Source organism: Papaver somniferum, chromosome 9 (assembly GCF_003573695.1).
Source record: "Papaver somniferum cultivar HN1 chromosome 9, ASM357369v1, whole genome shotgun sequence".
Taxonomy (NCBI): domain Eukaryota; kingdom Viridiplantae; phylum Streptophyta; class Magnoliopsida; order Ranunculales; family Papaveraceae; genus Papaver; species Papaver somniferum.
Genome location: NC_039366.1, coordinates 35,961,202 through 36,105,380, shown reverse-complemented (window position 1 = coordinate 36,105,380; position 144,179 = coordinate 35,961,202). Strand labels below are relative to the sequence as shown.

At 36.6% G+C, this 144,179-nt stretch overlaps 9 protein-coding genes and 1 long non-coding RNA gene across 10 annotated transcripts; 3 read left to right on the top strand and 7 right to left on the bottom strand.

The window, feature by feature from the left end:
- Positions 1–16,494: 16,494 nt before the first annotated feature.
- Positions 16,495–17,180, top strand: LOC113309142. Its single transcript, XR_003340363.1, has 2 exons — positions 16,495–16,670; positions 16,801–17,180. It is a non-coding gene; the product is annotated as an uncharacterized LOC113309142 (long non-coding RNA).
- A 32,689-nt stretch (positions 17,181–49,869) lies between these two features.
- LOC113308039 (delta-1-pyrroline-5-carboxylate synthase-like) lies at positions 49,870–55,467 on the top strand. Its single transcript, XM_026556509.1, has 20 exons — positions 49,870–50,023; positions 50,438–50,509; positions 50,625–50,728; positions 50,864–50,966; positions 51,055–51,216; positions 51,477–51,754; positions 51,881–52,027; positions 52,181–52,349; positions 52,510–52,587; positions 52,693–52,782; positions 53,184–53,270; positions 53,367–53,453; positions 53,543–53,639; positions 53,732–53,835; positions 53,951–54,026; positions 54,187–54,337; positions 54,430–54,498; positions 54,622–54,688; positions 54,776–54,846; positions 55,082–55,467. Exons 1-20 carry the CDS (start codon positions 49,973–49,975, stop codon positions 55,161–55,163), a joined length of 2,145 nt encoding a protein of 714 aa, XP_026412294.1. The 5' UTR covers positions 49,870–49,972; the 3' UTR covers positions 55,164–55,467.
- Positions 55,468–57,635: 2,168 nt separating this feature from the next.
- Positions 57,636–63,342, top strand: LOC113311784. Its single transcript, XM_026560581.1, has 4 exons — positions 57,636–57,883; positions 57,937–58,183; positions 58,276–58,958; positions 63,223–63,342. Exons 1-3 carry the CDS (start codon positions 57,636–57,638, stop codon positions 58,762–58,764), a joined length of 984 nt encoding a protein of 327 aa, XP_026416366.1. The 3' UTR covers positions 58,765–58,958; positions 63,223–63,342.
- A 4,295-nt stretch (positions 63,343–67,637) lies between these two features.
- Positions 67,638–69,186, bottom strand: LOC113308809 (uncharacterized protein At2g39795, mitochondrial-like). Its single transcript, XM_026557262.1, has 3 exons — positions 68,844–69,186; positions 68,120–68,490; positions 67,638–68,014 (listed from the first exon to the last, which is right to left on the bottom strand). The coding sequence occupies exons 1-3, from the start codon at positions 69,129–69,131 to the stop codon at positions 67,855–67,857; spliced, it is 819 nt and encodes a 272-aa protein (XP_026413047.1). The 5' UTR covers positions 69,132–69,186; the 3' UTR covers positions 67,638–67,854.
- A 21,047-nt stretch (positions 69,187–90,233) lies between these two features.
- On the bottom strand, positions 90,234–91,262 carry LOC113309294. The gene is made up of 3 exons (XM_026557715.1): positions 91,010–91,262; positions 90,544–90,883; positions 90,234–90,464 (listed from the first exon to the last, which is right to left on the bottom strand). The coding sequence occupies exons 1-2, from the start codon at positions 91,256–91,258 to the stop codon at positions 90,698–90,700; spliced, it is 435 nt and encodes a 144-aa protein (XP_026413500.1). The 5' UTR covers positions 91,259–91,262; the 3' UTR covers positions 90,234–90,464; positions 90,544–90,697.
- A 7,800-nt stretch (positions 91,263–99,062) lies between these two features.
- On the bottom strand, positions 99,063–100,012 carry LOC113311783 (uncharacterized protein At2g39795, mitochondrial-like). The gene is made up of 3 exons (XM_026560580.1): positions 99,749–100,012; positions 99,336–99,634; positions 99,063–99,222 (listed from the first exon to the last, which is right to left on the bottom strand). Exons 1-3 carry the CDS (start codon positions 100,010–100,012, stop codon positions 99,063–99,065), a joined length of 723 nt encoding a protein of 240 aa, XP_026416365.1.
- A 21,014-nt stretch (positions 100,013–121,026) lies between these two features.
- LOC113311782 (uncharacterized protein At2g39795, mitochondrial-like) lies at positions 121,027–121,786 on the bottom strand. The gene is made up of 2 exons (XM_026560579.1): positions 121,526–121,786; positions 121,027–121,332 (listed from the first exon to the last, which is right to left on the bottom strand). The coding sequence occupies exons 1-2, from the start codon at positions 121,784–121,786 to the stop codon at positions 121,027–121,029; spliced, it is 567 nt and encodes a 188-aa protein (XP_026416364.1).
- A 1,067-nt stretch (positions 121,787–122,853) lies between these two features.
- Positions 122,854–124,034, bottom strand: LOC113311781. Its single transcript, XM_026560578.1, has 3 exons — positions 123,744–124,034; positions 123,075–123,367; positions 122,854–122,986 (listed from the first exon to the last, which is right to left on the bottom strand). The coding sequence occupies exons 1-3, from the start codon at positions 124,032–124,034 to the stop codon at positions 122,854–122,856; spliced, it is 717 nt and encodes a 238-aa protein (XP_026416363.1).
- A 10,802-nt stretch (positions 124,035–134,836) lies between these two features.
- Positions 134,837–136,989, bottom strand: LOC113311780 (uncharacterized protein At2g39795, mitochondrial-like). Its single transcript, XM_026560577.1, has 4 exons — positions 136,795–136,989; positions 135,730–135,885; positions 135,247–135,521; positions 134,837–135,151 (listed from the first exon to the last, which is right to left on the bottom strand). Exons 1-4 carry the CDS (start codon positions 136,987–136,989, stop codon positions 135,022–135,024), a joined length of 756 nt encoding a protein of 251 aa, XP_026416362.1. The 3' UTR covers positions 134,837–135,021.
- A 1,676-nt stretch (positions 136,990–138,665) lies between these two features.
- On the bottom strand, positions 138,666–139,610 carry LOC113311779 (uncharacterized protein At2g39795, mitochondrial-like). The gene is made up of 3 exons (XM_026560575.1): positions 139,347–139,610; positions 138,941–139,233; positions 138,666–138,825 (listed from the first exon to the last, which is right to left on the bottom strand). The coding sequence occupies exons 1-3, from the start codon at positions 139,608–139,610 to the stop codon at positions 138,666–138,668; spliced, it is 717 nt and encodes a 238-aa protein (XP_026416360.1).
- Positions 139,611–144,179: the final 4,569 nt, after the last annotated feature.

Here is a 144,179-nt window from a genome sequence, read left to right as displayed (position 1 = left end):
GATACGCGTTTTCTGTTTAGTTTCAAAGATTTCGTGAACGATTTTGGGAGAGTTTTACGCTGGATAAAGATGTACCTAGTCTTGTTCAAGTCTTAAGAGAAATTTGGAGAGTTAGAATAGGCCAGAAGACGCTATAAAGAATCAGAAGTGAGATTTTCTCTCAACTGCACGAGAAGGAAAAAAAAGAAATAATCTCGGATTTACTCGAGATTTTTGGAGTCTGATAGATATAAAAGGTTGGGTCGAGTCATAAGAAGGAAGAGGAGAGAGTGAGAAGAAGTTACAGAGAGTTTCGGAACACCACAGAGCTGAGAACAAAATGTTACAAAAGACTTTCCTGCTGATGCTGCTGCGCACGAGGAAGAAGAGGAAGAACAGACCTTCAAGGACAGTCGTGCTTCAACAATAAGAACGACAAGCGCAGGAGGGTCTTAGAGTAACGGTGACAGAAGCACTTCATTTGTATCGTTTATCTGTGACATTTTCTGCGAGTCTCAAACTCACTGTTTTAGCATTTTCTCATCTTTTAATCAATTTTTGGGCTATAATTATGTATCTTAAGCAAATGATTAATATGAGGAGCTAAACCCCTTAGCCGAGGCGATGGAGGAAGCCATTGTTCCATGAAAAGTGGTATAATTCTATTTTAATTATTTATTGCAATTATTTTACATGATTATTTGCATAGAACTTAACAGAATAATTGTTTTTTATTGAGTTGTTGTGAATTTTTTTGATGGAGCATGCTTGGTTTTAGAACTGTTGATGTTTCATGCTTTGTGGTTACAACTATTACTTCAAAAATCTATTAGAGGCAAAATATTAGAATCACTTTAAAAGGAAAAATTGCATGAATATTGATTAGAGTTTATCACCTAATTGGTCAATGGTGGAATCCAGAGTCTTGGTGTTTTCTTTATAACTTTGAAACAACTTTATTTAATTGTCTAGTTTAATTTATATCTGAATTTTTTTTTCTTCACAAGTCTGTAAAGACCCTTTTTACCATTATCACTACAATCACTTTTGAAAATACACCAAGTTTTTGGCGCCGCGGTTGCGGACCTGTGTTTAGGTAGCATTTTTAGATTTTTTTATTATTTATTTTCATTTGTTCCTCTTTACGGTTTTGGGTTTTTGTCGTTTCCTTTCAGATTTTGGAAGTTGGAGCGAAAGAAAATTTTGCCAAAGTTTCTGGTGAATACTTAAAAACTTGGAGTAAAAGGCAAAGCGAAAGGAGCGAAAGAAGAAGATTGTTTTTATTTTTATAAAAAAGATAGACATTTTTATTTTTTTTTTAGATTTTATTTTTGTAGACTTTATTTTTCTTTTGCACTTTATTTTTTGGACTTTGGACTTAAACTTTGGGACATTTTATTTTATTTTTTATACCCTACGGAAGGGTAACCTTAAATACAAACTGTTTGCAGGGAAGGACGACAATTACTATATCGCCTCGGCCCCTCGGATTCGCACACTGACACCGAAGTCAGTGGCCCGAGTAGACTTCAGCGGTTCATCACCCGTCTGGTACGGGAGGTAAGTCTTTCGAAACACCCGTGAATCTCCTGTAAGCGGTTTTACTGTTTGCCTTAAGGTGATTATTCATTGAGGACTGAACCATCTGTTTTAAATTCCTAGTAAAGGGCAAGAACTGGCCATATAAGATAATGGTTCGGATTTCATTACCCTTCCCTTCTTGCCCGCCTTACGAAAACGAAACTTAACGCGAATCCAAGCTTAAAATATTGATTAGAACGAGACCGATAGGGTAATGAGCTTGATAAGAAAGTTTTTCGAAGGATATTGGTTACCCTTTTAAGCACACTTTAAAGTTCATGATGGCTGATATAAGTTGAAACGTGATGCCTTATAATGCCGACGAGACCTTGGATTTTAAAGCTCCATCGAGCTTCCCTCGTCTCCGTTTCACTTAAATTAGCTCGGATTGATTTCTTAGAGATGTGCTCAAACTGTAATAAATTCCTTTGTTGATCCCTGTGTCCGTATCCTGTCATATCCGTGTACCGTGTCAGTGTCCGTGCTTTCCAGCACCACGTGGATGCATTATTATTGGCTTAGAGATCGAGGCCAGCTGTATGGCATAGTGACACTGGTGGGGTAAGTAACGTGTGGGGAAATCCAATAGTGGACAGTGGACTGGACTTATTTTTGGAATTTGTTTGGGTGGACAGCAGTTTCTTTGAAAGCGCATCTGCTTTTTAAGTCAAAAACAAGGTTAAAAGCGCATCTGTTTGGGTGCCCGACTTTACTTTTGTCAAATCAATCAAGCAATATGTATTCGTTTATTAGATCCAAAGTTATGTCGTTGCACTGATTGAGTTCCGAAGGAGGGCTGTTTTAGGACATACCTAAATCTTTTAGGGCATACTGAATAAAGACAAAATAGGAATGTAAATATCAATTTCAATAATCCCTTAGCCAAATATTTTTTGTAATGGTAAATCTGCCCTTTTAGGATTAGTTTTAATTAATGATTAGTTATAATAATTCTTATTAATGAGTAATGATTAATGAATAGTGATTAAGATAATTTAGTTATATATGTTTGAGTAGATGAAAATTTTTGAGGAAGAAAAAAAAAGTTCGGGTTTTTTTTGGAGGGGAAGGGGAAAGTGAGAAAAAAACCTAGGAAAATACATATGAACTACAACAATGATTCCCAAATGGTTGATTTCCTAGATTATGAGAATGATTCAATGGAGGATGAAAAGGTTCGGCTTACATTTATGAGCCGAACCGATCCCTTTATGAACAGTTCGGCTAGCTGAAACTGTTTAGGTATGCGCCGAACATTTGCTAGACACTAGTTCGGCTTGTATAGAATTTTCCTAGAAAGCCGAACCTATTCCTGAGAGTTCTGGAATAAAAAATGTTAATGGTTCGGCTTATATAATGAAAATCGTATCAGCCGAACTGTTCATGTACACTTTCAGGCTGAAAATTTGAAAAACAGTTCGGCTTAAAAAACAACAACGTTATGAGCCGAACCTAGGTTCGGCTCACAACGCAGCTAAATTATGCGCCGAACCTAGGTTCGGCTCACAACTCAGCTAAATTATGCGCCGAACCTTGATCTGAAACCTGGATATTGACAACTAATGAACAGTTCGGCAAGCTTAAAGTGTTATTGTTATGAGCCGAACCAACTAGTTCGGCTTGTTTAAAAATATCATAATGAGCCGAACCTAGTCCTTTGTAATCTGGAAGAAAAATTATGTGAGGTTCGGCACATATTATGATTGTCGAATACGCCGAACCCCTATGCATCTTTATCTGTGACTATATTCGGCTTGAAATTTCATGAAATTTCATGCCAAAATGTTCATATATACTTACAGGAAGCTTTTGTGAAGAACAGTTCGGCTAAACACGCAACTCAATTTTGAGCCGAACCCAACAGCGTAAGAAGAAGAGTTCGGCTAGAGGAGGAAGAAGAAGAGATGTTAAGGGAAAATCCCATAACGTTTTTTACATGGTTTTCTTAAAGAACCATTTTTTGGGACCATGATTTTTTTTGGGGGGGGGGGACCATGGTCTTATTAGGTCACCCACCCTACAATGATAAGGGATGTCCTAAGACTAATCCTACTTAGCAAGTTTACTAATTTTCCCTTAACCTAATTAACATTAACCCTAATACTAACCCTAACCGTGATATATTAACCTTAGTGTAAAAAAAAAAAAATTCGCACCCTAACTCGTCTCCTTCTCTTCATCCCTTCTTCTTCTTCTTCGCTGCAATACCCCGAAAATCATCGATTCATCGTCGATTCATAAAATTTTCATCGTCGATTAATCAATCTAGTATAATAATGGCCCGTCGAAAGCAAACCAAGCGAAATCCAGGAACAGGTCCATCATTAGGACGTTTAGCTAATCAACCACCTGAAATTGAGGAAGAAGTTCAACCGGAGCAGCAACTAATTCGTCGCAACAGCCGCAAGAACAACGCTGAATCTTCCATGGGACCGATTCGAGGGTATTTCTCGACAAATCCATTCTTTTTAATTTGTTTTTCATTGATTCAATTGAATAGAAATCATCAAAATAGGCTTGGAATGGTAGTTACAGTACTAGGTTCGGTTAGATCGTGTTTTGTATTTACCCTAGGTTCCTAACCGAACTCACTGAACTCAAGAACACGAAGAACAGTTCGGTTATATGTGATTCAGATTATGTAACCGAACTCCAGAGTTCGGTTGGATCGCAAATAAATTGTAAAATTTCAATGTAACCGAACTCTAGTGTTCCAAAAAACATGACAACATGCTAAAACATCCAACTCATAGGTTCGGTTTCCTGCACAATTTTACAAGTAACCGAACTCAAGCCTTAAACTTCTGAATTTTTTTTAAAGGTTGAGTTCGGTTACCTACATAATTTTACAAGTAACCGAACCTATGAGTTCGGTTGGATCGCAAAACATGATCTGGTAACCGAACCTTACCCTGAATAACCAATAATTTGTGAGTTATTCCTAATATATTTTTTTGTGAGTTATTCCTAATATATTTTGTTTTCTTTATTAGTGTCAAAGGTAAATCCAACCAACCATTATCTGAAGATATGATAACTCCTCCGCCTAGAGGGGGGGTACACTTAGGTGACGGTAAGCGTGGAACCAAATATGTTGTCACCCCAGACGATGTCAATAGAGATAAGGTTGACGATGTCATTCAACAAGTGTATGAGGAGATTATGGAAGAAACGGGTGATCAACAACATGAAGATGAGATTGTGGAACAAACGGGTGATCAAGAACATCAAGAGGTGATTGTGGAACACGTGGAACATAATCAAAGAGAAGGTAAGGAGGTAGTTGAAGAAGAAGAAGGAAATGAGGATGAGGATGATGATGATGATGAAGGTGAAGAAGATGAGGATTATGATGATGAAGAAGAAGAAGAGGAAGCGGTTGAAATTGTTCAAAAGACACCTAAATCGCCTTGTGCTAGATATGCATACATTCCTGAAGATGTAATGTGCTTTCCGCCGAAGAACCCAACCTATGGTACTCCTAGAGATGGAGGGATGAAATTGATTGTCTACAAAAACTCATGGGCTGCCAAGATTTTTGCGACCAAGGTATTGAATCTTAACCATGAAGATTTGTTAATTTGGTTCTATTTTTCTATATATATTTTTATATAAGATACGATCTTGTTATTGTAGGACCATAATAATGCTGTCCGTGTTTTAAAACGACAAAAGAACAAGAAATGGAGTATAGAGCATGAGTGTGATGAGTTCAAGAAAGCGGTATATGATTGTGTACTTTGGAGTGCGATAGAACAAGCGCACCATAAATTTGATGCTGCCATTGTTACTGCGTTTGCCGAAAGAGCATATCCAGAGACGGATACTTTCCTTCTACTCTTTGGCGAGATGGCAATAACTACAAATGATTGTTATAGAATCACAGGCCTAGCGATTACTGGAACAAGTGTTCGAGCTGACTACGATCCTAATATGATTTTTGGAGCTCTTGAAAAGTTGGTTGAAAAGTGTCTAGGATGGGACTCTATAAAGGCACAATATGAGTTTAGAAAAGCCGCAAAGAAGCCTAAGAGAGGTGATGAGCATAATCCGTTCAATGCAGACCGCTCGGCCAAGAAGATGTTGAAAAAGATCAAGTTAAACACCTTGTTTGATGAGTTCTCAGGGACTAGAGATAAAGTTCTTAGAGGAAAGTTGGTGATGACGGTGGAGAAGCTTACACACCATGTGACTGCTTATTTGTTGTACCAACTGGGAACCATTTTCTTCCCTGACACTTCAGGTGTTGCGGTAAACGCCGATTACCTCCAGCTATTGGACCCACTAGATGAGGTGAACAACTACTGTTGGGGCATTGCGGTTCTTTCATTTGTTCAAGCGGAGCTCAGAAAAGCTTCGGGGCTAAAGAGTCTCTACTTTGGAGGGTTATACACCCTTTTTCAGGTACGCCCACTTGCGGTTCTTTCATTTCCATAATTGAATTAATGTGTATTGTTACTAATCATAATTGTATTTTTGCTTGGTTTTTCTCATAGGTTTGGGTGTACGACCACTTCCCTTCACTGAAATTGTCTCATTCTCATGATCCCTGGCCTTTTGGGAAGCCTACAGCAGGTAAAGATGAGTTTTTGAACTCATATGACAAGAAGAAGGAAAAGAAGGTGTTGAGGTTGAGGGATAAATTAGATGATTTGACGCTTGAAGATGTGGTTTTCCATCCATACGCTTATAATGAAGATCAAGATGATATTGATGTTCAGCCTATTGATTTCTCTCCAGTCGCGGGTTACAACGGACCGTTGTTTGTACAATGTATAATCCTTGGAGAGTATTGAGACAATGTACTTGCATTCAAACTATCCCAGATGAGGACAAATTCAACTTCAAGGTGACGAAGCGGGGAACCAAAAACACCGAACTGAATTTTGTTCCCAAATACGACCCAACTCCATTGTGGACCAATGGAACAACTTTTATGATTATATGGTTCCTACTTATGATTTACCGAATATAACAAATGATCCAACTGCTTGTGAAGAGGGTTACATTGAATGGTATCAAAACTGGTCTCATCCTTTGGTAATAAACCATGTCCAACAAGCTCGTGCTGAGAAAGGGAAAACGAAGATGGTTGAGAAAGAGGCTCAGAGGATTATGAAGAATAATCCCAAATGTGGTGATGAGGCTTTGATGTTATGGAATGCGGCGGTAAGATATTTCTCTCGTCTTTTATTTCTAGTCAATTATTTATGATTTTGATTGAAAATAGAAATAATAGTCGTTTATTTATGCTTTTGTTCTCTAAATAGAAAAAGGCTAGTGCTAAAATGTTGAAGAAACTTATGGCAAAGATCAAGAGTGGAGACTCGATGAAAACTAATGAACTGCAAGACCTCTACAGTGAATTGAGTCATGTTTTTGCACCCCCCACTGTTGATCCAATTCCGGCGAAGAGGACTCGCAAAGAAGGTGAAGGCACAAGTCATATGGTTGAAAAACAAAGCAGTGGAGAGGATACTCATAGTGACGAGGGAATTGCTAGAGCTCCAAGACGCAAGAAGGGAAGAGTTTCTCGTAGGGGTCGTGGTAAATGAGTGATTGGAGTTATTTGGTTTCTTATTATGGTGAAAAATACTTATGTTCACTTTTTAACAGCGGATTTAGTTTTATGAAGTTTGCAATATTTATTTGGTTTCATTTTATGTTGAAAAAAACTTTGAAGTTTTCAATATTTAGTTTTTTTAAATTCCTGACTATAGTAGTTCGGTTTGATAACAATTTTGGAGAGTAACCGAACCTTGAGTTCGGTTACACTTCAAATGTCCATTATAACCGAACTGAACTGTTGAACTAAAATCAAAACATGCTAAAACATCCAGGAGAAGGTTCGGTTAACTGTTAAAAAATGGCAGGTAACCGAACTCCTTAGTTCGGTTATCTGCAGAAAAATGTCTTGTAACCGAACTCCAGAAAACATGACATTGTTCGGTTACCTGCAGACATTTACCAGGAACCGAACTCAAGCCTCGAACCACTGATTTTTTGTTAAAGGTTTAGATCGGTTACCTCCAGAAATTTACTAGGTAACCGAACTCAAGCCTTGAACTTCTGATTTCTCTTAAGGTTGAGTTCGGTTGGATCGCAAAGAAATTGTAAAATTTCCATGTAACCGAACTTCAGGTTTAAAAAAATTAGACAGAATATTTTTTATGTAACCGAACCTTGCTGTTATTCCCATTATTTTGAGTACTGTAAGCACCGAAATTTGACCTACAAGTTCGGTTGGATCGCAAAGAAATTGTAAAATTTCCATGTAACCGAACTCTAGGGTTTGAAAAATTAGACAGAATATTTTTTATGTAACCGAACCTTGTTGTTATTCCCATTATTTTGAGTATTGTAAGCACCGAACTCTGACCTACAAGTTCGGTTGGATCGCAAAGAAATTGTAAAATTTCCATGTAACCGAAGTCTAGGGTTTAAACTCGTAGGTGGCCTTGGTACAGCTGACCTAGGACAAGCCCAGCTAGTCAACCAACATCTCTTATTTAAGATGGAACTCGTTACCAAGAACAATAAGAGTGGAGATATTCGACCTACTTTAGTGTTTATGTTTTGCACAATAAACGTACCAATTCATATTCAAATGCAGTACTCTTAGTTGTTATTAGGGAACCAATTTTCCCTGCTAATCTGATGCTTAGGTACCGGATACTATCTGATGTCTGACTTGCTCAACAAATACAAACTCGGATTTGTGTTCCGTTGGGACTGCGAGAGTTTTATTTTATACCCACCACAAAAAAAAGTGTTGGCAAATTAAAACATAGTACTAGTAGTCTACTACTTGATCTGATTCGTTAAGCATTTGTTTTGTTGGCAAAAAATAATAAAAAAATAAAAATAAGTAAATGAAGCTTTATTGTTTATCACCTCCCACTACCAGGCCCAATAATATACCTTCTGCAAATTTTATCAACCCATTAGGCATTTTGAGACCCGATCACCAACAACAAATACAGACAGATCTATGATCACCCTCTCTCTCTGCTCTGCTCTCTCTTTCACCGAAGTCTGGTCATTAGTATCCGTTATGTTTGGCATCTACTAATGCAACGACTATTTTTGGCCGGGACATCTCGCAAGAACATACCGTAGTTTTTAAAGTTTCTTTGCTTCTTCATCGATTGCTCTCCATATCATATCTTTTTCCTCTCCCACTTGAATCAAACGAAATACCACTCACATTGGGATCCTGAGGTGCATCACCTCTTCAACTGTCTTCAAACACTCACCCTCAATCGCAGTCACAAACACAGTAACAATCACATTACAAAGCAGATTCAAGTTTACATCAAAAATCACAACCATAATCACAATCAAAATCATACTCACATCCAAAATCCTAGTGCTATTATAATTCAGAAGCTCATAGCAATCCTAGTATTGGAAACAGTCCTGAAATACTGGACAAGAAATCAACCTTTTCTATTCTCTCCATATACCTTAGAACTATTCAACTCAGATGTTCTCAAAAAACCATAGTCAACTTTAGGTTGGATGAGACCTATATTTTAACTCTGAACTCTCAAGACCTTCTGAAATGTAACACACGCATACACATTGACAGGAGGCCCTGGAACCACAATGTGTCCTTGTAACTTTGATTGTCCTTGTAACTCCACCAACAACCTAGACATTCACACTCAATTTTACACCTATAGCCCCCAAAAAAAATCGCACAATATTCAAATTCAATTGCATGTCAGGAAAAAACTTTACATGTTCACTCTGAGGAAAGTTAAACCGGGGTCCCCTAACAAGCTGACCAAATCCTGGCGGAATTTGATCATATTCTTGTTCCATCTTTACTCTGTGATTATGGCGCAGATTGGCCCAGTGCCAATTGAAATTGCGAGTATGGTTGATGGCTTCTCTTCCATTAGGAAAGGCGATACCATAAGGCAGACTGGAGAGGGGTATACGAGGATCATACCACACTAGTACAAAAGTGACATTTAGTAACAATTCAACTTTTTATAAGGTAACAGTTCGTAAATTACCTGTTACTAAATGTTAAGTTGTTAAATAATAGTAATAGTTTTTGTAAGAACCGTTACATAGTATAATCTAGGTTGTATACTGTAACAGTTTTTATAATAAGTGTTACAATATACCTGTGTACTGTAACAGATTTAGTATGTTACCATAGTTGACATTATCGTAACATTTATTTAGACCAACTGTTACTACATACTCATTCTACTGTAACACATTTAATATGTCACCATAGTTGATATTATCGTGACACTTTTTAGACCAACTGTTACCATATACCCATGTTACTGTAACAGATTTAATATCTCATCATAATTGACCCTTATTGTGACATTTATATAAAACAAGTGTTACTATTTAGGGATATTTTGACTTTGAGTCATATAAAAGTGACCAGAGTTGCGTTTGAGTCACGCTAAAATTTTAATTAGAGTTTGAGTTACGAGACCATCGTTGACCGCGTTGACTGTTATAGAAATATGTTAAATGCGTTCTTAAAAATGTTTTCTTGGTCATTCGTTCATCTACAGTAGGGACGTAGGAGTCAACAACAACTAACATAATTAAATAAATTGAAATTAATTTTAAAAATAAGTAATTAGCTAACGGTCAAGACGGTCAACGACAGTCTCGTGACCCAAACTCTAATTAAAATTTTGGCGTGTCCCAAACGCATCTCTGGTCACTTTTGTGTGACCCAAAGTCAAAATATCCCTCCTATTTATCTACATAATTAGTTGTATGGAAATCCATTTCAAAAAGATTGCTTAGCTCTTAGACCGACATGTCACAATTTACTTGTTGATTAAATTTCATGCACTAGATTTAGCCATGACTCGCATGGATGGTTAATTATCTAAGGTTTAATAAAAATTCAAATTTAATAAAAATAATAAATAAGTGGTATGACATGTAGAAATACTACAAATATGAAATGTGTTGTAGTTGGGCGGTGACAACAAAGGTGGTGGTAAGGAAGTTTTTGGTGGAGGTCGGTAGTTTATTTTTTAATGAGAATAAGTATTTTATATGGATAACATTAAACCAAAAACAAAGTGTGGAATAGTGGTTCAAGAGTATAGTTATGTGTAATAGGTCTCAAGGTCGAATTATGTGAAGAGTAATTTAAAAGTTTATTGTTTAATGAGAATAAGTATTTTATATGGATAAGATTAACCAAAAACAAAGCGTGGAATAATGGTTCAAGAGTTATAATTAGGTGTAATAGGTCTCAAAGTCGAATCCTGTGAAGAGTAATTTTATAGAATTATAATTCAAACTTTAGAAGCCCAACTCGTGGTTGTGGAACGGTGGCCGGCATGAATGATTGAGATGGGTGCGGCGGTGCTGGTGGTGGAGGTGGTGGCGGCGCTAGTGGTGGAGGTGGTGGTAGTTCCCCTACAAATTGTTAACCTTTATACTGTTTTTGATGACAATTTTCATAAAAACTGTTACAATTACTCAAATAATAGCAACAATTTTATGAAAAATAGTTACCGTAGCAATTATTCAGTAATATATATTGAATAAACTGTTACCAAAAACTACTAACAATGACAGTTTTAGAATTTATGAGTCAGTTTTCAATAGTCATTCCGTAACATATTTTATAAACTTTCCGTAACAGGGGATTTAGTAACACCGCAGAAAAATCTAAAATTGTTACAGAAATAATACAGTAACAGTTTTTAACTGTCACTGAACATCATTTTTTTACTAGTGCCAGTTCAGAGTACGCTCCATCAAAATATCTCGAGTCTTAAACACTATGTCATCTTCACAATACAAAACCCGAGGCATCTTTCCAAATCTTCTTTGAAAATTGATTCTCTTCTGCAAATTGACATTCTTCTTGGTTTTTTATGGTTGAAGAAACTGTATGAGAAAATGAAAGCTTCTCTCTCCCTTTCGTTAAAAAGATGGTTGGGAAGTGCAACTGACGTAGAGCAATCCTCATTTTTTGGCTAATGGCATGGTGTACACAACAATTGCAAAACGCCTCAAGGACCTGAATGTGCCCTTTCAGAAGCAGATGGAGAGCAATCCTCAGTTTTTGGCTAATGGCATGGTGGATAATTTGTCCTCAGAGACTATGGTATACCTTTCTATACTCTCTACTTATCTATCTAGTAAATTTCTGCTATTCCTGCATTTTAGCTATTATGGAAATCTCTTCTCATATGACCCTATCAAAAGGAGACCCACTTCTACGTACCCAATTGTGTCCAACTTTTGGCAATTCTTTACCACTTTGGCCTGGAACTACCAAGGTTTGGGAACTAGAGATGCTAAGAAGTACATTGATGATATGCTTAACAAACTAAACTCTGACATCATTTTTTTTATCTGAAACTAAATAAAACTCTGTTAAGATTGAAAAAACTATGCATAAGCTAGGAGTGAACTATTTCTGGTCTGTCAACCCAGGGGGGATTAGTGGCACTGCTGGTGGATTGACAATAATATGGAGGAGTAATGTCTATTTGGAAATTAAGGACTCATTTCTTAACCATATTAATAAAATTATCAGAACTGCCAATAGCACTCCTTGGCTTTTCACTGGGTATTATGGTAATCCCTATAATATTACTTCTAGACTGCTCTCCTGGAAAATTATGGATAAAACTGCAGCCTCCTACAACCTTCCTTGGTTGGTAATGGGAGACTTCAATTTTATCCTCTACGGCTCTGAAAAATTTAGCACTCATCTCTTCGATACTAGTGAGGCAACTATTTTCCATAACAAAATTCTTGAGCTTAACTTGGTTGACCTTGGTTTCACTGGTTGTCCATTACATTGTCAAAAAAAAGAAAAGGTCCTGCTTTGACTGAACAAAGGTTGGATAGAGGGCTAGCCACTGATGATTGACTAACCATATATCCAAACAACACTATCTCTAATCTGCTTGTTGTTGGTTCTGATCATCATCCTATCCTGTTGAACACCAACCCTCACTGGAAAAATGGTAAGATTCTCTTCAAGTTCTTTGGACCCTGGCTAGATCAGGCTGAATGCAGGAAAATTATACTTGGATGTTGGAAAAAAAAAATATTGTTGGATCCTGTGCTTTCATTATTGCAAAGAACTTAAGGATATAAAACTGAAGATAAGAGTTTGGAATAAGGATGTCTATGGAAACATCAAAACCAACAAGGAAGAAAGCATGAAGTACTTAAATTGGATCCACACTCACTACTTCAAAGAAGATAGAGGTCATGCCTTAGCTGATGCAAGGAAACAACTAAAAAACTAGCAAGATATTGAGGAAATTTTTTGGAAAACCAAAATTAGGGATCAACTTATAAATCTTGGAGACAAAAACACCAAATACTTCCACAGAGCTACTAAGTGCAGAACCAGAAGAAACAAGATCGACTCTATTCAAAATGGGGATGAAACCTAGCTTATTGGAGGTCAAGATATCAAGAACTGTATTACAAACCATTTCACTCTTATGGTAACTGCTGAAAACATTAGCCTCTCCCCAGAAATCCTAAACCTCATCCCCTTAACCATAACCCATTCTGACAATGCCAGGCTCAACAGACTACTGGAAGCTGAGGAAGTAAAGGCTATACTATTCAGCATGGCTAATGATAAAGCCTCAGGTCCTGATGGTTTCCCACCTGCTTTCTTCAAAAGCAACTGGGAGATCTTAGGAACTGATGTTATCAAAATGGTTCAACATTTTTTTCTCTCTGACAAAATCCTGAAGGAGATAAACGCTACATTCATATCTCTAATACCCAAAACTGATAACCCAACTTCCCCCGGCCACTTCAGTCATGTCAATCTTTGCAACACCACATAAAATAATCTCCAAACCTTGAGCTCAGAAAATGAAACCATACCTTCAACACATAATATCCTTATACCAATCAGCCTTTATCCCTGGAAGAAAAAATTCCGATAACATCGCCATTGCTCATGAAGTTATTCATACCATGAGGTCCAAAAGAGGGGGAAAAAAGGGGGACTCAGGTATTATGGGCATAAAGATTGATATGGCAAAAACATTCGATAGAATTGATTGGACATCCCTAATGGATATTATGAAGAAAATAGGATTCAATAACCAAAGGTGCAACAAGATCTTTCAGTGCATATCAACTTACACCTGCTGTGTTGATTAATGGCTCTCCTGATACCTTCTTTAAACCTTCCAGATGTCTTCGTCAAGGTGATCCACTCTCTACACATATCTTCTTCTTTTGCATGGAATCCCTCTATAGAACCCTCTTACACGTGGAGCATTTGGGCATAATCACTGGAATCAAGATTTGCAAAACAACACCTCCGATCAGTCACCTTCTATTTGAGGATGATTGTATGATTTTCTGCGAAGGTAATCTGCTAGAAGCCCGTAGTATTATGCATATTCTTCAACTCTTTAGAAGAAACTCCGGGAAACTTATTAACTTCAACAAATATGGGGTTTTCTTCAGTAACAACACTAACCCAGCTCTCATCCCTCAAGTTAGCAGTGTCATGGGTGTCCAAGTTCTTCAAATTGATGATAAATATCCAGGCTCTCCTTTATTCACCCATAAAGTTAAAATCTCCTCCTTCAAGCCTGGGGTAGATAAGTTAAAATTGAGATTATCTGGGTGGAAATATACTCCCTTGAATCCTGCTGGAAGGGAGGTAATTATAAAATCTGTCACCTCCTCTTTCTGCATCTACCAAATGAATTGCTTCAAGGTGCCTAAAATGGCATGCAAAGATATCAACAACCTCCAAAGGGACATATTCTGGGGGGAAAATGTGGAAAACCCTACTGGATATTATCCAAAAGCCTGGATAGCAGTTTGCAAACCTAAGAAACTAGGGGGCCTAAGATTCATGAATATGAAGCTATTCAACAGTGCCATGATCACCAAGATAGGATGGAGACTGGAACAAGACTAGGAATCCCTTTGGTTAAAGCTAATGGATGAAAAATATATTTTAGGCAGGAATATACTCAATATGGACATCAAATCATAGGAAGGAGACTCATGGATCTGGAAAGGTATTTTGGAAGGCATCAACAACATCCAACAACACTGCAACTGGAGAATAGGAAATGGGAGGAAGATCAACATTTGGGAGGATATCTGGATCCCAAACACCACTTCAAAAATTCATAAACCTCAGATATGTCCTCACAATATGGTAAAAGTGGAAGCTTTACTTCTTCCCGAAACTGGGATGCAACACATGTTACCACTTACTTCAACAACTTGGAAGCAGCTGCAATCATGAATATTCAGACCCATCCTAATGAAGAAGACATAATTATCTGGAACCTAAATGACACAGGTGATTTCTCTTTCAAAGCTCTATATAAAGCTAAAGTAGGCAGTCTCTACAACAATGATGTCATCACATGGAATTGGGAAGCTATCTGGAACATGGATGTAGCTCCAGTATCAGAATCTTCATATGGAAATGTGCGCATGGAATTCTTCCCACTAATGCTAAAACTGCTAGCATCCTCCACTACATAAACCCTACATGCACTGTTTGTAACAGTGGGGAGGAAGAAACTATGACACACCTGTTCATCAACTGTCCTTCAAGCACTCTGGTTTGGCAAGAAATCATTGGATCTTGCAACCCTCAATTCGACAGCAATACCATTTTCATAGACTGGCCAAACTCCTGGTTTTTACCTGGAATATCTAGTAATGAGAGCAACATCTATGCTACTGCATGCTGGTATATCTGGAAAGCAAGATGCGACCTGATATTCAGAAACATACAGCCCAATGTTAAGTTTACTGCTACGTATCAAGCAGCATATGTGCAATCACCAAAGAATACATTATCTGCCGGAACACATTATGAATACTTTCTCTCTGCTCCCTGAGGAAGCTGATTCGACAATTCTTCAAAGCCTATCTCCTTATGACCAGAATACAAATTCTGCATATGGGAATACTATCAGAATTTGTACTCTCCAGGACCCTGAGACTTTACTGTTATATACTGCTCTAATAATGATGGATTTTTCAGGAAACATCGTTGGAACCAGAGGATATCCAGGATACGCAGGAGCTAGGGGAGCGACAAGAGGAGCATAATTAGCTTTCCAGTGGGCCCAAGAGATGCAGCGAACAAACATAGAAATAACTGCGGAGACAATGGAAATCCTGATTCACTTCAAAATGCTATATCATGAAGCTACCAGAGGAAGATTTCATCTAAGTTATTACGAAAAAAACAGAAGTCAAGAAGAGCATCGTAGAAACATATCAATCAATCTGGTTACTTTTGTTCTATCAAAGCTAACTATTATCCACCGTAATCAAAACTATAAGGCGTTTAAGTTAGCTCTCTTTTGTAAAAACACTGCTGGCAGGATGAGTGACACATCCGGTGCCAATGCTACTATGAACTCGTTGTATCTGCCTTAGTGCTTTTCTAGTCCTAAGTGTTTTTATAAAAAAATATTAGCATTTTGTGATGAAATTCCGAGCGACATATACAATTTGGTCGCCAAAGATAATTAACATCGACAATTTACATTTTGGTTGCAGGAAAAATACTTTTGTGACCTAAAGGAAATAACGTAGCTAAATAGGTCTAAAATGGTCGCTAAACTTTTTAATTGGCTAGCAGGAATGATGTTGTAGCTAAATTTTTAGAATGACGACTAAAATTGATGTCGACGGCAAAATCCTAATTTCGCGACAATATTAATTATCGCCAAACAGGCTTTTAATGTAATCGCAAGCTAATCTATGTTATTACGTGGTGGACCACTGAGAGACGTGCATGAGTTGGTTATTGAGTGGAATTTCATCCATAAATTTTTCTAACTTCTTCCTAATCCTACTGTCTTTGACTTTTTCTTCCTAGTTTTTTTTGTTTTCGTTCATAAGTGACTGCTCTGTGTTTTGTTTTATCCTATCTCCTCTCTCAATTTTCAAGCGAATTTCAGTTTCTTGTTTAATTGCCCCGCCTGATTTAGTAAATTAGTTTCCTTCTCATTTATTAATTCATAATTTTAGCATAGAATAGATTAATTAAGAGAGATACGAGGGGATGAAAGAGGATTCGATGAAGACATGGGCTCAAAGATATTGTTTTCAGTGTTTTACCAATGGTTTGTGATTATATATGCATGTTTGTCTTACATAAATAGAATTTTTGCTTTCAATGATCTCTTTTTTTTTAACAATATAAGAAGTTAGTATAACATAAATCATTTGTGTTTGGTTTTGTAATTATTGCAGAACAAGAAAAAAAAAACCTCTAAGATGCGCTATCGGAACAAGACGAATCTTAAAAGTTTATCATGCCACTAGAACATTGGTGGGTGATTAATCAGAGTAATTCCTATGATATTTTGAATGTTGGAGAGTTGAAGATCACAGATTCGAATTAAACAGAATGGAAGATTGGAATTGAACATCCACTTATTTACTTTTGTATCATGATCAGTCTAATGGAGCACCATTAGCATTTTTCTAATTTCTTTTCCATTAAAAATTTATACAAATTTAAGAATCGATTGTGTTAATCTTTTTCTCATTCTGAAATTTTGTTACAATTCACCCATAATACCATCATGTATGGATAATAAGGTTCAACTAATAAACTCTTGCTTTTCATTCCAACTTGTATTCTTAACTTTCACATTTTAATTTTTATACATATCCAATACATTAAAATAAAATTATCTTTGGGTCAAAAATTACTCAAATAAACGTGTATACAATCTTTAATGGCAGCAAAATGGAGATTTGGGCTGCGAAAAAATGGCATCGCTAACTCAAATATTTGGCCGCTTCCTTGTAGTATATTTTTTTGGCACCATACTTTTTTGGTGGCCATTAAATGATAGGGATGTCTACCCTATAGTTATTAGGGGTGAGCAAAAAGTCCGAAACCGCGAATTTCATCCGTATTTGTCCGCAAAATTAGGGTGAAACTCAATCCGCAAGATCTATGAGACGGACACGGATGAGATTCTCTAATCCACACTTTTAGCGATTTGGTTGTGGCTGGAATTTAAAATCCGCGTATTTATCCGCACCCGCAAAAGTTGAGTTTAATATTTTTAGAAGAGATGACATGTATTTTAGATTAGATTAGATATCTTTAATTTTGTTGACCGGGAGTAAGAGGTTCGTCCGCTTCAGAGAACATTTCAAGATTTACATATGATCCACTTGGTGACGGGCTTAGTCTCACTCCAATGTCCACCGCCGCTAATCCGCATTCGGTTCGCATCACTCGCTGATCTGCGGATGTCAAATTTACGGATGATTGGGCCGGACACGGTTGAATTTTCCAAATATGCAACTTTGACGAATTGGACGTCAGTGACCCCTACACCGCATCCGTCCGTCCGTTCCACATCCCTAATAGTTATAAGTACTACAACAAAATATGCTTTAGATAACACACCATATATCACAACTTCTGAAGAACTATCTACTCTTTTAAAACCCTAAGTCATATAAGGCTCCATCATGCGTGGTGAGAATACCCACCCCTGGGTGACCGTCCCCGCCCCCTTGAAAATTCTCCATTCCACTTTTCCTTAGATTATATGAATGTAACACTAAATAACTCTTTCGGCTACAAAAAACGGCATGAACACACCGGAGAAAAAAACTTATACGATTTTTTTACCATAAAATCAAATAAGAAGCCAATCTTAATCAGTTTCCTACCGCTTTTGATCTTCTTCTCGCGCAGAAACTATAGATTCTTTCTTCTATGTTTTTCTATCTGCGATTTATGTTTCCTTCGTGTTCTTTAGGTTTTCCATAATTGATTTTTATTGTAATCCTCCGCAGGAAATTTAGGAGGCAAAGTTGAAAAAAAGAAACAAAGAAGAAGGTACACATGTAAAAACCCTAGAATTTTTTATCTGTAAGGTTTTTGTTTTTATTTTTACCCAATTTTTTTTTTCTTTCTCCAGCCAAGTACTAGAGCTGCAAAGAGAGGTTTCCTTAGACATATTCAATTCTTCTTTGGTTCATCACATCACATCTTCTCATACAACACTACCTACACCACCACCAGGATCTATATCTTTATCCACTTCTCTTCCTCGGGCACCAACAACAGTTTAGTGAACCACAACATCATCTTCTCATACTTGAGCAAGTGCTTGCAATATCTTCATCTGATTTCAGTTGAAATTGAGGGATTTTCTAGGTAAGAAGAGACTTTGGTAATAGTAATTGATTTTTGTTATTAGTACAGAAATTAATACCTAATATGATATCTTGCTGAAAAAGATAGACAACCTTTTTATGCATATGTCTAAGTGTGGGGGTGTTTGAATAAGGTTGCCATTCCTCCTCCTAAAAGAACCAGATATGAACCAAAATTGTTGATTGTGTCTTCATATAGGGTATGATGAGTATACTTCATCATATAGATTTTCGGTTGTGTGCTCTGATTTTTCTGACTTTGGTGTGAATACTATTATGGAGTCTAGGGATGTTGAGTTTTTTGAGCATGTTAATTTGAAACTTGTCTCTCTTTAGAGATGTGTTGTTGATCCCAATAGATGTCTTTTCAACTAGTCATAATTTAGCTTCAAAGGAAGATAAAGTAGAGATTGATGAGCCTAAGATAAGTAAAAGGATTAGAATTGAGACTTCTTATGGACTTGACTTCATAATATTCCTAGCCTAGATGAGTCACAGACTTTAAAGAATCCATAACATTTACTGAAACCTCATTCTGGTAAGAATTTTCATTAAGTGAAATGGACTCAGTCTGTCTGAACCAGACTTGGGAGCTTGCTAGTTTATTTCTAGGGAGTAAGACCATAGGATGTAAATGAGTCTTTAAGAGGAAACATAAGGTAGATGGAACTGTGGAAAAATATAAGACTAGGTTGGTAGATAAAGGCTTAAACTAAAATAAGGTGTAGATTTCCTTGATTCTTATTCACCTGTGACGAGAATTACTTCTGTTGAGATGTTAATTGCTATTGCTGCCATAAAAAACTTAGAGATACATCAGATGGATGTTAAGACAGCTTTTGTAAAACCGTGAATTAGATAAAGAAATTTACATAAACAAATCTGAGGACTTTGTAGTGAAAGGACAAAGTTTGTAAGTTGAAAAAATCTTTGTAGGTTTTTAAATAAGCACGTAAACAGTGACACGAAAATTTGATCATGTGATAATAAATAGTGGATATAAGTTAATGAATCTGACAAGTGTATTAGAAGATAATCTAACAATTATAGTCTTAGTCGTTCTTATTATATTGAATTTTTGCTTAAGAGATACAATCAATCTGATTGTAAGCCTGCTTGTACCACGTATGATTCTTCTTGTAGACTCAAGAAAAATAAGGGTAATGAAGTATATTAACTTGAATACTCAAGAGTTATAGAGTGTCTGATGAATTTAATGAACTATAAGAGCCAGGACACTGCCTATATTGTGAGTAAGTTAAGTAGAAATACTTGTAGTCCAGAGCAAGAGAACTGGGATGCACTTAGTAGAGTATTATGGTACCTAAAATACTCTATTACCTTTTGTTTGATTTACGAAAGGTATCTTGCTGTCCTTGAAGGACTTTGTGATGCGAATTGGATAGTTGACTCAGAGAAGTCTAAGTCAACGAGTGGATTCGCTTTCACTCTGACAGAAGGGTTTGTTTTTGGAAGATTTCAAAACAGACATATATTTCTCAATTCTTTATGGAATCTGAGAGTTTGCGTTAGATAAAGCAAGACAGAAGGTCGAGTGCCTAAGATTCTTTTTAGTAGACATTCCTCTATGGCATAGGCATGTGCCAGCTATATATATACATTTTGTTATCCAAGCTATACTAGCTAAAGCTAAAAATAACTAATCTCAGTCGGCTTTATTTCCATTAATTTAATAAAGTCCAAGGAGAATATCGCGCAATATTTGACGAAAGGTTTGTCCAAAAAGATAGTTAGAAATACATCTAGGGGATGGGGCTTAAGATCATAAATTAAACTTGCCATGAAGGATACTCAACCATGCTTACTGGATATCCAAGATCAAGGTTTCGAATGAGACAACTAATTTATGGTGGGTAAAGGCAAACACTATCAAAGAATTTCATTCTCAGTCCCTTCCCTATGGTATAGACGTGATAGTGTGACTGCATGTGGAGGATGACTTTTTAATAAGTCTTAATCAGTTTTATAGTTTCAATTTAAGATTGAAGTGGGTTGTAGCAGTAAACACTCTTGATGGAATTCACATATCTGAAGGAGGAAGTGGGTCGCTTTCTATGAGAATATGAGATGATTCTCTAGAGCATTATGAGAAACGGGATACGTCCAGGGCCAAAACGGACACAACCACACGAGCTTGGCAACAACTTTGGAGATATCATTGCGTGGTTGTTATCGCGAATTACATCAAACGCTAACAGTTCAAGACATAGTTCACTGTCTCTAGCAAGTAATTCTGGTAATATCTCACTAAGCAAAGGTTCAAGACCTCATGGGCACCTCTGCCTAAAATGGTATTTCCTGCGTTTTTATGTGATTTTCGTTTGTTATGGTTTTGGTATTACTGGAACTTAGGACCTAAGGGTCACTAAAGGTTCACTAGTTCATGATTTTTTCACTTTGGTGAAAGAAACCTTTAGTTTCACTTGTGAGAAACTAAAGATGAAATCCCTCTATACTATTATGATTTATGCAATCCATAGTATGACCTTAGGAAACACACTGTTGTGCGAGGGATAAGACATTGGAATGGATAGTATGACTTCCACATGCACGGTCCCTCTGTTTGCTCAGACAATTTGGGTCATGAGATTGGGTTGTTGATTTACCAAGGTCTATCTGTGTTTTTCATATTTTATTGAGTTTTCATTCATGTGGGGGATTGTTGGAAAACGATTAATAAAAAATAATTTTTAAGTTTTCAATAAAACTAATAATTTATTATTTTCTTTTGTGAATGAAACTTATTAGTCCCATATCGTGGAGTTTCCACTTTCTAGTTGCTTTAAGAGACTATATAAACTTTTTGGTCCCACATTGGGGAGTTCCTTTTCATAAATTGTATTGTTCCATTATACAAACAAATTCTCTACTTTTATAAAATTAATAGGAAAATGGGAAAGAGATTTCTCTAAAATATTTTATATTATTTTTTTTAGCATTCGCGATTTTCCTTTCGGGTTTTTCTGAGTTGTCAAGCTCAAGTTGAGCATCTACGACATATACTAGTAGTAGGTGTAGTATGTTGTTTTATCCTGGAGATATCAACAACGGTTTATTGAATCACAACATCATCTTCTGATACTTGAGCAAGTGCTTGCAACATCTTCATATGATTTCACTTGAAATTTAGGGATTTTCTAGGTAGGAAGAGACTTTGGTAATAGTAATTGATTTTGGTTATTAGTTCAGAAATTAATACCTAGGGTTTCATATATTTAATAGTTGTTTAAGTATAATTTAAGTTAAAAAATTGAAGTAGTTTAATGGTTTTTGTGTTATCTTGATGAGAAATACTAATTTATCAATGGCGGTGCAACTTATTGAATAAATTAATTAGTTGGTGCATTTGAAATACGGTCTTAAATTTTGATTCCTCCAGATGTTTTGTACATTTGGTAAAGTTATGCTCTACAGACTGGGTACACAGGTTTGATTGTAGACAAAACTATGGCTAAATTTTTAGAATTTTAGTACAAAAAATCTTTTTAAGGTTTGGATTCATTTGTGTGGTTTATTTATTGCGTGTTGCCATTAAAACGAACTATCAGGGGTCAATAAGCTCAATACTTCCAATTTTCTGTCTCGAAAGTGTTTTAATTTATTTATTGTAGGCCATGAAGTATGAGTTTTATTTTGGGTTGATTTCTGGATAGGTTTTAGGACATATTTTGAGTTATGAATTGCATGGGTGTAGGAAGAGCCTGTAAAATTTTGAATTCATTTTTTTAGATCATTTGTAGGTCATGAAGTATGGGTTTTCTCTTGGATCGATTTCTGGCTAGGTTTCAGGTCATATTTTGAGCTCTGAATTGCAGGGGTATGGGAAAAGTCTGTAAATTTTCTATGCGAGAAGCCTCTGACAGGGCCGTCTTATGCACTAGACAATATAGGCGGCTGCCTAGGGCCCCAAAATATGGAGGGCCCAAAATCTTTTTTTTTTTTAGTTTTATGTAATTTGTTGTAGTTATAAGTGTTACAAAACTATTTTGTTACAGTAATTTGAATTGTAGAAATGTTGTGACAATTATAATTGTTACTAAATTTTTTGAAATAGCTATACTACCATTACTAATTTTTTGATTTTTTAATGAATATCCCATTTTAGGCTTATTTTATGCTAATTTACAAGCTTAAAACCCCAAAATGAAACAAAGAAAGCTGAAAAATTTACAAGCATATCGGATTCAAAGTTATCGCTTTAGATAAATAGATGTAACTCTGTCTAAATTACAAATGTAACTCGGTCTCTGATTTGATAACCCATAAAAAAGTCCCATATTTTAAATTCGCCAAGAGCACTCCAAAACGGTAAGACGTTTTACCTTCATCACATATTATATTTTACACATACATTAAATTTTGTGTGTTACTTCATATTTAGCACTGTGAGTTAAGACAGGCTATTAAGCAAAACAATTGATGCCACACATCAGTTGTTTCTTATTTCATTAGGGATATTTTTCTAGAAACGTACATCAGTTTAGTTGGAACAGTCAAAGTCTAGACATGGTGCTTGCCCTTAGTGATAGCGAACCTCACTTATGACACCTACTCACATATCCGTCCTACCAAAAAAATAGAAGAAATAGGAAAACATGGCCATTCTCGGGTCTCTTTCATTTATGATGCTTTATCTTTACTTAAACATAATTGAAGGTTACTTTTCGAAGTAACTCCTCCCGTATCAAATAGGGAAATGCATTTCTAATGAAAAACTACACATTTCTATTTAACAGGCCATTGCTGATGCATGAGTAAAGAAGTCAATGAACAAACTCTTTCTCCATGAAAAAACAGGTTGCACGAGAAAAGCCAAACTTACCATCGTATCAGGTAGAGGCATTTTCGTTTTCTTTAGTATAATATTGTATGCTTTGGACAGGTCAATCCTAAAAAAAGAAAAGGGATGATACACAAAAGAGATTTGTTTGTACCTTCGTATAACTTCTAAAACGTGCTAAATATTTTCCAAGTAAAAGAGAGAGAATAAGCGATACAGAAGAAAGAGAAACCTATTACATAATAGCATTTATTCCTATTGCATCTCCATAGTCCCATTGGAAGTGACTATTAGATTACAGCTTCAATTTATTTTTTGAGAAGGTTATCCTAATCTGCTGGATTTCTATACACTTACCATCAAATTTCTTTAATCTGTCAGGCTGAACGTGCTGGAGCTTCAAAATCATCGATGGAGGTTATTTGACAACAATCCTTTAGAAAAGTAGAAAGAGGACCAAGGTCTAGAAGAACTGGCCGTTGTCAGTTTAATGTTTGGTTAGTGCTCACTCTTTTGTTCATCATTTTGTTTGGTTCTTAATTCATTTTTTTTCCTGTTTACATTTGATGCAAGGATTGTTGAAATAAGTTTATTTGTGTAAAAAATCAAAGCCTTTTTAAGTTAAAAGCTAACTCAGTTTTGAAGTTTTTTTTTGTTTGAGTTGGATCGAAAGGTCCATTTTGCTGATCGATTCGCTTGATCATAGGTGTATTTGAAACTGCACATGCTGCAGCTCAGTGAGTTATATATATATAACACAAGTCATTAGTTGCTTCTGGACACACTATTCTCTGAATGCAGATGCATTCATCTGAAACGATTCACTGTACATTAGTTACAAGCACCTAAACATGCAGTACAAATATTTTGTTTCGGTTATTCGCACTTCGCAGCACGATGGTGAGGACTGTAGACTGATGTTTCATTAGTTTCGAGTGTCATCCCTGCGTTTAAAGAAGAGATCATCTGCTGCGGAGGACAACAAAACAGAGGTATCTGTAAACCATTCTGATATTCTTGGAGTGCTGCCTGCTGAAGGTGGGAAAAATCAAAGGAGTCCGACAATAGTTCAAGGGATTATGGAAAATATGAAGGACAAACTCTTTCTTGGATATCTGACATCAAAAACGGGAAGTCATCCTTCAAATGTTGTGGAACTTTCTTCACCTGTTAAGGTATTGCGCAGTACCAGACTTCAAACAGTTTCTGACCTGTTAAGAATGAACTTATGCTGACATTTATTTTATTTATGTAGATAGATTTATTTTCACTATTGATATTTTGCTCTTTAGTGTATTCTTTTCCCAAGGCACGATTATTCTGCTACATATTGGAGCTCCATTTCTCTTTACTTTCTTAAAAATTATTACAGATGCTGAATGTCAGTGAATCTACCTATACCTATTGAAGAAGAGAGTCCCCTACTGAGAACAGCCGCATGCAACACCCATCACCCAGTTATTTCTTCTAGGTGCGATTGATAATTCAGGTATGAATTTGATTTTCACTGAAATATTCGAAAATTTAATCTGTCTTTTTGCGGGTCACTTAAATTCCACAGCTTGGCCACTTGGCTGATATAAAGCCAGGGAAATGTCGATTTTTGTAGGAAAAAGCTATAATGGATGGTAATTTCTGATTCATGGATACAGGGATTCGATTGTATCTTTTAATTTCTTTATGCTTCCATTGTTTGTTTATCAATTCGCACTAGAAACGTAGTCAATCGAATATATGCAAACCCTGTTCTAAGGTTAAGGGAGGGTATAGAGAGGATCACAACAGGATTGTAGTCACTTGAACGTTTTTTTTTTATAATGCTTCCATTGTTTTTTTATCAATTAGCACTAGAAATGTAGTAATTTGAATCTTAGAACGTAGGCATTGAAGGCTAAGCCTTGGTACTGAGAGTTATAGCAATAGAAATGTTGTCGCCTAAATTCGAAATGCAAGAAACTATTCATTTGGGAAATACAGCACCTTAATAAAATGATGTATCCTTCCAGTACAGCCGAGCCTTTTTCGGTTAGGTGCAGAAATGATATATGGTCATTTTAGATCTTGATTGTCCTGATTCTGTGCCTGAATATATATGTGTTAGCTGCCTCTTGTGCGGTCTCATCATTTGAGGTGGTAAATTCGTTTAGTTACATCAGGAGTTGTATATGGTAGGTGTAGATTAGGTTATCGAAATATTTCAGTTTCAATAATTATGCTTATGGTTGTCATCTAATTTTGGATGCTTGGACTAATCACTAACGGTTGCATATTCTCAGAAGTGGAGAACTTCTTCTACTTAAAGAGTTTTGAAAGCACTTCAGCACTTGTACTGGTCAATAGTACTGATGTATACATGCAATATTGCAGGCATATGATGCATCTGGCACTCTGAATCAGAACTTGATGTACTGTGGATGTCCCATATCAATATTGGAGCACCACTTATCTTCTATCTTTGAAATACTTTGAATATGCGGAATATGCTCTTGGAGCTAGTATAAATTAGAAGAGATAAGGTAAGAGAAGGGAGAGTTTTAGCTTGGTTTTACCATATTTGTGAGAATGAGAATTTTCTCTTCTTCAACCCTATTTGTGTTCTCTAGGTGGAATTAGATCATCTAATTCTAGAGATTCAACTAGATGGTTCTTAGTATCTTTTTAGTTTCCAATTTATATTGGGGAGAAACTATAAATTGCATGAGAAGAATCTCCATTTTTAGGTTTTTCCTTTATTTAAAGGGTAGAAGAAACTAATTTGGTAGACTATTTATCATTTCATTTTATCAATTTGGTAGAAACTAATTTAGTAAATCAACTTTTACTTCCCACAAAATACTTCTCTTAATATGATTTTATTAATCTAATTATTAGCTAATTAGATTATTATCAATAACTACATGAGGGCTATTTAGTCATTATAAAAATATTTCAGATAAAAAGTTTTTGAAACTACTAACGGATGATCCGTTTTTGTCCTATTAGTGACGCTCTATTGGAATGTGACGTCCGAATAATAGGCTTCATTTAGAAAAATACATGCATAATTATTTTTGAAAATGTTGGACCCAATATAATGTTGTTTATATGGGTAATGTACCTGCTTTGACTGAAAATTAATTGTTAGGCCTAATGTACATGACTCCAGTACCATTTTGCATTCGTACGTTTAAAACTGTGATCTTTTATATAGCGACTATGTTATGATTATCATTGATGCGTTTTTTGTCAAAGCAACTTTAGCAGGTATGTTACTGGTTGTGAGAATCTTTGGAAAGAGATTTTATTAGGTATGCACAGAACCGAACCGTAATCGTAAACCGAACCAATAATCCAACGGTCGATCACGATTTTAATTTTAATAACTGTTAGATCTTCTGTTCGCCAACCGTTCTACCAATAACCGCAACCTAACCGAACCGATTAACTGATTAATGTAAGTTGTTGATTTATTTATATTCTGATCAATCCTAGCCATCTAAATTTGAGTAACCCTAGAGTATATATAGTGGAAACCCTAAACTTAAACAACGTCTTCATTTCCTCTCCGAGACTTGGTCTCTCTCCAGAGTCCAGTCGCCTCTTTCACCACCAGTAGCATACTGCATATAGTCGCTTCCTCCACCTCCATCAAGATTCAAGACTCAAGAGCACCACCAACTCTATGATCTAGTAAGTAGTAAGTGTTTTCTCCTTGATTGAATTTTTTTTTAATCAATTTCTAGGGTTTTTATTTTTATTTTTAGGGTTTCTTTTGATTCTCGAGATGGTTTGATTTATGTTTATCAATCGATTTTTGTTGTCAATCGATTACTGTTTATTGATCGATTCAGGGTTATAATTTTTTATTTAATTTTTTTTAATTTTCTTAGACCTTGAAGAGCAGGACCAGCAGCTGGAGTTCTTCATTAAAAGATGGGGAGTTCTTCCAGAGAGTATAGTCAGCTCAAACAGGTAACAAGTGCTTCAGTTTGACTTGTTATGTTTGATTTAAGTTCAATCTTCAGCGTTTATGAGGTTTTGTTGATTATGAAATTGAGTAAAAGCGCTTGTTGATGTAAAATGTCTTGAAAAAGGTTTGTTGATAAAAAATGTCTTGAAAAAGGTTTGTTGATTAATGAAGTGATTTATGATCTGTGACTATGAGCAAAAGGGTTTTAAACTTTTGACGGGTGTTGATTGATATGAGGTATTGTTTTTATATGAATTAGTCTTTGAGAATTCTTTAACTCTTATCAATCTCGGTTAAATGCTTCATATCACATATAAAAGTTGGAACTATTTGTGTAATACTTATGTTGTGAAGTGAGATTTTGGTAACTGAGTTGTTAGAGTTACAAATTATACCTGACCAATTAGTACATTAGCTAGGGTTTGATGATGAAATCCATGATTGTAATGTTGATTGGTTCCCAAATTGTTGCTTGAGCTTAAGTAAAATCCTTTGTTCTTCCTTATCTTCTTGAGTAGTGATAGGCCTACTTGTATTCAGAACTACATGTTGGAAATGATGTTTGTTGCAGAGATATGTGTGCTTGTATTAAGAACTAAATGTTGGAAATGATGTTTGTTGCAGAACAAAATGCTTGGATCAAGTTCAGTTTCGTTATCGAGCTGCAAGATGGCAGGTGCGTCTCCAGCCTCTAAATCCCCTGCAGCTGACTCTACTGAAGTGACACCTTCTGTAACACCTCAAGTTGATGCTACACAAGAAACTCAGCAGGCTACACAGGACCCTTCAACTAAAAGTGAATCAAAGAAGAAGGGGAAAGTGAAATCGAAACTATGGAATGATTTTGTAAGGCCCAATGAAAAACAAGCACAATGTAAGCACTGCAAGAAGAAGTTGCAATATGATAGTCGAGGAAATGGCACCTTTAGCATGAAGACACATGTCCTGAGAATCCCAACAAGAAGCTGAAGGGACAACAGAGTTTAGTGTTTCCACCACCAAGACCAGGACAATCATCGCAACTGGTTGCTGTTAGTTATGACAAGGATATGTGTAGAAGCGGATTGGCTGAGTCTGTCATAATAGATGAACTGCCATTTAGAATTGTATAAGGAGAAGGGTTTAGAAGATATAATGAACAGTTGGAACCTAGATTCAAGGTGCCAAGCAGGATGACCATTTACAGAGATCTTTTAACAATCTACAAAGATGAGAAAGAAAAGTTGAAGAAATATTTCAAAGAAAGTAAACAAAGAGTCTCTCTCACTAATGATACATGGACCTCTCCAAACAACTTCAACTATATGTGTGTGACAGTGCACTTTGTTGATATTCGTTGGAAGCTTCAAAAGAGGATCATCCTATTTTGCCAGATCAAGGGTCATACTGGAGTGGAAGTTGGGAAAATGCTTGAGAAATGTTTGCTGGATTGGGGTCTAGAAGATCATTTCGCCGTGACTTTGGACAATGTCAGGGCAAATACTGTGGCGATTGAGTATCTACAAACCAGTGTCATCAATTGGATATGAGCAACAGTTAGAGCTCAATACATGCAGGTTAGATTATTATTTTTTGTTTTATGCTTAAATCTTTTCTTCAGTATGAATGAGTTCTTTGTTTTTTTTTTGTTATGCTTAAATCTCTTCTTCAGTAGTTTAATTGTTTCATTTAGACTTTGTTTTTAAGATTGTAATAGACCTCCATGTTTTAAATTGACTAAGTTTAAATGTGCTTAAATGCTTAAATAGATTTTGAGATTGTAATGATGTTTTCATTTAGACTTAAATTAAATATGCTTAAATGTTGTTTCTATGGACTAAGTTTGAGCATGCAAGCATTTAAGTTTAGTGATTAATTTGTCCCTACCTATCTCCCAGTCCATTCTTTTGCAGAGTCGTTTATTTACAAAGAATTTGTTGCTTATCTTTCATTTTGTTCCATCTTGTCATTACACTTTGTAACCTAGTATTGGCTCTTTCAGTTTCATAGCATCATCTGTATATTAGCCTGTAAATACTAGTTAGTTACATTTTCGGTTTTTCTGCCATACTTACATTTTTTTTTCATAGCATCATTACACTTTTTAACCTAGTATTAGCTCTTTCAGTTTCTGTAAATACTAGCTAGTATTGTAACATACCTTTTTTGTTTTCTTGCCATCCTTAGGGTTATGCAGTTCTGATCTCATTCACTTTACATCTGTAGGATTGTTGTAACTCTGAAACTAGTAGCATTGCTTTTACAGTTTGTAAATATGATTGCTTGTACACTCTGAAACCATAGAATAATACCACTTGTAGCTTCTCATCAGTTTGTTGTAACTATGTTTCTTCAATTTAAATGAGCGCACTATGTAAAATGTGTTAAATTCCTTGTCCTATGTATATGCTTGTGTATCTTTACTGATTCTTTCATGCTTTGTCATTACTCAGTTTAGAACAAGTACATTTGTTATTACTCAGTTTATAACAATTTACTGATATTTCCTTGTTTCATTCTTTTATTAGGTAAGGTGTTCTGCGCATGTTCTTGCGCTTGTTGTTAAAGATGCGGTGTTGTTGTATCACAAGTCAATTAGCAGGATCAGATCAGTTATCAAGTATGTTACTGGTTCTCCCTCTAGGTTAGCCAAATTCAAAGAATGTGCTGCTCTTGAGAAGATTGATTGCAAGAAGATGGTTTTCTTAGATGTGAAGACCAAGTGGAATGCTACATATCTAATGCTTGAAGCTTCCATTCCATATGAGAAGGTCTTTAAGAGGTTAGAAAGAGAAGATAAGAGCTTTCGAGATAAGTATATTTTCAAAGAATCTTAATGTGAAGCTTTACCTAATACTGATGATGACATTGTTGTAATTGATAGTGAAGATTATTTTCTTAGTTCTAGTGAATCTAAATGTGAAGGAGATGTAAATAAAAAGAGGAATACGAAGAAACAGAACAAGCCCCGTCATCATGCTCCATATGCTGCAGACTGGTCATATGCTGCGAGTCTTGTGAAGTGTTTAAAAATCTTCTTTGATGCTACTGTTAAGTTCTCTGCTTCAATACAGGTTACTACACATGAGTTTTTATGGAAGTTGGCTTTGATTCATGAAGAGTTGGTTCTTCTTAGAACTATAGGAAACCGAGATTATCATATTTCTAGGATGGCAGAAGTAATGTTTAAAAAGTACAACACATATTGGGGGGATTATGAACATATGAACCATGTTCTGTTTTTTGCTAAGTTGCTTGATCCTCGAGAGAAAGAGTCTGTTTTGAAGTTTGATCTTGAATGTTTGTACGAGCAAGATGATTTCAGGGTTGGAAGTGTTTTGAAAGCTATGAAACAAGATATGGAAAAACTTTATAAAGAGTACAACACCATGTATTCAAATGCCAATACAGATGAAGGTGACATCAGCTTTTGAACTTTAGTTATCTGCTTTAGTTCTACTGTTAGAGATTATAAATATTATTATCATCATCATTTACTAATATTGATTGCGCTGATGTCTTAGATACTGGGTCAACAACTGCTTCAGGTCTAGATTACATGGTAGTTTGTGTGCAAAAAGAGAACATTGAGGATATGCTTGAGTCGAGGAAGAAAAAGAGAAGAATGAATGTTCACTCTACTCATCCAAAGTCAGAACGTGAAAGGTATTTGCATGATGATTGTGAAACATCTACCAGGGATTTTGATATTCTGACTTGGTGGAAGGCTAATAGTACCAAGTATAAGGTACCATCACTTATGGCGAAGGATATTTTGGCAATACTAGTGTCCTCTGTTGCTTCAGAGTCTGCATTCAGTATCGGAAAGCGCATTCTTACTCCATGGAGTATCTCGCTATCTTCCAAGACAGTTGAAGCACTTCTCTGTACACAAAGCTGGTTGCAGAAATCTATCTCTCTTGATTTCATATGTGACTATGTACCAGATGACTATGCCAGTATTGAATATGGTAATGGAATCTCTTCTCTTCTTTTTTGACTTAAAATTTGAATGAATATAGTAACCAATTGTGGCTTATACACTAAGCATGATGAATGTTATAATCTGGTATTGCTTATAAATGATATTTGTACCAGTTGAAACTGTAGCCTTTGCCATAATTATCAAACTGAAACTGCAACTTTCATTTTTTATATTTTATTTACTGAATGTGGTTTTAAAACATATTCATCTGAAAGAAAGATAACAGAAATTGGGAATTTTCTATTGCAATGCCATGTTACAATTCCACTAGTCATTCTCTAATCTTATTTGTTGCTTTTCTTCTTGGCATTCTTGTTGCAGACATGTTGGGCAAGGATGAAGATTAAGGGGATAATTGGCTTGAGAAATGGATGGACTGCAGTCTTTTACTGGTCTGCTACTTGAGAAATGAAGATTAAGGGGATGACTACAGTCTTTTACTGGCAACTCTTCATGCTACTTGCTTTTTAACTTTGGTTATCTACTTGTTAAGACATCAGCTCTGTTTAACTTTGGCTATCTTTATACTTTGGTTAATCTTTAGACTTAAGACTTTGGTTACTTTGTTTTTGAACTTCAACTCAGTTTTTAATCTTTAGACTTTGGTTATCTTGTTAAGACTTAAGTATGGAATGTATCAGTTGTTTAAGAATTTCAGAATGTATATGTACAGGTGCAGGTATAGGTACAAAACCGAACCGAACCGTAAAATAACCGAATAGTGTCGGTGGGGTTAAAAACCAAACCGAATACTAAACAGTTCTGCTACTGTTTCAATTTTGATAACCGCACTATACACGGTTAGGTCAACGGTTTTACCAATAACCGCACCGAACCGAACCGTGTGCATGCCTAGATTTTACGGAGCTAAAGGGAACTATTTCAATGGAGGAATGACTCTGGATCAGGAAGTGGAACGACTGGAGTGTTTTTCCATGAAGGATGTTGAATTGAGCAATTTCAAGAGGATTTATTAAAGTTATTTTTGAGTAAAATAATAAAGTCTTAGTTAAGTCAATAACTGAACTAACATTCTACGTTCAATGGCTGAATCAATGAACTATCTTGGATATCAAGTTCCAATTGCAGAGTCATAAGCTTTTTGTGTTGTCGGACAGTTAATGGACTTAAGAATGGAGTAGATGATTCCACTGCTAAAAAAGCCAGAAGCTGACATATGAATTTTGTGTATATTTACCATTATCCTCAGGACATCTCTGTTTCGGCAAAATATTATATCATAAATTGTAATCTTTTGATCGTATAAAAAATCGTCTTTGAATAAAAAAACATGAAAAATAGATGAGAAACCAATATAATTGAGGGTTAGCGCATTGCGGCCTAAAAAGAGACACGGGTCTCATGTAAAGGATGGCGAGTTAACTTAGGCCACCCAATTCCGGAGTGTTTGATCAGCCAACGTTATGTGGTAGGGCTCAACCCCAACGAAGTGGAGCTAGTGCATGTGTTGAGTCGAAAACACACAAGACCTATTGATATCCTTCGTAGTGTGAATCCGTTAGACAAAAACAACTCATCATCCTTGGCTATCTAAAATGCAATAGAAAACCTGAGAAGTGAGACATAGAACACTAGAAATCTTATGCAAAAACTATTGTATTTAGCGAATAAGAAAAACTACATAGTTGAATGTCGATGAGGAAGTTATATATAGTTTTATAGATCATCCGGAATTCATAAAGTTGGCAAGATGCTTCCATCAAATTCCTTTTATGATTGCACATATAAAACGAACAAGCATAGGCAACCAAAATTGAATTTTTTGGGTCAAACATCTGAATAGACGCCATTTAATGTTGAATTTTGTTTCTTTAAAGACGAGACCGAGAAAAATTATATGTGGGAACTACGAAAAATAAATTTATTATACCAAGAAAGTTATACTCCGAAGGGGATAATTATGTAGAAAAAGAAATCATTGATGAAGGTGATAAAGTGTGTTCCTGTCACACATCATCTTCTTTGCATGTTCCATATATGAGGAACAATGTTGAAACTAAATGCAAGACTCTAATTTTACCACCAAAGAAAATAGAGATGGAGAGGATTAAAAATTTATTGGTGGAGAAACAACAATAAAAAAAGATACATTTGAGGAAGTTAACAAGATGGATACTGAAAAATGAAGAAAGATTATGATCTAAAATTTATAACATATTTTGTACAGGAAAATCAGAATGAAAATTATTAACGTTGTTAATTTATAACATATTTTGTATGCATGTTGATGATGATCCTAAAACTTACTCTGAAGCCATGATCAATTCCAGAGATGTTGTTTCTTGAGAAGAGGCTATCAACAATGAAAGGATTCAATTTTATCAAACCTAAAACTTTGGTTAGGTACTCCTCTCTCATATATCTCTCGTTCAATAATTAAGGTGTTTATGATTTTTAGTTTGATTTGATTGTTAATTTCAATCTATAATTAAGATTTATTTATGACTGCTAAATTGATTTGTTAATGCTAGCAGGGTTTCTCTGTTAATTTTACAGTAGATCGTGGGGATCTTGATAAAATTAAAAAGATCCCTAATCGAGAAAGGATGACTGCTGGTTTTCATATTCAAATACTAAAATGACCACAATTATATTCTTAGTTATGTGATCACTGATTAACAATTATATAACTAGTTATAATTAACGTTAACGTAAGTTATTAAGTTTTACAAAGAAAACTTAATAACATGTGTTTTAGAAAGAAATTAAGTCTGGTCATAAAACTACCGAGAAAAGCTAGTTGATTTATTTGAGTTTTTAATTTTTTATCATATATAATCCAATTTTCTGCAAATTCCCCATACGATTGGTTAGCCCAAATCCGTTTAGACATATCGAGCCATTACAAGAACCAACGAGACTACGCTCTTGTGGAGGTTCAAATTTATTTTCTTAAGAGAGAGTGTCCTGAACAATTCTCATAATAATATTAAGAATGTAAGTGCCAAATACAATCATCATCATCCAAGGTTATAATAAAATTAAGCTTACCGGAATTAGCATAAAAAGAAAAAGATTATTTAGATGAGAATTTGATAGATGGAAGGATGTTGAACAAAAATTTTCCAAGTTTTGGATGCTGATTTAGTTTATAAAATTCATTTAGTAGGTACACTAGAGAAAATAGTTAACACGCCAAAATTCCACATGAAAACTCATTGTTGAAGGATTTGAGGACAAAAAATAAAATACCAAAATCTTAATAACATGTGTTTTAGAAAGAAATCTTAAGCCTAATTTCTCAATTTCCATTCCATTCCAGATGGGTATAACTAATATATGAAAATTGCCACTATTTAATAATCCTAGTACATAGTAACATATGATGGGTTATGGATGATGACTAGAAAATAAAATATATACAACATGATGGATATGAGCAGAAGAGAAATCATAATTGTCTAATATACGGAAATTGTACTGTTTAACAAAATCATAATTTAACAGTTCTAGCAATATCTATATACCACGTGATTATAAAGTTAAGAAAATAACAGTAGAGTAGAGCGACAACACTTACATAGAAAATACCAACTTCCTCTTTACAGTCTTTACAAAGAAGACCAACACAGTTGATATTGACTTTTTATTGAAATTTATACACATCTTCCGCAAGAGTGAAGCTTCCGACACTAAAAAAATGGATAACGCTGATATGATTAGTGATGGTTTAAAAAATATTAACAGTCTAAACAAAAACTAATACTTACATCCGATTTTCCATTTTTATGGCTGTCCCTGGACCATGGGTGAATAATCATTCCTGTAACATAAGAATTCCTTTCTAGATTAGTCTAAATAGTGATGAAAATAAACTACAACAAAATCATAAAATCAATCAGATGCTTCAGAAAAAGAAAAAAAGGAAAAGCTTATTACAGTGAGAACAAGGGTCAAGGATGCATCCACTAGAACGGCTAGGCACTTCTTACAAACATATGTCGGAGCCATCTCGTAATATCGATATATTCAACGCTGCTGCTGAAGCCTTGATTAACAATACTTGTGTGTTCTTTTTTCTTGCTCTTCTTTCTTGTTAGTAATTGTGAGCTCTCACCCTATCAAAACTAATCATTTATAGTTGAAGTTCAACTAACAAAGCTTCTTTTGAATTCATTAGACTATATAAGAAGTAGTTCAATTAATTCAGTTATTGACATGCAACTTCATGCACATTAGAACTTCCTATTTTATAACTACATGACTCAGCTAAACTTGAATCTAAATTGGCTGAGTCGAATCCACTATCCTACCGGTAACTCATAGAAAACTTTGTTCATTTTTTGTTTTTGTTTTGTAATCTATAAAATCTACGCTCCTAAGAAGCCATTCAAAGAAATTTGATAACCGATCTTGATGATTAAACCATCCCGAAAAAAATAACATTTGCATCTAATTCACTCGAGCTTGGAATTTCGTTTCTACTCTAATTTGGAGTTATTAATTGGTGTTTGTGTTCGGTCTTGGGATATTTAGATTTCTAGGGATTACTGGAGTTAAACACCTAAAGGTACAACCCAAACCTCGCTTAGGGGTTTCCCTTTTAATTTGGGACTCAGGATTAGTGCCGTCTGTAAAATTTTAGAGGCTCAGGGCAAGCACTTACAAAAAAAGGCTTTTTTGCTTATACACATGGGAAAAAAAAACATGATTATACTCGAGAAAATGACAATAGATTGGACAATCTATTAATGCGCACATATAAATGTCTAATAAGAGTTAAGAAAAACTAGTTAAATTTTAAGTGAAAGGTACCTATCTAAAAATTTAAGAACACCTGCGAAGTAGCAACAAAATTGCAAAAGTAAAAACATCATTCTAAAATTCATAACATATTTTGTACAGGAAAATAAGAATGAAAATTATTAACGTTGTTAAGGATAGTATGGATGTTGATGATGATCCTCAAACTTACTCTGAAGCCATGGTCAATTTCAGAGATGTTGTTTCTTGAGAAGAGGCTATCAACAATGAAAGGATTCAATTTTATCAAACCTAAAATTTTGGTTAGGTACTCCTCTCTCATATATCTCTCGATCAATAATTAAGGTGTTTATGATTTTTAATTTGATTTGATTGTTAATTTCAATCTATAATTAAGATTTATTTATGATTGCTAAATTGATTTGTTAATGCTAGCAGGGTTTCTCTGTTAATTTTACAGTAGGCCGTGGGGATCTTGATAAAATTGAAAAGATCCCTAATCCAGAAAGGGTGACTGATGGTTCTCATATTCAAATACTAAAATGACCACAATTATATTTTTAGTTATGTGATCATTGATTAACAGTTATATAACTAGCTATCATTAACGTTAACGTAAGTTATTAAGTTTTACAAAGAAAACTTAATAACATGTGTTTTAGAAAAAAATCTTAAGTCTGGTCGTAAAACTACCGAGAAAAGCTAGTTGATTTATTTGAGTTTTTAAGTTTTTATTGTATATAATCCAATTTTCTGCAAATTCCCCATATGATTGGTTAGCCCAAACCCGTTTAGACATATCGAGCCATTACAAACTTGTGGGTGAATTAATATTTGTTTTTTAAACAATAGTCTTCTCAAATAATCTTTTATTTTTCGTCGGACAATTATATTTCCCATTCTTTTCATTTTCTAATCCATTTCATTATAGGCCATAATTCTTTGGTTCATTCTCATTCCCCAAAATTTTGTCTTAAAAATCAATGATAATTATCGATTTTGTTTCGGCTCATAACAAAAAAAAATGAACGATAGAGAAATGAGTTAGTCATGATTGAATTGTCATTGCAAATGCATGCCCAGCGAAGCTTCGGGATTCAAAGAGTTACAAGTACATTAGATATGTAGATGATGAACATTGTGGTTATCCCTACACCCTACTTCTTCTATCTCGCGACCCAGGCGTATCACTTTTGAGTTTTGAGAAACAGAGTTGAGTGCCAAATACAACGAGTCACTAGGAGTACGTGTGACATGTGGTTTACGATTGAAATGTAATGTAGTCGGATGGATCTTATTGTAGCCTCAAAAAATGGCATTTATGTTGGGGATAGTACTCAGATCGATTTCATCTGATGGCCAAGAATGTTAGGCTCGAGATTATCTGCACAAGTTATTATCTAGTGGTTCAACGAATTTGGTATGGGATTAGAGACAAGAAGAATAGGGAGTTAGATGAGGTGATTAGATTGCTGAAACTAATTAGTTGACATTTATATGGTCCAAATGAAGCGATGGCTAGCTAAATTGGGTGCTGAGGAAGAAAGGTCAGTTGTTTCATTCAGAGAAAAGTTGGGTTACCTCGCAAAAAAAAATTCCCATCCGAACTTTTAGTTCGGTTACGTCGCAACTTTTTTTCTTAGCCGAACTTTTAGTTAGGTTACGTCGTATTTTTTTTCTCCTAACCGAATTTTTCTCTGAAAACCTATATATTGAGTTCTGTTACGTGGATTTTTTTCCCAGCCGAACTTTTAGTTCTGTTACGTAGGAAATATTTTTTTCCTAGCCGAACTTTTCTCTGAAAGCAAAAACTCCATTAAAGCTGAGTTCGGCTACCTGTGTCTTCAGAACCATTAACCGAACTACACTTGCAGATGAGTTCGGCTACCTATTCTTCAGATGTCGTAGCCGAACTTTATTTCCATGGTCAAAATCAGTTTATAAAATTTTCATTTTTTCGAAAGTTTTTGCCAATTCAAGAAACGTTAACTAAAATTTGAAGTATACCTAAGTACCCAAAACCCTCATTTCGAAATCAACCATCTTAAAAAAAAAAAAAAAGAAAAAGAAAACTCAAAAACCCCTTCTTCTCAAAAATTATTCTTTTAAAAACACCCAACTAATTAATCTAACCTCACTAATTAATCATTACACTAACACTAACTAACCAATACACTAACTAATTTAATTATCAAGGGTAAATTTGGTATTAATTTTTTTAGATAAGGGGTGACCCAAAACTACTTCAAATGTCCAAACAAAAATGAAAGATTAGTCCCCCACCTATTTTAAGTAATCCCCAAAACATCATGCGATACATTAAAAAGAATACTCAGTTTTCGTATAAATAATGCTTTACAGAAATTAAGTTTCATCTAAAATGAATTGTGTGGTTGAATTTGTATTTGATTTTGGAATGTGTGGCTTAAAATAAGTAAAAAAAAAAAAACAACGTACCGATAGGAAACTATTTTCACCGCGGAGAATAAGTTTTCTACAGAGTGAATGCTTAGTTTTCACAAGTTAAACCTGTAGGGTTTAGAATTCAAGACGAGACAAGACAAGAAGATTAGAGAACCCAATATTCTTTTCTGTGTGTTTTCCATTGCTAAAGGAAACTCCTATATAAGGGAGTTTGATTACATAATATACTGTGAGATATCCTAACTAAGGTGAATATCTATGAAACTAGGTAAGTAAATATTTACAATATATATACGAGAATATACATCTAATACCCCCCTCAAGTTGGAGCATGAAGAGCCGAAATGCCCAACTTGAGAAGAAGAGTTTGAAACTGCTGGCGTCCCAAGGATTTAGTCAAAATATCTGCGATTTGAGAAGTAGTATGAATATAACATGGAATGATAGTGCCTCGAAGTATTTCATCACGCACAAAGTGGCAGTCAATCTCGATATGTTTCGTACGCTCATGAAAGACCGGATTATTAACAATATGCAATGCAGCTTGACTATCATAGTGAATCGAAGCTAGTTTCGGATGCCCTATACCGAAGCTGCGGAGCAATCCTTTTAACCATAAAATCTAACAAGTGGTTGAAGCCAAAGCACGATATTCTGCTTCATCTGAGGAGCGAGAAACCGTGGTTTGTTTCTTCGTTTTCCAAGATATAGGAGAACCTCCGAGAAAGATGAAGTGTTCCGTAAGTGAACGACGACTGAGTGGACAGCTATCCCAATCTGCATCACAATAAGCGTCAAGAACTAATCTGGAATCAGCCCGAAGTAAATACCTTGTCCAGGACTAGATTTCAAATAGCGCACAACTCGTAGTGGAGCATCCCATTGAGATTAAGTTGGATGTTGCATAAACTGAGACAAAATATGAACAGAGTAACATAGATCCGTCCGTGGAAGATTTAGATAAATCAGTCTCCCCACCAACCGTCTATGACGAGCAGGATCAGGCATGGGCGTGTCTGATGCAAGAGCTAGCCGGTGGTTCTCCTCCATTGGAATACTAGCTGGTTTAGATCCAAGAAGACCTGTTTCCGTCAAGATGTATAGAGCATATTTACGTTGGAAAATAAAGATTCCTTTGGAACTTCTAGCTACCTCAATACCAAGGAATTATTTTAATTTCCCCAAATCCTTCATATGAAAACATCTGCTGAGATATGCTTGAAATTCAGAAATGGCAGCTTTATTATTCCCAGCAATAACAAGATCATCCATATATACGAGAATATACATAATAATACTTCCTTTGCGATAGAGAAATAATGAGTAATCTGAGGCACTGGCAGAGAAACCATATGTACGCAAAGCAGTTGCTAGCTTTGCATACCAATACCGTGGAGCCTGGCGTAAACCATACAGAGACTTACAAAGTCTACAAACTTTGCCAGATAAACCATGACTGAAACCAGGGGAAGTCGCATGAAGACCTCTTCATTTAAATCACCAAGCAGAAACGCATTGTGGACATCCATTTGAACTAACTCCCAGTTATTAATTGCAGCAACCGCAAGAAGAGTTCGTACAATAACCATTTTTACTGTAGGAGCGAAAGTTTCCGTGAAATCAATTCCTTCTTTTTGATGATTACCAAAGACAACCAGTCTAGCTTTATAGCGCTAAACAGAGCCATCAGATTTTCGTTTAATCCGGTAAACCACATACAACCAATTGTAGATTTGTGAGATGGTAGATCTTTAATTATTCATGTGCCATTTGAAACTAGAGCAGCGATTTCTTCCTGCATTGCTTTACGCCATTTCGGATCAGCCATAGCTTCCTTAAATGACTTGGGTTCAACATCACTCGAAACGGCTGCAACAAAAGTACGATGTGCAAAAGAAAAAGCATCACAGTTCACATAATGTGTTATATGATAGGGAGTACCTGAGGAATTGACTGGTGTAGGTGAAGCTGCAGGGAGAACCAAGGTCGTGTTAGTCTTCTTAGAAACACCCTGCCATTGAACGAAATCCTTGTGACGAACATTATCAAATTTGGTACGTTTACCCCGTCCGAATTCCTCATTTGTGACTATGTGGTGATGTTCTATACCATCTCCAGTCACGGGAGTAGAAGAAACAATAGAGTCTGTACCAGACACAGGTACATCGTGTGGAGAAGCATTAGAAAATGCTAAGTCAGAATCACCCTCAATAGTATGTACATCAACCACAGCAGGCTCTGACTGAGGAAGTGCATGTACATCCTCATAATCTGTGTTATATACTATGGTCTGTATAGTACCATGAAGACCTGATAAACTGCCCGAATCAGACTGTTGAGGTGTGTTGTTGCTAGTTGATGGAATAGAAGCTGAGGAAGAATCACCAGAAACAAGTATATTACTGCATTCATCCTCAAAGTGATCTGCAGACATATCCCTATACGCTGTTGCAGTGGCCTCATCGAGATATAACGAGTGCAGTCGCATAAGTTCGTTGTTATCAGCCAACGGAAAAGTGTCTTCAAGAAATTGTACGTCTCGTGACTGAAAATATTGACCTGCATCTAGATCAAACAAGTGCCATGCCTTTTTTCCAAACGATCCTCAAGATGTCCATTGTGACCACAATAAGTGCATTTCAAAGGAGGTTTGTCTCCTCCAGTTTTCGAACCTTGTGGCTTATGTCCGTGAGCGAGAAAAGCCATTGGAGTAGCTGTATCCTCCCTTTGTTGAGTATATAACTTGACTTCTTCCTCTTGTATGAGAAGAGAATATACAACATGTAGAGACGGAAGAGGTTCGGCGCCCAAAATACTAGAACGGACATTAGCATAATAGGGTATGAGACCCATGAGAATTTCACGTACCTGATCATTATTACGCCGAGTACGTAGAGTCACATTCAAACCACAGGTACAACCGGAGCAATGACAGGAAGGTAGAGCATCAAAATCATTGATGTCATCCCAAAGTTTCTTCATCTTCCCGTAATAGTCTTGAATGGACTCTCCCTCCTTTTGTTTGCAACCAACGACATCGGATTTGAGCTGAAATATTTTTATTCCATTCCCTAGAGAAAAACGAAGCCTAATATCCTCCCACAAATCAAATGCAGTATCACGATAAGAAATTGAAGACCGAAGAACTGGATCAATCGTGTTAAAGATCCAAGCAACAATCATATAATTGACAGTCCACCAATCATCCAGATCAGGAGAATCAGCAGGAGGTTTAGAAACTTTACCATTAATGAAACTGATTTTGCGTTTCGCACCTAGTGAAATACGAAACCCTTTAGCCCATTCTTCATAGTTCGATCCTTTGAGAACTACATGTGTGATGATAGTTCCCGGTCCATCGTTATAAGCTAGAGCATATATTGAATTCTAATTTTTAGGTGAAGTAGAAAATGATGTAATCAAATCGTCAGCCATAACTACAACTGACTCAAGATACCATGTAGGGTTTTAGAATTCAAGACGAGACAAGACAAGAAGATTAGAGAACCCAATACTCTTTTCTGTGTGTTTTCCATTGCTAAAGGAAACTCCTATATAGGGGAGTTTGATTACAGAAGATATTGTGAGATATCCTAACCAAGGTGAATATCTCTGAAACTAGGTAAGTAAATATTTACAATATATATACGAGAATATACATCTAATAAAACCATATTAGATCTGCACTACAGAAATTGTTTTTCGATTTCTAGAAGTCAAAGAGTCAAAAATCGTTAATATTTCAGAATGACTTATAGAAACAGAAACGCCAACTTTTTATGAAGTAAAACAATTTTACTTCTGACTTCTACTTTTGAAAAAGCAGAAATTAGAAGCGAATTTGTATCCAAACGCATTATTAACGGCGATATTCTCTACGATCTAACCAGAGACTAAACCATGGTGCTTGCTCCAACCAACCAAATCTACCGGTGACTCAAAAATTTCAGCACGTGCATCTCACGTAAGATACACAACCTAGTTCACGAGGACCAGGTAAAAACAAACACTTTTAAACTCAGTTTTACATAGGGCTGTTCATGGTCGGTTTTGGTTCGGTTTCTAGCCAAACCAAAACCGAAACCAATACTATTGGTTTCTAAAAATCTAAACCAAACCAATCCATTAACCATTGGTTTGGTTTCCAAATGGTTCCAGTTGGTTTCGGTTTGTCCCAGTGGTTTTTGGTTAACCAATAATTATGTCAAACCAAAAAAAAAAAACACAAATCTACAGATAAAAAAATCGTAGTTGCCGATAGTATTGGTTTACACAAATTTACAGACAAAAAAAATACAAAAAATATCAAGAATAGTTAAAGCTTACTCTAATTCTAGAGATCAAAAGAAGATATATAATATATCTTAATTTAGTTATTGACAAATAAAAAAGAAGGAAGACGGGAAGAAAAAAGTCGAGTAGCAGTGGCTGTAGTTGGGGGTGGAGAAGGGAGGCGACTGAGAGAAGGAGAAAGAGAAAGAGGGAGAGTATCATAATGAAATATTAGATTTAGGGTTTCTATTTATCCTCTAAATCAATGGGTAGAATCTAATACTTGTAAATTAAAGGTAGAAATTAAGTTTAAAAATTAATCGGTTTTCTAATGGTTTTTGATTCGATTTTAGAGGTCAAACCAAACCAAAACCAACACTATCGATTTTCCACTTTCTACACCGTAACCAATCCATTAGTAAATGGTTCGGTTTGGTTTCTTCCTAATTGGTCTGGTTTGGTCCGGTTCCAGCGAAAAACCGAAACCATGTTCAGCCCTAGTTTTACGAGAGCCTGTTTGTGTGTCAAAATCAAATCACTGGGTTCGGAATTCGGATGGATATTTAGTAGCAGCCCTAGGGGTGTAAATATTACCCGAAAAAACTCAGCCTGCCTGTACCCGCCCAAGCCCGCCTGTACCTGAAATTGCCCAAAGCCTGTTATTGATGAGTGCCAAATATTGTATATATTTATCCCTTTTTGTTGGCATTTTAACTCATCTTTTGTGCATTAATTCTACATTTTATCCCATATTCTGTATTTTCATTGTTTTCAAGAATAAATATTTTTATTAATTAATTTTGCATTTTTAGGTAATAAATAAAGTTCGGATGAGTCGCGGAGCGAAAAGAGCAGAAAAGTAGTGAAAAGCCGGGAGAAATTACGCAAGGAAGCCGCGAAGAATGGTGCGCACAACCTCATTTTCTACACACAAAAGCGCCTCCGTTCTCAGCCATCAGATCAGTTCTCAGGAGCATCCGACGGTCGCTCCTTCATAGAGCATCAAAATCTGAAGTCTCTGCCAAGCACCACAGCGCTGAAATTCCAAGTCTTCAGATTAGATGGTAGTTGAATCCAACGGTTGCTCCCTTGCTGTTCATCAACGTTTGATATCTCCGCCTTACACTACAACACCTAACCCCATCTAGAGCCGTTAACTTCGTTGTATCAAAAAATCTGACGGTTGCTACAAGCTTCACTTCACATCGTCGTCCGATCTACCTACCAGCTTCGCATCCAGTGACTCAGCATCGCAGAACATCAAACTCGATACATCCGCCTCACACCCTATCAACCGAACCTATACCAGCTACCCAAACACCCCCCTTCTCCCAAACAGTCGAGCCATCTCCTCCATCACCCCTCCTCTGCAGAACCATCACCCTGCAACTGTCGCCACCATCATCGCCACCACTCCCTGTCGCCACCAAACACCACTATACCACCTCCGTCATCATCCTACACGTGATTGAACACCTTCCCCCATCATTCTAGCCCTTTACCCCATCAACTCATTACCTAACCTAAACCCTAGGTTATGGGTTGATGGATTAACGTGTGCTAGAGAAGCAATTGATGCATGGAGGTGATACAGGAGAACAAATAGAGTATTGGGTCGAGCTCAATTTGATGTGGCTACATCAAATTAGGTGAGTAATCACCAACCCTAGCTCTGTCAGTTTGGGAATTTTTATTGTAGAACCCTAATTGTCTGTGGGTATAAATATGTAGTGTTGGGTGTGATGTAAAAACCATGCTTGGAATAGCCAGCATCCAGGACTTTCATGTCCTGTTAATGTTTTAAATTTCAGTTCAGTTTCATGTTCATGTCTACTATGTTCTGTTGATGTTACTGTTAATCCTTTTGCTTCCTGTTAGTGTTAGTTTATCATGTTAGGTTAAATTAATTCCTGTTAGTGTTTCTGTTAATGTGTTCATTGTTAATTTCAGTTGGTTATGTTAATGTTAAATGTTGTAATGTTCCTGTTAATGTATGTTGTATACATGTGTAGTTCACTGTTGTTGCTCACTGCCATGTAATGTTCACTGTCATGTTTAAATTTGCTGTCACAATTGATGGAATGCTAGGCTAGGTATCTGTGAAGCTTTGAACTAATTGTGCAATGGAAGAAATCAGTGCTCATAGCAAGCTGATTATCTTGCCATTCCTTGTGTATGCTTAGGTTGCACTGTTGATTGAGCATTGGGAGAAACTAGTGCTCATAGCAAGCTAGTTCTCTACCCATTCTTTTAGTATACCTCCTGAATGCCTTAGTCTAGCCTTGCTTCATTTCAGTTTCTTTATCACCCCTGCCCTTGGCTTAGGCCTTGGTTCATCTTGCACTGTTTTATGCTTGTAGTTGCTTTGTTCTTTGTTTCTGTCACTGTTTTACTTCCATGTTTATTTGCTGATTTGCTTCCCCTGCTGCTACTCCTTTTCCTGTTAACTGCTTTTCTTTCTTCTTGGCCTTGTGCTGTTGTGCACTGCTTGTGCAGCTGCTACATTGCCTTCTCTGCCACTTCTGCTGCTACATTCCCTGCTGTGCAGCACTTGTGCTGCTGCCTTCCCTTGCAGCTGCTGCTGCTGCTTTTCTGCAGTTCCTGCTGCATTGCTCTCTTCCTCTGCCAAGCTGCTGCTGCTGCTGTGCTCACTTGTGCTGCTGCTGCTGTTGTTGCTGCTGCTTCCTGCAGCCAAGCAAAAGCCCATCAGTCCACAGTTACCAAGCCCAGGTTTAAACCAAAAACTGAAGCCCAATTCAGTCAACTGTGGGCTTAACCAAAGCCCAGTTGTTTAAAACCAAAGCCCAAATTCATTAAGGCCCAATCCAATTCAGGCTTAATCAAAAGCCTAAGTTTACTGCCAAAGTCCATTCACACTTCAAAGACCAACTGAGCCCAAGCTCAGTTCATTTTATTGTGAACAAACCCATTAGTACTCAAATCCCAGTTTAAGCCAAAAGGCTTCATAGCCCAATAGCAATTTAGGAACCCAAATAGCTAAAACACTTCCAAAACACACCCGATCTCTGTGGATCGACCCGTACTTGCACGAGCTACAACCGACGACCGTGCACTTGCGGTATTACTGTAGGCCCCCGTTTTTATTTGCGCATAATTTCTATACCTTTTAGAAGCCTATCAGTTATGGCCCGTTACGGGCTATCCGGCCCGGCCTGGTTAGTGTGAACGGGCGGGCTCAGGCTTTCTTCAAATTTTTTCTACCCGGCCTGGTGCCCGCCCAAATTACTTGACCCATTACCCGTTCTATCTACCCGCCCAAACTACTTGACCCATTACCCGTTCTATCTGCCCGACCCAAGTGCCTGGTCATTATTTCGATATACCCGAGAATATCTTCAATTGAATCTTCCAGTTCCACAATTCCATTCTTCCCTAAAACTAGCCAAAACAAAAGAAGGAAACAACTTTATCTTTCTTTCCATATCTTTGGAGAAAATCAGAAAAGATTTCATCTTATCAATCTGCAGAAATTCTACCCAAACTTGTGGCAATTCTACCCAGAATTTTAGGAAGTTAGATTTCTTTATAAGCCAGTAATATGATTTTCTCTTTATCTCTGACGGGTTTCAACAAGAGAAGAATTTTCATCAGTCAAAAATCAAAAAAAAAAAGAAAAATTGATCGGTGAATCGGAGGTGTCTGTGGCTGTAAGTATTTTCTTAAAACTTAATTTATATCTATCGAAGTTATGTTATCAATTTAATTTTTTAATTTCTAGTAATTTCTAGTAATAAGTTTGAAGTATGATTATTGAGATTCTGAGAAATGAATTTCATGCTTATCAACTGTTTGTAGAGTTGTCTAAAACAAGTAATATACTGTCCTCTAGATTCTGAGGAATACAGTTAGATCTGTATGGTTTAATATAATTGCATGTTATACTGTCCTCTAGATTCTGAGAAATACAGTTAGATCTGTATGGTTTAATATAGAGTAATCAATAGTTGTATTCACAGCTTCGTTTAATAAGTTAGATCTCAAAAGCACAAGCTTTTTCAGATGCACACAGTAACTAATTAGTTAGATCTCAAAAGTACAAGTTTTTTACATATACTTAACTATCTATGTTATGTTGTTAGCAGGAACATACAACATGGATACTACTGAAGTTCAAATGGATTCTCAAGGAGATAATGAGACTAACTTGAACGGTGATGTTGCTGCCTCCACAAATCCATCAACTATAACCACAGATGAAGGGAAGCAAAAAGAATCTAGGCTGGGATCAAAGGTGTGGGGTGATTACGAACGCTTTACAATGGCAGATCCAGAAAACCCTACCAAAGTCTTAAAGAGAGCACGTTGCAAACTATGCAGCATTGATTTTTTCTGGGGATCCTGGTGCAGGCACATCACATCTCAGTAGACATACCATAAGCTGTCAGAAAAAGCAAAAAACTGATTCCGAGCAGACCTTAATAGCCAGGGATGGGGAAGGTAATATCATTTCTTTTCATTTTAGTCAAGCTAGAGCAAGAAAGAATATCATTAAACTTATTATATTGCGTGAACTCCCTTTCCAATTCGTTGAAGATAAATTTTTTGCATGGTGTATAAACGACAACTTTCATCCTAGTTTTGTTAGTTTTAGTCGAACTACTGCTCGAAATGATATCTTAAAGTTTTTTAGAGAAGGGAAAGAAAATTTGAAAAAAGTTCTTTTGGAAAATTCAGGAAAAATTTCTTTGACTTCAGATATTTGGTTATCAAAACGTCAGAAATTAAGTTATATTTCACTCACTGGGCATTTTATTGATAAGGATTGGGTGCTAAGAAAAAGAATCTTGTCTTATTTATTAATCGATGTGTCACACACCGGAGAACAAATTGCTGAGATGATTAATCAAATGTTAGTTAATGATTGGGAAATTTCTCAAAAAGTATTTTCTCTTTCGATGGATAACGCTAGTGCAAATACATTGTCAATCAAACATTTGAAAGTGTTAATGCCTAACCTTCCATCGAAAGGGGATTTATTTCACGTGCGTTGTTGCTGCCACATACTAAATTTAGTTGTTCAAGATGGATTAAAAGTTAAGGAATTTAAGGAGATGCTTGAAAATATTAAGGATAATATAGCTTTTATGTTTGCTTCTTCTGTGAGATATGGACAGTTCATAAATGCATGTCGGTCAGTGGGTATGCGTCCTAAAAAGCTCAAAACTGATTGTGAGCACAGGTGGAACTCCACTTATATGATGTTAAAAGATGTACTTCCCTATCGTAACGCAATTCAAAGGTGTCTCGCAGATATGGCATGTCGTTACAGTGTAACTAATTCTGATTGGGAATATGCTGAACTGTTGTGCAATTTTTTGCAGCCTTTTTATGAAGCAACTAACTACTTTTCTGGCGTTGATTATGCAACAAGTAACTCTGTTCTTAGATTTTTGTTTGTTATCGGAAAAGTTTTTTCAGCTCACAGAAATATTCCTAGTTTGAAGGTCATTATTGCTACCATGGAAGAAAAATTCGTAAAATATTGGGGTGAGACTCCTCATTTGTTTGCGATAGCTTGCATATTGGACCCTCGACTTAACTTCAAAGGTATGAAAACTACTTTGTCTGACATTGAGGAATGCTTCGGTACTTCTGCATATACAATTCGATGTCACAAGGAGCAAAGCAGTTTAATATCCCAAAAGCTGAAAAGTCTTTTTGCTGAGTACGCAACTGCCATGGAAGTGGGCGGACAAGTGAATACCGTTTCTAATACTTCTGCAACTCTCACTAGTACACATCCACCTTTACAGGGAAATTCATGGGATGCTAGCTCCTCCTCCTCAGTTGAAGACATTTTTTGGGAATCTCGAAGTAGGCATAGAAGTGACCCGCTTGCTACAGCATCACAAGAACTTACAAGGTATTATGTTGAGCCACCACCAAGTTTAGAGGAGATGAAAAGTTTTGATGTATTGTTGGTGGAAACAAAATGAAAAGAGGTATCCAGTCCTTTCTTGCATTTCGCGTGATGTCTTAGCAGTTCAGGTGTCCACGGTGGCATCTGAATCAGCCTTTTCTCTCGGAAAGCGTGTTGTAGGTGATTATCGGAGCTGTTTAACGCCAAAAATGTTGGAGTCTTGTGTGTGTTTGAAAGATTGGTGGAAAGCTGAGTTTAAAGACTACCTTCAAACCATGGATCCATTGAACGATGATATTTCCATGGAAGATGAAGACGATCAAGTGTCCACTTGATTCAGTTTATCTTTAAGGTATGTTACTATTGACAGTCAAAACATATATGATTTCTATGTTATTATTAATTCTGACAGATTTTATAACTCAGTTGATAGTTTTATAAAAATGTGTAGGTAGTCTAGTACATAACATTAGTTCAGTTGATAGTTGATAGTTTTATAAAAAGATAACAAAAGTAACTAGTCAGTAGGCAACCAAAATATGTTTTTCTTTTCTGGTGATAAGATTTCACTGTATACTGTATAGTATAGTGTATAACTCTTTAATGTTGCTCTCTTTTTAATATGTGTAGGTAAAGGAGCATAGAGTTCCAAGTTGTTAGACTGCATGAATAAACAACTTCTTCAAGACTTAGAGAAGCGCCTGGGAGCTCATGGATAATCTTTTTTAATTATGAACAAACAATTTTCTTAGAGTTTAGTTATTCTTTTGATAGGAATTTTATGTTTTTTTTTTCTGCATCCTCCAAGACTATAAGTATTTGTTCATTACATTGTTTAGACATTCTAAAGTTGCTTCTCTAGTTATATTGTAATTTAAACATGAATATGAGTCATATGACAGACAAGAAAAAGGTGGCCTGCCCGGCCTGCCTGGCCTGTTTAATATTTGGGCTTTGGGCAGGCTTTGGGCTTGGAAATTATTGTTACTGCCCGGCCTGCCCGGCCTGTCAGGCCTTTTGGGTAACTTAAATCATAGCCTATCCAGCCCGGCCTGATATACAAAACAGGCCTCTCTAGTTGTAGTCGTCTTCTTTGATTGAAACGTCAACGTCTTCTCTGTTATCTTAAAAACAAAGGGTCTCTTAAACTCTTCCTCTTCTCTTTATAGAGCTACTGAGGAGAACACAATCACTCTTCATTCTGATTGAACCGCAGCAACAATGGATCCAACTCGAGCTTTTGTCAAAGACGTTAAGCGTGTTGTTGTCAAGGTATCTCCTTTTAAATCATGCAACCTAATTTATGATTTCACTGATTTTGTTTTTGATTAGTAAATGTAATCGTCAATGTCAAAGTTGAGGCAATGATAATCAAATTTCACGATTACATAGATTTTCATGATTTCTAGCTAAAACCCTTGTCTTTAAATGTGAAAAGTTTCAATCTTTCAATCCATTTTAGTGAGATTTTGATTGCTATTAATAAAATTGGATGGTGGATTAATGGAAGTTCTTTTTTCTTTAATTGGCCATATGGGAGGCAATTGCCCCCGCCGCCTATGTTTGAGTGCCATTAGGTTGTGAATTGAATGTCGTTAATTGCACCACACCGCCTATGCATTATTGGCTTTTGTGTCTCAATGAGAAAATGTTGTTGCTGATTCTGTTTATTGTGTGAATACGAAGGTTGGAACGGCTGTTGTTACAAGAGCTGATGGAGGATTGGCATTAGGTAGACTTGGAGCACTTTGTGAGCAGGTATGATTGAGTACCATTCTTTTGTTTTTCGGTTTAGGAAGGTTTGCGCAGTTTTTGTATTCATTCGCTATATGATTGAAGCCTATTTTACGATTTGTGGGTGTAATGATTGCAGCTTAAAGACTTGAATACTCGAGGATTTGAGGTAATTTTAGTAACTTCAGGTGCTGTTGGTGTTGGCCGCCAAAGGCTAAGATACAGGAAACTACTAAACAGCAGGTTAGTATTTCTCTTAGTAACTTTTTTCTTGTGCTTTTTCTACTGCGGGAAATCATCATTTTGGACTTCTGCTGAAATACAAAGTTATCAGTGTAAAAGAAGGAATTGGAACTCATACGTTGTTATGTTTTGTAGCTTTGCTGATCTCCAAACACCACAAGCAGAACTTGATGGAAAGGAGTGTGCAGCTGTTGGACAGAGTGGACTGATGTCTCTCTACGATGCGCTATTTACTCAGGTTGCTCAATCCGTGACTATTTCAGACCTTGAAATTAATGATTATGTTATTTCAGATTCTTAAAATTAAAGAGTAATCTGTTATGCAGCTAGATGTGACTTCATCTCAGCTCCTTGTGACTGATCGAGATTTTGGCGATATCAACTTCAGAATGCAACTTTGTGAGACTGTCAAGTCATTGTTAAAATTTCATGTGATTCCTATTTTTAATGAGAATGATGCTATCAGTACCAGGAAGGCTCCTTATGAGGTGTGGTGCTCTTGACGTTCGCCTTCTACTTCTGTATTTAGACGGTTCATTTGTTATGAATATGACAATAGTTTTACAGACAAAGTCAATGTTGAGCATGCATGCCTATTTAGCTGATAAATTGAGCAGATTATGCTTTCTTGTTCGATATACATTTAAAAACTCGCCACTATTTACATAATCCAAATTTCTGTTCATGATTTTGAACCTATGATTCTGATACTTTCTCATCGTCATTTTGTCAATACGCATTGTTTCAGGACTCTTCTGGTATATTTTGGGATAACGACAGTTTAGCAGCTCTGTTGGCTTTAGAACTAAAAGCCGACCTTCTTATTCTGTTGAGTGATGTAGACGGATTATACGATGGCCCTCCTAGTGAGCCACAATCAAAGTTAATCCATACTTACATAAAAGAAAAGCATCAAGGAGAAGTTACATTTGGTGACAAATCCAGGGTAGGTAGAGGAGGTATGACAGCTAAAGTAAAAGCGGCTGTATATGCAGCTTCTGTGGGCGTCCCTGTCATTATAACCAGGTATACAACAGTTGAGCTTTTTTGTTACAAGTTCAATATCATGAATAACTACTTTTCTTTATTTTAATTTTCAAGTGCATACCCGATTGAGCTTTCCTTTTCTTTTTCTTTTTTTTTTGGCTGAAGTGGTTATGCTACTGACAACATCATAAAAGTTGTCCAAGGAGAGCACATAGGCACCCTTTTTCACAAGGATGCACATTTATGGGCCCCCGTTAAAGAAGTTGATTCACGAGATATGGCAGTTGCAGCAAGGGAGTGTTCTAGGCGACTTCAGCTAACACTTTTGTTTGCTTAAACAGGGGATGGAGTTGTAGCTTCTCTTCTTTTGCATTTAGGTCACTTTGTTCCATGAATACATGAATTGTATGGTCGAATTTTTTGTTAGTTCCATGACTAATTTCGGAAAAAATGATAAAAATGCTCGCAGGCCCTTCCTTCAGAAGATAGAAAGAAAATTCTGTTGCAAGTAGCTGATGCCTTGGAAACAAATGAAAGCTTGATCCAAGAAGAAAATGATGCTGATGTTGCTGCTGCAAAGAAGGCTGGGTATGACAAGGCACTGATATCTCGCTTGGCTTTAAAGCCTGGGAAGGCAAGGCTCCTAAATTGTTAACATTTTAATTTTAATTCTATATAGATAAAATCCTTTAAGTTTTCATTTTTAGAGTTTGACTTTCATGATGTGGTAGCAATTCTCTTTGCTATTAAGGACCAGATTCCAAAATTTGAATCTAGTGCACTGTGTTTCACAGATTTCAAGTCTGGCTAAATCTGTTCGGGTACTAGCAGAGATGGAAGAACCAATTGGTCGGGTTTTGGCAAGAACTGAGGTAACTAGAGTGAGATATGAGGATATATTTCTCTCTTTGAACTTTAGCTTCCCCTACATGCTAATCATTGATTGCTGACTTCTTTGAAAATGCATAACAATCCAGGTCGCAGAAGGTCTTATCTTGGAGAAGACATCTTCCTCATTGGGTGTTCTTCTGATAGTGTTCGAGTCTCGACCTGATGCACTAGTTCAGGTATATTCCAATAATTTGATTTTAGGTTTAGTGTTTGCTAGTCATTGACTCGGAGTGTCTTAGGCATCCTATATCTTTAACTTTATAGGAAAATTATCCATCGATTTCGTAATATAGCTTTAGTTCTGTAGAGATTAAGTATATTATATGAGTTCTGACTTTGCATGTATCTTTATCTAGTCCTTAGATTGTTTAGAGTTCAATTTTTTATTACTTAAATGTTAAAATCTCAACTATCATTCTTTGAGTGTTTGAATTGCTTAAAAAAAATCTATTTGGAAATTGGATTCTCAAACGTCCTAGTAGTATGGGGTTAATCATGGCTTCCATTTTGAATCTTGATGTCGGAAATACATTTTGCTATGGTTTATTAATGCTTGATATTCTATGATATTCAATAGATAGCTTCATTAGCAATTCGTAGTGGAAATGGTCTTTTGCTCAAAGGAGGAAAAGAAGCCAAGCGGTCAAATGCAGTTCTGCACAAGGTTGGGTTATCTTGAGATGAACTCCCCATTGGATCTTAACTTTCTTACTACATCATGTCTTATTCGGTCAACTGATGACTAATGATGCATTTATAGGTTATTACTGAGGCTATCCCAGAAACAGTTGGATCAAGGCTTATCGGACTTGTGACTTCAAGAGAGGAAATTCCTGATCTCCTTAAGGTGTGTATTTAGATCGAAAAAGTGGATAGTTATGCATGGGGCCATCTTTTATTTATTGGTTCTTACCTCCACTTGTACATGAACTGTAGCTTGATGATGTAATTGATCTTGTGATCCCAAGAGGCAGCAATAAACTAGTTTCTCAAATTAAAGAATCAACAAAGATTCCTGTTCTTGGCCATTCTGGTAAGCTAATTATGTTTTTATAGCCATATCTTAGTTTTCTGCTAGAAGAAGCCATCTCTTGGTTGTAATAGGTTTTGTCTTTCTCTTCTCAGATGGAATTTGTCATGTTTATGTTGACAAGTCAGCAAATCTTGATATGGCTAAGCGTGTTGTCCTAGATGCAAAAGTAGATTATCCCGCAGCTTGCAATGCTATGGTGATTCCTGGTTCTATCTGGCATCTTAGATATCTCGGCTTTCACTTTGTATATACTAAGCACTGTATGCTGTGCAAAAAAGAGCCACTAAGCTGTTCGCTTCTGCTTTTTTCAGGAAACACTTCTTGTGCATAAAGATTTGTTAGCATCTGGTAGTCTTAATGAGCTTGTTGAAGAGCTACGTACTGCTGGTGATTTTTTTTTTTTTTTTGTAGCAATAATTTGTACTGATGTTGACTCTTCTTTTCTTTTGTCACATACTGCGGAGCAGTTTGTAGTAGATAACTAGTAAAAAAACTTCGTTAGTGTAACTTGAAATCATTCATCGTAATGTTTGAGCATCCAATGCAGGTATTACTTTATATGGTGGTCCAAAAGTGAGTACTTCGTTGAAACTTATGGAGACACGCACATTTCATCATGAGTACAACTCCATGGCTTGCACGATTGAAATTGTTGATGATGTATATGCAGTCATTGACCATATACATTGTCATGGAAGGCATGCTAACATCTCTCTCTCTCCCCCTCTCCTCTGTCTTCTTTTTAAATGGAAGAAACAAAGGTTATTTACCTGATTTCTTCTTTTTGCAGTGCCCATACTGACTGTATTGTTACAGAAGACCATGAAGTTGCAGAAATATTCCTACATCAAATCGACAGGTATCTATACGTTTCTTTGGTTACTCTGCACCTCTAATTTTGTGGCTCGGTGACTTGCACTTTTCTGAAGCACCCGTTTCTATCTTCTTTCTTACCGTATCACGTCGTCTTATTTCTCACCAGTGCTGCGGTCTTCCACAATGTGAGTACAAGGTTTTGCGATGGAGCTCGTTTTGGGCTTGGTGCAGAGGTAAGATCCTTCCAAATCTGGTGTCATGCATTATTTAGCTCAGCTTTTGATTGCTGATTTTCTGATTTTCTTTTGACACATAAACAGGTGGGAATAAGTACAAGTCGGATTCATGCTCGGGGTCCTGTTGGAGTTGAGGGACTGCTAACCACACGATGGTATGTGTTTCCCTCGAATTTGTTTGTTGTAGACTTGTAGTGGGTTGTCCTTGGACCTAATCGTCTCAGTTCTACTAAGAAATCCAGACTCCTATTTTTCTAATTCGCCAATTAATCATTTGTTGGTGTTTTAAAATGACTAAGGGGCCAAATATCTGAACAACTTTGACAACTGTTTTTGTCAGTGAATTTTCTGTTTGTTACGTCTGACAACTTAATTTCTTTCGCCTTACAGGATTATGAGAGGGAATGGACAAGTGGTTGATGGTGATAAAGGGGTTGTGTATACCCACAAGACTCTTCCTCTGCAAGCGTAAATATCTGTGATCTGTGGAAGGTAAAAATCAAATAATCACTGCGACTTCTGGCATCCAGTATCTTGCACAACTGGGTACTTGACATGGCAAATGTAATCCTTACAGCTCAAAGCTGGCTAGGAAAGCTTTCATTTGATTTCTTTGTAATGTACAAGCAATACAGGCTGATTTTCATGTATGCTTAGAGGAATAACAATGTTGCCGACAACTAGTTTCAAGTTTATAGTTTCTGAATAAATTTTTTGTTACACTTTGTTGCAAGAAACATTATTCATTTTTAATAATAATGCGTTATTCTGGACAAAGGAAAAAAAATGAAAGGCTTATAAACTCTGGTAACGAAAATTCCTGCATGAGGGAATGCCGAACTTTGCTGGTCCTCCGGCTAATTCAGGAGAACAGGTACTATCAAAATGTATCATTTATTCTGTTACATGCCTTAACCGGCCTACCTCAAACGAGAAAGAAAAGAAAGCTCGCAAACACACTGTTCAAAAATTTCATAAGTTTCCATCGCCATTGATTAACCAATAAATAGAGATTACATTCAAAAGAAGTCACTGACAATCTAACAACTAATAACATCATGGTTTAGCTTGATGAACCCCTAGAAGATTAAGATCTTTCTTGCTTATGCCGTGAGGGATGTGATCTATGTTGGGTCCATAAAATACGACAGCTTTTAGTGTTCTGTAATTCACCTCGCAGTAATGAGTCGGTAGGTTGATCTTTTTGATACTTCTCTTCCTACTATACTTATAAGGGGATCCAGAGAATTGAGTCGAATTTCTGTACAGTTCCGCTAGCCTGCCAATTGCTTTATTCAAATTAGGACTCCTTGTTCGATTCAAAGTAGGACTTCTTGATCGGACCATACCACCTTGGTTTTTCTCGTTAAACGCTTCCTGCACACTCCTCTCATCCAAATCCCTTCAACACAGAAGCAATATAAAACAATGTCTCAAGACATAGAGAACACAAAAAATCAATGTTGGTGAAAAAAACAGGGAACGCAGTACACACCAGAACTATTACAGCAGATATTAGAACATTATTTCTAAAGAATCATTAAGGGACTAGGCGAGAAGGTGAGTGAGGCCAACAAACCTCGTGCCGCAAGGGTATAAAAAACCCGTAGTTGGTGATAATTGTATTGCCCTAAAGTGAAGTACGCACGGCTCAGGTAGTGTATGCTAGAGCCAATCAGGCACAACATTAACAACAAAAGAGAGTTGAAGTCCCAATTGCAACACTAGCCCAATATTCAGATGTAGACAACCAGGCAACATAATTTAAAGGAAAACAGGACGCAGTTACGGTGCTGTTCCACTGAAAATAGAGATAAGATGGACACTGCCATGAGTTTCTGTTTAGAAATGAGGATGACCGACTGACATCATGCTTTTATATGCTACTGCAATATCTAGAGTTGTGCAGTAAAACTGGCATTACATCTTTCGATAGACAGCCACACACATTTTACAAGTAACTGAACCTATGAGTTTGGTTGGATCGCAAAACATGATCTGGTAACCGAACCTTACCCTGAATAACCAATAATTTGTGAGTTATTCCTAATATATTTTTTTTGTGAGTTATTCCTAATATATTTTGTTTTCTTTATTAGTGTCAAAGGTAAATCCAACCAACCATTATCTGAAGATATGATAACTCCTCCGCCTAGAGGGGGGCTTAGGTGCCGGTAAGCGTGGAACCAAATATGTTGTCAACCTAGACAATGTCAATAGAGATAATGTTGACGATGTCATTCAACAAGTGTATGAGGAGATTATGGAAGAAACGGGTGATCAATAACATGAAGAGGAGATTGTGGAGCAAACGGGTGATCAAGAACATCAAGAGGTGATTGTGGAACACGTGGAACATAATCAAAGAGAAGGTAAGGAGGTAGTTGAAGAAGAAGAAGGAAATGAGGATGAGGATGATGATGAAGGTGAAGAAGATGAGGATGATGATGATGATGAAGAAGAAGAGGAAGCGGTTGAAATTGTTCAAAAGACGCCTAAATAGCCTTGTGCTAGATATGCATACATTCCTGAAGGTGCAATGTGCTTGCCGCCGAAGAACCCAACCTATGGTACTCTTAGAGATGGAGGGATGAAATTGATTGGCTACAAAAACTCATGGGCTTCCAAGATTTTTGCGACCAAGGTATTGAATCTTAACCATGAAGATTTGTTAATTTGGTTCTATTTTTCTATATATATTTTTATATAAGATACGATCTTGTTATTATAGGACCATAATAATGTTGTCCGTGTTTTAAAAGGACAAAAGAACAAGAAATGAAGTATAGAGCATGAGTGTGATGAGTTCAAGAATGCGGTATATGATTGTGTACTTTGGAGTGCGATAGAACAAGCGCACCATAAATTTGATGCTGCCACTGTTACTGCGTTTGCCGAAAGAGCATATCCAGAGACAGATACTTTCCTTCTACCCTTTGGCGAGATGGCAATAACTCCAAATGATTGTTATAGAATCACAGGCCTACCGATTACTGGAACAAGTGGTCGAGCTGGCTACGATCCTAATATGATTTTTGGAGCTCTTGAAAAGTTGGTTGAAAAGTGTCTAGGATGGGACTCTACAAAGGCACAATATGAGTTTAGAAAAGCCGCAAAGAAGCCTAAGAGAGATGATGAGCATAATCCGTTCAATGCAGACCGCTCGACCAAGAAGATGTTGAAAAAGATCAAGTTAAACACCTTGTTTGATGAGTTCTCAGGGACTAGAGATAAAGTTCTTAGAGGAAAGTTGGTGATGACGGAGGAGAAGCTTACACACCATGTGACTGCTTGTACCAACTGGGAACCATTTTCTTCCCTGACACTTCAGGTGCTGCGGTAAACGCCCATTACCTCCAGCTATTGGACCCACTAGATGAGGTGAACAACTACTGTTGGAGCATTGCGGTTCTTTCATTTGTTCAAGCGGAGCTCAGAAAAGATTCGAGGCTAAAGAGTCTCTACTTTGGAGGGTTATACACCCTTGTTCAGGTACGCCCACTTGCGGTTATTTCATTTCCATAATTGAATTAATGTGTATTGTTACTAATCATAATTGTATTTTTTATTGGTTTTTCTCATAGGTTTGGGTGTACGACCACTTCCCTTCACTGAAATTGTCTCATCCTCATGATCCCTGGCCTTATGGGAAGCCTACAACATGTAAATATGAGTTTTTGAACTCACAGGACAAGAAGAAGGAAGACAAGGTGTTGAGGTTGAGGGAGAAATTAGATGATTTGACGCTTGAAGATGTGGTTTTCCATCCATACGCTTATAATGAAGATCAATATAATATTGATGTTCAGCCTATTGATTTCTCTCCAGTCGCGGGTTACAACGGACCGTTGTTTCATCCCGGATGTTGTACAATGTATAATCCTCGGAGAGTATTGAGACAATGTACTTGCATTCAAACTATCCCAGATGAGGACAAATTCAACTTCAAGGTGACGAAGCGGGGAACCAAAAACACCGAACTGAATTTTGTTCCCAAATACCAACTCCATATGTGGACCACTGGAACAACTTTTATGATTATATGGTTCCTATTGAAGATTTACCGAATATAACAAATGATCCAACTGCTTGTGAAGAGGGTTATATTGAATGGTATCAAAACTGGTCTCATCCTTTGGTAATAAACCATGTCCAACGAGCTCGTGCTGAGAAAGGGAAAACGAAGATGGTTGAGAAAGAGGCTCAGAGGATTATGAAGAATACTCCCAAATGTGGTGATGAGGCTTTGATGTTATGGAATGCGGCGGTAAGATATTTCTCTCGTCTTTTATTTCTAGTCAATTATTTATGATTTTGATTAGGGGTGTAAATTGGGCCGGGCCGGGAAGCCTGGCCTAATTATTAAATGGGACGGGACAGGTCGGGCCTGGAAATCTCTTGCCCATCAGAACAAATAGTCCGGGCGGGCAGGACTATACTTGTTAAAAGACTGCCCATGGCCTGACCAAGCCTGTATAGTAATTCGGGCCCGGGCGGGCAGGTTCAGGGCGGGCCTTCAATGTATAATATTAAAGTTTCAACAACTTAATCAATCAAATACTTCCATAAACAAATCAATAAACTCATTGTTCTTCAAAGATCAAAATTGTTCACTCAAAATCAAAGTATTAAAACTTAAAAGAAAACGTCCCCTAATAACTCAATTTAAAAACAAAGACTCATGCGTCCTTTTCTACTTTCGCAGCTTAGCAGTCCATGACTCCACACAACTTTATTCTGAAAATACTAAAAGAAACTTTCAAGCCATTCACCTGCACAAAAATAGAAAAAGATCAATACCAATATTTATGGAAAGAGCGTACTGTTTTCTGTTCACTGTAGATTACAAAAGTATCAAATTGTAATTCACTAACACTTGCATTGTGTGCTATGTTAATATATAGACAGTAAGTCAGTATTCTATTATCTCTATAGAAACCATCATCAAATTATCATGTAAATGAAAAGTGATCATGAACATAAAAGGATGTGAAGACAGATATTTACCTTAGAAAAGAAGCGACTGACGAGATTAAGTGGCCAAACGTTCAAGTTCATCTGCCGGAGTAATATCATCATTCAAAGGATCAATCGGCTTAAAAATATCTTTCATAGACTTCCACCAATCTTTTAGAACAACTGAACACTCCAACATATCCAGAGTTAAATACTTCAGTAATCACCTAGTATACGTTTCCCGAGAGAGAAGGCAGACTCGGAGGCAACTGTAGATGCTTGGACTGCTAGAACATCATGAGCGACACAAGAAAGTACTGGGTACCTATTTTCATTGCTTTTCCACCAATCTAACACGTCAAAGTTCTCGATATCAGCCAAAGAAGGTTCAGGCTCAGCATAATACCTCTTTAGTTCTTCTGATGATGCAGCAAGAGGGTCTATTTTTTGCCGATTGCGAGATGCCCAGAAAGTGCTTCTAGATGAAGTGGAGGAGACCTCGGTTAAAGAGCCTGAATGCATTGGACCAGCAGAAGTCTCTGAAGTACCTGTTGAAGTCGGCGGACCACTGGAAACTGTAGTTACCTGTTTATCATGCAAAATATTTGAGTACTCCACAAACAGACTCTTCAGCTTAGCATCCATTAACCTACTTTGTTCGCCGTGGCATCGAATTGAGAATGCAGAAGTGCCAAAGCATTCTTCAATATCAGAAAGAGTACTTTCCACCCCTCTTAGATTAAGACGAGGATTCAAAATAGACCCTAACCCAAATAATATAGGAGTTTCACCCCAATACTTAACAAACTTTTCCTCCATGGCAGCAATAATATTCTTGAAAAATGGGTTATCTCTGTGATTCTTGAAGACCATACCAATTTCATATAAATATTGAAGAACTGAGTTACTAGTCACATAATGAACTCCTGAAAAATAATTAGTGGCATCATAGAAAGGCTTCAAAAATGCACATAACACTTCAGCGTGTTCCCAATCAGTATCATCAATACATGAGGACATGACCTATCATCAAGGAAGGCCGACAGCACTTGACGGTAGGGAATTGCATCTTTCAACATAAGATAAGTGGAGTTCCACCTATGTTTTACATCAAGCTGCAATTTTTTAGGCCTAACACCCATATCATCACACAATAATCGGAACTGTGTACACCTTGTACCAGACATAAAAATATACTTCAAGCTACCCTTAACATGTTCAAGCATCTCAGTAAACCCCTGAACTTTTAATCCATCATGGACTACTAAGTTCAGGATATGACAACAACACCTAACATGGAATAAATCTCCATTAGAAGGAAGGTTAGGCAATAATTTTTTCAATCTAGAAACTGAGACAGTGTTTGCACTAGCATTATCCATAGCTAAAAAAAACAATTTTTCTGAAATACTCCAATCATGAACAAGCTTGCGAAAAATGAATTCAGCTATATTCTCAACAGTATGAGATGTGTCGATTAAATCATAAGTTATTATTCTTTTTTGCAGCACCCAATTCTTGTCAATGAAATGTGCAGTAATACCCAAATAACTCAATCTCTGTTTTGAGAGCCAAATATCGGATGTCAGTGAAATCCTGCCAGGACTATCAAGAAGAATTCTCTTCAACTGTTGTTTTCCCTCTAGATAACACTTATATATATATCATTCCTCAAAGTATTACGAGAAAACTTAACGAAACCAGGATGAAAACTAGCATTGATGAACCATTGGAAAATAGGATCTTCAACGAATTGGAAAGGGAGCTATCTTAAAATAATTAGCTTAATGACATTTTTCCTAGCTCTAGCCTGGTTGAAAGTAAAGGTAGCAAATTTACCTTGACCATTTACAACTATTGTGGTATGTGAATTATCGGTCTTGCGCTTCTTCAAACAACTATTTGTATGCCTTTTTAGGTGTGAGGTTCCAGCATTGCCACCTGATTTCTTCCTTTCTCCACAGATTCTGCAAACTGCCCACATTATAATTTTCCCAGGATTTTCTGGATCTTCCTCTTCTAACTGATCAAAACCACCCCATACCTCAGATGTTAACTTTCTTTTTGGCTTTCAGATAGTTGCATTTGTTGGAGCTGGAGTTCCATTAACATCAGAATTGGTAATAAGCTCAGATGCTGCTTGTGAAGGATTTTCGCCTACTTGACTAGGATCCATTGTGAGAATTCCTGTGTAGAATATCATTGAATGTATAAGTTATACAAGTATATAAGACTAGTTAAGTTCACGCGGCAATTACATACTAGCATACTGTAATTAAGGTCAGTGAAGTATAGAAAACAATATGAACTAGTGAACTTCTCCTTGTAAGTACTCCAGTAGTACAGTTTCAAATAAACAAGCAAACAGGTGCATAATTCCCATCAGTACTAACCATCACGTGAATGAAGTAAGAAATGAAAAAAGGGATGCCAAAATCACAAACCAAAAGCTGTAATTTTTGTTTTTGTTCCACCTATGTTTCATTCCACTTGAGTGCTGGAAGACTATCCAGTGGTTCAAAACTTTAAAAGACAGAAACTTTAATTATAATATTTCGTTCAAAATTCAATGATTATAAAAAACAGTATCTAGTGATTCAAAACTAAATTGGAGTTTAACATCCAACACCTAAGTGAGCACTAAAAGATCCCAACTTCATTTACCGATTTGAATATATTAATCCATTTCTTTCATACCCATGAATACCCCATCAAACAGAAAAGTAATTTATAATCATAAATCCTAAGAAAAATTAAAACATCAATCGGCAACAATAATGTCCAAATCAATTGAAACAAAAAACAGAAATGAATACCCAAGTTATTATTATCACTTATTAGCACATGCATCAAGTAGAAAAGTAAATCTATCATCACTTAAAATCATTTAAAACAACATTACAAGATCAATCACTAGTAATAATGGAAAAATCAATTGAAATAAAAACATAAAACAAGTGAAAATGAAATTATTGAAACACATACCTTAAGCTTAGCCGCGTAGAAGTACTTCGAAATCAAGCTCTCCTTTGCGGTTCTTCAAAACCCTTATATATAAAATGAATACAAGAGAAAGATAAATTTGATTGTGACCTAATTCAACTAATATATAACAAAATTTCATATAATTACTCCAAGATCGGATCATCTTTCAATAGGAAACCCTAAATTTTCTCACTAAAACTAGCAAAATGAATATATGCAGAAAAATACTCGGGATAGAATCGAATTCGATAGACTCTGGTATTCCAAGTATATATCTAGATTCTAGATATAGAATGAATCAATGAAAGCGGAAAGGAATAATTAGGCCGGGTAAATGGGTAGGCAAACGGGACGGGTTGACAGGACGGGTACCGGACCGGGCAAGACTTTTTTACTCATGACTTGTGCCCGTCCTATTGTTTAAAAGGGCTAGGCCGGGCTAGCCTGTGACGGGCAACGGGTATCCATGGGCTGTTATGGGTAAGGGCGGACGGTACTGGGCTTAGGGTTGTCGGGCAGAATTTACACCCCTAATTTTGATTGAAAATAGAAATAATAGTCATTTATTTATGCTTTTGTTCTCTAAATAGAAAAAGGCTAGTGCTAAAATATTGAAGAAACTTATGACAAAGATCAAGAGTGGAGACTCGATGAAAACTAATGAACTGCAAGACCTCTACAGTGAATTGAGTCATGTTTTTGCACCCCCCACTGTTGATCCAATGCCGGCGAAGAGGACTCGCAAAGAAGGTGAAGGCACAAGTCATATGGTTGAACAACAAAGCAGTGGAGAGTATACTCATAGTGACGAGGGAATTGCTAGAGCTCCAAGATGCAAGAAGGGAAGAGTTTCTTGTAGGGGTCGTGGTAAATGAGTGATTGGAGTTATTTGGTTTCTTATTATGGTGAAAAATACTTATGTTCACTTTTTAACAGCGGATTTAGTTTTATGAAGTTTGCAATATTTATTTGGTTTCATTTTATGTTGAAAAAAACTTTGAAGTTTTCAATATTTAGTTTTTTTAAATTCCTGACTAGTAGTTCGGTTTGATAGCAATTTTGGAGAGTAACCGAACCTTGAGTTCGGTTACACTTCAAATGTCCATTATAACCGAACTGAACTGTTGAACTAAAATCAAAACATGCTAAAACATCCAGGAGAAGGTTCGGTTAACTGTTAAAAAATGGCAGGTAACCGAACTCCTTAGTTCAGTTATCTGCAGAAAAATGTCTTGTAACCGAACTCCAGAGTTCCAGAAAACATGACATTGTTCGGTTACCTGCAGACATTTACCAGGAACCGAACTCAAGCCTCGAACTACTGATTTTTTGTTAAAGGTTTAGTTCGGTTACCTGCAGAAATTTACCAGGTAACCGAACTCAAGCCTTGAACTTCTGATTTCTCTTAAGGTTGAGTTCGGTTGGATCGCAAAGAAATTGTAAAATTTCCATGTAACTGAACTCCAGGGTTAAAAAAATTAGACAGAATATTTTTTATGTGACCGAACCTTGCTGTTATTCCCATTATTTTGAGTACTGTAAGCACCGAACTTTGACCTACAAGTTCGGTTGGATCCCAAAGAAATTGTAAAATTTCCATGTAACCGAACTCTAGGGTTTAAAAAATTAGACAGATATGTAACCAAACCTTGCTGTTATTCCCATTATTTTGAGTACTGTAAGCACCGAACTTTGACCTACAAGTTCGGTTGGATCGCAAAGAAATTGTAAAATTTCCATGTAACCGAACTCCAGGGTTTAAAAAATTAGACAGAAATGTAACCGAACCTTGCTGTTATTCCCATTAGTTCGGTTACTTGTTCATCTCACCAGGAAACCGAACAACATCTTTCGAAGAGTTCAGTTACTTGTGCATCCTCACAGCTAACCGAACTACACCTTCAGATGAGTTCGGTTACTTGTGCATCTTCACAGCTAACCGAACTACACCTTCAGATGAGTTCGGTAAGTTGTTCTTCATATAAACTAACCGAACTGTTCAAAATCCAGTTCCAAATCTTACATTTTTGGTGAAATTTTGCCAATTGTACATACATTATCTATGTTTTTCATCTTACCTTAGTGATGAAGAATCGGATTCATCACTTGAATACTCAAATGGGGTGAATTGAAAATATTTTTTATTTTCCATGTTTTTCTCCTTCATCTTCTCTAACTCTAAGCTCACAAAAATTCTACTCATAAAAATTCACTCAACTAATAATAAACCCATCTTTTAATTTAATCTCACTAATTATTTTTAACTAAATTATTTTACTAATCATACAAATATCAGATATGGGGTGACCTAGAATTACTTCCAATGTCTATACCCAAAATAGAACCATGGTCTCCCCAAAAAAACCATGGTCCCCAAAAAATGGTTCTTTTTCTTTTACTAAAAAATTACTGGGCTTATTATTGGATCAGGCCCATATATATTGGACGCGATACTTTCAAATAGAAGATCACCTAACTATAAGTCTGTGTTATTCTAGAGCACTCATGAAAAACCAGCATCACTGAAGACCGAAATGAACATAACCGAGAACCGAATATGTAAGGAAATAAGTTGTGTGATATCTATTGTAACTTTTCAGCCGAACTTAGGTATATTTTTAGAAAACATAGGTTCGGCTGACAAGTTATCAGTCGAACCGTTCATCTGGTCAGTCTATCTAGGTTGTAAAAATTCAATTTTTTTTTGCAAATTCAACTTATAAAAAAGACTTTGAACCTCATTTAAAAGTTTAGCTATGTATTAACAAACCTTAATTATCTATTAGTTCAGCAAATCTCAAAAGCCTAATGTCTTATTCTTCTTGTCTAAAAAACCCTAACCTAAAAAAGAAAAGATAAAAGAAACTAAGACTATATAATCATTGACACTAACTATTAATCATTAATATAAGATTCTAATTATTATCACTAATGGATAAGGGGATATTGATTTTACCACATAATGACTCAATTTTATCATTACCTTTTATGCATCAAAAAATTTGAGTATGCTTCGGAACATGTGGAACTGGGACTTTGATCTCCTCACCCTGATACTCCCTAGTCAATGTTATAAAATCCTCCCCTGCATTATATATCCTCGATTTTGAAAGGAACCGCTCTTGGTCCCAGACATTGTAGGCTCTTATCTTTTGGGTGTACAGACCATCAAAAGTCCGCAAGTTTCAGTCGACCCTGCAATATAAAGGAGGATAGAAACAAAATGTCATCTACCGTCCATGTATGCACAAATAACTGGCAACTGAGCAATGTTAGCAGGATAAAAAAAAAACTTAATAAATAAAGGATTTATAAGAAACAAGGAGCGCAAACAGAGGAGCAAAGCAGCAAAACCATCAAACACGAGAAAATATAGACCCCGCCCAGGCTAAACAAAAGCCAAGAACCCAGCAAAAGGAATAAGAAGACAGGCAACTAAGGAGGGTCAACGAACAGTTCTTTCAAACTCGCAATTACATCACAGACTAAGTTATCAGACATACACGAAGAATATCTTGCCCATTGAAAAACTTTCAATTCAACCTCAGAGATGAGATCATCCGCCTTTCTCTCCTTGTTATTGAAGGTCCTAGCATTACACTCCCACAGGATCCACAAAATAGCAGCAGCCAAACGGCTCCACACTTCCTTACCACGAGCCGAAAAACAAGAGGTTGACCAGTTCTTGGAAAGCCCCATAGTGGTGACCGTAAGGTCCATTTTCCTGTTGGCTTCCAAGCAGAAAAAGCACCAGATTGGTTTGGCTAAGGTGCACTCCAGAAACAGATGGGTTTACGAAGGCAGCAAATGTTGAGAATTTGGTTACAACCGGTAGTTACTAAAGCTGAATTCCTACTCTACAGATTATCCAGTGTTGGGGGTCTATCTAACACACAGTGCCTCATGGACCAAACCACTCGACCAAATCTTCCGAGGGAAAGTTTGGAGCGAGAGAACAATGACTTCTAACCAAGAACACACCAGATTTATCAGATTCAAACCAAAGAATCATCTTCTTCTGGATAGAAAACTATCGAGTCCTAGGAGAGCATAAATAGCCAACTCACTAATTTCAACTTCAGAAATCTTCTATGATTAAGGCCCATATTCCAATTGAAACTTGTGGAATCAGCTCTATAAGCTTCATCCAAGGAGATTCTTTCTAATTCAGAAAATTTTCTATGTCAGAGGAAATACTTAATATCCTTCTGTGTGTGATAATTGCTCTATGCACTAGCAACTGAAACGTTGAAACTATGTCAAAAGATCTAATTGGCTTTGAGCAAAAAAGATTGAATTGATCAATTATGACACAAGATTTTAATATATGACAACCATCTGAATCACTGCATTTTTTTTCAAATAAAGACGATAAGCTTCTTCTGCTCTTTATCTCGGAATCAGAAAGATCACCTTTCACCAATTGCTAATTTAACCTATCTCACTAGAAACCCATGCTTGATCTGTATGCAGCAACTGTATAGGTTAAAAGGATTTAGAGATATCGAAAGATTACTTCAAGATCAAGCAACAAATTATTTGGCTTGACATCTCTATGAATGATATGCTTCTCATGGAAGTATGACAATTCTTCTGCAGGGCTTGCAATGTACTACATTTCGATCAAAACGAAACATAACCCACAGAACATAATCAGTAAGGCAACTTAGTAACATAAACAACCCCACGAAAAACAACAAGAAAATACTGAAATCAAAATTCATGGGTCTTTACTTACAGTAGCAGCTTGTTTCTCGGAAAAATGACCAGTTTTACAAAGTAAACAATAGAGTTCACCATCAGCAGCATATTCAAGAATCAAGAAAATCCTTATATTATCACCAAACCAACCACAGAGCTAAAGAGGACATCTGAAGAAGAAGAAGAAGAAAACTAACAAGAAAAGAAGACGCAGAATTTTGTTTGCCAAAAGAAAAGAAAAGTAAGGAGGACGTCAGTAAAAGCAACAAAGTTAGCACCCTAAACCACACATTGCCAAATAAAAGACGGGCAGAATATTGTTTCCAGAATTTCAAATTCTAAAATTGATCACTTGTTTACTCACTAAAACGTACTGGTTAACTACATTCATAAAATGGGAAATCAAATATTTGGAGCTACCTACAAAGCCATAAAACATTCATTTGTGAACACACCATCTGTTTTCCTAACCCCTGCGCAAGAGTATATAACCTTCAAAAGCTCTTGAACTCGAGCAACATCTAGTTGGCAATGAAATTCTTTAAGTTCTTCAACCACAGTGTGTATTCCTTATGCTCTTTCTTAACCATGTAGTCATGTAAGAAATTGGCAATGCTTGGTTTAATCCCTCTGATTTCCAAATATGTGTGGAAAGCTTCCTGCAGTTCCTCATCCAAACTCCTTCAAAACAAAACGCAACAAAAGACCAACTTCAATAATCAATAGATAACTCCAAAACCAATAGCAAGAATATAATAACCAAAGTTCACAATGAATTCCACTTACGAGAACTCAGGTCCTTCGTAAGCAATATCCTCATCTGAAACATTTGGATTTTTGACAGCCAAATTGTTGATTGTAATTTCATCTGCTTCAACCATAACATCGAATTCCAAAGTTGGACCGTCTTTTTTCGTAACAGTTACAACCATATCAACAGGCTGAGAAACACCTTCTTCTTCCTCCTCCTCACCGCCTTGATTTGCTTCTTGGTTGTCTTGGTCTTCCTCCTCGTCCTCTTCATAATCACCAGAGAGATCAGGCTTGTACACTGTGACTTTGATCTCCTCACCTTGATAGTTCCTGGTCAGTGTAATAGTTTCATCTCCTTCATTATCTACAATCTTGAATGGAAACTCACTTGGCGCCTCACCAACCTATTGAGAACACACATACAGACAGTCATCTTGTTCAATTGATGAAGACAAGGGCAACCAAATTAATCTCCTATTATGAAATCATAACTAATGGCAAAATTAACACAAACCCATTACTTTAATTCATAAAAAAAAAACCTGCCACAACATCAATATCATGAAATTGATTTGTAAATTCAAAAAAAGAAAATCGAACCCAAAAGGGAACAAACCTCAAAAATCAATTAAAGTAACTAATAGCAAAACTAACACAAATCCATTATAGAAATTCATAAAAAAAAAACTTTCCCTAACATCAAAATCATGAAATTAATTTGTAAATTTACAAAAAAAAAAGAAAAGAAGGAACAAACCTCAAAATCACCAGCTTCCTCCTCAGCATCATTGATTTCAGACTCAATAACTCTGAGAAGAGTGTCATCGGAATCTGGTTTCTTCTTAGCTAGAGCAGAAAAGTGACGATTAGCTGGAATTGAAGTTGTTCTAAATAGATTACTGCTGCTGGTGACAGTTCTAATGGCGGTGCTGGTCTTCAATGGGGTAGTGAAGATGGCAGAGGTGTAGTTTCTACAAGGAGTTCTGTTTGCTAGTGGGATTACTGAAGATGCGGCTTTCTTCATCATTCTGCTCAAAGTCGCCATTTTTGCAAAGGGTTTCTCAGAAATCTCGAGATTGTTTTTCTAGGGTGTTAGAAGAATCCTATTATTGGGCATTACCAAAATCTTGTAAGGCATACTGAATGAAGACAAAAAAAAGTTGTGAAATAGCAAAATCAGATAACCCCTTAACCCAAATTTTTTTAATGGCAAATCTGCCCTTTACGTATTAGTGTTAATAATCTTGATTAGTGATTAAATATTTTGAGGGAAATTTGAGGAAAAAATTTGAGGAAAAAAAAAGGAGAGAAAGAGAAGGAGAAAGTGAGAAAATTCTAATTCTTGATCCAATGGAGGATGAGGAGGGTCATCATTCATCTAAAAAATCTACGAAAATACATATCAACTACAACAATGATCCAGAAATGGCTGATTTCTTAGATTATGAGAATGATTTTACACCCACTCAAACTCAAGCTCAAACTCAAACACAAACTCAAGATGATGATTTTTATGAGCCAAATCCTGATGATGAAGACATTGATGAGGAACCCAATGCTTCTAATACACAGGTACACTTATATCCTATACTTAATCTCACTTCTATAGCTCTCAATTATCAAAAGTTAGGTTTTTTGAATCATGGTTCGGCGAAACAGGTTGAGGTTCGGCTCACATCTATGAGCCGAATCTACCAATTGATGAACGGTTCGGCTTACTGAATCTGTTTACTGCATGCACCGAACCTATAATTTCCAATTCCAACCCTTTTGCTAGACACTAGTTCGGCTTATATGAAAGTTTCATAGTAAGCTGAACAACATCCTGAATAGCTCGGAATAGAATCATTACTAATTCGGCTTATATATCCAAAATCGTATGTGCCGAACATAATTTTTTAATTTCTGGGTTGAAATATTGTTACTGGTTCGGCACATATGGAGAATATCGTATCAGCAGAAACCTCTTATGTTCAAGGTTCGACACATAATATGATTATCGTCTGAGCCGAACATGAATTTGTTGATTTTTGGGTTAAAATATTGTTCGTGGTTCGGCACATATTGAGGATATCGTATAAGCCGAAACCTGTAAATGTTTATAGTTCGGCACATAATGTGATTATCGAATGCGCCGAGCCTTGTTATTATATCCCTTTCTAGTGTTTAACCTTGTGATATTCTTTGTAGATCGTGCTTGGACCCATGGAAAATCAACCTGATCCAGTAGACATAATTCACGAGGATACCAAGGATCACTTCCAAAATGATTTGGTATGTAAGAAAGTGAAGTCTAATGATGGAGAATACCAAGGTCCATATTAAACTCATTAAAATCAATTAGATCTTATCTTCAACTTCAAGAGAATGAAAAGACAAACACAACGCAAAAAGAATGAGGTCATTCCGACATCGGACGAAAAAGTTATGGCCAAAACAAGATCGAAAAACTTGAGTGTGCAAAGAGAAGGTTCGGCTGATAACTCAACAACACGAGCTAGCCGAACCTAGAGTCTGCAAATAAATATTTTCGAAGTGTTTACAGAGAGAGGTTCGGCTTGAAAGTGATCTAATCGAGTCAGTCGAACCTGACAACCACCTGGGGTAAATTTCACTTCTCAGGTTCGGTCGGGAAGGTTTGCAAGGTATTAGCCGAACCTGACACTGTTCTGGGATGTATTCAATACACATTTTGGGTTTCGGATAAAATTTGACATTTACGGTTTAGCCGAACTGTTCATAGACACTTTCAGGGTGAAATTTCAAGAACAATTCGGCTCAAAACTCAACTCAATTATCAGCCGGACCCGCTACTGTAACCGTCAAAAACCCTAAGTTTTTAGCAATTTAACCCATTCAATCCATGAAAAACAACAAATAAAAAATTGGGTTTGTAGGGAATACCTTCTTATCCTCATTTCAGTATTTGGAGCTTCAAATGGTTGAGTTTCCGATTCAATTATAGTTTTTACACCTTCATATTCAATTGGTTCTTCTTCTTTAATTCATGGATTGGAAGAGGATTTTGAACACCTGACGCTTGCTTTTTTCTTTGCACGATCCATTATATAGTTCAATTTAACCGATGATCGAATTTTCACGAACCGATAATTAATTACAATGATGAAAAAATATTCTGAGAGAAAAGGAAGGTGGTTTGGATGGAGGAAGAAGAAGAGATGTTTAGGATGGCTTATTTTTTGATTTTAGGTTCAAGGGTATATAGGTAATTGAACTACCCAATAGACACCCCTTATAAGGTCACCTAGGATGGGAAAATTATTTTGTATGACTTGAAAGTTTTTGGTATGCCTAAAATCATAGTTCTTTTAGAAGGCCTCAGTTTTATCAATCTTTATTAAATAGGGAATTTGAGTTTTCTTGCTCGACACCTCTCGGCCAGAAGCCCATATGTGTATTGGATCCGTGTCCGCGTGGCCGGTAGGGGTGAGCATAAAAACCGGAACCGTGGATTTAACCCGTATCCGTCCGCAAAATTACGGATTTCACCCAAACCGCAAGACGTATGGGCCGGACACGGGTGAAATTCTCAAATCCGCACGTTTTAGCGGTTTGGGTGCGGTTGAATATTGAAAACCGCGGATTCACCCGCACCGCATTTGGGTCACTAAGCCCAGAATTGCCATTGCCTAGAAATAGATGGGTTATATGTGTTAGTAAGCCCAGTTTAATGATACCAGACAGGAAGACACCTTACCCAATATTATCTCTTTGTACTCTCTCAAGAAAAGGGGATCTGTTGTTGTTTGAATTAATGGGTTTTTATAGTTGTATTGGAAGAAGCAGGAGATCGAGAAGAACACAGAAAGGATGGGTTTTGGCCGAGAAGAAAAGTCAGTTGAGAAGGTATCTTGTTGTCGATAATTTGTGGAAGAATGGAGGGATTGCAGGTGGTTCTAAGAGCTACATTTGTGACTAAGAAGGAGGAGCAGCTGCTGCCAATTGATTTGTGATTATTCATGGCTGTAATTGATGCGTGTTTACAATTCTAAATGAGTAGCAGCTATGGGTTTGTGCTAAATTGATGCATTACAGGGAAAGAGTCGTTTTGTGCAATCTGCAGTACACAAATAACACCCAGCCATATCGGCTTGCCTGATGCACTGCAGCTGTTCGCAGAAATGCCTGAACCACACAGCTATTGCCCACTGCAGAAATGCCTGAACCACACAGCTATTGCCCACTGCAGAAATGCCTGAGCCAGCCTTGCCGTTAATTAGACCATGGTTCTGATGGATATTTGCTAAGGGTTCGGACATGGACTTGGAGCCAATAAAGAAACAGAGTTTGGGTAGTACGACTCGGGATGAAATTTAGGATATGTTCACCTCCTCCGGTCCTTTTTTTTTTTTTTGACCCCTCGTCCGCGGTTAATCCGTAACCGGCCCGCACAATCCGCGGGTGATTGGGCCGGTCACGGTTTGATTTTCCAAATCCGCAATTTTGACGGTTTGGTTGCGGGTGACCCCTAATCCGCAACCGTCCGTCCGTTGCACACCCCTAGTGGCCGGTAATGCGTGACGACTCTTGAGCTGCGAAGCCAATATTGGTGCCGTGCCGCGTCAGTAGCGCATCGAAAGCAGGATGCGCGTGTGACACAGACACGACGCACGTATAGAAATCCTATTTTACTAGTTGGGTAATCTAATTTATTATGGAAATTAGTATAATAGTTAATTTATTGCTAACCTAACGGCATAAAATTGAGATTTTCCATATATATGCATGATAAATGTGTTTGTGTCTTGATGATTTTTAATTTTAGCAGTCCATGTGTCCGTGTCAGTGCTTCCCATCTCTTGAGGTGCAAAGGGTAGAGGTCGTGATACCTAGAGTTTAAGATATTTTCCACTAAAAAAAGATAACATGACTAAGACAAAGTTTAGGCACAGAAGGAAGTCTAATATAAATCTTTTTCATAACCTTGGGTCTTAAGTGCAGATGCTCATTTTGTCTCTAAATTAAAACAAAAAAGTATTAAAAAAAACTCTGAAGATTGAAGACTAATGTGCGCTAAAAATTTGATAATTTTTTTATTATTTAACAATAACCCGTAAAGAAATTGTTAACAAAAACTCCACCTAATATGATCTTGCATCGGAATGCTCGTAGGAGCGGAGCTTTCATTATTAAGATCAATGGCTAGGAAACACCGACACGGACATGATGCCAGGAGATATATGTGTACACAATTTTTTAAAGTACCTATATGCATGATGCATCATACAATCTGTGTTTTGTTTTTCATATTTTTGTTTTTCATTTTTTTTACTAGGTAATATTTTCTTCTCTTGGACATGGCAATGGAAATGACGGATACACGTAATGTATTTTGTGACACAAATGAAAAAGAACATTCACTAAATGAAGCATCATGGTTGGTGCTAGGTTGACTTAGTGCATGTTTGTTTATTCCTGACTCATCTGAGTCATCTGGATCTGAATCATCTGTATCTGAGTGAAATCACCTGACTTATCTGGATCTGAGTCGATATGTCTGTTTTGAGTCAGATCTGATTCATCTGACTTGGAAATATGTGAGTCAGTAGTCAGGGTTATTTTGTACCTGACTCAAATGAGTCCGACTCAGGGGTTATGTCTGAGTCAGAGGTCGAGTCAGATCTGACTCAAAATAGAAAACAAACGGTCTGACTGCTGACTCGGCCCGAGTCAGGGGTTGACTCAGATTCAGACGCCGAGTCAGCTGCAAACAAACAAGTTCTTAGCCTTTTGCTAGTATCTACACTACCTGCTAGACCATCGGTACACATGATAGCGGTTCCGATTTTTAAAAATGATCTTTTAGCACCAAGTCTCAGGAACTCCATACGTATTCTTGTTTGGTTTTACACCCATATGCAAATATATTCCAAAATCATGAAGTTTCTAACCAATAAAAAAAGAAAAATCATGTATTTTTTAATTTCTAGCGATGTATTTATATATTTTTACCTTCTTTTCCCGTAGTTGGAGATAATGCATGACAAATGGTTGGCATGCTGATTTAATATACTTGCATAAAAGAAATAAAAATATTAGTTTGAGGATAATTCGCAGTAGCCTAATTAATCATTGGTTTAAATGTTCAATATAAAGGAGAAAATAAATAGATAGTTTCAATTATAAAATATAAAATCAACACTAGGTTCACAGTCTCCTAAAATATCACCTATTTTGAATAGATTTTGGCCATGCCTATTTTCATAAGCCTTTAAAGGACTCTTTTGGAGTCTCTAACAAATAACAAATAGGTTCTGAGAATTTCAGAAACTTAAATAAAGTCATTATTCGCTGACGAGGGTTTTTCAAAGATTCTTTTAAAGTCTTTAATGAATAACAAAATATTAAAGATCTCTCTGAAAATCTCTGTAATTTTGAATTCACTAACCCCTGCAGGTTGTACCTGAGTGTAAAACTCTTTTGTTTTTCGAATTCATTTATACAGTTAGGTAATGATCGTAGAATTCTACTTGTATAAGTGTACGCAAGCGTCTTCCATATCTAGCTCAGGCATCTTACAACCTAGTCATAAACATATTTTTGAGGTATCGGGATCTTCTACGCGTGGGTTTCGTATTTTTGGACCTAGACTGTAACACCTCGTGTTTTTAGCATGGCGCATGCTAAAAGATGCGCCATGTCCCGAGATGAAGCTTCATCCAAAGCTTTTATTGCGTAGGAAAAGGAACAGTGGCCCTTGGAAAATGCGTTGACAATGTTCAGCCATCCCGGCTGGACATCATGTTGACAAGTGGACAACAATCACGGCTAGACATTGGAGTGGTCTATGTGCCAAAGACGGAAATACAGCCATCACGACCATTCACTGGACCTGGCTCAAGAAATTTTTAGCCATCATGGACGGACATTGGAACTGGCATGTGAGCAAGAACTGAATGTACACCCATCACGGCCTTACATAGCACTTGGCCAGGGAGTCATGTGCAGCCATCACGGTCTTGGGAGTTGATGAATGATTTTTGCTCCCCAAATATAAGTTGTAAATATGTCAAGTTAACATATATGGGGAGGGGTAGTTGGTTGAACGTGCATATGCGGACCATATACCAAGTAAGCTTAATAGCTTAGCTGAAAGAGTATAAATGATGCGTAAGCCTCATTTATAGCTATGTAGCCTTACCAATGGACCATATTAAGAATGTCATCACTATGCTATGAAGTGGACTAAATATGCATCACTTGGATGCATTTTGACGGAATGACCTATACGGACTAGGCCGTTAACGGTATTGCTTGGCCACGACATCACAAACGAGTTGGCTTAAGTTTCCGTCCCTTCGATGATGAATTACGGTATGTTCTTGATCCCTTTAGAGTAGGGAAGGGTACGTAGGCAGACGCACTGAGTTGCAACATTGCCCGTCAAGCACTTTTTCGCTCATATCATCTATTCACTAGTGGAAAATAAAATAAAAAAAAAAGTATGTCAGAAAAACCTCTATAATCACTAAACACGACTGTGGTGGGAGCCTTATATCTGTAGTCTTATTTCTCAAAACAACTGTGTCTGGGAGCCCCTAAATCCTTTCAGAAACGACTTTCTTGGAGAGTCTATCAATATTACTAATAGAAAGCAGCCGTTTATATTGAACATATTTTATAAAAAAATGAAATTGATTCAGCTTAATCAAATGCTGATTCAGCTGAATCTAAAAATGAAATATAAATCACAATTAAATTGATATTTACTTTAAAACTGTATCAACTAAAAATTAAATTAATAATAACTATAAAACGTAATTTATATCAAAAAGTGCCAACAGTTTACAACTTAAACTATCTAAAATAGTTAAGTTCAAAATCTTACAAATTTTATGCTAAAATTATATTTTAATTACAATAACTACCAGAAAGCTTCAACACGAAGTTGAAGGCAAGAATTCACCATCTATTCCTTCGTTTAAAGACACGGGAGAAGAGATCGAAATTGAAGGCAAGAATTCACCATCTATTCCTTCATTTAAAGACACGGGAGAAAGGATCAACGTTGAAATCTACCTTTAATGTTGAAATCTAATGTCTTCCCCAAATTATAACAATGATCCCAAAAAAGACTGGTCCCAAAAAATCGCTTTTAGGCTAAAGTAAAAAGTCTACGCCTCCAATCCGTCTTTTCCTAGAACTCCACCTTTGCATGTACATCATTTAAAAAGAAAATAATGTTTCGGTTTCACCGTTTCATCCAGCAAAGCTATAGTCGACATATACCAAAATCCGCCAAGATTTTCTACCAAATCTGGCACTCCTGTGGTGGACTGTCAATGTAAGCCCTAAATTTGCTGAAGTCAACTTTAATTGGCTTTTGTCAAAGATTGACCCCTCGCCGGGCCCGCCCTAATGTTTTATGGGTGTGCAAGGAAACAATTAAGATAAGGGTTTAGAAAGGCAACAAATTTTTTTCTTTCTTTAAAATTCCTTTTCGTCTCTCACAGATACATCGGCGTTGTATGTCTTCGATGGGTAAAGAAAGTGCAAAAGCATCAGTATCGAGAAGTAAACGTCAACTCTTTCCATCACCAACAGCAGCAGCACCATGGCTAGTGATCCCAAACGGAAAAGGTACTTCCCAAAATCAAGCTTTCTATAACATATGCGAACCCTATAACAGAACATGTAGAAAGTCTATACCTGAATTAATGTCAGAACGATATTGGTACTGGCAGAAAACTAGTCATCAAGGTTGGTTAATTAATTTATGTCATCATAATGAAAAATATGATAATTATAAATTTGGTGATTGTTTTCCTTGGAATCCTGCCTCATTAGAGACCGTACGTCTACCTAGTCTATCACGCTGGTTTGGTTATTCCACTGGATATTATATTGTGGATTGTTCTTGTCCTCGGCACCTGATAGTGATGATTCAATGGTTTTATTCTTGTTCACCGATGGGGTTGAATTTGAAACAGGCTGTCATCTTGTCTTTGTATATTGTCACCCTTGGGATAAACAATGGAGAACAAAGAAGTGGTACTTTCATAACATACTTGCTGGGAATGTAGAATCGCTCCTTTGGTTTAAAGGTAAGTTTTATATTATGTGTAAGTATAAGCGAAACTTGGCGATATAAAAACAGAAACGTATGGACGGAAGTATAGAACTTTGTATAAGACCAATTGAGGTAAGAGACAAGGATTCATATTCATTTGTAGGAGGATTGGATACTTGTAAGGAAATGCATTATTTGGTTGCGACTGATGAAGAACTTTACTTCATTCCAATTAGATACACTGGGAAGATAGTTATCCAGATAGTTGTGATGAGGTTGGATCTTTCTGCAATGGCCTGGAAGGTGGTGTATAATATTGGTGATCACGTTTTATTTATTGGCAGCGGGAAAACCACAGGTTTTTGTTCTGCATCCAAAATGGGGCTTGCCAAGGGATGTTTGTATTTTACACTTCCTGACGATCAGAATTTATACAACTTTGACATAGAAAGTACTGGTAATTCGATTATTGTCCCGTGTTTAAATCTTCCCAAGCCATGGCAGAATCCGGATTTCATCATGATGCCTAATGGACAAAAAAGAAAAAGAGAGGAAGATATAGTGGATAAAGATCAATGCAAAACACATGTAGCTCATAACCGTAACGATGTCAAACATGTAGGAAAAGGCAATGTAGGAGATTTTGAGGAAGCATTCTTATGGGGTATTCTTAACGGGGATATGGTGGATTGTATAGCATGTTGGAACAATAATTATTAATTATTATTTTAAGGGTTTTAACTAAATAAAATTAATTTATTGTTTTGTTTGTGAATGAAACTTATTAGTCCCACGTCGTGGAGTTTCTACTTTTTAGTTGTTTTAAGTGACTATATAAGCTTCTTTGTTCCACATCGGGGAATTCATCTTTTTAAGTTGTATTTGTCAATTATATAAATAAATTCACTACTTTTGTTAAATCTATGGGAAAGGGTTGCTTTATATTTTAGAGAGACCCCTAATGGAAAATATTTTATAGCGTTTCTTAAGATTTCGCGATTTTCCTTAACGGTTTTTTCGGAGTTGCCAAGCTCAAGTTGAGCATCTACTACATATGCTAGTAGTAGGTGTAGTAGGGTGTTTTATCCTGGAGATATCCGTCACGTGAGGGCTATAGCATCACTCTAGAGTGTAGCCGGACGCTAATGTCTTAAGGGAATACGTGACTTACTCTGTTTTTCCAAAGTTTTGCCTTGTTGTTGTTGTGGAGATATGGGAAGCTCATTCGTTTCGTCAATCGATCACTTCCATTATAAAAGAGCTAAGTATCAATAACTTTTTCTTATTTGATTTTTTTTTTTATTTTGATTATTGCACCCAAAAATCTTAAGACATTAGAATTTGTAATAATCATGGATGTGAATTGTGAAGTGAAAAATAAAAATAAAAGAAATGAATTTTTGGTCAGCTGTATAGTTTCAAAGTTATCTCTTAATCTACAAAGAATTTCGACGAACCCTTTGGACATAATGTAGTAGACACCTTGATAGTTACCCAAGCGAAATTTCAGAATTTTTGGAGTTGTAAAAGTATTTTTTTGATATTTTACAAAACAGAGAAACATTCTTGAAAAATTCTGACGAGCAGAAATTTGTTGTTAACTAAAGTAGTCTTTATGGGGTAACCATGGGTTTTTTGATACGGTGATTCAAACGAAGTTTGTAGATCTAGATGTTATCTTCAAAACTCATATTTTATTTTCCGATTCGGAACTAAGGTTTGTGAGATGTGGTGTATTAGGTGATTGGGAAATTACCGTGTCCGTGGTCAAAGTATAAACAGAGATTATGACATGAAATTGGAAAGGGACATGGATACCAGGAGACTGTGAATGAACACAAGTCTTCCAAAGCTGACAAAGGCGAGAACATCAAAAAATTCTAAGGTAGTCTTCAGAAGAAAGGTATGTTTCGTAAAACTGAATCCGACATTACTTTAATTAAGGGTGATTGTTATGTTTGTAAAATTCCTGGCCACGCGGCAGTAAATTGTAGACAACATAAAAACCTTAATAATTAGAAAGTTAATGCTAATTTATTTGAAAAAACCTAAAACGAGTTTAGTGCATGATGTCGAAAGTTATTTTAATAACCAATGTGAGAGACCAGTAGGTGGAATCTGGAGCCACCAAGAATGTTTGTTGAAACAAAGACCTGTTCACCTCCTATCATAAGATAGGGGATGTCGAGAAACTCTTATTGAGTAACTCATCTGCAATAGAGGTTGCATAAAAGGAAAAGGTCGAGGAAAAGCTCAAATCTGTAATATTCTCACATTGAGTGAAGTTTTCATGTTCCGAGCATATGCGAAAATCTTGTATCTTGTTCAGTTGTAGATGGAAAAAGATTTAAGATCTTAATTGAATATGGAAAACTTGTTGTAACTAGGCAGTGATTTTTTAAGCAAGAGTTATAGAAATTTGGGTCTATATAAGCTTAACGGAAAAACTGATGATGTGAACATAGTTGATTCTTGTGCTTTCTTTGTTTGATTGATTGTTTTACGTGGTAGACTTGGAACCATAAACTTATAAGTCAATGCTTAACTGGATAGCATAGGTTGCGTACCCAAATTTAGTTTGGATTTTGAACACCAAAGTGAAATATGTGAAGAATCAAAATATGCTATAAAACCTTTTAGCACAAATGTTCAGAGTAATTCTAAACCTTTAGAATTAATTCAGTTAGGCCTAGTTGGCATGAGTTTAACCCAAAACCATTGTGGTAAAAGATGGTTTATAACTTCCGTAGATGATTGTATGAGGTAGTATTTTGTATACTTGCTTAGGGATAAGGATGAAGCCTTAAAAGCCTTAAGATGTATAAACTTGAAGTTAGAAACCAATAAGAAGCCTTGAACATAACAACCGTATCCTTAAGGAGATGATAATTGCCATGTTAATTAGTTCAGGATTACCTGCGGCCTTGTGGGAGGAGGCAGTCCTCTTAACTAGTATATCCTGAATAAAGTATCCTTTTAAGGATCATATGAAAATCCATATGATTTATGGAAAGATAGATGACCTTCTTATGAATGCGTCAAAGTGTGGGGGTGTTTGAATAAGATTGTCATTCCTCTTCGTAAAAGAACTAGATAGAAACCAAAAATGTTGACTGTGTCCTCATATAGGGTATCCTGAGTATACTTCTATATGTAGATATTTTGGTTGTGTGTTCTCATTTTTCAGACTTTGCTGTGATTTTTCTGACTTTGGTGTGAAGATTATTACGGAATATGGGGATGCTGAATCTGTTGTTGTCTTTGGTGTGAAGATTAAACCGATACCTCTTTAGAAATGTGTTGTTGATCCCCTAGATTTATTTTCAAATAGTCAGAACTTATCTTAAAGGAATATGAAGTTGAGATTGAACCTAAGAGGAGTAAAACAATTAGACTTGAGACTTCTTATGAAGCCAACTTCATAACATTCCTTGATTAGTCTGAGCCCCAGACTTGTAAAGAATCCTTGACTTCTACTGAACCCCATTCTGATAAGAAGCTTCATTTAGTGAAATGGACTCAGTCCGTCAAAACCAGACTTGGGAGTTTGCTGGTTTACTTCCAAGGAGTAAGACTATGGGATGTAAATGAGTCTTTAAGAGGAAACGTTAGGTAGATGGAACTGTGGAAAAAATATTAGGATAAGTTGGTATCTAAAGGCTATAAACTAAAAGAAGGTGTATATTTCCTTGATTCTTATTCACTTGTGACGAGAATTACTTCTATTGAGATGCTAATTTATATTGCTTCCATAAACAACTTGGAGATACATCAGATGGATGTTAAAGAAACTTTTGTAAAACCGTGAATTAGATAAAGAAATTTACATAGACCCACATGAGGACTTTGTAGTGAAAGGTTATGAAGACAAAGTTTGTAAGTTGAACAAATCTTTGTATGGTTTATAAAATAAGAACGTAAACAGTGACATGGAAAATTTGATCATGTGATAATCTGTAGTGAATTTAAGTTTCTGAATCTGACAAGTATATTTACAAGTAACTGGTTAAGGATGCCTGTGTGATTGTATGCTTGTATGTTGATGATATGCTTATACTTGATACAAACATATATGTGATTAATTCCACTAAAAACATGTACTGAATAAGAACATTGACTTGAAATACTTAGGCCCTTTTGATGTAATTTGAGGGATGGGGATTAGAAGACAATCAAACATTCATAGTCTTAGTCATTCTCATTATGTTGAATTGTGCTTAAGAGATACAATCAGTCTGATTGTAATCCTGCTTGTACTCTGTACGATTATTCTTGTAGACTCAAGAAAAAATAAGGGTAGTGGATTATCTTAACTTGAATACTCAAGAGTTATAGGATGTATGATGAATTTAATGAACTGTGAGAGTCCAGACATTCCCTATATTTTGAGTAAGTTAAGTAGATATAATTGTAGTCCAGAGCAAGAGCATTCAGATGCACCGAGTAGAGTATTATGGTACCTAAAATACTGTATTACCTTTTGTTTTATTTATGAAAGGTATCTTGTTATCCTTGAGGGATTTTGTGATGCAAACTGGATAGTTGACTCAGATGAGTCTAAGTCTACGAGTGGATATGTTTTCACTCTAGCAAGAGGGTTTGTTTTTGGAAGATTTTCAGACAAACATATATTGCTCAATTCATTATGGAATCTGAGAGTATTGCGTTAGATAAAGCACGAGAGGGGGCGGAGTGCCTAAGATGCTTTTTAGAAGACATTCCTCTCTGGCATATGCATGTGCCAGCTATATCAATACATTATGTTAGCCAAGTTATAATAACTAAAGGCTAAAAATAACTAATTTTAATCGGCGTTATTTCCATAGATTGGATAAAGTCCAAGGAGAATATTGCATAACATATGACGAAAGGTTTATATAAAGAGATAGTTAAAAAATGCGTCGAGGGGGATGGGGCTTTAAGCTCATAAATTAAACTTGCCATGAAGGATACTCAACCTTGCTGACTGGAGATCCCAAGATCAAGGTTTCGAATGAGACAACTAATTTTTGGTGGGTAAAGGTAAACACTATCAGAGAATTTCATTCTATGTCCCTTCCCTATGGTGTAGACATGATAGTGTGACTGCATATGAAGGATGACTTTTAAAAAGTCTTAATTAGTTCTATAATTACAATTTAAGATTGAAGTGGGGTGTAGAAGTAACACTCTTTATGGAAACTCACCTATCTGAATGAGGAAGTGGACCGCTTCCTATGAGAATATGAGCTTTGATTCTTTAGAGCATTCTGAGAAACAGGATATCTCCAGGGACAAATTGGACAAAATGGCACGAGCTTGGAAGCAACCTTGGAGATATCATCCGTGGTTGTTATCGCGAATTAAATCAAACACTAGAAGTTCAAGACATAGTTCACTGTCTCTAGCAAGTAATTCCGGTAATATCTCACTAAGAAAAGGTTCAAGACCTCATGGACACCTCTACCTAAAAATGGTATTTCCTGCGTTTTTATGTGATTTTCGTTTTGATGGTTTTTGTATTACTGGAACTTAGGACCAAAGGGTCATTAAGGATTCGCTGGTTCATGTTTTTTTACTTTCGTGAAAGGAACCTTTAGTCTCACTTGTGAGGAACTAAAGATGAAAGCTCTCTATAATATATGATTTTTGCAATCCATAGTATGACCCTGGGGTCAACACATTTTTGTGTGAAGGAGAGGACATTGAAATGACTAGTATGATTTCAACACACAGACGGTATGTATGTATGTTCGATCAGGCCGGATCGTGGAGATTGGGTGTTGACTTACCAAGATTTATCTGTGTTTTTCATGTTTTATTGAGGTTTTCATTCATGTGGGAGAGTGTTGGAACAATATTTATTAATTATTATTTTAAGGTTTTTAACTAAATAAAGTTAATTTATTGTTTTGTTTGTGAAAGAAACTTATTAATCCCACATCGTGGAGTTTCTACTTTTCAGTTTTTTTAAGAGACTGTATAAGCTTTTTAGTCCCACATCGGGGAATTCATCTGTTTAAGTTGTATTTGTCAATTATATAAATAAATTCACTACTTTTGTAAAATTTATGGGAAAGGGGTTGCTCTACATTTTAGAGGGACCGCTAATGGAAAATATTTTATACCGTTTCTTAAGCATTCGCGATTTTCCTTAACGGTTTTTTCGGAGTTGCCAAGCTCGAGTTGAGCATCTACTACATATGCTAGTAGTAGGTGTAGTAGGGTGTTTTATCATGGAGATACCCGTCCTATGAGGGCTATAACATCACTCTTGAGTGTAACCAGACGCTAATGATTTAAGGGAAACGTGTTGAATACGTGACTCACTCTGTTTTTCCAAAGATTTGCCTTGTTGTTGTTGTGGAGATATGGGAAACTCATTCGTTTCGTCAATCGATCACTTCCATTATAAAGGAGCTAAGTATCAATAACTTTTGCTTATTTGATTTTTCTTTTTTTTTTTATTTTGATTATTGCACCCAACATAGCCAACTCTCTACATCGGTTGGATTACATCCATCTTCGTTCGGTATGGAAAGCATATCGAGCATTTTTGCCAATGGTAAAGAACACATCCAGTTCTACTACAACAGGTACGTACTTATCTCCATGGATGATGTTTAGTAGAGATCACAACAGCACCACCTTTAATTTTATAAACCCAATGCACATCAATGAGAACTACCTTTTGAAGCTCCCTGATCCCGTGCTAATTGTAATCCGTTTTCAAAAGGGAGGTTGGTTACTTGTGTCTATAGAAAACATGGATTATTATTTATTCTTTTACAATCCCTTCACAAGAGAAACCATCAAACTTCCGTTGTTGCCAGTTAGTTTCACCTTCTCCAGTATCTCATTCACTTCCTTACCTACATCTTCAGACCGTGTACTTGTCACCACTGAACTAAAAGAGGACGACTTTGACGAAGTTTGTTTCTACTTCATTAGAAAGGGAGAAGCGACTTGGACTTCTTGTCTCTTTGCTGATACCAATACCAACAAGTACATGCCGTCACACAACTCTCCAGTTTTCTATAATGGGATTTTCTATTGTGTAGATTACATTGGAAGTTTAGGTGTATTTAATTTAGAGGATCGTAGTTGGAAAGTTCTAGAGAAGCCCCATCAGCAATTTAGTGATGTATACCCAAGTTTCTTGGTTGAGTGTGGTGGAGAGATTTTATTAGTAAAACTGGGACATCTTGGAACGTTTTTTGGGATTTCCAAATTGGATTTCTCCCGGATGCATTGGGTTAAGATTAAGAATTTGGGAAATCATATGTTGTTAGTCAGCTACACCTCATGTGTTGCAGCAATCGCTCCTAACAGTCGCATGGAGAATAAAATCTACTTCCCTAGCTAGATTATGCATGAACGGAGAAGGTGTTTTATTCTATTGTCTTGCAACAGGTAGTTATCGGTCTTTTGGAAGTCGACATTCCGCCTCAGATTTTACTGACACGGAAGGCTGGTACTCAAACTGCACTTGGATTGAACCAAACTGGTCCAAGTCCAACGCTCAGGATCTTGACTGGGTTAAGTCTTCTTCCTAAAAACAATTTACTAATTTTCTTGTTGCTGGATTGCTAGCTTTATGGTTCGGTTGCTGGTGTTATTGCTTAACCTTTAAGAGAGTTTGCGGAGGCATCAAGAGAGTTTCTTTTCAAGATTGTGGATAATGTAGGACAGTAGGGGAGCCAACTATAACCTTAACTAGAGAGTACCAGGGTGAGAAGATTAAAGTGAAAGTTTACGGGCCTCATCACCCTAGTGATTCTTATATCAATGTCAGGAGGAGGATCGAGACAACCAAGATGAGGAGAAGGAAGAATAGAGTGATCCACAGTATGTTTACTTGAATGTAAGTATTTCTATATTAAAGCGGACTGACTTTGGAACTCCATGTTGAGGCTGATGCAGCAGATGGAATTAAAATCGACATTAGTTTGCGTGTCAAGATTCAAATGCTTCTCATGATGATACCTCTTACGAAGTATAACCTGATATCTTGTTAAGTGGAACTGATTGATATCAATTTATTTGGTTATTAGCGTATTTCTTAGTATCGGTTGCTAGGTTTGCTATATATCTTGTAATTACATTGGTTTGTTGTTAGTTTTTCTTGTTGGAGGGAGTTGGACAAGAAGTTGCAGAAAGCTTTCCTCAGGTATCTGGAAGTCAGAGGGTTTGAACCCAGCATTGGAAAATTCTTATGTGAATACATGGCTCTAGAAAACAAAAGAAACACACTGCGTGGTGTTTCACTAATGTTTTTCAAGAACATCGGTTCCTAGCTGCCATTAGAAGTGCATTCTACTGGAATACAACTAAGTGTTATAAGAGGCAAGTATAATACCTCGCTGATCATAAAGAACGAAAAAAACAAACAAGATTTTCGAGTCGCTCTCAGGTTCACTTGTTGAAAGTAGTCGCCATAGAAGTGGGAGTATGGTACTTTCTCAAGCAATGAACAGGAGCGGCAACACCTTCCGCCACACTTCTGGATGTTAGGCATATTCCTCCAAAGGTAGTATTTGTTAGAATTTTATAACGAACTTTGGAGATATACGAGCATGTTGTGTTGCTCGCATAGAGCTTCTAGGAAGCAAGACTAACACTTAAACTCCACAAAGCACTCTTTATGTTATTACTCACTTCTTGTAGCTTTCTAGAACTTTCTAGACACTTTCTAGAAATACTTTATTGTAGCTTTCTCTAGAAGCTTCTAAACTATTCTAACTAGCTAATTCCACAACTTTCACTGTGTAGAATTCACTACACTTTTCTAAACTAATCTAGACAACTCTAGATTACAAATTACTATTTCCAACAGCATTTCTCAATTGACAATATTACATAAGTCACTACCTACTGAGATCATGTTGCATCAAAGGGGTGTTAACATAGTCAATATATATATGTTCTCTGTGACATTTGGAAGTAACACTGCAGCAAAGCAATTATGGAGCTATTTTATTGAAGTTTGCAAAATGGGTCGGGTTATGCCTTTCACTGTTTCATCCCTAATCAATGCCTATAAAGTTCAGAGATAAAAGAGAGGATCTTTGGCCTCTAACGAGTTTTGCAATTATAAGGGAGATTTTGAAAGAAAACAAGAAAGGGAGATTGCATGATGAGATTTTCATTTGAAGATAGTTTTATTGCACCAACCAGCATTGCGCAAACACCATTAAGATTTTCATTTATATGATCATATTCCATTTGATGTATTTTAAGCTATTTTCATTTCCATCATAGAGCTACATGAAAGGAAATTAAAGCCATGCTTCAACGAAAATATCAACAGATTGTTTCATGTCATAACATATCCATAGTAGCAAGAATCATAACCTGTTATACAATTTAGTTCAATACTCTAGGTAGTATTTCATCCATCGTCTCTGGTAAATGTAGCATTCCAATCTAAGAGATCTGGCTTATTCACCACTTCAATCATCCCTTATGGCTTTGAATATGTAAACCTATAATAAAGGAACACCAACAGATCAGATGAAACTCTTGAACCGAAAAAAAGTACTACATTGTTGACTTGTTAAAGTTCACTCACCCTAAATACGGTTGGTCCGGTTAGTTCAAACACACACGCATCACCATGAATGAGGTTGTGACCCAAAGAAAATGCTCTCCAACCTCCAGTCAATCCCTCTTTAGAGGAGAGTTAACGAGTTTGGTACTCTACCCCTTGAAAATCTACCAAGGTAATTGTTGCATCATGATGCGGTAGGTGATCCTTGCAAAACTTATGTGGAAGGCCCTGTTAACATTGACCATTATAACGACAAAAGATTATAATTATACATATCTATGTTACTTAAATGCCAAACTTGATTTATGTTCATTGACAAAGAAAGGATATATACACTTAGCAACCAGAAACCACGGCCAACTTGGCTTGGGAACATCGGTTTCACAAAACTGGGAAATGCACCTCAAAGAGATAATTGAAATTGTTGAGCTCTCTGGATAGCAATTCTTCTTTCTTCTACGGTTGCCATTGAATAAGAGATGCTTCTTCTATAATGGTACAGGACGTAATTGTTATATGAGTCATAAACTAAAAGACGTGTATATATATATATATATATATATATATATATATATATTTGAATTATTCTTCTCATTTGGTGATATACGGGATTTCAGAAAATATTTTGAGTGGTGTTATCATGCACTTGAGTGCGTAAGAACTTCACATGTACTTCTAAACCGTAGATTTCACATTCATTTGTATAATAGCTTAAAAGTATATTCTCATTGTGCATTCTAGTGTGTCATAACCTACAAGTTATATATCTTTTTGAGTTTTTGTATCCATGTTGTTATATATGCGATTCCTAAATATCTGGAGTAGAAAATTTCAGAAAATATTTCGAGTGGAGTTATCAGCATAACAACACAATGAGTATGGCATCTAAATTTAAAGCGTTACTAATAACAAATCTGACCATTTAAAAGAGTATGTTGATTGTGCAATCTAGTGTGAGGACAGTAGTTAAATATAGTTGGAACAAATTACATACGGCTAGCACAGTGCAGTACCACAAGACCCGGACATGGACTACTTAACAGTTAGGTATTGAATTGGCAACGTTTGCGGTTTTGGATGACTATCTCCAGCAGCCCATGGCAATTAATGGATTCGTTCAATAGAAATTGAAGGAGAATTGTATCCGAGCTATTCCTGGTTGTAGTTCAATAGATTCGTTCATGAATTTGTGGTGTCAGACAGATCACATCCTTTGAGTGTCGCGCAAAATCATTTACGGAATTATGAAAATCAATGTCCCGCATGATCATCTTATTATCCTCAATGTCTTCATTTCTCTTCAAGCGAACGCCGCAGCGGAAGTGTTCGTTCTTCACTATAACAACTACATAGTTATTGAAGAAGTTCTCCACTGTGTATTCTTCCTGATTGTAAGTACCCTTAACATATTTTGGAAAGGAAGATTCCAACCCATCTGCACGGCGACAATATTCTACCATAATCCTAATACAATCACCCCTCAGCTAGAATATTCCGCGGGAGAAGTCGAATTTCAGAATTGTAAAGACGGATAGGAAGACCAGCAGAAAGCTGTGAAAGAGAAATAGTGATCTTTTGATTATCCCACTCATCAATTGAAAACCATTCAGGTCCATTTACAGAAGTGGGTTCTGATCCAGGCGGCACTGATAATGTGAAACCCTTGGATTTGAACTCAGTCTTCAATCTATCGAATTCTTTAAGGTTTTTCCAACCGGGATTAGGACCCATCAGAGGAATGGGAATAGAAGATGATAAAAAATTCAAAAATCAAGATGATCAAATCAGACAAGATCAAGATAATACAAATGATGATGATGAGAGAATGAGTTGAACAAAGAAAATGAAGGAAAGAAAGAGATAATGACCAGAAAAAAGTGCGAAGAAGAATGCGTGTGATGATCAAAACTTTAACGGAGGTTGAAGAACAAAAGCAGAAATTAAAGGACAAGAAAGAAAACGAATATAAAGGATTCTTTTCCCTTTCCCCGAGACGTTTCCTCTCACTAAAACATTGATTAAGAGAGGCGGTCGTCATAAATATGCGAATACTTTAGGAACGTGTCAATTGCTAAACGGTAAGATTGAGACGTGTCGATTATCATGCCGAGATCCCGGAAAGGTGTCGGTTAAAAGAACACAAAGGGATAAACGAGTGCGGAAAATATAATATGAAGAGATAAGCGAGTGCGGTAAATAATAATGTAGAGATTCTCGTACCGCTCTTTCTCTCAGAAGAATGATACGAGAAGTGGAAAAATATAGGGATAAAATACCGCACAACCATTAATAGCGCGAAAGAATATATATTTGATAGCAAGATGGGTTGCATAGACGCGGACGCGTAGACGCGAACACGACACGACGCGGACGCGGACACTACAAAATTCTCAAAAAACTAGGACGCTGACACGTATATACATATATTATTTATATATATAATCATGTATTTATACAGTAAAGTCAAGTATTTCGATTCTAAAAATTAGAAAATGGTGCTACATGTTATAAATTTCAAAAGAAAATAAGATATCGTTTGTTTATACACGCCGAATGTCAAACAATCAGTCACTATTAAACACATGGCACAATCAAAATGCATTCTTAAAAAAACACATGCCCCACTAAGGGTATACGTAACGTCATTTCCAATTACAAAACCATAATAATGACCTAAATTATTGATCTAAACGATGTCTTTCTTCATTTGGTTAATAATAGTAAAAATAAAGGAAGAAGTTTAAGTGAAAATGAAAAAAAAATGCGTCCGACACGCATCATCGGTGCGTCCAAACCAGACGCGCACAGGACGCGCAAATTAATGCGTCGGACACGCGTCGTGTCAGCGTCCCACGCGCGTCTAGTGTCCGACGCGAGTCGGACGCGGTCACGGCTCAAGAAATGGAGCATCCGTGCAACCCAGATAGCAAGCGAATATGACGCGTAAATGATATTTTCAATGAAGAACTAGATGACGTCACTAAGTCGCGTAAATGATATTTTCAATGAAGAACTAGATGACGTCACTAAGTCACACGAAAAACTTGAAGATCAATGCGGCATTTAGACGGTTAGCACGGCAATATAGAAGCAGGGAGACATTTGACGCACCCGAAATCCGAAAATAAGGGCTTAGTAAAAAAAGATACTTTTTGAGAGGGCTTAGACAAAATCTTAAGAGAGAGAAAATTATTTTGTTCTCCAAATTAGGGTTTCCTTTATCACGTACGTATTGATTCTAAGTTTTAATAAAATGATTTAACGAGTTTTCCCTATGTTGGACCTTAGGGAAAGAACGAAATCGGCGAATTTTCTGTGAAGGGGCAACAGAGGTGGACATGCAGAGTATTATTTTAGACACATGCAAAAGCTATCATCTTGTAATGGTCTTAGTCTCATAGTCTGAAAAATGTTAGATTCCAAGAATTAGTCTTCAAATAGGAATACAAAGCCAATGTAAGCGAGTTGTTTATTCCTGCATGTAGATCACATTCAATGATCAAACAATTACTTAATACAATTATTCATAAAAATGGAATCAAATTAAGTTCCCAAGTAATAAAACATCGAAAAGGTGGAATACGCCATCTGTTTTGTCAATCCTGCAAAGAGTATAAGTAACCTTTGAAAGCTCTAAATTTTACAAAAATTACTTGGCAATGAAATTCTTCAAGTTCTTCAACAACGCCGTGTGTTTCTTGTGCTTTTTCTTAACCATGGAGTTATAATATTCATATAAGAATTTGTTAATGCTGGGTTCAATCCCTCTGACTTCCAAATATTTGTGTAAAGCTGTAATCACGCTATAGTCCAATTCCCTTCAAAACGAAAAATAAACAATAAAACGTTATGCAAACCCAACAACAACTAGCAAAACTAGCAGTCGGTTCCACTTACCAGGAAGGGGGTGCTGTTGCTTCCAAACCAGCCCTAAAATCATCTGAATCGTTTTGATTCGTGATAGACATAGAGTTGATCTCAATTCTACCTGTGCTTAGTGACCAGTAAACAAATCTATCTTCTGATGAAACCCTAACATCGAATTTCAAAGTTAGTCCGCTTTCTTTTGATGAAACCAGTAAACACTTGCATCCATATCAACATAATCAGCAGAGAGACCTCTGCGAACTCCGACTTCAATCATCTCATCCTCATACTCTCTAGTCAATAATAGTTTAATTCCTTCCTCTGAAGTATCCTCAATCCTGAAAGGAAAATCTCTTGGTAACTCAGCAACCTATTGAAAACACACATACAGACACTGGTAATTAAATAGACGTACCCAAATATCAAAGTCCTGAAATTAAGTGTATCCGTCCAAAAAAATAAAAGCACTAGCCTTTGAGCGGAATAGGGAACAAACCTCATGCTCAGCAGAATCGTTGATTTCAGACTCAATAACTCTGAGAAAAGTGTCATCGGAGTTGGATTTCTTCTCAGCTAGAGCAGAGAATTGATGATGATGATGAGTTGGAATTGAAGTTGTTCGAAATACTTGTCTAAATAGAATGGCAGGGGTGTCGTTTCTACGAGGAGTTCTTCTGCTTGCTAGTGGGAGGATTACTGAACATGCAGCTTTCTTCATCATTCTACTCAAAGTATTAGTCGCCATTTTTGCAGCACGAGAACTTTCCTCAGAAATCTCGAAATCTCGTAGTGGTTCTGTAGGGTTTTAGAAGGAAGTAGTATTTCCGGAGGAATCTGTATTTTCTTGCTTAATAAATCTCGGCCCATATGCCCATATGTATATTGGATTGGGCCCGTGATGGGTACTGAAGTTCAGCAGGATCTTATCGAATGAGCCATGTTTTTGGGCATACCAAAAACTTTCATAGCATACCCAATATTTCTGGAGGAATCTGTATTTTCTTGCTTAATAAATCTCGGCCCATATACCCATATTTATAGAACGATTTTTTGGGACCATGATTTTTTTGGGGACCATGGTTAAATTTTGGGTAAAGACATTGGAATTAATTTTAGGTCACCCCATATCTAATTATTTATTTAATACCTAATCTACCCTCCTAATTAATTTAGGTTATGATTAGTAAAATAATTTAATTAAAAATAATTAGTGATATTAAATTAAAAGATGGGTTTATTATTAGTTGAGTAAATTATTATGAGTGGAATTTTTGTGAGATTAGAGTTAGAGAAGATGAAGGAGAAAAACATGGAAAATAAAAAAAATTGTTAATCACAACAGGAGGATGAGTATTTGGGTGAACATGTATGATGCAAACTTAGATAATGTATGTTTAATTGGTAAAAATTCCCCAAAATGTAAGATTTGGAACTGGATTTTGAACTGTTCGGTTAGTTTATATGAAGACAAGTAACCGAACTCATCTGAAGGTGTAGTTCGGTTTCCTTGTGAGGACGAACAAGTAACCGAACTCATATGAAGGTGTTGTTCGGTTTCTTTGTGAGATGAACAAGTAGCCGAACTAGTTTGAAGATGTAGTTCGGTTACTTGATCCAAACACGCAGGTTACCGAACTCCACCTGAACAACCTTGTTTACAATAACTCAAGAGTTCAGTTGGATCGCAAACTGCATGCTTCTGCGATCCAACCGAACTCAGATTAGTAAGTTCGGTTGTTTCTTAAACTTGAACTTAGAGCATAGCCAACCGAACCTAATAAGAAAAAAAATATTTCTATGTTTTTAACCATACAGTTCGGTTACATGGAGGTTTTAAAATGTTTGCTACCGAACCGAACTCATAGGTAAGAGTTCGGTTATAAGACTAATAAAACTAATGGGAAAAGTGGTAAGGTTCGGTTACATCCTCAAAATTTCTTTCTATTTTTTTTAACCCTACAGTTCGGTTACATGGAAATTTTACAATGTTTGCGATTGAACCGAACTCATAGGTCAGAGTTCGATTATAAGACTAATAAAACTAATGGGAAAAGTGGTAAGGTTCGGTTACATCCTTAAAATTTCTTTCTATTTTTTTAACCCTATAGTTCGGTTACATGGAAATTTTACAATTTCTTTGCGAAACAACCGAACTCTACAGTTCGGTAACTAAGTTCTGAATCACATAGAACCGAACTGTTCTTCGTGTTCTTCAGTTCAGTGAGATCGGTTAGGAACCTAGGGCAAATAGAAAACACGTTCTAACCGAACTCAACACTGTAACTACCATTTCAAGCCTATTTTGATTATTTCTATTCAATTGAATCGATGAAAACAAATTAAAATGAATGGGTTTGTCGAGAAATACCCGTGAATCGATGAAAAACAAAATTTTATGAATCGGCGATGAATCGACGATGAAGACGAGTTTGAAATGAAGAAGAAGAAGAAGAAGAAGAAGAGAGGAAGAGAGGAAGAGGAAGAAGAAGATGGATCACGGTTAGGGTTAGTATTAGGGTTAATGTTAATTAGATTAAGGACAAATTAGTAAACTTGCTAAGTAGGATTATTTTTAGGACATCCCTTATCATTCTAGGGTAGGTGACCTAATAAGACCATGGTCCCCCAAAAAACCATGATCCCAAAAAATCGTTCTATGTATATTGGATTGGGCCCGTGATGGGTATTGAAGTTCAGTAGGATCTTATCGAATTTGCAACTGAACTGAACCCAATTCAGTTGCATCAGATTTTGGGATGCCTCGGCTTTCCACAATGATGGGCTTTATTAGCTGTAAAGCATTATGTAACCTCTATACAAGGGACAAGACGCCATTGTACACGGGAGATTTTTTGGTTGAATCCGTTCGAGAGAGCCAAGAAAGATTGATTTACAATTATGTAATAGCTTATCTTCATAATAATTATCTAGAATTGATTTCCATCGTCTGTTTCTTATTATTATCACTTTGGTGTGGCTATAGGATTTCCGGTAGCTACGCTCCGCTTTTGCCATGTGGAGTTACCACCCTTTCCCAACCTTCACTACCCCTGCATTAGGATGAGTATAACCTCATCACCTTGACCCTTATCTGCAATGAGTTTTTCTTCCCCGATGCTAGTCAAATCAGCTGCTACTATCAACACCTTCAATCCCTGCATCTTCAGGTAGGTTGCCCCATCACCACCACTTATAACTGCCAACCAAAGGAAGGCCATCTATGTGCTGAGATATATGTATCCTGTCAGTCACAACTTTTGTCCACAACAATTGAAATTAGTTTTTTGTTTTTTACAATTTCATGAAATTAAATTAAGGGGCAAATTCACATGGAAAAGTAAGGGGCAAATAAATCATCTAAACATTAATTAGAAACTACAAATACCCATATGTTCATGAATATCATATATTTCACTCCCTAGTTCACCCACATGGCAATGTATGATGAATCTTTTCCATAGCATAGTCTATCGACAAAAACACAAAACTTGAAGTGAATCAGTTTCTTTGGTGCAATTCATCAAACAACTTGACAAACATGTTAAATTACTCTATACATATAAATCAACACCAAAAAGAGTACGAAAGTAACATAACACGAGATCGTGTTGCACAATATCCTTGAAATTCTACCAAAAGTTTGTTAACCTGAAATAGAAATTAGAGGGGAAAAAAAATTACAATGGAAGAAGAATGGTAAGGAATCTCAATCATAAAAGTAAGGCATGGAATAATATAATTAGAATAATCAAGCTATAGAAATCCCTAAAATCAAATCTATGAAAACCCATAAAATCAAATCTAACATGAGATAATATTCATAATTTTCTCATAGAATAAGGCCGAATAACAGCAAAGGATCGGATCTTCATTGTTGGAAGAAAAACACGAAAACAGTACAAATCTTACAACAAAGAGAAAAAGTTTCAAGAAAACAATGATTTCTAAAATACCTAATCTTTTGATGCTCAGCTTTCAGGTTCTGAAATACCTAGGTAGAGGAGAAGATGATATCTTTCGGGACTGTTACTTTCTGTGTTCTTCTTGGTTCAGTTTTTTAGGTTTTGATAATAACTAGGAAATATAGTTATTTCGATAGATAGGGGAGGATCCACTAAAAAATCGTTAAGAGGTGGGAGAATTTAATATTTTATATATATTTTGGTTTTATTCTCTCGGCTCTCGGCAGGGAAATTATTTTTCTAAATTGTTTTTATTTTTAATTTATTCTTATATAATACTCCCTCCGTTCTATTTTAGATGATGTTATACGAGTTTTCATGCAGATTAAGAAATGGAAAGAGAAATGAAGATTTTCCAACTATACCCATAAAAAAAGTCTTTAAACATTAATTGTTATTAGTACATTTAAAAATAAACTTATACTCACAAGGCAAAATGTTAGGGTTTATTGGTAGTTTTGTGGGAAAATATGAAAACTTTCAAGTAGTGTGGAACAAGAAAAAAAACCCTAAAATATCATCTAAAATGGAACGGAGGGAGTAGTATTCAAATGGTCACACTAAAAACAAAAAATAAATTAAAATGGGATATATTGTTACACTTTTCATGAATGTCACACAAATTTGTGTAAGTACTACTATCACACTCATTAGCGTAACAATTCAATGTTACAAATTACTGAATTTGGTGTAGTGTTAGTAGGTTTCCCTTGGCATTCTACAGGCAAATCCATGATATGCACCCTATCAATCCATAGTGGAATAAGACTAGGAAAACCGCAATCAAAATCAATTTCCACACATACTCTAGCATATATGAGCCTAGTTTTCTTCTTAGTGCATACATCCATCATCAATGGATTTCCAAGAAAGCTAGAAATCGCACTCAAACCTAATTTATTTCATTGATAAAGTGGAACATTATAAATCAAAACCCAAACTGGAATTGTTTTCATCTCTGCAATTGATTGCTCAATCAACAAACTCTACGGCCTTATTATAAATAGTTGAGTTGAGATGTAAAAAGCCCCTTGTTTAAGAGCTACTCTTCGATCATCTTCATTCATAAATTTGAAAACAAAAGCATTTGCATTATCACCATATGGTCCAAATTGTACCTCAGCCTTGTGATGGTTTTTCAAATAGTGATTGTAGTAGTAGTGGTAAAACGGTTCTTTTCAGACTTGTGAAGAAAACAATTTTTCTAGATTTAAATTAAACAGGCAAATAAATAAAATAGTTCAAACCTTTAGAGAAAATACCAAGACTAGGATTCCACCATTAACCAATTAAATAGTAAATTCTAAATAATATTCATGCAATTCTATCTTTAAAAATAATTCTAATATTTGCCTCAAATATATTTTTGAAGTAATAATTGTAATCACAAAGTATAAAACATCAAAAGTTTTTAAAACCCAGCATGCTTCATCAAAATAATTCACAACTATTCAATAAAAACTAATATTTTAAATTCAATTCCATGCAAATAATCAAATAATAATATTGCAAATAAATAATAAAATTAGAATTATACCAATCAATATGGACCAATGGCTTCCTCCGTCGTCTCGGCTAATGGGTTTAGCTCCTCATCCCAAAGACACACTCACAAGATGAATTCATGGCTAAAACAGGTGTTTTTATTGATGAATATAAGATGAAACAGAAATTTGCAACGCTGTAATGGTGTTACAGCGCCACTGTTACAAAGGGGTATGGTAGTTTAAGACTGCTGTAAACGATAACTATCTACTGCTGTGAAACAACAGCAGTGGTACGAAAATAAGTCTGCTGAAGAACGACTGACTCTGCGAGTCTGTTCTTCGTGTTCTTCAGAAGCTTTAATGGCAGCAGCAGCAGCGTTGTCTCCTCTATAATTGCTTCTCCTAGGCTCTCATCAACTCTAAACTCTCTCCTAAGGGTCTCTAACCTTTCTTTGATGTAAACCAACACTTATATAGCCTTCAGATTCCCTAGAAACTCGATCAAATTCGAGAATAAATCTCTTATTCTTCACGTGCAGTTTGAACAATAATTCCATCTGTCGATCTTTGTATGCGTCTGTGAGCTATTCTATTGCTCCCAAAATCTTATCTGACTTGAACTCAACTGTTTTGAAGTATATCCCACGCAAGAATCTCTCCCAAATCTTTCAAACCAATTCAAAACCCTAAACAGGGACCGTGTGCACTGTCTTGACTTTGTGTGGATTTTCTGACTTATCCAGCCCAATTAGATGGGTCTAATCGCTTCTAACAGGTCCCTTATGTCTTGTAGAGTCTGTGGGTACCAAATTTGCCCATTGAATCGCCTACTAGGTCGCTCAAATCCTTGATCAAAAACTGTTGACGCTGCTGCCTTTTTTTCCCGCCAAAATTTTCTTTTGAATTTGAGAAGTTGACCTCCCCTTATCTGTGGATGGTCTCCCTTTAGCAGATGCCTGGAAATGGGTCACCCCTTAGTAATTAGGTTACCCCTTATCCAAAATCAAGGGTCCGTATAGCAAGTGTCCTCTGGGGCATTTTCCACATTTTTTTCGGGGTTCCTCCGGGGTATTTCTGGGATACTTCCGGTACACTTCTGAGGCGCTTCCGGTACGTTATCAACGGAGGTCCAAATGCCACATTTTTAGCCAAATTCGCCGCAAGAGATTATTTTCCAAAAACACCTACAAATACATAAAATAACCAAATAAGTACAATATCGAGTACTAACAATATATACAAATGAGCTATATTAGACACATAAATGCGTCTATCACCTTGGGATTCCATCGTTTATCTACAACCTGCAAAAAACCCGATAACCATATTTTTACAATCCTCGACTGTTTTTTCAAAATCTTTTGATTGTACCGCTGTCACCTTCTTGCCTTCCATTAAATCTGATGATTTAAACAGTAACGACTAATCTTCAGCTTGAGATTTCATTGGACATACATTGGACCAATCTACTCCAAACCTAGTTTTGAGAGGAAATTACCGTGGGTTGTATTGAAATGTCAATATCTTCCGAAATTAGTATTAAATTTGAAAATCTTTCAAAAATAGTGGTGTATTTACGTAATACCCAAGGTACCCTTTATAGCCCGATGTCTACACTTTTATTGCCCGATGTCCACATATTTATAGCTGATGTCCATATTTTATAGTTGATGTCCACGTATTTATAGTCTGATCTCTACATATTTTATGAATAGTGTCCGATGTCTAGACTTCGAAACATGGATGTCTACACTTATCCAACATAATATTATGCCTAGATGTTTGATGTCTATATACTTTTAGGTGTGATGTCTGCACATCCACCTGGTAACAGTAACAAAAATGGTGGGGTCACAGTCCAAAAATAAATTTACTATAATATTAAAAAAATTTAATAATAATAAAAAATTCGGATGTGCACGTATATATTATATGGACGGGTAAATCACGGTATTCTCGTGAAAGTTGGGGGCATATACGTCCTAAAAAATAGCCTACCACTACTTTTGGAAGGATTTCATGGATGGACCATTTTCGGAAGATTTTTGCCATTCAATACTACTATTGGTAAAAATCCCAAGTATTGAAGTAGTTTCGGTTCCTGATTTTGAGGTACAAATCAAGGGGGAAACTCTAAAATTAAATTCGTCGAAACAAGATGATCATAAGAAGGAGAGGTTGGGTTAGAGATGAAAATCCTCTCTGGCCATGGATGGATTGGAAGAACCAGACGCGAAAACCCTAGTAGATGGCTGGATTGGATGAACCAGACGCGCAAACCCTAGCAGAGAAAAAATCACATGGTCAACTCTGGCCGTGTCTGGTCAAACTTCCTTTTGTTGAGCAGGATCATATATAGGAACTTGGAACTTGCGAGTTACTTGCGAGTTTGGAGAGGTGCGTGGTTGCCGAGATCCCTATCTCTTAGTATCATGGAATTCCTATTAGGTTGTGTTTGATATGAATTAGTTCCATGAAATTACCTATCTTTTCGTTGAAATAAAGTATTTTCTAGTGTTTGGTGAAAAATCCATTTCCATGGATTATCAAAACAGCGTGGCGTAAAGTATGTTTTCAACTTAATCCCATGGAAATCTTTCCTTGCCTCCCCGGAAGAAAAAAAAAGATCGATGTTCGTCATCGCAAAATAAATACTACTAACCGTAGATATATTATTATAGTGAGGGAAAGAAAGGCGACAAATTTTACCCAATTGCATTGACAGCAAGAACAAATATCAAACTTGTTATTCCATTAAAACAAAAATTAAGTTATTGGCCGGAGTTCAAATTTTCCAAAATCTTAAAGTGAGGGTGGCGATGGTGCCACAAGTCACTTACTACTGTTCTTCCTTTAATAACAGAGAAAGCTGCAATCGCTCCACCTTAATAATGCCCGTTGCAAGTACGGCTTCAATTCCTTGGTTCCTTAACTTAAAACCAGAATCAACAAAGTAAAATAAATTGGCTAACAGATAAAATATTTTTAGTTAATTTAGATACAGCGTGAGATATTTGTAGACCAGATCCATTTCCAACAAGCACTTAATCATTAACGTAAGAGAGTATAACCTTCAAAAGCACTTGAACTTGAGAAAACTTTAGCTGGCAATGAAAATTTTCAATTTCTTCAACCACGCAGTGTATTTCTTGTACTTTCTGTTAATCATGTACTCATATAGGAAGTTGTGAATGCCAAATTCAATCCCTCTGACTTCTAAGTATGTCCGTAAAGCTTTTTGCAGGTTCTCATCTAAATGCCTTCAAAACCAAAAAAAACAAGAGATGTTACAAGATATGTATCAGGAACCGTTAACAACCGATAGCAGAAGATATAATAACCAAACAAATTGCTAGCAATCAACTACACTTACGAGAAATCATCATTTCCGCACGCAATATAATCATCAGAAGCATTTGGATTCTCGACAGCCAAATACCTAATTGTATATCCTTCTGTACTATAATCATCCTCAACGCTGCATTTCAAAGTGAATCCACTTTTATTTGAAACACTTACATCCAGCTCAATATAATTACCAGAATCTTTATAAGAAGGCCAATGAACTATGACTTTAGTTTCATCACCCTGATACTCTCTAGTTAATGTTATAGTTCGGTCATTCCTTGGATTATCCTCAATCATGGAAGGAAAATCTCTTGGTGCCTCAACCTATCGAAAAAAAAACATACATACATCAAGGTTAACTAATCGGACTCACTCCTTTTTATGCAGTTAAAAAAAACAAAAATAAACTAGCTTTTGAGCGAAAATGGGATAACAAACCTCACGAAAAGAATCGATTACTGGCTCAATAGCACTGAGAAGAGTGTCATCGGAATTGGATCTCTTTTTCGCCAGAGAAGAGAAGTGATGATGAGTTGGAATTGTAGTCCTGTGAAATACGTCTCTGAATAGATTAGTACTGATGGTGGTACAGGTACTGGTTTTCATTGGGGTATTCAAAATGGCAGAGGTGCAGTTTCTATGAGGAGTTCTGTATGTTAGTGGGATCACTTTCTTCATCACTTTAATGAAAGTGGTCGCCATTTCTGCCGCACGAGAAGTTTCTCAGAAATCTCTGTTCAGAGTTTTTTAGGGTTTTTAGTTTTAGAAGAATTAAAGAACGACGAGAAGTAGTTACGTACATATTTGGGAATTTGAGTTTCCTTGGTTGACACATCTCAACCCAAAAGCCCATATATATATTGGATTCGGCCAAATGAATTTTACTCTCTAGATTTCTTTTCTTTTAAAGAATTTCATAAAAACTTTTTCTTTAGTCGGTACATAATTTTATAAAAACCTTTTCTTTTCTCAGATCATCGGTATCATCACTCAACGATTTATCACCAAAGTAATATATTGGCTCTTCATATCATACATCAAGAGTTACTCGTGGATGTTTATTTAGTCTAAATGTTGCATTTAAGATTTTGGAGATTTTGGGGGTGTTTTTTTTTTGCGAGTAAAAGTGGAATATATTAATAAGCAAACAAAGTACAACTTAACCCAAAAGAAGAAGAAAAAACCAAAGGACAAGGGTGTTGCCATACTTTCATGGAAGAATAGTTTCCCCAAGATGATTATGAGACAACAGACATGGTTCTGTGTCATCTACTGCAGTAGCTATGTTGCTTTCATTGCTCTTAATAGTATTAATTTTATCTAATAACATAACCTAACTTAGAAAGTTTGGCATCTCGTCTTTCCAAGAATTGAAAATCGAAGATTTCCTAGAATTCATGGCCAAAGTGTCTACAACTTGATTTCCTGACCTCTTAATACATTAAAAACCCAAAAAGTTGTTACAATCCTTTAGAATCTTCACTACCTCTTTAATTGTTCCTTGATTTTTCCAAACACATCATGGCATCCTTCCCTTTAATGAATCTCATTACCCTCTCAGAGTCACCTTCAATCCAGCAGTTCTTTATTCCTTACTCTCAATCCATTTAGCACCTTTAAGAAGAGCTAAAGCTTCCTCTTTTTCTGGAGTTGAAGCTTTGAATATTCCAGAGTTATCTCTTGTTCCTTCCCCTGCATCATTTTAATAATTAGACCAAATCCAGCATACAAAAAAATGATATCCATACAGCATCAAAGTTTAGTTTATAGCAGTTCAAATCAGGTGCTTTCAAATTAGATCTTGGTGATATCAAAGCCCTATCATCTCTTAAAGTAACATTAAAATGTAGATCATTATTTAAGTGTTTGCACCAAAGTTGCAGAAATCTCTTGATAGAAATAGAGGATGATAATTTTTTTCTCAAAAATTATATTACATATTTCCATATAAACTAATATTTAACGACACATAATCTCCGCTAAATTTCCATTCCCTGCAAGCCACAAATTGTAAGGTTCATTGAAAGTAATGTTTTTTGTATTGAAAATTACTCCACCAGTAAAGGGAGGTAAAAGTCCATATTGATTTTGCAAACCAACATTCAAACAACAGAAGATGCAATGGGTCAATGTTATTGTTACAGAAAATGCATTGGTTGTCTATGTCAAACATGTAAAAACTAAGAATCTGTATCACATGTAAGGAATTGTTAAGATACTTGCATAAAAAATGATTTAACTCTTTGTGGTAAACCAGTTTTCCAGAATTTCTCCCATAAATTCAATATTTTCTCGTAGCAAGTATGTTTTCGGCTTAATCTATCATATAGAGATTTTACTATGAATATGCCGTTACTAGTTAGCTTCCATCTAGGTTTATCCTGGTCTAAGGTATCATTCAATTCAGTCAACAAATTTATATTCAATATAAATTGAGCAGTGATATGAGGAAAAGAACTAATGATTAAGGTTTGGTTCCACTCATTTATATCATGATTGATCAAAACTGATACGAGTGTTACGAATTGTTCCTTTCTGAGAAAATTTGATCTAGAGTAATATCTAGGTCTGGTATCAATTGGTCAGTCCATAAATATATAGACAGCCCATCTCCAACATCCCAGAACAGGTGTTTATGGATCAGCTTTATACCCCGCAAAACACGCTTCCACATTCAAGAAGAATTAACAGATTTTTTCAAAGAGAAAACTGAGTTTTTAGTGTGAGGTGTTCCCAAATATTTAAAGGTAGAAACGTGAGTCTGACATTACGATGCATTTGAGATACCCGGTGGGATGTTGGCCGAGAACAAGGATCCATCACCTTGGTGCATTCTGAAAGTAAAATGAATGGCTAGGAATTTTCGGCAACTTTAATGCGATCCTTTGCTTGTCCCCAGCAAGAGAAAGCATAATTTGCAATCGTATATCGTATTGGCATCATTTGCGAACTAAGTGGCAATATTTGGTGCCATGACAATGTTTTATAAATCGTAGAGTTGTCTATAACTCTATTTAGATCATATTTAAGGATTAAACAATCACTTACTAGTTTACAGAATATTCCAAGTAATAAAACATTCCAAAAGCGATATGTTTCCTTACACTCTGAATAAACCATGCAAAGAGTATAACTTGAGAAAAATTTAGTTGGCAATGAAATTCTTCAAGTTCTTCAACCACTTGGTGTGTTTCTTGTGCTTTTTGTTAACCATGCAGTCATATAAGACTTTGGTAATGCTGGGTTCAATCCCCCTGTTTTCCAAATATGTGTGGAAAGCATTCTGCACCTTCTGATGCAAATCCCTTCAGAACAAGAAAAAACAACAACAAGACCATCGTTATTACAAGATATACCCAACAGCCAAAAAATATATCAAACAATTCCACATACCAGAAAGTATGTCCTCCGCAAAAATGGTAAGGGATGTTCTCATCAGAAGCATTTGGATTCTTAACTTGCACACTTGCGATTCTAATTCCATGATCTTCTGCACGAACACTACCATAGAATTCCAAAGTTAGACCACTTTTGTTCGAAAAAATTCCTTTCAAGAGAAGACACTGTCCAAATTCATGACTGGCTGTGACTTTAATCTCCTCATCTCCCTGATACTCTCGAGTCAATGTTATAGTTTGCTTCCCTGCATCTTCTTCCACAATCTTAAAAGGAAACTCCTTTAGTGCTTCAGCATAAACCTATCAAGGACAAACGTAAGTACCAAAATATCAAAATCATAAAATTTAAATCTATCCAACGTAGCCTTTGAGCAGAAAAGGAATAAACCTCATGAAATTCGTCCTCCGCACATTGGATTTCAGACTCAACAACTCTGAGAAGAGTGTCATCCGAATTTGATTTCTTCTCAGCCAAAGCTGAGGATCGAGGATGAGCTGGAATTGAGGTTGCTCGAGATACTTTTCCAAAGCGACTGCTGTCGTCACTACTAAAGGAAATGAAATTCTTCAAGGACTTCAACCACTTAGTGTTAGTACTGCATTCCATGTGCTTTTTCTTAGTCATGTATTCACATAAGAATTTTCCAATGCTGGGTTCAAACCCTCTGACTTCCAAATATGTGTGGAAAGCTTTCTGCAACTTCTCATCCAAAACTCTGCAACAACGAAAACCGATGTTACAAGATTTAGCAAACCCAACAACATATAGCAGGAAATATAATAGCCTAAGGTAGCAATCAATTCCACTTACAAGATGTCAGGTTCTTTGTAAGTGAGATAATCATGAGGAGCATTTGGATTCTTGACAAGCAACCTGACAATTCCATCTGCTGCATCAGCCGTAACACTGAGCTCCAAAGTTAGTCCGCTTTTCTTAGAAATACTTACATTCAAGCGAACATACTGTGATGGATCACTCTTTTCTTGCTTCTCCTCGTATTGGTCATCTTCACTATCCTCCTCCTGATAGTGATAAGGCCCGTAAACCGTGACTTTAATCTCCTCACCCTGAAACTCTCTAGTCAATATTATAGATTCCTTGCTTACATTATCCACGATCTTGAAAGGAAACTCTGTTGGTGCCTCAACAAACTATTCGGAGAAAAACGCATTAAAACCAGTCAGAGTTCAATAATGATGAAGACAAACTCATTCATAGATATTCATAAAAGCACTAGCCCTTTGATTGAAAAGGGAACAAACCTCATGAAATTTGTCCTCAGAACAATTGATTTCAGACTCAATCATACTGAGAAGAGTGTCTTCAGAATTGGATCCCTTGTTAGGTGGAGCAGAGATGTGATGATGAGTTGGAATTGTAGTTGCTCGAGATACTTGTCTAGATAGATTAGTAATGTTGCTAGTACTTATGGACCTTATGGTGGTACTACTGGTCTTCAATGGGGTACTGAAAATAGCAGAGGTGCAGTTTCTGTTTGCTAGTGGGATTACTGAAGATGCAGCTTTCTTCGTCATTCTACTCAAAGTCGCCATTTTTGCAAAAGTTTTCTCCGAAAAATCTCAACTTAATTTTTTTTTTAGGGTTTTTGAAGGATGAGAAATAATTTTTATTGAAATAGGATCTTGAATGACACGTATATTTAAATAGGCCCGGCCCAACCTACTTCTCACTTCTACATTTTCGTAAACTGGTCACTCCAAGTAAGATGCGTCATCAGGGGAAGTTAAAAAATGAGAGCACAGGATGACCAGATATTTTCAGAGGCTAATTTACTGCTTGGTTACTATTTTTTCAATATTGTTTGCTGGAGCCTGGAGGGTTTGATGCAAAAACACTGCATGCTTTTAAAGATATTCCAAACTTAGCAATATCTGAAATACAAATCAATAGATTGTGTGGTGTTGGTATGTCTGTGCGGCTGTGTCTGCTAGTGGGTGCATTTCTATGCTCGATTCGTCCTATAAGTATGATGGATCTGTGAAGTGCCAAAAGTTTTGATGAAATTATAGATGTAAAAGAAATTATTAGTTAAAATGTAGTTGAGTACTTTTGGAGAAATTATATTGTAAGTTTTCATAATACAACGCGACATTTGCATCTTCTGTTAAATTGATCGAGATCAGAAGAGCTGACAACAAGTGCTCTCTCTTCATCTCTTATGGTGATTTCCCATTAAATCCTTTTTTTAAGAAGATTAAAATACATTTCAAGGTGCCAAGAAGGCACAAAAGAAGGACTCAAAAAGGGTCCTACACGAAAATATACAGTCGAAGAAAAGGACTACAGATGGAAATAAGAAGGAACCCAAGCGCCAGAGATTGAGGTAAAAACAATTCATATCTTAAGCACTAAGTTTTACCTGTTAAATAATTTGCTATTTCTTAGTTAGATTTCATAACAAATAGTTCCTTAAGTAAAATGACATTCTTGCATGTCTTGGGTTTTTTTTTTTTTGGGATTTTAATAAAGTGACAGACTTTCAATTTCATGTTAAGAAAGTGCCACCGTTTTTTTCAGAATTTATTTAGTGCCACACATTTGACCCTTTTCATCCAGTTTTTTTCCAAATAAAAGTTTACATCCGTTAGTGCATAGGTGGCAGTAGTCCAGCTTAGGAAAAGACATTTACGCCCTTGAAACATCTCACTACAGTTCATGTCTTCTTTGGGTCATTTCATCGAACAAATAGACCGCTTTGTGCTCATCCAGCACAAGTTTGTGTATGCCATTTAGTTTTTTTCCGTTTAAAACCATAACCCGCACCAACTTCTGCAAAACCTCTGGATTATCCAAGTTCCTTCGCCTTCTAATCCTTTGTTTTTTTGAGGGTCTTTTCTGTGTGCCTCTTTTTCGTTTGTTTCCACTCATGTTTGCTGCGGGATTACTTTCGTTGGCAATTTGATCCTCAGTATCATCATTTGGTTCAAAACCCGTAGTCCACGCCAACTTCTGCAAAATCCCTGGATCATCCAAGTACCTAAAAACATGTGAACAATCAATCAAAAGCACTGTTTGAGGAAGGATGGTGCTCGAATATACTAATCTCAAGTTCTTCTATCATAGGACTGTAACACGAAAACGGAATACGGAAACACAAAATCAAAGCAGTTAAATTGTCTGATTCAAACTTCCATGTATCACTTAACTGAGGTAAGAAAAGAAGAAAAAAAACTTACACAAACACGTTGCAGGAACACTGATAAGGAAATTATTATCCGAAAATTCGGTGGATAATAAATTTTGTATGATCTCATAGAAAGGAATTTCAATTGCTTCAAAATGCATCTAATTGTGTCATAAGAAGGAAGAAAATTTCAATTATATGATTTGGGGATATGAGGTTTGCTACAACAGCTTATGGATCATTCTAGATTACATACCAAAATGCTTCTGCCCATCAAAAAAGTTAAGTTGGATACTAATTTCTGTAAATCAAATAGCATAAATGAAGAATTAAACTTTTACCCAGATGATGTATTGATTTCATTAGCCTCCACAAACGACCTTACAATTTGAAATTTCTCTTATCTAGCCTCATCAAGATGGCAGAGACGAACTTGGTAGAGATTCTAAGGGGTGGGGGATGAACGACAGAATCTTTTGGCTGGGGAATCTGCTCTGTGATTTACCACCGTTAATTTCTTCTCCATCTTCTCTGTTGACAGAAACAGACAACAATCTTCATCTTTTACTTAAATCTCAATCTCCAACAATCATTCTTCCGTTGATTTCTCTCTTCTCTTGTCTAATTATGTGCTTCAATTTCATCTCCTCCTTAGTCTAGGCAAATCCTCTCTAGATCTATCTCTCTGCGCCTCTATTTACATGGTCGCATCTCAGTTTAAGGTGAATACATATAGCTCAGTTTAAGGTGAATGAGATTTAATTTTCTTCTTCTTCTTTATTAACGATTGAGCCTTTAAGGGTTGTCAAGGGTAAATAAGTATTTTTGACACATTTTCTTGACTTGTTCAACCATTATGGACCGGTTTGGTGGGACCTGACGAAATACATAACAGAGGTGGCACTTTATAAATGTTGAAAAAAACGGTAGCAATTTCTTGAATCGGGATTTGCAAGTGTGGCAGTTTTTTAAAAATCCTTTTTTTTTGATTCTTGTTTTTCACTTTCTTAAGGCATGCCACCATTGATTCTTAGAGCATTTAAGAAACTATATATGTTTATGTAACTATTGTATATTGGTCATACCCGTAGATGAGCACAAAAGCTTAAAAATCAGGATAAATGAGTTAGAAGAATATCATTATTGCAGTCACTTGGATTTTAGGCAGAATCATCTTGGAGCAGTAGACAAAGTCACCTATAAATTAGTTGATTAGTATGGAGTTTGTTACATGGTAAACTAAATAGGAAGGATGTACTTCTGCGCAAAGAAATTCAGCTAGATAACTACTGCACTCTTTGTGGTGACAATGCGGAGACGCAAGATCACCTATTTCTACATTGCAGAATTGCTTCTAGGGTATGGTCTTTATTGATACATAGTTGGTGTTGTGCTTGGGTCACTCCAAGGACTGTAATGTCGCTGGCTCACTGTTGGCATAATACAAACTTTTCTATTAATGAGAACTTCATTTGGAGCCTAATTCCTGCGGCCATTTTCTGGAGTTTATGAAAGGAACACAACAGTCGCACTTTTGGCCTCAAGCACACTTTCAGAACTGATGATGATCTAAGTACGAAGGAAAAAACTTTGATTTTACTTTGGGAAAATGCAGCTGGGAAAAGAGTTCACCTAAACTTTTCTAGTACAGTGATAAATTACTGTGAGAATCTTTTTATGTAATCTGTTTCGTGTTCTCCTAATTTTTTTCTTTTTCCTTAAATCTACCTATGGTAGCCTTCTGTACATTCTACTCTCTTAATATATCTTCTTTTCCGATCAAAAAAAAGAATACGACCACGTGGCAGAAGAAACACACGTCTACATCATATGGAAGGAAGAACATATAGATATGATGGCACATAGAGACACCTAAGATATTGCGAGATCTCCCTCCGCGTGTCTAGATGAAGGAAGATCAATGATGGTTTATCAAAAGTGATTGTAGTTGTAGTGGTAAAACTGATTCGTATCAGACTTGTGAAGAAAACAATTTTTCAACATTTAAATTAAACATGCAAATAAGTGTTTTTTGAGACTGCTATAAACGATAAACCTTAACTGCTGTATAAGAACGATACTTGTTCTGATTTTAAGACTGTCGAAGAACGACGGACTCTGCGAGTCTGTTCTTCGTCTTCTTCTTCCTCCTCGAGCAGCAGCAACAGCAGCAACAACAATACCTCCTGTAACTTCTTCTTCTCGTCTCTAAACTCCTCCTAACTCTCTCCTAAAACTTTCTAAACCTTCTATGACTTAAACCCAACTATTTATAGGCTTTGAATCACCTTGAAACTCGATCAAACCCCTTGGAAATCTCCATTATTCTTTACGGGTTGTTTGAAGAATAATCCTCTTCTTATTGTGTTCCAGGATGTTTTTAGCTATTCTCTCGACTAAAATATCTTCTAGGACTTGGACTCAACTGTTTTGAAGTATATCCCACGCAAGAATCTCTCCCAAATCTTTCAAACCAATTCAAAACCCTAAACAGGGATCGTGCGCACTGTCTTGACTTTGTGTGAATTTTCTGACTTATCCAGCCCAATTAGATGGGTCTAATCGCTTCTAAAAGGTCCCTTATGTCTTGTAGAGTCCTTGGGTACCAAATTTTCCCATTGAATCGCCTGCTAGGTCGCTCAAATCCTTGATCCAAAACTGTTGACGCTGCTGCCTTTTTTCCCGCCAAAATCCAGTTTTGAAACTTTGAAGATGACCTCCCCCTATCCAGTTCCGGTCTCCCTTTAGCAGATGCCTGGAAATGGGTTACCCCTTAGTAATTAGGTTACCCCTTATCCAAAATGAGAGTCCGTATAGTAATTTTCTCCCACGGGCGCAAAAACCATTTTTTTAGCCAATTTCGCCGCAAAAGCTTATTTCTCCAAGAATACCTACAGGGACATAAAAAACCATAATAAATATAAAATCGAGCACTAATAATATATACAATTGATATTATATAAGACACAAAAATGTGCCTATCAAATACCCCCAAACTTATTATTTGCTAGTCCTCGAGCAAATCTAATCTAAAATAAAATGACTACACTTAGCACGTGCAGTAAGCCGTTAAACCACTAGGTGGCCCTAGTGGCGGAGTGTTGTCTCCAAGGGTTTACCAGAGGTGTACCCACAAAACCTTAATACTCCAGAGCTTAGCTATCTACGCAGAACCTTGGAAGGCACTAAAGAATCTCCTTGGTTGGCATACTTATTGACTACAGGAAGAAGTACCCTGATGCGAAATTCCAATTGTTGTACACGAGTTTGCACTCAAGCATACTAAAATTCATATTAAGTGACAGAGCTCTACTCAGATAGTTGAACTATGGACATCATATTCGGAGTCAAAACTAATCACATGGATAGATCAAGAAGATGGATATAGAAAACATAGATGGTTTTGATGTTTACTAAGTGAACGACGTTTCCCATATCTGTCTGAAGGCCTCCGCCAAAATGAACCTATCCTAATGGATTGAGATACCAGTCTGACTAATATCAACACACTGGCATATACAAGGGTACCAGTGGTCGATAACCTAACTCTAGGTCAACACAACTGGCATATACAAGGGTACCAGTGGTCGACTTTATTGAATTTATTCCTTTTGGTCAAATGGTCTGGTCTCAATATTTTCTCTTTTTTTTTTTCTTTTTTTTCTTCTTTTCTACTTTTTGGTAACTACCATTTCTTTTCTTTTTTTCATCTCTTTTCTCTTTTTCTTTTTCAACTTTTTTTTGTTTTTTTTCTACTTTTTGGTAACTACCATCTCTTTTCTCTTTTTCAACTTTTTTTTTCATGGTATCTCAATCACTCTAATTCACCCTAGCATTGGTAACAACTTGAATCGTGGGCCCCACCTATCACTTAGAGAAACATAGTTTAAAAATAAAATAAAATAAAAATAGAAGTGAAAAGGACTCAACGAGATATGGTGAAACTATAATGTTATTTCTAACACCTGAGCACTGTGCTTTTATGAATAGACTCTTCTAGATGTTGCCATCTAATCAGATTGGTTTGTCAACTCCTACAACCAAAATGCTTCCATCCACTTAGATTAGTTAGTGCAATCCTCAATATGCATAATTTCTAAGCTCTGGAGTTTATTTATTTTAACTAAAATCCAAAAAGTGTTTCTTCCCCACCCCCAAACTTAAATCTAACATTGTCCTCAATGTTTCTACTTATGAAATTAAAGCACATACAAGGAGAAAATGTTACCACTGGAGGGAAAAGAAATAAGGAAGGATATTACCGTATCACAAGAACGCGGGAGCCTCCCAGTAAATGCTAAATTTATAGTCATTAGCTAAACATCAAATTCCTCAAAAAGAATTTTCACCTTCCAAAGTCGTATACCAATAGTCGAAACAATTGTGGGTCCATAAGACCAAATAGAACTGCCACTAATAGGAGACAAATGGTCAAGATCAGAAAAATGAGCAGAAAGAGCACAACCTGATATAAAGTTTCTCGCAAGAAATTTGGATTTATCTGGAGTACCCAATTGGGCTTCATATGAGTGTCTCGGCAAACAGATTCATCCGAAAAACGGGCCTCTAACATATGGATTTTCTCCTGGACAATATCAGGAGGATCGGGTTGTGGAGTCTGAATAGACTCAGGGAATACCTCACTAGGCTCGAGTCCCAAGTTAGGGACTTCCAATGGGGATACTTGACTATCACAAGAATCATTACTACCCCCAAACATAGGGTTTTCACTACTCTCGGTCAAACCTTTAATTATTGCTTGGATTTCCGAATCTTCGGAGTCCTTGAAATGCTCAAGATCTTCTTGTAGTTTTACAGTCGGTTGTCTTAATAAGATTGTCTCATCAAATGCATCCAAAAAATCATTAAATAAAGTGTCATCCCAATTATCCTGAATTTGAACTAAAGTGCTAATCATATTAACTTCCTCTAAATCATTGGAAGGTTGTCTAGTAACATTAAAAACATTCAGTTCAGTGGTCATATTACCAAAGGATATGTTCATGATTCCAGTCCTACAATTGATGATAGCATTAGATGTGGCTAAGAATGGGCGACCTAAAATCACCGGGACGTGAGCACTTGGGTCCTGAACTGGCTGGGTGTCTAGAACAACAAAATCAACTGGATAAACAAACTTATCAACCTCAATTAGAACATCCTCTATGACACCACGAGGGACTTTGACATACCTATCAGCTAATTGTAGTGTCATGTTGGTCGGTTTCAGCTTACCAAGACCTAGCTGGGTGTATACATGATACGGGAGTAAGTTAACACTAGATCCTAAGTCAAGTAATGCCTTATCGACCATGTGATTACCAATTGCACAAGATATGGTAGGGCATCCAGGGTCCTTGTACTTAGGGAGTGTTTGGTTCAGAAGAATTGAACTTACTTGACCAGCTAAAAAGGCTTTCTTATGGACATTAAGATTACGCTTTCGTGTACAAAGATCCTTAAGGAACTTGGAATAAGATGGTAGTTTCCTAATTTCTTCTAGTAACGGAAGGTTTATGGTAACTTTCTTAAAAACCTCCATTATGTCATTAAAGTTTGATTCATTTTTTGTTGGTGCCAATAACCGGGGAAATGGGGCTCTGGGACAAAACCAGGCTCAACAAGACCCTCATTGGTCTCTTTAGAGACTCTATCAGTCTCCTCATTTTCTGGCTCATAAGGGTGAACTACAGCATGTTCACTTTCAGGTATGTCGACCTTATTATCAACTTTCTTTCCACTCCTAAGGGTCGTGACAGCATTCACATGATTGTACGATTTCTCTCCTCTAGGGTTAGGATCAGTATGACTAGGGAACCTTCCATCTTCTCTCTCACTTATAAACTTAGCTATTTGTCCTACTTAAAGTTCTAACTTGGCAAGACTCTGGGAAGTATTCTTCAATTCCTGCCTAATTTCTTGTTGAAAGCTCATGTGGTTCTTTGATAGCATGTCATGGTTACTTACTAACATAGTGATAGCTTCCTCTAAGGTAGAGATCTTTTTCTCGGAAGTGTTCTGAAACTGGGTTTGACCTGAAGAGTTCTTAAAACCAAAACCTGGGGGAGGCTGAGAATTGCTAGACTGGCCTTGACTCTGGCCCTTAGACCAAGAGAAATTAGGATGGTTTCTCCAACCAGGGTTGTCGGTCTCTGAGTAGGGGTCAAACTTCTGAAGGTTTTCAAACCTAGCATTGTTATAGACAGCATGGGCTTGTTCTTCACTAACCTGACCTTCCCAAAATGAATTATCGGGCCCTATTACACAACTAGAGACTTGGGAGGCTCTATTAGGTTCAACAAGGGACCTATTTTTAGACTGACCCATTTCTAAAGCTTCTAACCTTCTGGACAAAGCAGCAAACTTAGCATCTGACGCAAAACTCGTATCTACCATATTGGTGCTACTTCTATTGACCAAGAGTCTTTTAGGGGGTTCAACACAAGATTCCCACTGTTGGGATTTTTCAGCGATATCTCCTAAGAAGGTAAAAGCATCATCAGCATTTTTACTAGTGAACTCACCAGCGCACATAGATTCGACCATAGCTTTGGTTGAATAGTCCAAACCATTATAAATAATCTCTACAAGTTTCATCTTATCAAATCCATGGTGAGGACACTGTGATAGAAGATCATTGAATCTCTCTAAAAATCTATAAAGAGAATCTCCCTCTTGTTGCACACTAGTACTAATGTTCTGCCTAACAGCTGCAGTTTTATGCTTAGGGTAGAACTTCATATAGAAGGCAGCGATAAGTTCCTGCCATGTTTCTATGGATTCAGACGGTAGGTTGTTCAGCCAGGTCTTGGCTTTATCTCTAAGGAAAAGGGAAACATCTTAAGTTTCAAGACTTCATCAGTAAGGTCTTTTATTCTAATTGTCCCACAGATTTCCTCAAAGTCCCTAATATGGAAATAAGGGTTCTCATCATCTTTTCCTAAGAATATAGGGATCATATGAAGAATACTAGGTTTTATCTCAAAATTAGCCGTAGTGGCTGGAAATTTAATGCATGAAGCTCGGTTGGTCCTAGTTGGGAACATGTAATCTTTCAAAGTTACCATCGTTGGCACAACTGGAGTACTAGGGGTACTTTTGTCACTCAAAGATAAATTCTCAAAACTGAAGTTTCCAAAAACAGGGCTCTCAAAAGAAAAGTCTTCGAGCTCCCTGTTTAAATCAGAAGAACTACTAGGTTTTTCGCTAATCAATCGACCTAGAGTATCTCTTTTTCAATCCCTATTAACAAAATCGGGCATACACTAAAAAGAATTCAAAAAGAAATAAAAATCCTAACAAGAAGGTTCTAGCAATCACACAGCAGGATGACTCGACTTTACCACAGCAAACCTAAAGATTTCTAGCAAACAACAAGCATGATGGCTCCACTTAGATTGTTTCTAGACCAGCTTCTAATCCTTCGAAAGGGAATTCGTTACAATTTAAGCAAACCCCTATGGAATCAATCCGAGTTAAAGTAAGTTGAATCAAGGCGATGGAAGCTCGGTGGAGCTTTGATACCCAAGGCCTCACCGGTATAAGGCGGCGCAGTCACGCATTCAACTCACAGAAACCATTATGAACTTCGAGGTGTGCTTAAAAGAGTAACCAATATTTTTCGAATGATTGTCCTGTTAAGCTCGATACCCTATAGGTCTCTTTATAATCAGATTTTAGGCTTAGGTTCGCTTTAGGTTTCGTTTTCCTAAGGCGGGCAAGAAGGGAGCGGTGATGAAATCCGAACCCTTATCTTGTTTAGGCCAGGCCTTTCCCTTTACTAGGAAAATAAAGACAGTCCGATTCGTCCTCAAACAATTATCACCTTAAGGAATACAGTAACTCGCTTGCAGGGGATTCGCGAGTGTTTGGATTAGACTTACTTCCCATACCAGACGGGCGATGAACCTTTGTTGTCGACTCGGGCCACGACTCCTATGTCGTGTGCGAACCCGAGGGGCCGAGGTGATATTGTAATCACCATCCTTCCCTGCAAACAGTTTGTATCTAAGGATACCCTTCCGTAGGGTTTAAAAATAAAAATAAAAATGTCCCAAAATTAATGTCCAAAGTCCATAAAAAAAACAAAAGAAAAGAAAGTCTAAAAAAAAATTACAAAAATAAAAATGTCTCTCTTTTTTTTTCTCTCTTTTTATCAAAAAAATAAATAAAATTCTTCTTTTTTTGCTCCTTTTGCTTTGCCTTTTACTCCAAGTCTTTAAATGTCCACCAAAAACTTTGGAAAAAATTTCTTTCGCTCCAACTTCAAGAATCTGAAAGAAAAAGACAAAAAAAAAAAAGAAACGTAAAGAAGAACAAATAAATAAAAAAAATAAATCTAAAAAAAAATGTTAACTAAACACAACTCCGCGTCGGCGGCGCCAAAAATTTGATGGTTTATCAAAAGTGATTGTAGTTGTAGTGGTAAAAAGGATTCGTATCAGACTTGTGAAGAAAACAATTTTTCAAGATTTAAATTAAACATGAAAATAAATAAAATAGTTCAAACCTTTAGAGAAAAACACCAAGACTTGGATTCCACCATTGATCCATTATTTGATAAATTCTAATAATTAATATTCATGCAATTTTTCTTTTAGAGTGATTCTAATATTATGCCTTTTGTAGATTTTTGAAGTAATAAATATAAACACCAAGCATGAAACATCAAGAGTCGTAAACTATTCATGGCTAAAATAGGTGTTTTTATTGATGTATATAAGATGAAACAGGAATTAGCAACGCTGTAAAAGTGTTATAGCGTCACTGTTACAAAGGGGTAAGTGTTTTTGAGACTGCTATAAACGATAAGCCTTAACTGCTGTATAAGAACGATACTTGTTCTGCTTTTAAGACTGTCGAAGAACGACGGACTCTGCGAGTCTGTTCTTCGTCTTCTTCTTCCTCCTCGAGCAGCAGCAGCAGCAGCAACAATACCTCCTGTAACTTCTTCTTCTCGTCTCTAAACTCCTCCTAACTCTCTCCTAAAACTTTCTAAACCTTCTATGACTTAAACCCAACTATTTATAGGCTTTGAATCACCTTGAAACTCGATCAAACCCCTTGGAAATCTCCATTATTCTTTACGGGTTGTTTGAAGAATAATCCTATTCTTGTTGTGTTTCAGGATGTTTTTAGCTATTCTCTCGACTAAAATATCTTCTAGGACTTGGACTCAACTGTTTTGAAGTATATCCCACGCAAGAATCTCTCCCAAATCTTTCAAACCAATTCAAAACCCTAAACAGGGACCGTGTGCACTGTCTTGACTTTGTGTGGATTTTCTGACTTATCCAGCCCAATTAGATGGGTCTAATCGCTTCTAAAAGGTCCCTTATGTCTTGTAGAGTCCGTGGGTACCAAATTTGCCCATTGAATCGCCTGCTAGGTCGCTCAAATCCTTGATCCAAAACTGTTGACGCTGCTGCCTTTTTTCCCATCAAAATCCAGTTTTGAAACTTTGAAAATGACCTCCCCCTATCCAGTTCTGGTCTCCCTTTAGAAGATGCCTGGAAATGGGTCACCCCTTAGTAATTAGGTTACCCCTTATCCAAAATGAGAGTCCGTATAGTAATTTTCTCCCACGGGCGCAAAAACCATTTTTTTAGCCAATTTCGCCCCAAAAGCTTATTTCTCCAAGAATACCTACAGGGACATAAAAAGCCATAATAAATATAAAATCGATCACTAATAATATATACAATTGAGATTATATAAGACACAAAAATGTGCCTATCAATCTAATGACACCAAAAAAAAGGGGAACACCATGCAGGAAATAACCCGAGGAGTACCTTAACATATCACTTAGTCACCTTTATCAGATCTCGAGAAAAATTTAAATTTAACGGACGAGATGAAGTACAACTGACACTGAGATGACAACTGCATTTACAGCTGTCTCATGTGTGCTAATTAACTCAACCATCCGCATTAAATGCGAAGAAAATAAGATACGTGTCATGCATCCTGTAAAGAAAAGAAGAGGCATAGCATCGTTATAGAACAATACTGTTAGAAGCATTGGCACATACAAAGCCACCCATTGGAACCAACACATTAACCAAGGAGAAAAGCTCTGACAGTGATAGAATGGAGGACCCCACTCAAAGTGCCTATAAATACCAACGCTAGAAAAGAGGGGGTCGACAAAATTATAGGAGAGAGAACTATAGGCAAAATACATCATAGTGAGAGGAAGAGATTGTAATAGTAAGTATGAGTTTCATCTTCTTTCCCTTAATATCATCACCATACGTAGAGTCACTCGACTTTCTATGTAACATTATATAATTAATAGTGGATAACAAAACCCCGTGGATGTAGGATTTAGTGTCGAAGCACGTGTATTCCGTTCATGCAACGATTTGTACTGTGTATTACGTTCCTAAAAAATAGCTAAGATGGTTCAACAATTAAAAAAACGTTTTGGTTTGGATATACGCTTAGGAGCATCATCATAATAAACCGATTGCCCATATCACACAGCAATCAAGTAGCTAGCTTCGCACTCCGGAATATTTTATAGATGCCTTGACGAATTTCATGAATCCAAATTAGCCAAAGAAGTTTCAACTAAAGCAATTTTTAGTTGGCAATGAAATTCTTCAATTGTTTCCACCACGGCCAGTGTGTTTCTTGTGCTTCATCTCAACCATGGAGTCATATAAAACTTCGGTAATGCTTGGTCCAATCCCTCTGCCTTCCAAATATGTGCGGAAAACGTTCTGAAACTTCTCATCCAAATCCCTTCAAAGCAAGAAAAAACAACAAAAAAACCCAGTGTTATGACTAGATATATAGAAAAATATAATAATCCAAAACTAGCAGCCAATTTCACTTACGAGAAATCAGGCCCACCATAACAATGGGAAGGGTAAGAAACATTTGGATCCTTGACATCCAAACTTGTGATTTCAAATCCATCTGTTTCAGAAATCGTACCATGCATGGAAGTCCAAAGTTACACCAGTTTTGTTCAAAAGAGTTCCTTTCAAGTCAACATACTTTCCACGATAATGCTTGTGATGAACCGTGACTTTAATCTCCTCACCACCCTGATACTCTCGGGTCAATGTTATAGTTCGCTTCCCTACATTTTCTTCCTCAATCTTAAAAGGATACTCACTTAGTGCCTCAGCAAAAACAAAGGTGCCCAAGTATCAAAATCATGAAAATAAATCTGATTATCCAAACTAGCCTTTGAGTAGAAAAGGAATATAGAAACCTCGTGAAATTCCTTCTCGGCACAATCGATTTCAGATTCAACAACTCTGAGAAAAGTGCCATCAGAATGTGATTTCATCTCCGCCAAAACCCTAGTTTGGTCGCGCCTAAACCATGCCAAGGCATGCCGACCATGCCACATGTGCCAATGACATGTCGCGCCATCCACCTTGTCGCGTCTAAGCGATGCCGTGCCGGCCTTCCTTTCATTGCTTCCAAAATGAAGGCGTGTGACAATCAACGGCCACCCTTCCATATTAGATGTAAATTTCAGCCGTCCAAGGTCACCAACCAACACATGGTAATCTTTGGCCCAAAACCCTAGTTTTGGTCACGCCCAAACCGCGCCAAGGCATGTCAACCATGTCACATGTGCCAATGGCATGCCAGCCACCTTGCCGCGCCAAACCATGCCGACCTTCCCTATGCGGTTACCAAAATAAAGGCTTGCGACGATCAACGGCCATCCTTCCATCTAAGATGAAAACCATGAAATTAAATCTGATTATCCAAACTAGCCTTTGAGTAGAAAAGGAATATAGAAACCTCGTGAAATTCCTTCTCGGCACAATCGATTTCAGATTCAACAACTCTGAGAAAAGTGCCATCAAACTAGTCTGATTATCCAAACTAGCCTTTGAGGTTGCTCTAGATACTTTTCCAAAGCGATTGCTGTCGTTACTACTAAAGGCAATGAAATTCTTCAAGCACTTCAACCACCTTGCGTGTTTCGTCTGCTCTCTCTGAACCATGTAGTCATATAAGAATTTGCAAACGTTGGGTTCAAACCCTCTGACTTCCAAATATGTGCGGAAAACTTTCTGCAACTTCTCATCAAATTCCCTTCAACACGAGAAAACAACGAAAACCATTGTTATAATATTTAGCAAATCCAAACACTGATAGCAAGAATATAATAACCATATAAATTACTAGCAATGAATTACACTTACGAGATATCAGGTTCTTCCTAGCATTTTTTAGAAATACTTACATTCAAGCGAACATACTCTGGTGGATCACTGTTTTCTTTCGGACAGCCATAAAAATTCCTATGAGGCCCGTAAACTGTGGCTTTGATCTCTTCACCTATCTCTAGTAAATGTTATACTGTTCTCCCCTGCATTATCCACAATCTTGAAATGAAACTCTCTTGCTGCGTCAGCAAACTATCGGAAAAACGCATAATTAAAAATCATTCAGTGTTCAATAATGTTGAAGATAAAGTATTCATAAAACAAACGTAAAACCTCACGATATTTGTTCTCAGAACAATTTATTTCAGACTTGAATAATCTTGTCAAGGGTATCATCGGAACTGACTTTCTTCTCAGCTAGAGCTGAGAGGTGACGATGAGTTGTAACTGAAGTTTTTCCAAAAAGATTATTAGTATTACTGTTGGTCGTACAGGTCTTCAATGGGGTGGTAACGAAAATGGCAGAGGTGAAGTTTTTATGAGGAGTTCTGTTTGCTAGTGGGATTACTGAAGATGCAGCTTTATTTTCCATTCTACCCAAACTAGTCGCCATTTGCGCAGCACTAGAAGTTTTCTCAGAAAAGTTTCTCGTTTCTTGAGTTCTGTCAGGGTTTCAGTAGGATGAGAATTATTTTTTATTACATTGGGAATTTGAGTTATCCTGGCCGACACATCTCGGCCCGGAGCCCGTATGTATATTGAATTGGGCCCAATCTACTTCTTTTCTTCAACTTTTCAGCATTTTCCTAAACGGGTAGGTTGAAAATATAAACACAAAGGGGAAAAAAAGTGTATTTCTATGGGATGAATTTAGACCAAAATGTACTTTATACGGACTAAATCAGAATACTACATAGATAAAAATTCTACCATTTTGGAATTGTATAATAGGAGGGAAAAATAAATTAATATGATCTTTTTTTTGATAATCACTTAATAATGAGGTACAAATCCTCATTTGAATATTTTAATAATCTTAGAACCTTGTTTACAAAAGTATAGACATATTTGAATTTTTTAGTAATCCTAGAACCTTGTTTCAAAGTATAGACATATTTGAATTTTTTTAGTATAGACATATTTGAATTTTTTTAGTGTAGATACGTGTTTCAATCTACGACACTTTAACTGGAGAAGGAAGGAGGAAGTTGAGAAGGTCCATTGTCAGAAGTTATGCGAACTCTTTTCCCGAGTGTGGAACCAAGTGCACGTCCAACAGATACTGCAACTGCATTACCCACTTGCGTACACCTATGTGTGGGATATTTTCAAAAGGATTCATTTTTATCAATTTTTATGGTCAATATCAAAAAAAATTTATGATATTTTCAAAAGAATATTTTCCAGTATTTACCAATTTTTATGTGATTCAAAATATTTCCACTAGATTTTCAAAACACTAGTTGTTAATCTCAAGCATGGAACATCAAGAGCCCTAAGCTAAGCATGCACCATCATGTGAAAACATAACGAGTTAATGAAAATCATTATTCCAATTTGGATTCAAAGCAAATAATCATAAAAGAATTGCATAAATTAATTAAATAGGTATTACCACATATTTGTTGGAAAAATAGTTTCTTCCGCCGCTTCAGCAAAGGGGTTTAGCTCCTCGTATTAATCACTTGCTCAAAATATTTGTTCATAGCAGAGAATTTGTAACAGATATAGTACTGTTACAGGAAAACCCCAACAGAAATGTTTCGAACAAGAAAATAATTGTTGCAAAAGTTGTTACAAAGATATTGAATTTGAAGGATAGGCAACGGTTTTTGTGACTATTTCTACATGCTGTTCTCGTCTTCTTCTTCCTCGTTCTGCAGCTTCATCTCTGTTGAAGATGGAAACGTCTCTGTAACTCTCTGCAACTACCCCAACTTGCTTCTAGGTCTCGATAACTCTTTCTGGGTCTCGAACCATCTTATATTTATCCCACAGCTCAAAAAAAAAAAAAAATCCGAGAATATCAACTTATTTCTTTCTCCCAAAGTTACGGAATTTATTTCCTTTTCTGTTCTCTTCTAAACTCTATCAAAATATATAACCAAATATAACAGAGAATATCTTCCTTCCAAATCTCCGATAACATCCAAGTATAACACAAAAAGAATCCCGAGTAAAACACTCCTCCCCTCCGCGTAAATCCAAAATTATTCGAATCTTCAAGTCTGACCAACCCTATTTCCGTGAAAAAATCGATCCTAAACTCCTCAAAAATCTCTCCAGAATGTCACGAGAAATATTTTTCACTGTTTTATCGTAAATCCATGACTCAGGCAATTCTAGTTGACTAAAATGCTTAAATCAACCCAAATCCGCAGTTGAATCTCATGAAATGAATCGTTCCAAAAATATACTCAGTTGGCTGCACTTTTCCCGTGTTTTCTTTTTTCAAACGAAGGAGAAGATGAGCTCCCCTTATCCTCTGATGGAGTGCGAATAGTGCCCATTACTGTTATATTTGGTTACATCTTTCGATAGGAAGATATTCTCTGTTATATTTGGTTACAGAGGATAAGGGGAGTTCAAGAAGAAAATTTGTTTCCAAAATATTTTAACTCAAAAAATTATCACTTGTTTACTCAGTAAGAAATTACTACAATTGATTTGATAATATGGGAGTCAAATATCTGTAACCTCCCAAAGGTGAACACACTATCTGTTCTAATTCCTAACCTTGCAAATGGTATAACCTTCAAAAACTCCGTTGAAAGATTTAGTCGGCGTTAATGAAATTCTTTAAGCTTTTCAACCACGAAGTGTATTTTTGGTGCTTTTTCTTAACCGTGCGGTCATGTAAGAATTTGGCAATGCTGGGTTCAATCCCTCTGACTTCCAAATATGTGCGGGATGCTTTATGAAAGTTCTTACCCCAATCCCCGATAAACAACCCAAAAAAAAATGTACGTTAGAAGATATAGCGGACCCAGCAGCCGATATATAACCAAAGCTATCAATCAATATTACACTTACGAGAAAGTAGGTGGCGGTCTACCGTAACCAAAAGGGAAATCAATCTCATCAGATTCAGACGTATCAGTAACTAAATTAAAACTGTTGGTTTTAATTCCATCTTTCGAATCAGCCGTAACATCGAATCTCAAATTTTGTCCACTTGAAACATTTCCAATCAAGGTGTATCTTGGGGTACAATAATACAACTCGTGCACTGTGACTTTGATCTCCTCACCTTGATAGTTCCTAGTCAATGTTAAAGTTCGCTGCCCCGGATTATCCTCAATGTTGAAAGGAAACTCCGTTGGTGCCTCAGCAAACTGTTGGAAGAAAAAAAGCATAAAGACGACATTCGTATTCAGTGGATGATGAAGGCAAGGATAGCTATCAATCTTCTACACAATTAAATATACGTCTAACTAAACCATTATAGTAATTCATAACACAAACATGCATTATCCATCCATCCAAAACAAAAACAAAAACAAAGAAAAACTTATGAAGGGAATAAACCTTATTAAGTTTCTCCTCGGCCCAATCGATTTGAGACTCAACAATACTTCGAAGAGGATCATCAGAATTGTATTTCTTCATAGCTTGAGCAGAGATGTTATGATGAGTTGGAATTAAAGTTGCTCGAGATACTTGTGTAGATCTAGAACTAGTGGTGGTACTCTTCTTCGATGGGGATGTAAAATTGGCAGAGTTATAGTTTCTATGACGAGTTCTTCTGTTTGCTAGTGCAATTACTGAAGAAGATGCAGCTTTCATCATCATTCTACTCAAAGTATTAGTCGCCCTTTTTGCCGCAAAAGAAGTTTTCTCAGAAAAATCTCAGCTTTCTTGAGTTTTTTAGGGTTTTGGAAGGATGAGAAGTAGCTCTCTTGCTTAACCCCCCGCATCACGGCCCTATTTATATATATATTCCAAAAATATATGGAATTGGGCCCAAATGAATTTCCAATGCCAAGGATTAGCTCTTAATTATCTTGTGCATCCAACAAAACCCTTCTGTTTTCTACAACTTCATATTTCCTCGTGTAGCGGACTCAAGCAAGGTATGATGCCGGCTCTTCACATATCTGGTGAAGCATAGTTTTCGAAGGTAAGATCAGAGGTACACTCCGGGGGATTAAACTTGTTGTGATTGCCAATTGCATCTTCTTCTTTTTTCGGAGCTAAGAGCCAAATTAAGAATGCAACTTTAAAATTCGGTGATAATTCTCTTTCGTGACATTGAATGGTGTCGAAGACCAGAGAAATGGAAGTGGACAGCAGACAGGGAGTTTACAGTACGCTCCTGCTACTCATCTCTAATGCCTTCCTCCTCCCTCATTGACTTTCCCCACAAGATTATTTGGAATAATAATGTACCCTCCAAAGTTAGCTTTTTTACGTGGTTGGTCTATCATAATTCCTTGATAGCTCAAGATAATCTAGAAAAGAGAGGCTAAGGTATTGTAACTGTGTGATTTTTTTTTTATATATATAAATCTATATCGTAAATAATTTTCTTTCGTTCTTGAATAGCCATATACTACTATTACTAATAACACACTGCCATCACAAGAAAAATTGGTTTCCATGCAGATGAATGGAAGACTAGCTAGGTTTGCTCTACTGTGTGTTCTTTTTATTACCTCAGAAAAAAAAAAGAACCAGGATCTTGCTTCAAAATCTTTAACTCCAAATTTGATCAGTTGTAAAAAAACTCACAAGTTTACTACAATAGTAATTACAGTACATAAAATGGGAATCAAATATTTGGAGTTAGCTCTGAATTCATAAATCTGTAGCCCAACTTGAGCAAAATTCAGTTGGCAATGAAATTGCTCAAGTTCTTAAAACTGCTCAGTGTGTTTCGTGTGCTTTCTCTGATCCAGGCATTCACATAAGAATTTGACAATGCTAGGTTTAATCCCTCTGACTTCCAAATATGTGCAGAAAGCTTCCTGCAGTTCCTTACTAAAAGCCCTTCAAAACAAGAAAAACCGATGTTACAGGATGTATAGCGGAAATATTAATATTAATTATCCAACGGTAGCATATTAGTTACACTTACGAGAAATCATCAGGGTCTCTATAATGAATATAATCATCAGAAGGATTTGGATTAAAGAGAGTCAAAAGGTCGATTCTAGTTCCATCTGCATCACTCTCAACATGGAAAGTCAAATTTCGTGTGCTTTTCTTCCGAACAGTTATTTTCATGGAAAGCTCATCATCAGAGAAATCAGACTTCCAAGCTGTGACTTCAATCTTTTCACCATTATACTCTCTAGTCAATGTTATAATTGGCTTTCCTGTGACCGGACAATCAATTTTGAAAGTAAACTCTCTTAGAAGCTCAGCAGCCTGTTGAAAAACGCATAAAAACATTAAACTAATCTCCTTTTATGCAATCACAATTAAACTAACTAATGGCAAGCAGAATTATTACAATTTATTTTTTGAAATAACATTTAAAAATACGGAAAAATGCCCCATTTCTTAACACACGCAAAAAAAAAATAAAAAATAAAAAATAAAAAAAAATCAGGGTTTAGGGTTCTGGATTTAATGTTCGGGTGGTTGTGGCACCGGTTTTGGTGGTGGTGATGGTGACCTTACACATATGACTTAACCGGATTGGATGACAATATTAACGGAATGGGGCATTTTCCTAATTTTCCCACAAATATATCCATCCATACAAAGCAATATCGTTTGAGTGAAAAGGAGATAAACAAACCTCAGGAAATTTCTCCTCGGCAAAATCAATTTGAGAATCAACAACACGAAAAGGATCATCAGAAATGGATTGCTTCTTAGCTTGAGCAGAGATGTGATGATGAGTTGGAATTGTAGTTGCTCGAGATATTTGTGTATATAGATTACTGGTACTGTTGCTAGTGCCGATGGTGGTACGGGTATTGAATAGGTCAGAGGTGTAGTTTCTATGAGGAGTTCTCCTATTTACTAGTGGGATTACTGAAGGCGATATAGTTTTCTTCATCATCCTCGTCAAAGTAGTAGCCGCCATATTTGCAGCACAAGAAGTTTTCTCATAAAAATCTCAGCTTTCTTGAGGGTTTCTACGGAAAAGACCGAAGAGAAGTAGATTTATTGGGAATTTGAGTTTTCTACTTTTCTTGCTTGACAGTAGACACACCTCGGCCCAAAAGCCCATATGTGTATCGTAATGGGCCCGAATGATACCTGGACATACTTTGTACCGTTATACCTTGAGTTCTTTAGCTCTTTCAGTGTAACAAACTAACACTATACATCTATCACTAGTATTTAAGTTGCTCATCACGACTAAAAATTCTGTTATGATCACTTCTTCTGTCATGACTACGACTATCAAGCTGATGCTGAACACACTTTGTACTCCTTCCATCCCACAAAAATGGTGGAATTTTCTTTTTATTTTGCCACACAAAAAATGTGTGTTTTTGGTTTTATTTGTTTCATTTGAATAAGTCCTTACGATACATTTACATATATATGGCGTTTAGTTTGTGAAATATGTCAATTCAATATTTTAACACATAAAGTAGATTAGGCTAAAAACAGGAAAGCTATTTAATGCTTTAACTGGGGAGGTAAAAAACATCTCCAACCACAAACTTCTCTATATTAGGTAGGAATTTGTTGAACCCTTGATTTCACAATTAAATATTTGATTCCTTTTGTTAGACTATAAATTTTACATTCTCTAAAAGAACCTTTAAAACTAGAAGATGAATTAGAGAATGTTTGTGTCATTTAATAATAGTGGTAGTAAGTTGGTGCTAGGTGATGGTAGTGGATTTATTTTTGGAAATATTTTTGGTCAGAAGAACAATCTTTGAAATTATCTTTTTTTTGTTTTATTCAAACATTTTAGAAACAAAAACGCTATGGTTAGAGATATTGACTTTCACGGTAGCACGCGATCCTCCCTACCAAATAGACCAAAATCCTAAGCACAAGGATTTACCACTCTTCTTGGTAGAATTATTCTACACCTCTAATTCTAATCCTATATATAGAGAAATAAACTTGGTCATTAAGAAAACTTTTCTTTGGGTACAAGTTTCCATAACTTGGCCCCTAAGTTCCTAAACTTTAGGGACAAGTTTGTGCAAGGTAGAGTTTAAGCAAAACTCTAACTCTTAACCACCGGCTCAATCCTACAATTATCCACCTCAGATCATGCTTTCAAGCATGATACGATCACAGGAAATTACTTTCATCTTCCATCAGAGTTGTTCACCATCTCTATATACCCGTAGAATTACTTATGAAGCTAAAATCCGAACTTCCATCTTCATAGAACCATCTCTTCAACCAAAAAACCATGACGTTGATAAAAGTCTTCAAACCATCTTCTACAGGAAGAACACTTATGAAACTTGCCATGTTCCACAAACACCATGAAAATCTTCAATCACCATCAACGAATCCTTGCACAAACTCCATTATGGGTCACCATTGTGACAGACTAACAATTGTGAAGACGGTGTAGAAGAGAAGACGCGAGGCTGGTTTGATGAATGTTTAAAAATTGATTTTATGGTTTCTTCGATGGTGTTCTCGGGTATGTCTTGTTAACTCTTTGGTCTTGTCTTGGGTTGCGGAAAGAACATGTAATGGTCTTTGACTTAATGGAAGTTTTTCTTGTGGTGTTGGCCGTGGATGTAGCTTGTAAGGGTGAACCACGTATATCTTGTGTTGTGGTTGTGTGTGTGTTGTTTATCTTCTGTCTCTCTTATTATTTCTCTCATGTTTGGTTCAAATCACCAATTGTTCTTTGTGATCATGTGATTCTGTTGCGCTCGGGGTGCCAATTTCATTAGGGATCAGAAAAATAAGATCATGAACACTCATAATCCTACTCTTCATGGTGGGTAGATTTTGTTTTCACCGGAGAAGAAAAGTTAAAAAAAAAAGAAAAAAACTTTGTTAAATCCAGAAAATCATTGAAATTTTAGTTTTCATGCCAAGTGTTAAGATTCAACGTTTATCACTGGGCATACAATGATATGTGCTTCAAACATTTTTACCAAGTGTTAAGCTTTTCACACAAAAAGAACAGACAATCAACAACGGAAGAATCAGTTTTTGGTTTTGCATCAAGAACAAATTTTCAAAAATAGATAATATATCGTGTTAAAATATTCATTTAATCAATTTATCAAGCACTTGGTCTATCAAGATGAAAGCAGAGATGGGTCAAGTGGGCAAGGAATTGTTTAAGCTTCGAATTTGGGGTTGTGATTTCCACAAAATCTACACAGAGGGAGATTAGAGGTTAAGACAAATACATACTGATGAAAGTGGAGAGAGAGACATTGAGAGACAAATATAAATACATAATTTGGACTTAACATACTAAACTTTCAGGGGGTAATTTCAGGCTCTCAACATGGCACTCTAATGAAGATTCGAACAGTCCAATTGAACCAAAAGACACATATCTCGGAAAAAATACAATTCACATTTAACATGGATGCTCCAAAACCTCAAAGGAGTTCCCAGTTAGAAGATTATTAAACTATCAGATCTGTGAACATCAGGATCCCCAAATTTTCAAATTGATAATTAGGAAAAGCAACTCATATAATCAAATCAAACAAAGATTTACAAATATTTGAAAGTCAGTGCAATCCCGTTAACATTTGCTATAACCTAACAGAACCAACATCAACCAACCCTTGGCAACAATACCATTTCCATCTGCAATTAACAGCTCAAATTTTGTCCTTATAGCAGCAAAATCACTTCAACCAATCAAAACCCATCATCATAAACTCAGCTGAAATTTAATTACGGCTGCTAACTCTTCTTGCTATTCTTATTCAGTTATAAATGGCAGTAACCCGTATTCAAATTCACCCAAATTCAAATCCTAATGAAATACAGCATAATAAGCAGATCGCGCACAGAAAATATAACAGAACCCTAATCAAAATTTATCAAAAAAAAAAATACAAAATTGAGATGCAAACCACGTCAAGACCTAAATTTAGGTTTGATGATTAAGTAGGGTTTGGACATTTTCTGTATCTTCGACACAACTTTAGTTTCCTCTCCTGAACCATTGATCTCTGTAATCGAATCAACGGTTTCTGCCAGCTTTTCATTTTCGTCTTCCGTAAGAGAGGAGGGATGGCCATTTGCCCCACCCAAACCCATCCCCGTGGGTACCCGTCCCTATTGGGTAGGGTTTTACCCGTACAAACGGGGTTGGAGTTGGGTATGATTAATACCCGAAATTAGTGAAGCGGGGATGGGATTCTAGGTAAAAGTATAAATATCATTAAATATTTATATTATATTTAAACTAAGAAATTATATTATATTATAAAAGAAAAGATAAAAGTATAAGATATCATTCATTATTCATATTTGAGCTTAATGTTATGGATAACCCGTAAAAAACCCGCCCTGTACGGGTATTTCTCATACCCGCCCCGTCCCAGATCAAGCGGGTAATGGGGAGGGTGTGGGTTTTTTTTTGAACGGGGCAGTGACTGGGATACAATAGCGCACATTAGCGCACATTAGGAAATAATTGGTTTCCTAAAGCGAAAAAGCTAGGGTTTCACGTGGTTGGGCTCCGGTTTTTTCTCCCTCAAAATTTTTCTTGGCGTTCAAAAGTTTTCTTTTGATTTTGCGCTCTAATGGCGCAAAATCAAAACAATAATCCACCAGTTTTTGTTAATAGTTCTGATAATCAATCAACAAGGATATGGAATCAATCAAAATCAAAAACTATCTATATCCCTAAGAATTCTGCTGCTAACCCTAATGCTTCCGTGTTTGGAAAGGAACTCGAAGAAACAATCGCTTCAAACCCTAACGCGTTTAGGAATCATGGTGCAAATCCTAAAGCGAATAGGAAAGTGCTGGAGACGGACAATCATGGTGCGTCTAGGAAGGAAGATGGAAATCATAGTTCGTTTAGGAAACCAGGTGATGATGGTGTTATGGAAGGATCCTACGCAGCTATATTAAAGAACGAACCCATGTTTTATCAAAGATTGATGCCGAGACTCTTTCTCATCCTCCAATTTTTTCTACAACAAATAATGATGTTTTGATCAAGATCCCACGTGACACTCATACAAGGATTAAGGCTGTGGAGATTAGTTTGGTTGGTCGTTTGGTTTTTTTCAAAACCTAAAATTGATGATGTTAAAAGAGAACTATTGAATCAATGGAAGCTATCTGGTTCGGTCCAATTTATTCCATGGAAGAAGGGATACTTTGTTATTAAGCTAGACAATGAAGATGATCGTAAACGTGTAAGCTATGATGGTCCATGGAAGATTAAATCTCCAAACGGAATTCAACAGCTTAAAATTCATCCATGGACACCTATGTTTGATCCTGGGAAGATAAGATTACTAGAGCTGCAGTTTGGGTTCGTTTCACAGCTTTGCCAATGGAGTTTTGGGATGAAGAGACGATTTTTAGGCTGGCAAGAGGGCTTGGTAGACCGGTTTCGGTTGATCCGCGTACTTTGCGCCATGAATATGGTTACTTTGCGGCAGCTTGGTTGACATAGATTTCTCTCAACCTTTGAGACGAATTTTGATTGATGGTGAAGAGAATGATGAAATTTTTGTTCAGAATATGAAATTTTAAACAGGCCAGTTTTTGCGACTATTGTAAATCTATTGGCCATAAAAATCTGATTGTAGAAAAAAGTTTGATGATTTGAAGGACAGGCTGAAGTTGAAACTGATCCTGAGATTAAAAAAGCAATTGAAGCGGATATGGATGATCTTAAGAATTTTTGGCAAAAAGAACGAATCCTAAAGGTAAGAAGAATATGACGGATGTTCCAATTGGAAACTGATCTAAACATGATGAGATCATAACGTTGAAGAAGAAGCAATCTTTGAGTTGGCAACTGGAACACGTACAATTTTTCAGACCACAGTGAGACTGCTGGTGCTACATTAGAAGATGATGATACTATATCGGAACACGCTGAAGATGCAGTTTGTCCGTGCCGCATGTTGCTGAAACTTGCTGAAGCTCGTGCGAGAGTGATTCAGTCCGTGCAGCTCATGGAGGATGGTGGCTTATCTAAGCAAGGGAGAGTTGCTAACGTGTGTGAAGCTTTACCTGTTTTGAATAATGCAGGTGACGAATCTGTCCGCAATGACGATGCGGAATTGGTTTGCGAATGTGTTGGTGCAGCACTTGAGGAGCTGGTGCATGATAATTTATCAAGGAAGATGATATTTGGAGATGCAAGAGATGGAAGCTTATAGAAATTATGAGGCCATGAAGGAGGCAACTAGGCAACGGGAGGCTGATGCTGAGCTGCCAAAATTCAACAAGATATTGCTAGAGCAAGCTAGAGAACTTGAGGAGCAGGTTTTGGACTTGCATCATCTCCGGCTAATATTCCAACTATGGCTGCTAATGAGGAAGCTAGTTTTAGTGAGGCCACTAGGACTTCAAGAAGATCTTCACCAGCTAGATCTTTAGAAAACTTAACACTTTCTAATAGATTTGAAACTGGGACCGAGGAGATTGATAAGGTGATTGTTGAAGCTGATGATGATTGAAGATGTAGTTGCAACTAACACTTCAACATAGCTGAGGAGGATGCAAGAAATTTGGAGATTCTTGCTAATAAAGAGTTAGCTGATCATGAGAAGAAGGAGTTGGCGGAAAAGAAGAAAAAATCTAAAGCTCATAAGAAGAAGACAGCTGCTGTGACTACTGTTAGTCAAGTTCAAACTCGAAGTGGGAAATCTTCTAGACAGGGTTCGGCAAGCCCTTCAAAGAGTAGAGTTAATTAATGCGTGTCTTCTATTGGAATGCTCAAGGCTTGTCCAAGGATGGTGCAAGGGCCAAGTTGAATGAGCTTTACTACTTGCACAAACCTGATGTTATTTGTATTGCGGAGCCTCAGGTTCGTTGCACTACACGTTTTGTTAGGAAGCTTAATTTGCTTGATTTTTGTGAAGATGTTATTACTAATGAAGTGCATGGTCAGAAAGGTAATATTTGGGTCTTTTGGAGGAATACTCTAGCAAGGCCGATTGTCTTATCTTTATCTAAGCAGGCTGTCACTTTGGATTTTTCTGGGAATTTTGTCACGGCTGTGCATGCTTTTTTTGATGCGGTTGAAAGGAGATCTCTTTGGCGACAATTGGGTCTGGGATATATTTCCGTTCCATGGTTGGTGTTGGGGGATTTCAATTGTGTTCTGCGTCTTGATGAGAAGAAGGGTGGTAGGCCGATCAAAGAAATTTATATAAATGAGTTTCGAAGTTGGATATCTGACAATGGTTTGGTTGAGGCCGATGCTATTGGGAAGAAGTATACTTGGTCCAATTGTCGGAGTGGTATGCATAGAATTGTTTCTAAACACGATAGGGCTGTTATTAATGGTGCGTGGCTTGATAAGTTTGCTAACTGGAGGTGCAAAGCTTTGCCGAGAGTCTGCTCGGACCATTCTCCTCTTTTTGGTTTTGCTTTTGACAGTCCTAGGCCGAAGAGAGCTCCTTTTAGAATCCAGAAGATGTGGCTTTCTCATCCATCTTTTTTGGAATTCGTCAAAGACAATTGAAGGGTTGGATGGTGCTCCTCCTTTTGTTTTTACATCAAAGTTGAAGCGGTTGAGGGAGGCTTTGAAAATTTGGAATAGATTGGTGTTTGGAGATGTTCAGTTTCGTTTAAAGCAAGCGGAATTGAATCTTGATAAGGAGAATGATATTTTGGACCATAATGTTAGCTGTGAAGTCCAATTTTTGAAGGTTGCCGACGCTAAGAAGGCTGTTGATGATGTGAGGTCTGAATTGGCCACTATGCTTAAACAAAAATCGAGAACTAGCTGGTTGGAGGATGGTGATCAGAACACTCGTTTTTTTCACAATTCAATTAGAATGAGGAGGAGCCAAAACACAATTTCCGAACTGAAGATTTCTACTAACTCTACTTTGTTTTTGCAGGATGAAATAAAAGATTACATTGTTGATCATTATCGTGCAAAGTTCAACGGTGGAGCTGTTCATATTGATCCGAGACTATTTGATTATGAGCATGAAAGCATATCAGCTGCTGAGAGTGCTTGTATGGATGCTATTCCTACCTTGGATGAAGTTAAAGAGGTTGTTTTTGATCTTGGAGCGGATTCTGCTCCTGGCCCTGATGGATTTACAGGTTCTTTCTTTCGAATCTGTTGGAGCATTATTTCTAGAGATCTTTTTAATGCTATTGCAAACTGTTGGGCGATGAGGAAGATTCCTAATGGCATTAACTCTAGTTTTATTGTGCTCATTCCAAAAGCTAATAAGTCTGATGCTATTAAAGATTATAGGCCAATTGGTTTAAGCAACTTCTTCTTCAAAATCATTACAAAAATTATGGCGACCAGACTTGGCACGGTGTTGAACAAATTGATTTCTGAAGAGCAAGTGGCGTTTATGAAAGGAAGAAACATTCATGAGAATATAGCCTTGGCCTCGGAACTGATCAATGAGATTAGCATTGAACGGAAACATGGTAACGTTGGCCTTAAATTGGATATAGCCCAAGCTTTTGACACGGTGAGTTGGGAGTTTGTTGTTGAAGTTTTTCGTCAATATGGCTTTTCTGATGCATGGTGTTCGTGGTTGCTTAGTATTCTTAACTCTGCCCGTATATCTATTATGATTAATGGTAGCCCTGAAGGTTTTTTCAGTATCACAAGAGGCCTTCGTCAAGGTGATCCTCTTTCACCTTTGATTTTTGTTCTTATTGAAGATGTTTTGAGCCGCAATATCTCTAAGTTGTTTGCTGCTAGAAGTATGCATCACATGGTGAGTAAGAAAGGTGTGGCTCCAACCCATTTACTCTTTGCGGATGATATTCTTATTTTCTGTAAGGGTAATCTTCATAGCTTGCGGAACTTGAAGGAGATGCTTGGCATGTATCAACGTGCGTCCGGTCAGTATGTTAGTTACGCCAAAAGCAAATTTTATTATGGTGGAGATAGGCAGTCTCGTGCTATTGCTATTGCAAACTTTATGGGCATGGAGAGGGCGCATTTCCCGGATAAATATTTGGGAATCCAATTGAAACCTGGCATTGTGCGTCATATTCATGTTCGTCAGGTAATGGAGAAGATTATGGACAAGCTGGCAGGTTGGAAGGGTAAGCTATTGTCTTTTCAGGCCAGGTTAGTTTTGATCAAATCAGTTATTTCTAGCTATTTGCTTCATTCAATGGCTGTTTACAAATGGCCATGCACGGCCATCAAATCGGTGGAGAGGGCCATTCGCAATTTTTTGTGGTCTGGAGATGCTGAGAAGCGCAAACACTTCACTGTTCTTTATGATGTCTTATGCCGTTCTAGACGTGAAGGTGGGCTTGGCCTCAAGAAGTTAAATGATGTTAATCGGGCCATGCTTATGAAGTTGTGGATTTCGATTCGAGACTCTGATAAGACTTGGGCTAGATTTTTGAAGGCAAAATATTTCAAGGTTAATGGCAACTTGGTTGATTATAAGTTGGGTTCCTCGGTTTTTCCTGGCATTAGATTGGTGCATAACTTTGTTCAAAAACACACGCGCTCAATTATAGGTAACGGTGCTAATACTTCCTTATTTTTTGATAATTGGTGTGCTGATTTTTCAATTGCTCAACGTCTTGGCATCACAACAAGAGGCCCTAATGATTTTAAGGCCAAGGTGAGTGATATTATTATTGATGGCTCTTGGGCTATTCCCCCAAAGACTAAAGAATTGATGTTACGATGCAATATTGATGTTGATAATTTGCCTCTTATTGGTGGTGGAGATGATTATAAAATTTGGGACTTGGACAGTAAGGGTGTTTTCACTGTCAAGTCGGCAAAGGCTGCTATTCGTGGGCCAGCTGAAATTTTGCCAGCTGCGGCACTCTTCTCTAGAAGTGTTATACATCCTACTTTGGGTGTGCAGTATTGGAAGCTATTTTATAAACAATGTTGTGCTTCTGATGATAATGTTATGAAGAAGACTGGTAGGGAGATGCCTTCTATGTGTCGTTTATGTAGAGAAGACTGTGAGGATGTTAGGCATATTACTTGGCATTGCAAAATTGCCAAAAGAATTTGGAAGTGGGCAGCTGAAATTTTCAGATTGACGCCGAATGAGGACCTGGTGGCCTCGTACAAGGCTGCAAAGGGCCGGAGTCGAATGATTAAGGATCTGTGGCTTGTTGCAAATCTTGCAATAGTTACGGAGCTGTGGAAGATGCGTAACAAAGCTTATTTTGAGAACAAACAGATTCGTTGGCTGGAGTTTAAATGAAGAGTTCATCAGGTAATTCGTGATAACTCTATTAGATTGAAGGGCCATATGCATAATACTTTGGATGATTTGCGTATTGTTAATTTCTTTCGAGTGACGCATAGATCTTGCGATCACTCTGACCCAGTTGAAGTTACTTGGAGTCCACCAAATCCTGGTGAGATTATGATCTGTTGTGATGGTGCATCTCTTGGTAATCCGGGGCAGGCTGGTTCTGGTGTTGTCTTCCGTGATTCTAGCTCGGTAGTCTTGGGAGTTCTGTGCGTTGGCCTGGGCTGGCAGACTAACTTCTATGCTGAAGTTTGTGCGGTGATCTATGGTGCTGTCGTTGCTCAAAGATGGAATGTGAAGAACTTATGTGTCAGATCTGATTCGATGAGTTGTTTATATGCTCTTCAAAAAGGCGATTTGCCATGGCAGCTAATGCAGAGGTGGAGAATAGCGAAGAGTTTTTATAACAATATTAGCTATATTCATAGCTACAGAGAGGCTAATTTTTCAGCGGATGTCTCGGCCAAACAAGCATGTTTGTTGGCTGAGGAACATTATGAGTTTTACGAGGGTAGGCCAGGTTTTATTCATTCTGTTGAATGGCCTGGAGAGGTTTACTATCGTTTTTAGGCTTTTTAGTGTGCGGCCTTCTTGGCTTAGCACTTAATTAGCCTGATCCTTGTACATTTTCGCTTTTTTATTCTATTTTATTGACCGAGTAAAAAAAAAAAAGACCATCCCTAAAGAGGAGTTAAGGTTTAGATTTTGATATAAGTATTGTCCACCTAACGGACGTGAATAACTAAGTAATTAGTTATTTGTAAATCGTCACATAAGTGTTTTATATTGATAACGGTATTAAAAACGGTAGTTAAATACAGGGTGTAAATAGAGTGTAATTCATGTCTTAAAGTCTCGACCAATAGAATCCCGCCAAGTATTGTCACCAGATTTACTAATGATCAAAACTTTTATCTAATTTAATTTGAGGAGGTGTCACCCTCGTATGAATTAGAGTGTTAAGAGGGGAGATTGCTTCTTATTGGTAGTTTCATCGCTTGAGCTAACCAGCCAGATTGAAGTATGGTCACTCCCTAGAGTCAACAGATGACATACAATAGCGCACATTAGGAAATAATTGGTTCTATTTACGGTTCCATTAAGTGGCATTCTCCTCGTGTTTATCAGCGTGACTAGTAGTAAAATTGAGGTCATCCTGTAATGAGCCAAGGAGAATCATACTGGGAAGCTATAAGTTCCTAAGATAAGGCCATTGATTATCCCAACCTTAATAATTCAGAAAAACCGTACATATATGCGAGTAAAGTATCTTTATTTCTTGCATCAAATTTCACAAGACATGTAATAAAATTAAAAGATTTTCCAATAAACGAAGATCATCCTTTCAGAGGAGAAACAACCTACCAGACAAGGCAAGCCAACTAGGCTAAAGAGCGCAAGCCTTAGGATAGTTTAAAGGGTCATGCTATCCAGTTTTAGGGACTTAGTTTTAATTTCAGACCTGAAAATGACATTCGGATCAGTCCAGAGTAGTAGCCCTGAAAAAATTACTAGTATTCTACAACAATTCCATAAGCTGGAATCATACACTCCAAAGTCATAGAACATTCACCATGTGACCGCACCATCTGTTTCCAGACACTCTTAATAGCTCTACAAAGATATAACCTTTGAATGCTCTTCAACTTGAGCAAAATTTAATTTATTCCTCGATGAAATTGTTCAAGTTCTTCAACCACCCAGGGTATTTTTCGCGGTCTTTCCGAACCATGTAGTCCCATAAGAATTCGTTATTGCTGGGTTGAAACCCCTGACATCCAAATATGTGTGGAAAGCATCTTGCAATTTTTCATCCAAATCCCTTCATAACCAAAAATAAAATAAAAAATGTTACAAGATATGGCAAACCCAAAATCGAATAGCTGGAAAACAAAGCAACCAATCAATTTCACTTACGAGAAAGTAATATAATCATTAGAAGCATTTGGATTCTCGACAGTTATAGAGTCAATGGAAATTTCATCTGTTTCATCAGCCCTTGCATCGAATACCAAAGTTGGTCCGCTCTTTTTCATAACACTTACACATAGATGAAAATAACATTTAGGGTCTTTAGGCCAGCAAGCTGAGGCTCCAATCACCTCACCCTGATAATCTCTAGTCAATGTTATAAATTCCTCCCCTGCATTATCCTTAATCTTGAAAGGAAATTCTCTTGGTGCCTCACCAACCTATCGAAAAACACACAGACACACGTGTTCAGTTGAAGAAGACAAGAGTAACTAAACTAATCACAATTTGAGTAACTAAACTAATCATAATCAGAGTAACTAATGGTAGAATTATGACAAACAATAAACTTTATCAAATATCAAAACCATGAAATTAGTTCTATCCATCCAAAAAAATCAATAGCCTTTGAGTGAAAAGGGAATAAACCTTATAATATCTCTCCTCCCAATCGATTACAGACTCAATAAGACTGAGCAGAGCGTCATCAGAATTGGATTTCTTGTTAGCTTGAGCAGAGAAGTGATGATGGGTTGGAATTAGAGTTGCACGAGATCCTTGTCTTGATAGATTAGTGGTACTCTTCTTCAATAGGGTAGTGAAAATAGCAGAGGTGTAATTTCTATGATGAAATTATTCTATTGGCTCTCAGCAGGGAAATTATTTTTCTAAATTATTTTTATTTTTTAATTTATTCTTATATAATACTCCCTCCGTTCCATTTTAGATGATGTTGTAGGAGTTTTCACGCAGCTTAAGAAATGGAGAGAGAAATGAAGATTTTCCAACTATACCCATAAGAAAAGTCTTTAAACATTAATTGTTATTAGTACATTTAAAAATAAACTTATAGTCCCAAGGCAAAATGTTAGGGTTTATTGGTAGTTTTGTGGGAAAATATGAAACCTTTCAAGTATTGTGGAACAAGAAAAAAACCGTAAAATATCATCTAAAATGGAACGGAGGGAGTAGTATTCAAATGGTCGCACTTTTTAGTGTGACATTTTTAATAAAACAAAAAATAAATTAAAATGGGATATATTGTTACACTTTTCACGAATGTCACACAAATTTGTGTAAGTACTACTATCACACTCATTAGCGTAACAATTCAATGTTACAAATTACTGAATTTGGTGTAGTGTTAGTAGGTTTCCCTTGGCATTTTACAGGCAAATCCATGATATGCACCCTATCAATCCATAGTGGAATAAGACTAGGAAAACCACAATCAAAATCGATTTCCACACATACTCTAGCATATATGAGTATAGTTTTCTTCTTAGTGCATTCATCCATCATCAATGGATTTCCAAGAAAGCTAGAAATCGCACTCAAACCTAATTTATTTCATAGATAAAGTGGAACATTATAAATCAAAACCCAAACTGGAATTTTTTTTATCTCTGCAATTGATTGCTCAATCAACGAACTCTACGGCCTTATTATAAATAGTTGATTTAAGATGTAAAAAGCCCCTTGTTTAAGAGCTACTCTTCGATCATCTTCATTCACAAATTTGAAAACAAAAACATTTGCATTATCACCATATGGTCCAAATTGTACCCCAGCCTTTGGATTCCATTGTTTATCTACAGCCTGCAAAAAACCGATAACCATATTTTTACAATCCTCGACTGTTTTTTCAAAATCTTTTGATTGTACCGCTGTCACCTTCTGTCCTTCCATTAAATCTGATGATTTAAACAGTAACGACTAATCTTCAGCTTGAGATTTCATTGGAAATACATTGGACCAATCTACTCCAAACCTAGTTTTGAATGGAAATTACCGTGGGTTGTATTGAAATGTCAATATCTTCCGAAATTAGTATTAAATTTGACAATCTTCCAAAAATAGTGGTGTATTTACGTAATACCTAAGGTACTCTTTATAGCCCGATGTCTACACATTTATAGCCCGATGTCCACATATTTATAGCTGATGTCCATATTTTATAGTTGATGTCCACATATTTATAGTCTGATGTCTACATATTTTATGACTAGTGTCCGATGTCTAGACTTCGAAACATGGATGTCTACACTTATCCAACATAATATTATGCCTAGATGTTTGATGTCTACATACTTTTAGGTGTGATGTCTGCACATCCACCTGGTAACAGTAACAAAAATGGTGGGGTCACAGTCAAAAAATAAATTTACTATAATATTAAAGAAAATTAATAATAATAAAAAATTCGGATGTGCACATATATATTATACGGAGGGGTAAATCACGGTATTCTCGTGAAAGTTGGGGGCATATACGTCCTAAAAAATAGCCTACCACTACTTTTGGAAGGATTTCATGGATGAACCATTTTCGGAAGATTTTTGCCATTCAATACTACTATTGGTAAAAATCCCTAGTTTTGAAGTAGTTTCGGTTCCTGATTTTGAGGTATAAATCAAGGGGGAAACTTTAAAAATAAATTCGTCGAAACAAGATGATCATGAGAAGGAGAGGTTGGATTAGAGATGAAAATCCTCTCTGGCCATGGTTGGATTGGAAGAACCAGACGCGAAAACCCTAGTAGATGGCTGGATTGGAAGAACCAGACGCGCAAACCCTAGAAGAGAAAAAATCACATGGTCAACTCTGGCCGTGTCTGGTCAAACTTCCTTTTGTTGAGCAGGATCATATATAGGAACTTGCGAGTTTGGAGAGGTGCGTGGTTGCCGAGATCCCTATCTCTTAATATCATGGAATTCCTATTAGGTTGTGTTTGATATGAATTAGTTCCACGAAATTACCCATCTTTCCGTTGAAATAAAGTATTTTCTACCGTTTGGTGAAAAATCCATTTCCATGAAATTATCAAAACAGCGTGGCGTGAAGTATGTTTTAAACTTAATCCCATGGAAATCTTTCCTTGCCTCCCCAGAAGAAAAAAAAAAGATCGATGTTCATCATCACAAAATAAATACTAATAACGGTAGACATATTATTATAGTGAGGGAAAGAAAGGCGACAAATTTTACCCAATTGCATTGACAGCAAGAACAAATATCAAACTTGTCATTCCATTAAAACAAAAATTAAGTTATTGGCCGGAGTTCAAATTTTCCAAAATCTTAAAGTGAGGGTGGCGATGGTGCCACAAGTCACTTACTACTGTTCTTCCTTTAATAACAGAGAAAGCTGCAATCGCTCCACCTTAATAATGCCCGTTGCAAGTACGGTTTCCATTCCTTGGTTCCTTAACTTAAAACCAGAATCAACAAAGTTAAATAAATTGGCTAACAGATAAAATAATTTTAGTTAATTTAGATACATTGTGAGATATTTGTAGACCAGATCCATTTCCAGCTAAACGTAAGAGAGTATAACCTTCAAAAGCTCTTGAACTTGAGAAAAATTTAGCTGGCAATGAAATTTTTCAATTTCTTCAACCACGCAGTGTATTTCTTGTACTTTCTGTTACTCATGTACTCATATAAGAAGTTGTAGATGCCAAATTCAATCCCTCTGACTTCTAAGTATGTCCGTAAAGCTTTCTGCAGGTTCTCATCTAAATGCCTTCAAAACCAAAAAAAAACAAGAGATGTTACAATATATATATCAGGAACCCGTTAACAACCGATAGCAAAAGATATAATAACCAAACAAATTGCTAGCAATCAACTACACTTACGAGAAATCGTCATTTCCGCACGCAATATAATCATCAGAAGCATTTGGATTCTCAACAGCCAAATACCTAATTGTATATCCTTCGGTACTATAATCATCCACAACGCTGCATTTCAAAGTGAATCCACTTTTATTTGAAACACTTACATCCAGCTCAATATAATTACCAGAATCTTTATGGCAATGAACTATGACTTTAATTTCATCACCCTGATACTCTCTAGTTAATGTTATAGTTCGGTCATTCCATGGATTATCCTCAATCATGAAAGGAAAATCTCTTGGTGCCTCAACCTATCGAAACAAAAAATACATACATCAAGGTTAACTAATCGGACTCACTCCTTTTTATGCAGTTAAAAAAAACAAAAATAAACTAGCTTTTGAGCGAAAAAGGGATAACAAACCTCACGAAAAGAATCGATTACTGGCTCAATAGCACTGAGAAGAGTGTCATCGGAATTTGATCTCTTTTTCGCCAGAGAAGAGAAGTGATGATGAGTTGGAATTGTAGTCCTGTGAAATACGTCTCTGAATAGATTAGTACTGATGGTGGTACAGGTACTGGTTTTCATTGGGGTATTCAAAATGGCAGAGGTGCAGTTTCTATGAGGAGTTCTGTATGTTAGTGGGATCACTTTCTTCATCACTTTAATGAAAGTGGTCGCCATTTCTGCCGCACGAGAAGTTTCTCAGAAATCTCTCTTCAGAGTTTTTTAGGGTTTTTAGTTTTAGAAGAATTAAAGAACGACGAGAACTAGTTACGTACATATTTGGGAATTTGAGTTTCCTTGGTTGACACATCTCAACCCAAAAGCCCATATATATATTGGATTCGGCCCAAATGAATTTTACTCTCTAGTTTTCTTTTCTTTTAAAGAATTTCATAAAAACTTTTTCTTTAGTCGGTACATAATTTTATAAAAACCTTTTCTTTTCTCAGATTATCGGTATTAGAGCTGGCAAACGGGCGGGTCGGGACTGGCTTGTTACGGTTTATACGGGTTCGGGTTAACACGGGTCCAAGCTTGCGGGTTGATATTCTTCACGGATCGTCATTTCATCAACCCGCACCCGTAGCGGGTAAAACCTACGGGCTTACGGGTTACCCGACTTGTTACCATTTCCCCTCATCAGCAGCAACTTGCTATGCTAGCGCATCAACAATATCTTATAATGGTTGCTGCTGCAGTCATACAAGGAGTGGGATCCCATTTCCTCGCAACCTGGCTCCAACAGGGATCTTAGCTGGTGCTAGCCTGGTACTCCATGATCGTCCAATTTTGGTTACCAAGTTCCCGACATGATAGCTCCAGGAAGGTCATAGTCTATTACAGGTTAAGTTTATAATCTGGAACTATTATTATTTAATTTTTGATTTTTCAGAACTGTTTAAGTATTCTGAAAAACTTCAGCTTGTACCGTCTCAAGAGGATGTTGTCTTTCTACCTAACATGAAAGAACTGCGGCACAAGCTTAATTCTGGCGGTGATGATATTTATTACTCCAAATATGAGCTGCACCATCATGAGGAAAACTTTGTTTCTCTACCAAACTTAATTACCAGAAGGAGTGGCATGCATATCTAATGTGTATTTTCATTGTTTTGGTTAGTACACATGTGTACTAACTTATCTTGTTAACTTCCGGTCAGTTTACTAAATTTTGGTTTTGTAGTCAAGTTTTTAGAGTATTTGGCATGCTTCATTAGAAGAACCTAGAATACATACCCTATATTATATTGATACACACGAGTTTACGGGTTGTACCCGCGGTTTTGCGGGCCGGGATGGGTTAGCCCGTTTTCCCACAAGCTGGCATTTCTCCAATCCTAACCCGGCTTGTTTAGACACCAGCCGAGCCGGGTGCGGGTTTATTACGGGCCGGACCGGGTTTAATATTTCTCAAAAATTATATTACATATTTCTTTCCATATAAACCAATATTTAACGACACATAATCTCCGCTAAATTTCCATTCCCTGCAAGCCACAAATTGTAATGTTCATTGAAAGTAATGTTTTTTGTATTGAAAATTACTCCACCAGTAAAGGGAGGTAAAAGTCCATATTGATTTTGCAAACCAACATTCAAACAACAGAAGATGCAACGGGTCAATGCTATTGTTACAGAAAATGCATTGGTTGTCTATGTCAAACATGTAAAAACTAAGAATCTGTATCACATGTAAGGAATTGTTAAGATACTTGCATAAAAAATGATTTAACTCTTTGTGGTAAACCAGTTTTCCAGAATTTCTCCCATAAATTCAATATTTTCTCCTAGCAAGTATGTTTTCGGCTTAATCTATCATATAGAGATTTTACTATGAATATGCCGTTACTAGTTAGCTTCCATCTAGGTTTATCCTGGTCTAAGGTATCATTCAATTCAGTCAACAAATTTATATTCAATATAAATTGAGCAGTGATATGAGGAAAAGAACTAATGATTAAGGTTTGGTTCCACTCATTTATATCATGATTGATCAAAACTGATACGAGTGTTACGAATTGTTCCTTTCTGAGAAAATTTGATCTAGAGTAATATCTAGGTCTGGTATCAATTGGTCAGTCCATAAATATATAGACAGCCCATCTCCAACATCCCAGAACAGGTGTTTATGGATCAGCTTTATACCCCGCAAAACACGCTTCCACATTCAAGAAGAATTAACAGATTTTTTCAAAGAGAAAACTGAGTTTTTAGTGTGAGGTGTTCCCAAATATTTAAAGGTAGAAACGTGAGTCTGACATTACGATGCATTTGAGATACCCGGTGGGATGTTGGCCGAGAACAAGGATCCATCACCTTGGTGCATTCTGAAAGTAAAATGAATGACTAGGAATTTTTGGCAACTTTAATGCGATCCTTTGCTTGTCCCCAGCAAGAGAAAGCATAATTTGCAATCGTAGATCGTGGTGGCATCATTTGCGAACTAAGTGGCAATATTTGGTGCCATGACAATGTTTTATAAATCGTAGAGTTGTCTATAACTCTATTTAGATCATATTTAAGGATTAAACAATCACTTACTAGTTTACAGAATATTCCAAGTAATAAAACATTCCAAAAGCGATATGTTTCCTTACACTCTGAATAAACCATGCAAAGAGTATAACTTGAGAAAAATTTAGTTGGCAATGAAATTCTTCAAGTTCTTCAACCACTTAGTAGAGTATAACTTTTTGTTAACCATGCAGTCATATAAGACTTTGGTAATGCTGGGTTCAATCCCCCTGTCTTCCAAATATATGTGGAAAGCATTCTGCACCTTCTGATCCAAATCCCTTCAGAACAAGAAAAAACGACAACAAGACCATCATTATTACAAGATATACCCAACAGCCAAAAAATATATCAAACAATTCCACATACCAGAAAGTATGTCCTCCGCAAAAATGGTAAGGGATGTTCTCATCAGAAGCATTTGGATCCTTAACTTGCACACTTTTGATTCTAATTCCATGATCTGCTGCACGAACACTACCATAGAATTCCAAAGTTAGACCACTTTTGTTCGAAAAAATTCCTTTCAAGAGAAGACACTGTCCAAATTCATGACTGGCTGTGACTTTAATCTCCTCATCTCCCTGATACTCTCGAGTCAATGTTATAGTTCGCTTCCCTGCATCTTCTTCCACAATCTTAAAAGGAAACTCCTTTAGTGCTTCAGCATAAACCTATCAAGGACAAACGTAAGTACCAAAATATCAAAATCATAAAATTTAAATCTATCCAATGTAGCCTTTGAGCAGAAAAGGAATAAACCTCATGAAATTCGTCCTCCGCACATTGGATTTCAGACTCAACAACTCTGAGAAGAGTGTCATCCGAATTTGATTTCTTCTCAGCCAAAGCTGAGGATCGAGGATGAGCTGGAATTGAGGTTGCTCGAGATACTTTTCCAAAGCGACTGCTGTCGTTACTACTAAAGGAAATGAAATTCTTCAAGGACTTCAACCACTTAGTGTTAGTAGTGCATTCCATGTGCTTTTTCTTAGTCATGTATTCACATAAGAATTTTCCAATGCTGGGTTCAAACCCTCTGACTTCCAAATATGTGTGGAAAGCTTTCTGCAACTTCTCATCCAAATCCCTGCAACAACGAAAACCGATGTTACAAGATTTAGCAAACCCAACAACATATAGCAGGAAATATAATAGCCTAAGGTAGCAATCAATTCCACTTACAAGATGTCAGGTTCTTTGTAAGCGAGATAATCATGAGGAGCATTTGGATTCTTGACAAGCAACCTGACAATTCCATCTGCTGCATCAGCCGTAACACTGAGCTCCAAAGTTAGTCCGCTTTTCTTAGAAATACTTACATTCAAGCGAACATACTGTGATGGATCACTCTTTTCTTGCTTCTCCTCGTATTGGTCATCTTCACTATCCTCCTCCTGATAGTGATAAGGCCCGTAAACCGTGACTTTAATCTCCTCACCCTGAAACTCTCTAGTCAATATTATAGATTCCTTGCTTACATTATCCACGATCTTGAAAGGAAACTCTGTTGGTGCCTCAACAAACTATTCGGAGAAAAACGCATTAAAACCAGTCAGAGTTCAATAATGATGAAGACAAACTCATTCATAGATATTCATAAAAGCACTAGCCCTTTGATTGAAAAGGGAACAAACCTCATGAAATTTGTCCTCAGAACAATTGATTTCAGACTCAATCATACTGAGAAGAGTGTCTTCAGAATTGGATCCCTTGTTAGGTGGAGCAGAGATGTGATGATGAGTTGGAATTGTAGTTGCTCGAGATACTTGTCTAGATAGATTAGTAATGTTGCTAGTACTTATGGACCTTATGGTGGTACTACTGGTCTTCAATGGGGTACTGAAAATAGCAGAGGTGCAGTTTCTGTTTGCTAGTGGGATTACTGAAGATGCAGCTTTCTTCGTCATTCTACTCAAAGTCGCCATTTTTGCAAAAGTTTTCTCCGAAAAATCTCAACTTAATTTTTTTTTTAGGGTTTTTGAAGGATGAGAAATAATTTTTATTGAAATAGGATCTTGAATGACACGTATATTTAAATAGGCCCGGCCCAACCTACTTCTCACTTCTACATTTTCGTAAACTGGTCACTCCAAGTAAGATGCGTCATCAGGGGAAGTTAAAAAATGAGAGCACAGGATGACCAGATATTTTCAGAGGCTAATTTACTGCTTGGTTACTATTTTTTCAATATTGTTTGCTGGAGCCTGGAGGGTTTGATGCAAAAACACT

What these genes read in the sequence shown, in the direction of transcription:
- LOC113308039 (XM_026556509.1), top strand. Translation starts at nt 49,973, where the DNA reads ATGGATCCAACTCGAGCTTTTGTCAAAGACGTTAAGCGTGTTGTTGTC. An exon ending in GGGTTTTGGCAAGAACTGAG is followed by an intron (nt 52,588 to 52,692) that starts GTAACTAGAGTG and finishes ATAACAATCCAG; the next exon opens with GTCGCAGAAGGTCTTATCTT. An exon ending in GTTTTGGGCTTGGTGCAGAG is followed by an intron (nt 54,689 to 54,775) that starts GTAAGATCCTTC and finishes ACACATAAACAG; the next exon opens with GTGGGAATAAGTACAAGTCG.
- LOC113311784 (XM_026560581.1), top strand. Translation starts at nt 57,636, where the DNA reads ATGGCAATAACTCCAAATGATTGTTATAGAATCACAGGCCTACCGATT. An exon ending in AAGATGTTGAAAAAGATCAA is followed by an intron (nt 57,884 to 57,936) that starts GTTAAACACCTT and finishes AAGTTCTTAGAG; the next exon opens with GAAAGTTGGTGATGACGGAG. An exon ending in GGTTATACACCCTTGTTCAG is followed by an intron (nt 58,184 to 58,275) that starts GTACGCCCACTT and finishes TTTTTCTCATAG; the next exon opens with GTTTGGGTGTACGACCACTT.
- LOC113308809 (XM_026557262.1), bottom strand. Translation starts at nt 69,131, where the DNA reads ATGGCGACTTTGAGCAGAATGATGAAGAAAGCCGCATCTTCAGTAATC. An exon ending in AGGAAGCTGGTGATTTTGAG is followed by an intron (nt 68,491 to 68,843) that starts GTTTGTTCCTTC and finishes TGTTCTCAATAG; the next exon opens with GTTGGTGAGGCGCCAAGTGA. An exon ending in TACGAAGGACCTGAGTTCTC is followed by an intron (nt 68,015 to 68,119) that starts GTAAGTGGAATT and finishes TTTGTTTTGAAG; the next exon opens with GAGTTTGGATGAGGAACTGC.
- LOC113309294 (XM_026557715.1), bottom strand. Translation starts at nt 91,258, where the DNA reads ATGGCGACTAATACTTTGAGTAGAATGATGAAGAAAGCTGCATGTTCA. An exon ending in ACGATTCTGCTGAGCATGAG is followed by an intron (nt 90,884 to 91,009) that starts GTTTGTTCCCTA and finishes TGTTTTCAATAG; the next exon opens with GTTGCTGAGTTACCAAGAGA.
- LOC113311783 (XM_026560580.1), bottom strand. Translation starts at nt 100,012, where the DNA reads ATGGCGACCACTTTCATTAAAGTGATGAAGAAAGTGATCCCACTAACA. An exon ending in TAATCGATTCTTTTCGTGAG is followed by an intron (nt 99,635 to 99,748) that starts GTTTGTTATCCC and finishes TTTTTTCGATAG; the next exon opens with GTTGAGGCACCAAGAGATTT. An exon ending in TGCGGAAATGATGATTTCTC is followed by an intron (nt 99,223 to 99,335) that starts GTAAGTGTAGTT and finishes TTGGTTTTGAAG; the next exon opens with GCATTTAGATGAGAACCTGC.
- LOC113311782 (XM_026560579.1), bottom strand. Translation starts at nt 121,786, where the DNA reads ATGATGAAAGCTGCATCTTCTTCAGTAATTGCACTAGCAAACAGAAGA. An exon ending in CCGAGGAGAAACTTAATAAG is followed by an intron (nt 121,333 to 121,525) that starts GTTTATTCCCTT and finishes TTCTTCCAACAG; the next exon opens with TTTGCTGAGGCACCAACGGA.
- LOC113311781 (XM_026560578.1), bottom strand. Translation starts at nt 124,034, where the DNA reads ATGGCGGCTACTACTTTGACGAGGATGATGAAGAAAACTATATCGCCT. An exon ending in CCGAGGAGAAATTTCCTGAG is followed by an intron (nt 123,368 to 123,743) that starts GTTTGTTTATCT and finishes GTTTTTCAACAG; the next exon opens with GCTGCTGAGCTTCTAAGAGA. An exon ending in AGAGACCCTGATGATTTCTC is followed by an intron (nt 122,987 to 123,074) that starts GTAAGTGTAACT and finishes CTTGTTTTGAAG; the next exon opens with GGCTTTTAGTAAGGAACTGC.
- LOC113311780 (XM_026560577.1), bottom strand. Translation starts at nt 136,989, where the DNA reads ATGGAAGGACAGAAGGTGACAGCGGTACAATCAAAAGATTTTGAAAAA. An exon ending in TGAATGAAGATGATCGAAGA is followed by an intron (nt 135,886 to 136,794) that starts GTAGCTCTTAAA and finishes ACCCTATTGAAG; the next exon opens with AAGAGTACCACTAATCTATC. An exon ending in AATGATTATATTACTTTCTC is followed by an intron (nt 135,152 to 135,246) that starts GTAAGTGAAATT and finishes TTGGTTATGAAG; the next exon opens with GGATTTGGATGAAAAATTGC.
- LOC113311779 (XM_026560575.1), bottom strand. Translation starts at nt 139,610, where the DNA reads ATGGCGACCACTTTCATTAAAGTGATGAAGAAAGTGATCCCACTAACA. An exon ending in TAATCGATTCTTTTCGTGAG is followed by an intron (nt 139,234 to 139,346) that starts GTTTGTTATCCC and finishes TTGTTTCGATAG; the next exon opens with GTTGAGGCACCAAGAGATTT. An exon ending in TGCGGAAATGACGATTTCTC is followed by an intron (nt 138,826 to 138,940) that starts GTAAGTGTAGTT and finishes TTGGTTTTGAAG; the next exon opens with GCATTTAGATGAGAACCTGC.